This window comes from Centruroides vittatus, unplaced genomic scaffold (assembly GCF_030686945.1).
Source record: "Centruroides vittatus isolate TY-2023 unplaced genomic scaffold, ASM3068694v2 contig_958, whole genome shotgun sequence".
NCBI lineage: Eukaryota > Metazoa > Arthropoda > Arachnida > Scorpiones > Buthidae > Centruroides > Centruroides vittatus.
In genome coordinates, this window is record NW_027122637.1 from 794,169 (window position 1) to 936,641 (window position 142,473).

The 142,473-nt window shown below is 29.7% G+C and overlaps 4 protein-coding genes across 9 annotated transcripts; 3 read left to right on the top strand and 1 right to left on the bottom strand.

The window, feature by feature from the left end:
• Positions 1 to 1,848: 1,848 nt before the first annotated feature.
• Positions 1,849 to 32,881, bottom strand: LOC136985322 (UDP-N-acetylglucosamine transporter-like). Of its 2 annotated transcripts, none has more exons than XM_067282583.1 (8): positions 32,724 to 32,881; positions 23,159 to 23,345; positions 22,832 to 22,986; positions 19,598 to 19,720; positions 12,192 to 12,363; positions 7,862 to 7,980; positions 7,303 to 7,436; positions 1,849 to 2,626 (listed from the first exon to the last, which is right to left on the bottom strand). In XM_067282583.1, exons 2-8 carry the CDS (start codon positions 23,343 to 23,345, stop codon positions 2,548 to 2,550), a joined length of 969 nt encoding a protein of 322 aa, XP_067138684.1. In that variant the 5' UTR covers positions 32,724 to 32,881; the 3' UTR covers positions 1,849 to 2,547. The 2 variants fall into 2 exon arrangements, with proteins under 2 accessions (XP_067138684.1, XP_067138685.1); XM_067282584.1 differs by lacking the exon at positions 1,849 to 2,626 and adding an exon at positions 5,789 to 5,920.
• A 2,967-nt stretch (positions 32,882 to 35,848) lies between these two features.
• On the top strand, positions 35,849 to 70,566 carry Crk (Crk proto-oncogene, adaptor protein). The gene is made up of 8 exons (XM_067282585.1): positions 35,849 to 36,000; positions 54,819 to 54,941; positions 59,852 to 60,005; positions 62,214 to 62,264; positions 62,333 to 62,464; positions 62,563 to 62,706; positions 68,236 to 68,313; positions 69,199 to 70,566. The coding sequence occupies exons 1-8, from the start codon at positions 35,966 to 35,968 to the stop codon at positions 69,334 to 69,336; spliced, it is 855 nt and encodes a 284-aa protein (XP_067138686.1). The 5' UTR covers positions 35,849 to 35,965; the 3' UTR covers positions 69,337 to 70,566.
• Positions 70,567 to 86,506: 15,940 nt separating this feature from the next.
• On the top strand, positions 86,507 to 114,573 carry LOC136985316 (ras and EF-hand domain-containing protein homolog). Of its 5 annotated transcripts, none has more exons than XM_067282569.1 (19): positions 86,507 to 86,636; positions 86,777 to 87,159; positions 98,151 to 98,300; positions 98,455 to 98,545; positions 98,787 to 98,882; positions 98,953 to 99,158; positions 99,227 to 99,322; positions 99,506 to 99,578; positions 99,684 to 99,772; positions 101,601 to 101,674; positions 108,906 to 109,066; positions 110,013 to 110,137; positions 110,219 to 110,538; positions 110,831 to 110,912; positions 111,091 to 111,205; positions 111,864 to 111,914; positions 112,920 to 113,039; positions 113,125 to 113,201; positions 114,376 to 114,573. In XM_067282569.1, the coding sequence occupies exons 2-19, from the start codon at positions 86,816 to 86,818 to the stop codon at positions 114,470 to 114,472; spliced, it is 2,367 nt and encodes a 788-aa protein (XP_067138670.1). In that variant the 5' UTR covers positions 86,507 to 86,636; positions 86,777 to 86,815; the 3' UTR covers positions 114,473 to 114,573. The 5 variants fall into 5 exon arrangements, with proteins under 5 accessions (XP_067138670.1, XP_067138671.1, XP_067138672.1 ...); XM_067282570.1 differs by having other exon boundaries at positions 110,225 to 110,538; XM_067282571.1 differs by having other exon boundaries at positions 99,227 to 99,295.
• Positions 114,574 to 119,694: 5,121 nt separating this feature from the next.
• On the top strand, positions 119,695 to 135,518 carry LOC136985340 (MAM and LDL-receptor class A domain-containing protein 1-like). The gene is made up of 19 exons (XM_067282601.1): positions 119,695 to 119,867; positions 127,103 to 127,167; positions 127,244 to 127,268; positions 127,342 to 127,518; positions 127,696 to 127,973; positions 128,052 to 128,145; positions 128,223 to 128,369; positions 128,441 to 128,524; positions 129,009 to 129,202; positions 129,836 to 129,920; positions 130,077 to 130,103; positions 130,565 to 130,720; positions 130,813 to 131,087; positions 131,910 to 131,997; positions 132,079 to 132,108; positions 132,191 to 132,325; positions 132,524 to 132,792; positions 135,092 to 135,173; positions 135,249 to 135,518. Exons 2-19 carry the CDS (start codon positions 127,117 to 127,119, stop codon positions 135,302 to 135,304), a joined length of 2,253 nt encoding a protein of 750 aa, XP_067138702.1. The 5' UTR covers positions 119,695 to 119,867; positions 127,103 to 127,116; the 3' UTR covers positions 135,305 to 135,518.
• Positions 135,519 to 142,473: the final 6,955 nt, after the last annotated feature.

Sequence of the window (142,473 nt, forward strand, 5' to 3'; positions counted from 1 at the left end):
CAAGTGGACAAGTTATATTTTAACTTGTTTAAAACATTTATATAAATGAATGAAAAAATAAAAATTTTATTAACATGAGACACAAAACCAGCAGAAACCTATGAAAAGCTTCAAGCAAAATTCAGAGAAGAATGTTTGCATATGAAGTTGTTTGTTTGGTGTGAATATATCACTCTTAAAATAATATATCATCAGTAGCAGACAAAAATTTGTTATGTAGGGTCTATTCTATCTGCTATGCTTATCAATATCCAGAAAGGTAGAATAATTGCATCTAACTGACAGATTTGTTATTTGTAAATCTGCTGAGGAAATAAAATAATAGTATCAATACTATCATTCAGGAATATTCAGTTTTCTGAAAGATATCTATGCAATGACGGTTGAAATTGCTCATTATTTTTCATTATGATGAATAATTAAACATTTTACAAAAGAATCCAAACAGAATTTCAATATAGAAGACCAAAAAGCATTTAAAAAGAAACATTAAAACTTACATATAAATTAAATTACAACAACAATAGGCATTTTGGTCAAATAATCAAATAATATCAAAATAAAGTAATAAAAGATCAAATAATCATGTGTAACAAAGTATAAATCCATCACTATATACTAAAAGATAATGGAAGCATATTTCAATTACCATTGCAACAAAAATTCTATCAGATTCCATTAGCATCAAAGACAAGTTGTAGAAATATGGTCTGTAATACAGGATATAAAAAATTCATATGGATTTTTTATCTTAAAATTCTACAATAAATAATGGATATTATTATAAGACAGATTTTGCAATAACATCCATCATTCTAGGCCATCTATCCTGGTATAATAAAAAAAATGCTTTTTGCTCCAAACAATATATCTTAATACATTGCACATTTACTACAGATTCCTTTGACTTAGAATTGTAAACTATTTTCTATTGTTTACAAAGTTTGTACCTTACTGAGTTTATTTCTTCAACCTACAAATATTAATGGATTAACTGCTCTACATATCACAAAATAATAACTATAATTGTATTCTCAAAAGATAAAGCATTAAACTTCATCAAATAAAACAAACATTTTTATGATTCAAATATGTCAGCATTTGTGATTTGATATCCACATCAGAACATTAAATAGCAAATGTTATGTTTCCATCATAAAGATGTACATTTCCACAAAACATGCAAGATGTGTAAGAAATATGCATTATATAAAACATATTAGAATTAGAAATGTGCAGTTTGATAACATACAAAAAAAAAAAAAAAGTCAAATTTTTAAAAAGTTTTATTTTTCAAACACAGAAAAAAAATGTTCAATTCAAACTAAAATTTCAGTTTTATTTCTATTAAAAAAGATCAAATTAAAAATATATATCTAGATAATGAATAGATGAAACAAAAAATTTATAATTTACTAGAGAATAATTTAGAAGTTTTCCTGTCAACAATTACAAAGTTTTAAATTTTTATACATTTTTTATATTATATAAAACAGAATATATATTCAAATATAATGTTTGATATTTTTATTTCAATAGACTTTTAATATTGAAAAAACTGAAAATAATTCTTGCAAACTGACAAATAGATAAAACATCAAAAACAGAACAAAAATATCAAATAATTCTCTCTGATGACTAACTATTGAAAGCTTTCACTTTATCATTTAGAATTCATTTCTAATAGTTAATTTTTTTATATTATGTATTCACTAGTAACATTAATAAATTGATAATTACCCAGAACTTAGTTTTCTCATAGTCTGAAAAAAAAATAAGAATAATAATAATAATCTTCCAAACTTATTGTACAACTTAAACTGCCAAAATATGTAAACTGTGTTTAATTTTACTTTTAGATTTACTTTATATCAACTTTAAAATGTAGAAAAATTACATTTTAGACTTGCTATTAAAATTATGTTTTGCTAATTTTAGATTTTGAATATATACAAGTTTCTATTGGTAATACAGAATGAATGTAAAAAAACAGATTTGTCAGTAATGTTAAATTAGAAAAGTTATTTAAGAAAAATTAATTTTCTGTTGTGACCAAAGTCTGTTTAATATGTATTTACTTTTATCAAGAATACATTGCAAATTCAAATTATTATACTCAAAATGCAAAAATCCAAAAATTAGCATATTAAAATTTCACCAAATACTTTCAAAAAATTTTAAATTTAAGATATTTGTATAATCATCTAGTATTTTTTTATATCTATTCTAATGTTCATAAACATTTTTGAAATTTAAAAATAAAGCAAAATATGTATTGAATATATATTTGGCATTAAATTATGTAATATACAATTTGATAACTAAAATTGTTATTTTAAATTAAATATACAAAAAACAATTTAAATAAAATATTCATTTTGGATAATAAGTGTGTGTTTACTTTTTCTAATATTTTATGATTTATGATATATGTTTTGTAAACAATAATTACAAAAGTCATCAATAAAATTATAATTAGATCACAGATTCACTATTTTTATAAACTGAGCAAATATCTAAAAAGTTTTTATTACTTAATGAAAAAAATCACTCTCTAGTAGGAGTCCATTGGTAACTATACAGAATTGTTGCAGCAATTACAGTTGATGCTCCAACAATAAAATATCTGTAAATATTTAATACAAAATAAACAATTTATTATTAACTAAACCTTACATTTTCTAAATATATTTAAAAACTTCTATAATATATGTTCTACTTACATCAAATTTCATAAAACTATAAAAACAACTTACCATTTTAACAATTACAACAAATTGTACTTAATTATTATCCAATAATTTTGACTAATTATATCAGATATAAAAATTATAAAAGTTAAAATTTGCTATGTAAATTTTTTTTATCTGTTATTTCTTATGATTAAATAACAACAACTAAGAAACAAAATATTTATATCACTTCACAATAAGAAAATAAGTCTTCCAATATGTAAGCTGGAACTTATGTATAATAAATCATACTATCCACACTTTTTTTCAGTAGAAATACTTGAAGTGTGGATGGTAAAATAAAAGATTTATTATTAATTTTATTGATAATAAAAGAGATGCAAATATATATTAAGGTTTAAAAAGTTTTCTTGACACTTATTGTTTATATTCTGCACTTTTGGTTTCCCAAATCAATGTCCAGCAATAAGCAGCAAATATTTCACATCCTTTTTAAAACTTGTGTAAATAAGTGTGTATTAGGAGTATAATAATAACAATATTATTGAAAATTTCATGACAATGTGACCTGATAATCAAATTTGGAAATTAAATTAAAAATTGGCAGAAAAGCATTTACATTAGGCATAATGAAGTGTAAGAAAAAGTCACATTGACAAGTGTTGTTATTTGTTTAAAATAACCTTAAGAAATGTTTCAACAACATACTCAAAAATATTGAGTATAAATAATAATCAGATATAAAGCAAAACTGAAAATGTTCTAATTATTTATTCTATTTGATAAAAGTTCTCAAATACATAATCAATCATCTAAATTAAAATTTATATATACAGTCGAGTCCGCATAAGTCGACACCCCAAGGGGAAGTGGAAATGTGTCGAGTTATCCGATATGACGACTAAAACAAAGTAGAAAAATACCACAAAACTACAATTAGGAAAATACAGTAGTGCAATGTACCTCTCTACCATCCATCACTGGCACTAACGATGGTTTCTGCTCTAAGTACCCCAGTAATTTCCATCACCTTTTGTTTCAGTATCGGTCCCGAAACAGGAAGATTTGATGAACAAATTTGCTTTAGCCAATGTACCAGAGCATCTTCGACATCTTTGTATGGCAACTTTCTCTTGAGTTTGAGACAGCCACGACAAAAATCCAAGAAAAAGTTTCTTAATTTTCTCTTTTTCATCAGGATTCCCACTAATGTTGTTCTTGGAGTCTTTTTGTTTTGCAAATTTGGCTTGCAAAGTTTTCTTACATTCAAATTCAGACACAAGTTCATATTTTTCCTTCAGCGGAAGCATTGTTGGCTCCGGACACTCATTTCTAACAAAAATATGAAACACCTGCTACAAATAATGCATGACGTGAGAAAATGCAAAATCGGATTCTGCTGTGACATTGATACAGATTGTATATTTTCTTCTTGTTTATCTGTTATTATTTTATATATAAAAATACATAAAATGTTAAGGCATATTTAATAATATGTATATATTAATAAATAAGTAGAATCCCCTCCTGAAAAAATGAGTTCACACCGCACAGTTTACTGTGCGGTGTGAACTCATTTTTTTTCAGGAGGGGAGTTGACTTATCAAATGGTCTAAACAAGTGTGGGACAGCAAAAATATGTTGATTTATCCAGTGGTGACAAGTTAAACGCTGTCAAGTAAACCAGTTTTTTTAACATTAATGCCTATGTAAGTCGGCTGGGACCACAGAAAACTGACTAGTTAACTGACTTGGTGTCAAGTTATACCTATGACAGACTTATGCGGAGTCGACTGTATATATATACACACACACACACACACAGGGTTGTTCATTTTAATGAATCCACTAGAATAACTGGAAAAATACACATCTTGCAAGAAAATTTATTAAACCAAAGATGTTAGACTTCAATGGGACCACAAAATTGCACTGTTGGTTTCATCATAGATGACTGTACAATTGGTGAAAATAAGAGTCAACTTCATTTTATTAAATGGGAACACCATTTTTGTTTTATATTATAATTCTACATAGAAAACAAACTTTTACCTGGAATTTTCATGTGGCCACCATATTATATGCATATGTGTTAATTAATCTGTGGATATCTATGAAGTTCATTAAAAAAAAAAAAATCATTAGGATGCTATTACTATTTGGTAAAATCATTTATTTTTTTTCTTCAAATAATAAACTGATAAAAACCTTAGTGTGTCAAAGCCATCAAGCTTATGATAGAGAGATGTTGATCTTGATTAATTTTTAAAATTTGTTCTCTTCTCAAGCCCAGTTCAAAGTTACTGTAAATTTTCTCAGAATATTTTTCAATTTAATTAATCTTTTAGTGGCATTCTTAAGTAATTGCTCTCATAGTTTTCTCCTATTACAAACATTATCCAATGAAATTTCCCTGAATGCATATGTCAATTCACTGTCGGAAATGTCTCAATTTTTATTAACATGTTCCCATAATATGTTTGTACAAGCTGTTTGAATTCTTCCAATCATATCTTCTCTAGTTGTTGGATCCTATTTGTAGACCGCATTCTTTAAATATTTCTACAAATAAAAGTCATGCAGAGTCAAGCCCAACAATTGTATGAGCCATTGTATTGGTCATCATTTTATTTTCCCTTTTTCAATGAACTTCATAGATATCCACAAATGCACACATAGGCATATGATATGATGGCCACATGAAAGTTCCAGATAAAAGTTTGTTTTTTATGTAGAATTATAAGGTAAAACAAAAAATGAAGTTCACTTAAGAGAATAAAGTTGACTCTATTTTCACCTATTGTAGGGTCATCTATGATGAAACCAATAGCATCATCTTGTGGCCTCCTTGAAGTCTAACAACTTTGATTTAATGAATTTTTTGTAGGTTGGATATTTTTCAAGTTATTCCAGTGAATTGATTAAAATGAACTATCCTGTATGCCAGACAATATTTATTAATTAAAAGATTTTTCAGATTTTTCATTCATTATGTAATGAGTTATTATTTAAATGGTGCATTTTAAATGTTTATCTGTAAATTTTATATCTAAAAATATCAATGATGCAAAAGTTTCAGGTTATATAATTTATAGATTAGCATTTTTTCCTCCTCACTTCAAATATTCCTTTTAGATTCATTCAGCAATAATTTCAAGCAACTGATGTTGAATTGAAATTAAAGACTTGAAATTACCTTGATCATTCCATTTAATTTTATGAGCATGCTCTTTATGTAATTAGAAATTGACAAAAAATTAAGAAAATATTTCCAAATGAACAAATTAAAATTATTAGAAAGCAATGCTTATTTTCTCTGTAAAAATATGTGATATATCAGTGAATTTGTTTTTAATCTTTTTTTTTTTTTTTATTGATCAGTTTATCAAAATTGTGTTTTATACAAAATTTCCCAAAAAATCGGAAAAATTGTATATTACAGTTCTATTAAAAGTTTGTAAAGTGAAATTTGCATGCTTCAGTAATGCAATGTAAAACCTCAATAAAAATGAGTGCTAAATAGATCTAAAACAAATACGTAAAATTTTCCCAAAACATTGCACTTAAGAAATTTTTATACAGTAGACCCCCCTATAACACAGTAGATACGTTCTGTGTTATATGAATTTGTGTTGTACGAGTCACTTAAATACATGAGCTAATCACAGCTCGGCACATGTGCAGTTTAGGGGTTACGGTTGTTTGAAAGGTTTTCTTCCATAAAATTAATTGATTCTAGACTAATTTGACTCAATATTTCCAAATCACATATAATTTATTGGGAATAATCCATATAAACTATGCTATAAACAAAAAATTGTAGGATTAATTACCGAGTGTGCACCGTTTGATGATGCCATTGCTGAAGCTTGTTTTCATTGCGGAGCGACTCATCAAACGGCAGATGCATGTTTTCTGATCAACGAATTTTTTGCAGAAAAATAACTTAACTTTGGAGACATCATCAATAAAAATATAATTTTTATAGCCGTTGAATAATAAATGTTTTTTAGTAGGTCCAGTGCTCGTTTAAACTCAACAGTTTGTACAATATCCACTATTAGTCCAGATTCAACTAATCCTGTCATGACACAAGTCGGCGATGACGTTTTACCGTGTTATACAAGTCTCTTTTAGCGTGTTATACAAACACAATTGCAATTTTTTAGCTGTATTATACAAATCCGTGTTATATGAACCAGTGTTATAGGGGGGGTCTACTGTATCTTCATTTGCAATTATTGTAATAAAAATATTTTTATTACAAATGAAGTGACAATCAATTATGAAGTCGTGTAATTATATTTTGTTTATCAATATTTTATGATTATTCGTAGCAATCATTAAAATAAAAAATGAATGACCATCTGTTTTTTAACTTACTTTAAATCATCTAAATTAAAGTCTAACTGTTGTTGATAAAATTAATCATAAGTTTTTAATTCTATATAATAAATCAATAGATTATATAATATACATATTTATTTTGTTCCCATTCAGTTTTGAGAGATATATAAATTTATTCTATATTATAATAGTTTTTTCAATGAATTTTGCAAATTTGTTACGTAAAAATTATCTGTATTTATAAGTAAATACAAATTCATACCTTGTTGGTAAAAAATCTCCTAATAAATAATATGAACATAATGTTGAAAGAACAATAGAGACTGATGTTGCAAAACCTTTTAATATATTATCAGCATATTTGATGACTGTTGCTACCACTAAACCTCCAAAAGCCTACAAAAATTTAAAAATTTTTTTAAATTTTCCTAAAAATTAGTAATTGGGACATTTTTTAAACTCATATTTAGAAATTCTGTTTTAATGAAATTTAAACATCATAACTCTATTACATTAATTTATTTCATATCATAAACCTTTTTGAAAAATTAATAAGATAAATTGAAGCGTTTTTGAAAAGGTCGAAAGTCCTTGTGAAAACATTTCTTTTCATCATTAAACACAACAGAAATTTAAATACATTTAAATATTTTTCATGACATTTTTACTTAATTTTTATTTAAACTACTTATTTAATTATTCTAAAAGCTATTAAAAATAATTGATAAATTTTATTGATTCAAAAAATTTATGTATTATAAAATAAGTTAGTGATTAATCATTCTATAATCAAAATGTTTTGAAATAAAATTTGTAGTTACCTGAAGGAATACAACAAGCCATGCAATTTTATTGTAGCCTTGAAAAAATCCCACATTTAAAATGGTTTGATAATCTTGTATAATAACAGCAGCCCATCCCAACAGAAATCCAAAAATAGCTATAAAAAATAAATAAATACAAAACATTATTATTAAATTATTACTTTAATTTTTAATAAAAATGTTATTCTTTATTTAGTAATGTGTGGTTTAAGAGTCTTAATTTTAACAAGTTTTATTTAAACTTACAACACAATCAAGAAGTGATAAAAATAATAATTATTATTGGTATCTCTTTTTTATTAACTTCTGCAATCTTTAAAACAAAAATATTTTTGTACATTGTAAGAAATATTTAATATCTTATGAAATAAACATAATGTAGGCCTACAAGAATATATACAATGTTTTGTTTTTCAAGTATGATGAAAAACTTAAATCTTTAAAAGTCAAGAAATTACAATGAAAACTTTTAGCAGTTCATTAAAATTATTATTTGAAGCCATAATATAAAAGTAATAATATTTTATTCAATGCTGGTTATACAATATCCAAGTTCAAGTATGTTGATAATCTTGCTGCAGCTCTCTTTTCCCACCAACTGCTTTGAGATCCGACAACAAAAATGAAAAGTTAGATGTTCGCTCAACCATCCATTCCATAATATAGTATGGTTGCTGTATATTCAATTTCTATGTATAGCACCCTTTTAATCCAAAAAATTTTTTCTTGGTAGACAATCTCACAGCTTTCTGGTCAGAAAATTATGGTTTTATTTCAAAAATTGAACTACAAATGCATTTTTGGTTGGTTTGTTTCCTACCCCTCTTCAGTGCTGTTCAAAAATAAATATATATATATATATATACATATATACATATATATATATACAGAGTGTTTTTTTAAACTAATGGTGCTCACAGACATCTGTAGAGCAATCTAACAGCCGGACTGTCGCCAAATTTCAGAGAGTGTCTAAGGACGACATGGGAAAGACAGTCTGTAAAGAAAAATAGTAGTGCTGTTGCAGTGAAACAGCAAGAAATGTCAGAGCAAATGTCAACCGTGTAGCATGGTCAATTGGTTTTAATTCTTGCAGGCAGCATATCTTGTATGGATAGAACTTGAGAACTTTTCGCAGAACTTGCCATACCGTTGAAGGCACCATTTCCAATTGTCATGCCACTCCCCAAGTGCTGCTACTACCAGCAATGGTCCCCTGAGAACCTTCAATGAGTGCAGTCATAATATCACTAACTGTCTGTGTAGACATCGGTTTCCGCCCTCTACCAGGCCAAACACTAACGATCCTGTCTGTTCAAATTTCTTTATCAAGTCTTTCAATGCATTAATTGATAGAGTACCTCTGCGCAAGTTATTATGGGTTCTAAACTCATGAAGGGCATATGGTGCGCTTGATTGGTTAAGATAATAAAGTTTCACAAGCAACGCACGTTGAGGTAACGAAAGATGCACGTTGAACTCTGCTGACATCCAGAATGCGATTCGGACTTTTGTCCTTGTCTTTTAAGCTCAAATTAGGTGGTGCTGCTGACGATTACATCATTGTGAATTTGCACTTTGAGGTGTTATCAGCGTGTTATGCAAAGCTGTTTCGCTGCAACAGCGCCAAATTCACCCCTACCAGCAAATTTGGGTACTACTTTTTTCTTCGTGGAATCTCTTTCCCATGTCGTCCTTAGTCACTCTCCCAAATTCGGCGACAGTCTGGCTGTTAGATTGCTCTACAGATGTCTCTGAGTACCGTCAGTTTAAAAACACCCTGTATATACAAATTGTAATTAAGGACATGACATTATTTAAATATTATGTCATGTCCTTAATTACAATTTGTATATACAGTCAACTCTGCATAAGTCGACACCTGGATAACTCGTCACGGTAGGTTAATTAGTCAATTTTCTGTGGTCCCGGCCGACTTACATAGGCAATAATGTTATTAATGTTAAAAAAACTTGGTTTACTCGACATCGTTTAACTTGTCACCACTGGATAAATCAACATACTTTTTCTGTTTCGCACTTTTTTGATGTCTGATAAGTCGACTCCCCTCCTGAAAAAATGAGTTCACACTGTACAATAAGCTGTGCGGTGTGAACTCATTTTTCAGGGGGAGCCAACTTATCAGAATTCTAAAAAGTGTGAAACAGAAAAAGTATGTTGATTTATCCAGTGGTGATGAGTTAAACCAACCCGAAATGCATTTGTAGTTCAATTTTTGAAATAAAGCCGTAATTTTCTGACCAGAAAACTGTGAGCTTGTCTACCAAAAAAAGAAAAAATTTTTTAGATTAAAAGGACACTATACATAGAGACATCCATTCCATATTTGGTGGATGTTATGTATCATATTGTATGCACTTTCAAGAGACATGGCATTGTACTTCCTATAAAATTGCAGATTTTCCTGCACAGATTACAGTAGAGAGTCGTTAATCAGAATCAATTGGAGACTGGGGTTGTTCAGATTAGTGATTTGTTCCGATTACCGATTATATACGAAAAAATACATTAACCTGTCCAATGTTCAAATTTTTCTCTGTTGCATGTCGCTTCGTGTTGAATTTTCATAGATTTTAAGCCTAATGAAAATTTTTATAATAATAATCGAGGCTATCGTATCGTTAAAAATTATTTCTTCATTTTGTACAAACAAAATAAATATATTGAAGAATATAAAAACACGAAAATTATACTTTAGAAGTAAATCTAGTATCAAAAACGTTCGATTCAGCACGACACAGTCCGAATGAAAATCGTTCCGATTACCGGCGATTCCGATTACCGGGGTTCCGATTAACGATTCTCTACTGTATTATGTAATGATAGGGATAGTTTTACCTTTTTGGAGAAGTCAGGGGTCTACATGGTCCCTTTACGACAGACACAAACAGGAGCAGAAATATTTTATATCGAGACCACAACTAGAAAATTGGCTTGCTGCTTTCAAGAACATCAAAGTGATATCGAAAATTGTAGAACTGCTACCAAACTTGCTAGAAACATTTTAGAAAATAGTTACAATGTATTATGGGCTGATGCCACCCTACTTCAATGATGCTCAGAGTGCAGGGTCATTTTCATATGCGAGTCGCTTTACATAACAACACTTAGTTCATGTAACGAACCTTCATTTGACCTTCCAGCAATGTGGCACACATTATACAGGAAGTTAGCACAATAATTTTAATTTGGGTTAATTCTAAATTATACATTTTTCGCACCTTTTTAATTTCTATTTTTTATTTGCTTTATTTATTTATTATTATTTATTATTATTATTATTATAGTTTTTTTCAAGGTATTGACACATCCCATGGAATACATTTTAAATTTGCCATTTGGAACACAATGTATATTTTAAATTGTAAAGTTCAATTTTTTATACCTAAAGACAACAATCTGAAATTTGTCAAAAGTACTTGTAGTAATATTTCAAGTAAAATAATAACACTAACAGACAGTGTTAATATTTCCTTAAACTATTTGGCATCACATTAAGCAATTTCAAACATTTTTTATTCAATGTATTTTTGTTTTCTATGTATTTGTTAAATAGCGATGAAATTACCAAATTCAAGTTAATTTGAATCTTTTATACAAAGTACAGTATTTGAATACATTCTTCTTCTTACATAAAACATAGATACACTTCTACTAGCATTGTTCTATAATATGAGCTGAAGACCATAAAACAAGCAAAGTTGGATAATGGATTATATCTAGCAAAATTTTATTTTGTAAACAATAAAATAAATATTTTAAAAACTATGACTCAATTTAATATAAATTCTCTAATTCCAGTAATGTGTAATGAAAACATAATTTATAGATTAAGATTAATATTTAAAAAAATTCCCAATCAAAATTCCAGCAAGTACTGTATTTTATACTATATAAGATGCAGCATGATTTTGATAAGGAATATTTAGGAAAAGTACTTAGTGTACTTAAACCATACCATGCCTTTAACATGCAGACCCAATTTCTTTTTTCTGTATTCTGGTTAAAACAAAAAGTAAAATTAGAATTCACACTTTTATTTATCAGGCAAAAAGAAGAGTTTAAAAGAAATTCTTTATGGTTAAAATTTACCATAAAGGATTTTTTCCTAAATACATGCAAAACATCTTTGTGTATATTTGTTTGTGTTTGTTTATGTTTTTTTCAAATATTGTACTTTCAGACAATATTCAAATTATAATTAGGTAATTCAAATTATTTTTTGTTTCCACCTTTGGTCTTTAATTTGAGAAATACAAAATCAATCAAATATTTATATATTCAAAAATAGTAAACAAATACTTACAGAGTTGTATATTTCTGATCCATAATGATTGTGGTGAACCTTTCAAAAGCTTTTCAAAATATACACCACTAAACCCACTGGAAAAACAAGCAGCTAAAACAGAGGTCAAACCTACAAATTGTGAAGAGGCACTTTTTTCAACAACATTTTTCGATGGAATATCACTTGGCCACTAAAAAAAGAAAAAAAATACATAGTTTGATTTTATATATATATATATATTTTTTTTAAATTATACAATGGGTGTAATCCCCCCATTGTTTCAGCAGTTGGGGATCAGTTTGCCTGATGATATCCATTCAACATGGGCAAAAAAGTTTGCTTTTTTTTTTAATAAAAATAGCTGGAATATAGGTTTTAGCATTATTAATTCAAATATCACCAGTTTTAAGTGGCAGTATTTTATAAATGGTTTCACCGGCCAAACAATACTGTAAACTCATCATACATCTTTGTCACACTATAGCAAAAATAAACTTCCTTCTACAATGTTGTTCTTTAGGCATCTTCCCACCTTCCATTGTCAACATCTCTCTCCCATCTGACTGTGCTTCATTCTATCACCAGGTACATTCCATTTGTCTTTGTAAAGCTATCCATTTAGCCAGGAGACATAAATATACCATCCTCAAATCAATCATAGCTCTGGAAAATAACAGCCACCAATGTGACTATCTATTAATTACCCACATCAACCATCATGTCATCAGCCTGGCAGATTCTGTTGACTCCTACCTCCATAAATGCACAAAATTAAGATCTCCTGGTTACTTAGCACACAAAAACATACCAAAGAACCCAATCACCTCAGTAGTGTTGTCTGTTGGGACAACATAGTTCTCCCAGACAATATAGATGTAGTCACCAAGAATGGCCCATCTTTTGCTCCTACACTCTCTACAAGTGTACCTGAACACATCATCCCAGAAGTGGAACACCTTATAGAGGGTATGCATGATTTACATAAAGAATTTTACAAATGGAAAACCATCTTTACTGTCAGAAACAAACCCACTAACAGGAACAGCACAGCCAGGACCGGCCAAGGGAATGCAAACAGTGTGAGCACACAAGGCCTCGTGTTTCTGAAGGTCAACATGATGCTGACTGATTTTGAAAAATGAAGATGGTTTCTTTTTTTTTTTTGTTTTGTTTTAATCCAAATATACATACATTTAAATATTATCGTGCAATTAGTGCACATTTCACATCAACCAATCCAAGGCAAAGTTGGGTGCTTTGAGTTAATCACTATGCTTGCGGATAGCTAGTGCTAACTAGTGAGAAAATCATACATCATACATTTTTATCCTGAGGTATGAAAATAAATAAAATATTCGTAGTTAAAAGGAATACAAGTGTTTAATGTAATATATTGTTTAACTTTACTGAATAATATAACTAGAAATATACATATTATCGAGCCAAAGGAAAACATGACTTTCATTATTGTTATAATCATACTACTAAAAAAGTGAATTGTAAGTACTGTATATATATATATATATATTGTCTACCTTATTTACTTATGTATTATGTTATCTTTACTTCTTGTAGTGTTTGTATGTTTTTTATAATATTGTTCTTAGACAATTTTGCAACATGACTAGTAGAGACAGAGATGCTGGAAGAAAGTGTGAAGTGTGTGTGTGTGTGTGTGTGTGTGTGTGTGTGTGTGTGTGTGTGGAGGGCTCTGATAAATTAAAGAAAAAAAGAAAGAAAAAAAAATTGCAGAAAAACAGAGGAACTCCCTTGCAAAATTTTTAAAAATTGAAAATATGCAATATACTGAAAAAATGCATATTTCACAGTTACTGGAAGATCAAATTCATGGAAATGAGATTATGCCATGTGACATCCACAAAAAATGATCCTGATCATCATAAAGCCAGCTCTCATCTTAATGAAGAGGAAGTGATGATAAGAAAACTGAAAAATGAGAAGATAATCATGAAGCAGAGGGAAAAGTACAGATGGAGGATTTTTTGTTGGCATCAAACAGAACAAGGTGAATTATTCTGAGGACCACAGCTTCAAGAGAATCAACAAAGTGTAGAAGATGAAAATGTCAATATCAATGATCCTGTACTTGGCCTAAAATCATAACTGATAAATTTAGAATGGCTATGATACAAAATGGCATGACACAAGTAAAAGCCTACGATTTTCTGAAAGATAAAAATAACAGAAATTTTTCTGAAAATTATTATTTAAGAAAATTAATGAATGGGGAATGTCAAGAATAAAGATGATTACTCTACTCAAAGTACAAAGATGCCACATTGTGTTATGCATGTCAGTTATTCTCTTCAAATAATACTATTATGTATTTAATTGGACTTAATGATTGGGTACATTTAAGTTCACAATTAAAAAGTCATGAAAGATCAGAATATCATTTACAAGCTATATACAAATTGTTACAACTTGAAAAGAATTTGAAACTGGGAAACACTATTGACAAAGAACATGAAAAAATAATTAAAAACAAAACACAGTGTTTAAAATGTGTTTGTGAACAAATAGTGGCTGCAATTTTATATTTATCAGAGAATAATTTGGCATTCAGGGGAAGTAGTGATGGCTTTATATAAACCACACAATGATAATTTCTTAGGTCTCATAGAATTACTTGCAAGATTTGACCCAATCATGAAGCAACACTTGGATCGTTGCATAAAATCAGCATTGTGTTCCTATTTATCTCATAGAATACAAGATAAACTAATTTCTCTTTGGCTAAAAAAGTTAGAAAGGAAATAATAAATCTAGTTAAGTTAAGAAAGCGAAGTATTTCACAATTTTATTAGATTGCACTCCAGATGTAAACCATCAAGAACAAGTATCTGTTATTTTAAGATATGTTAATGTAGATGCCTCCGAAAGTGATGCAAGCATACAAGAATGATTTATTTGTTTTGAAACAGTAAAAGACTCGACAGGAAAAGGATTATCAGCCAAAATTGAAAGCATATTAGAAAAGGAGGAATTATATTTAGGGAACTGTCGAGGTTAGGGATATGATAACAAAGCTAATATGAGAGGTTTATATAAAGGCGTGCAAGCACTTATCCTGCAAAAGAATTCCAAAGCACAGTATATGCCCTGCGGAAGTCATAATTCGAATTTAGTTATTGAAGACATTTCAAACTTGTCTTCTCTTGCAAATTCATTTTTTGGGACTTTACAAAGCATATATAATATTTTTTTCAAGTTCTGTGATACACTGGGATATATTAAAAGAGCATGTCAAACATCTTACTCTAAAACCACTGTCAGAAACAAGATGGGAATGTCACCTTGAAAGTGTGAAATCTGTGAGATTCCATGTACCACAATTTTCTCTAGCTTTGAAATAACTTTATGAACATACCAGCAGCATGAAAACTAAATCCAATCAATCAAAAATAAACTTACTTTATTTGAATTTTTATTAGGTTTGGTCATTTGGTATGACATACTGAATGAGGTAAATATTTCTTCTGGCAAAGAATATTTCCAAATTCAATAATTTCTAGTCATAATGGATAGTGCAATTATTTCTTTTAAAAAAAGATTTGAAATTTATCACAAACATGAGAGAGATGTTTTTTTATATAATTCGGATAATATTCAAAAACTGACTGAAGACGATCTTCTTAAATGTTGTAAAGACTTAAATGTGACCTTGCAAGACGATATTGATTGAATTGCATTGATTTATTTAATGAAATCAAAATTTGTCATCAAGTTTTGCCTTCCAGGATCACAATATTACAATATTTATTTTAAAATAATTTATTTGAATTGTATCCAAATTTTGTTACTGTTCTTAAAATTATATTAACCTTACCAATTACCATAACATCTGCAAAAAAATCTTTCTCAAGATTAAAAATAACAAAAAATTACTTGAGATCTAGAACGATTTAGTCAAGAACGATTTAACTCAGCCATTTTATCTATCAAATTTGAATTAGCCAAAAAACTGAATTATGATGATGATATTAACAAATTTGTTATAAAACATGTAAGAAAATGAAACAAAAATTACATATTGTAACCTTATGCTAGTAAGTCGCAAACAAAATTGTAATTTATAAGTAATGTGGCAATTATTCTTGTTATTTAATTTATTAATGATTTTTGTGTGATTGAAATGTTACTTTTATTACAATAACTTAATTATTTATCATTTTCATGTACTCCTCAACATACCAATTTGTGCAGTGTAATAAATAGCAAAATGCAATAAATTATTATTTTGTTGTATGAAATTTGTTTCAAGGCCCTGCAAGTCAACTTTACACCAGGTCCCGCTTTTGTTCAGACCAGCCCTGAACACAGCCTTATGGAAATCCATACAAGAATCCAAGAAATGGATGAATGCTAACAGCATCATTGCCCTGAAAGTCAACAAGTCTAAAAGTATCATCCTTATGTATAAATCCATTTATTGCAAAGACATCCAGGACTATATCCATGACACACACTGCTCCATTGCCCTGACAACTACCTCTGCAAGCTACTGGCTAGGGTCCTACAATTCACCAACATCCCTTTGGCAGGTATCCTTCATCTTTGTAACATTTCTGTTACCGCCCCAGCTACACCATGCATCTTTGCATTTGCCAAGACTCATAAACTGGGCACACAACTTCAGCTTATTGTGGATAAATCTTCATCACCCACCATATATCTCAAAAAAAAAGTCTACAGTTTCATCATAGACCATCTCCCATACTCCATCTCTAACCCTTTGAATTTACTTGCATGCTTCAAGGACCTTAATGTCCAGGGCCTGTTACACTTCACTGTCTGTAATTTCCAATCTCTGTATCTGTCCATCCGTATTAAACTGTAATTTCCTCCCCTCATATATTCGGATCTTGGATAAACACTACCATAACATTTTAGAACTGTCTGATCTACTTTGCCATTCTTCTTTCTTCTCCTTCAAAGGCGACACATTTCTACAAAATAAGGGTGCTCCTATGGGCAGCCTTCTATCAGGCACCTCGTGCAAACTATTGATAGTTATTTGGCAGCTTGAGACCGCTGTCCTTCCTGCTTTCTCCAGCCACATTCTCCTATATGCACAGTATGTTGACACAGTATTCTTATAATCTGGCAGAACAAATCCTGTATCAGGAATTCCTGCAAAAAATCAACAACCTTTATGGCCTTTGGCTCCACCTTGAACAAGACAATGTTCATACTGTTCATTTCCTGGACCTCCAGCTTTCTTCATCCAGAGGATGCATAACTACTCAGGTTTACATAAAACCTACACACCACCCAACCTTCATCCCTGCCTCTTCCCACGATCCATTCACCTTCAAGATGGCTGGGTTCAGAGACTTGGTTCGAAGGGCCTTCACCCATTCATCGGACACACATGACAGAGACACTGAGCTCCTTACAATCACCCAATACACAACTCAGCAAGGCTACTCCCCACATACTATTAAAGACCATATATGTCTTCTTTCCTCCACCACTTCTGTCTTGTCTTGCCGATAAATCACACCCAGGACACAGCTTATAGGACCAACACTTACGACAGAAAGCTAGCCACCCTGTACAAGGAAATATCCAAGAAAAATAACTTTCATTTAGCCTTCCATAGAAGTCCCTCAATTTCCTCCCTCCTCCACAACACTAAAGACCATATGGACATGCACCTGCAACCAGGCATATACACTATCCCCATCATCAATCATAGATCCAGCTGCCACTTATAGGTGCTACAATGCACCCTTTAACCACCTGCTTCAAAAAACATCATACATCAATCATGAAAAGATTGGCCAACACAGTGTTGTCTATCTACACCTCCGACTCTGATATCGATGTGGAATTCAACAAGGCACACCTATAGCCTTCCATGCAACCTTTTCTCAAACATCTTGAGCAGATGGAAATATATATAAGGCCACCTGCAGTAACACTGCTATTAATTTTTGCAATGTTGACTCCTTCCCCACAGCATGAAACTTTCTTCTTTCTTCAAACTATAAATCTTACAATCCTCCCCTTTTCTCTCATCTTACATACCTACCCTCTGCACACGTGTTCAGCAATCCCCATTGTTCCAGCACTTGGGGATCAGTTTACCTAATGGTGCCCATTCAACACAGGTGAAAACATTTGCATTTTTTATAAAATCAGCTGGAATAAGGTTTTAGTGTTATTAATTCAAATATAACCAGTTTTAAGTGGCAATATTTTCATTTATTCATTTATTTACACAATACAGGTAATACTTAGAGACGTGTAACCTCCCCATTAATAATAATAATTACCCAAAAAATTTAAAATAATCAATTATAAACAACAATATAATAAATGGATAAAATAAATTGAAAGTATATAAAATACTACAAAATATAAAAAATCAAAAGATAATTACATAAAATGATACATAATTTTTCTACAAATTTTCTTGTATTTATGACATTCTAACTAAAAAGTTCTCAGTACTTTTTACATTTTCAATAGCATGATAGGAAAAAAAAGTGCCAGGAAATATCAAGGCAACACAGCAATTTATATAAACAAGACATATTCTGAGTTTGACAGGATGGTATATGGAGAGCAATGTTATCAGATGAGTTAATAGTTTTATTTTTTAAAATATAATGGTGAGTTGAAATAAGTAATTCTCAGTTAGTCTGGGAGTCTGAGTCATAATCTAGCTAAGTTTCCACAATCAATAATTGGAACATTACTTTTGTAGGAAAAAACTAATTGAAGCAGATACTACTCTCATTAACAAAACTTTCATAATTTAAAACAACAAAAATTTAAATACACACTTATTGAAATTGAATCTTTCTATACACTTATATAGTCTGTAATATAAACTCAATCAATAAATGGCTATTTATTATAAGCAATCAATCATCAAATAAAGCATTTTAGTTTGAATGCTTCTTGTTTATTATATTTTCTATTTTTTAATTATTCCACTATTTGCATATGAATTTGATAGACTTATTATACCTGAGACAGAATTGAGTGTAATCACCAGAACATTTTCATTGATTTATTTTATCTAGTTTTAATGTTAGCTTTATTACTAGTGTAATCTATTCTTGAATTTATATGTAAAGTGTACTTCAACTGAAGAAGGTTTAGTGGCCTGAAATGCATTTTGGAGAATAGATAATAAAATAAATCAATGAATACTTTCTGGTGATTAGACTGAATTCTCTCTGTTATAACTTTATCAAATCCATATTGAAATAGTGGAATAATTAAAAAATAGAGAAAGTGTTTTAAAAATGTTTAAAAACAATAAATTTTACTCTAAATTTACTAAAAATTAGCACATTTTAATCATATTTATTAATTTTTTTTAATTTCAATATTAAATAGATATTTGTTTACATTATAAATTGTTTATGTATAAATCTTTCAATTACCTGCACAAGTGCAACTCCTACCATCAATAAAACTAATGCCAGCCATTGAGGAACCTCTAGATGTTTGTGTAACATGCTGACAGAAAATAAAGCTGTTGTCAGAATTTTTAATTGATATGTTACCTGTTATTTCAAGAAAAAATATTTTTAATAATCTGTTATGAAAAATGTACTTTATAAATATTTATCTTGATATTTACAAAATATATGTAAAAATCCTTAAAAATATAAAATATAAGAAAAAATGACATCTTAATCTCAATACTTATATTTAAATTTTAATTACATTTTAAAAATAATAATAATATAATAATAAATCTTTGTTTTGCTTTGTAAAAAAAATTTCAATGCTAAAATATTACATCAACTAAAATAAAGTTACTAGAAATTAATCTTTTCATTAATTTCTGTTAAGGAATCTTTTACCATACATATTTATGACTCAATTTTTGATTCTATTGCCACTTTCATTTCACACAACACATCTCTTATTTCTTCTAAAAACAATTCCTGATCTAAAATCTTCCTACCATCTCTACCTTTAATGGCACTTCCAGAGGAACAAGATTCCAAACATTTTCCAAATGGTGTTTCAGTGACATGGCACTTTTCTTAAAAATAGTCTTTTTTTTCTTTTTCATTAACTTGAACTTGGTTATCTTTAACAAACTTACCCATTCCATAAACTTTTCTACGTAGACTAATATGCCAATATCATCATCTTTCTACATGAATGCTCTAGCAACCACCAATTATTTTTAATTAAAAAATAATTGTAATAAAAAAATCACTTATAGAAGTTAAAAGCATTACTCTACATAAATTTTTAACATCCATTAATGCAAGTTTAATTTGCAATAGCACTCCAACATGTAAATAAGGTAAAGTATTTAATAAGAGTTCACATTTCTTGTGATAAAAAGCATTTTAAAAGTATTTCTTGTCAATAAAAGTAATTAATAATACATTATATATATGTTTACCAAATTCAATAAAAGAGTCAAAAGAAGATCAGGTCAAAGGAAGACGAAGCAGGTCAATTTCAAACTCAAGTAGCAAGATATTTGAATATCCATCCAAGATAATTTCAAAATTATGGCAGCAATTTCAGGAGTGATAAAGGCTTAAGCAGGGACACTCCAAAAATTATTATATCTCTTGATAAGCATTATCTTACTTTGACAGTGAAATGTTATAAGAAAATTATATCAGACAATTTTCTTTAGAGCTTTCTTCAACCAAAAGATAATTGTTTCAAGGCAAATCATATATAGACTTAATGAGAATGCTCTTCATACAAAAAGATCCATGTTTTGCATCTTCCTCCTCAAAGGAGAATTTATCAAATAATTCAGATACCATTTCTTATAGATCAGAATTACTTTTTCAAATAAACAAAATGTCACTTAGACTATTCTCAACACATTTTCAGCTGAAAAATGTAAAGAACTTGTAATTATCTATCCAACATCAGAGAAATGTATTTTTGGTTACAAAAATGTGTTAGTTTGGGATAATAATGTTGAATTATTGCATGCCATTCTAACTGTATGAAGTAGAGATTTGAGTAGTCAGACAGCATGTACGCTCTATATATAGTACAGATAATTTCTAGTTATATTATGTTAGACTTTTCCAGGATACTATTAGGCTCCAATTTCTTTTTACAGATAATAATACTTGGCCATACAAAATTCAGCTTATCAATAATTACTTTGAGAGTTGAGGATATTTAAAGAATAAATTAACTAGCTAGATCTATACAATTGAACCCAACAGAACTTGAGTAACTAGTATAGAAAGATTCTGTAATTTGTTTTGGGCCTTCCTATAACTTGTCACAAAACTATTTTAAAAAATCAAAATTCCATAAAATTTATGAAATTCTGCATGACCTGGAGTGCCCGAAGACATGCAAAAAAGCCTCACACCATTTCATTGTTCATTGTTTTTGGCAATGTCCAGCCACTTCTCTCAATGAGTATTTTAACAAGATAAAACACTTTGTATTGATCTTGAGATGCTCTATGACTGTTTGTAATGTAAACTATATCATTATGTAGGACCTAAGATACAATTTATCCCATTCAAAGAGAATGCTGGAGGAAAAAATATAACTATTTTATCCAAACCAATGTATTCAAATCAATGAACCAACAAACATTACCAATTAGCCTGTCTATACTCAAGTGCAATTGCATTTAGATATGAACAGCATAAGTGAATATAGACTGGTGCAATATTCTTGTCTACACCTTGAGTATATTATGTTATACTTCATAATAAACATGGAACTATTTTCTTTCATGTGTAGATTAATGATCAACAACTCCATTCTTGTTCTGGGAAAGACAGTAGATACAATGAAGCTTATTAATACTCTTACTGGTAACATTTCAAATTGATGATAAATGAATGAAAAAACTGAAAATGTTATAAAAAATAGGAAAATTCAAATAAAAGAAAATCTTTTTAATGTTAAATTTTAAATCTGAAAATGTCAGATAAATTTATTAAAATTCTTTTTCAAACTTGTAAATAATAATTAAATATATATCTATATAAATAAAAATGTAAATGTTCGTTTGTTCAAAATCTTAAATCTCCTAAAGTTCTTCACAGATTGCTTTGAAATTTTGACACAATGCTGCATTCAAATACGCATGTGTTTTTATATACCTACTATTATATAGATGTCAAAATTCCCCCCCCCGCTGGGGAGAGAAACAGGATTAAGGCTTACCGTGAAGACCTCGGCTTCTATTATACTATTTTAGATGTAGTTTTTTGTGTTTTTGATTGCGTTTTAATAGGGTACGTCAAGTACACTAAGAATGGATTTTTTTGAAATTTCCCCCACAGGGCAGAGGTTGTTAACACTTCCCCTGCAGGGGAAGTATTAACAATGGAAGTGCTAACAATGGAAGTGCTAACAATGGAAATGTTACGAATGGAAGTGTTAAGAGAAAGCGATGTGCAAGATTTACAGATGCAGATGCAGTTTTTTGCGTTTTTGCGGGAAATCAAACATATTTTTAGATCCATCTAAAAATTTTCTAATTAGTTGGAAACAGGGGGACCTAATTCTTGCATTCTGTGAAACAGGTAAAATTGGCTATAATGTAATAATCTTAATCTTCGCTATCATTACTTTTTGCCCGAGCAATGTCAGGCTTATCTGCTAGTTAAGTAATAATACTGTACTAATATATATATAAAAAAAAACATTCTTACTTGATAAGTTGCAGCATCTAAATTGGATAGTGCTAAAAACAATAGATTATTTTGTATTGTATATAATGCTGCTGGTACAACAAGTTTTAATGTTTCAGCAGGTTTTTTCCAGACTTCTCTGAATAATAATTTAAGTAATTCAGGTACTGACCATCCTAAAATAAAATAAAAAATATGATACAAATTATATAATTTTTATCAATAATCATTATTTTTATTAAAATCAATATTTAATTACAAAATTCATGATATAATTCATAATTCAAATTAATTTTTAAATTAAAAAAATTCAATTCTTATTTATAATTTAGTACTTAAACCACATACCACATTGTGAACATAATGCAATTAAACATGCAATTATCTTAAGAGATTCAGAAATGACGATAACAGTCGAGCTAAGATATCGGGGACCTTTCTGGGGAACCGTTCTAGAATACCTTAGTAATAATACTAATGTTGTAGTTTGAACAACTAGTGTCGCTAAAGATATATATTTCATTTGCCAGCTCATCTACAAAAATAAAGAATTTTAACAATCATATATGTTATTAAACAGTTTCTGATAAACATTGATATAAATTTTATATAATCTTTATGTAGAAAAAATTTTAATCAAACATATTTTAATTTTTCCAATAGTTATAAAAATATTACAAATTATTATAAAATGTTTAAAAACTAGATTATATGATCCTAAATTTAGAAAAGTTACAATTTTAAATTGTAATCTTTTTCAATTAACTAGTGCATAACTAGTGCATTACAAAAATACACTGATTTTAAAAAACCTGAAGTTACCTAACAACTGATGCAAAATAAATATAACTTCCAGCCAGTTTTAACAGCAGTGTGTATTTTTGATATTTTACCAATTTACTGTTTTTAAACCAGATTGATTTGATGTTTTATAGTTTATTTTTTAATGTATAAAAAATAAATTAATGACAGATTATTGATATATAAAAAGCATATATTTACATAAAATGTGTTTGAAGTATTTTGCTGTTAAAATCTGAAGAGAAAAATATATAATAAGCAAATGAAATATGGCATTCATAGATGCTTTATAAAAAAGTTTATGTAAATTATTGAATTAGAACCCAAGTAAATATAGATTTATTGCAATTTAAATAATTTTAAAAACTGAATTTTATTATATTTTTATTTTTAGTAATATTTTTGTGTTGAGACCTTACATTAGACTAATAAACTTAAATTTTTTATAATGAGACTTTACATTTTCACTTTTTGAAAAATTTTTCATTCTGGAAGCATATCAGCTTAATACTTCCAACACTACAATAAATATATACTTTGAATACAGAATATTTTAAAAAGTAAAATTCAATAAATACATAAAGGATTATTATATATATTTATTTTCTTAGCACAATGTCAATTTGCTGATAAATATGTAATAATAGGACTGAAGAGAAGCATTAAGCCCGAAATTCATATCTGTTTACACCAATAAACCAACCTTTTTCCTCTGAAAGTGTTTCCTGTGTGATATGTTCTCAACAGCAACATTGTGCTAAGAAAATACATATAATAGAGAACAACAAGCAACCAAGATTATTATACACTTTACACATTTGACAGTAGCTTGTTTGTTTGATAATATCATTATATATATAATTGAGACGAGTTGATGATGATGATAAATAATCGGCGCAGAACCCAAATGGTTAGGAGTTGAAAAAACTGAAATTTGGTACACAGTTAGGGTACATCATGAGAACGCACACTAAGAAGGAATTTTTCGAAATTCCTCCCCACGGGGGAGAGGGACAAGATTAAGGCTTAACACTTCCATCAACAATGGAAGTGTCAACAATGAAAGTCTTACATAACAATGGAAGTGTTAAGAGAAAGTGACATGCAAGATGCAGATGTAGTTTTTTTCGTTTTTGCGGGAAATCGGACATATTTTTAGACCCATCTAAAAATTCTCTAATTAGTCTGGAAACAGGGGGACCCAATTCTCACATTCTGTGAAAACGGGTAAGGTTGAATATAACATAATAATCTTAATCTTCGTTATCATTACTTTTGCCCGAGCAATGCCAAGCCTACCTGCTAGTTCACTAATAAATTTTTCATACAGTTTTCAGTTTTATGGTAGCTGGAATCATTTTTTTTAGTTTTATTAATTGAGATTTTCTGGAAATAATAATGCAATAGTTTGTAAACTGCAGTAACAATTTGTTATAAAAGGATAATTGGTCTAATTTATAATTATTTCATTAGTCTACTGCAAAATATAAATTCTACATTTGATTGAGTTAACAGAACACAATCACTCAATGGCAGGAATATATCACTTCTCATTATGGATGGATTTAAAAACAAAGTATAAAGGGCATTCAATTAAAAATGGAATATCTGGACTAATTTGACACCTGTGCCATCATGCAAGGTACTATTCTTGTTAAGAATGCAAATCACTTTTCATTACACCAAAAGTGTGGACATCTTAAATGTTATTCAAGACTATGTCAGTCATATGTGTTGGATTTGTGATAGTGTTAGTTTTCATCCAAAGTGTACTGACTGCAGCAAAGTTAAATATCAGTAATGGTTCTGTTTACATGGTCATCAAGCAGCAATAGTACTTACTACAAGATTTGCACTTACCAATCATCTCACCAATGAACACCACTGCCTCATCTCACCAATGAACAAAATCCATGAAAATAGCTACCTGTTTCCCTGAAAATAAGACAGTGTCTTTTATTAATTTTTGCTCCCAAAGATGCGCTAGGTCTTATTTTCAGGGGATGTCTTATTTTTCGTATGGTATGGCAGCTTCTGGCCACCAGGAAGAGCTCACCACAGCACCCTCGTATAGCACAGCAGGGACAGCATACGGTATGGCGACAGGCAATGGGCTTCTTGATGCCTTGCCTGCACATTTGCAAGTGGCAGCTGCAGAAGGGAACATCGGGGTTGGCGGTAGGTGATGGTCTTCATGTCCTGCATGCAGCTGCTCCGCAAAGGACAGTGAAGGTAGGGAACAACAGCGGCAGGCTAAAAGGAATCACAGCTGCATGCACTGGTGTTCTGTTTGGCAGGCATGTTTCCAAAGGAAAACTTTGCTAGGTCTTGTTTCAGAGGAGGCCTTATATTTAGCAATTCAGCAAAACCTCTACTAGGTCTTATTTTCAGGGGATGTCTTATTTTCAGGGAAACATGGTATATCTTTACAACATATGATATTAAAATGCTACTCCACTGAAAGTGTAGTATCTCTTTCACATGTTGTTGGGATGAATCTAGATGCCATCACTTTAAGCCAAAAAGCAAGCAACAAAGTCTTGGATGGATATATCAGGAATCTCTGCCATCTAAGAAATGCAAGATCATTCAGACCAATGCTGAAAAGTTATACTGACATTCTTTTTTGACTGACAAGAACCACTCTTCATCAAGTCTCTTGAAAAGGCCATATCATTAATGCCAAGAACTGCTACATAACTGTAGAAACTGAAGCAAGCTGTAAAACAAAGCAGTCAAGAATGCTCTCCAATGGCATCATTTTACTACATGACAACACATGGTCGCATGAGGCCAACCAACACTATCAAAAAACATTACTAAATTTCAGATGGGAAATTCTGCAACATCTTGCCTGTAGTTCAGACATGTCAGTATCTTATGTTCATGTCTTCAGTCCCTTAACAGAAGTGTTTCATAGAAAAAGTTTTAGTCAGATGACAAAGTTAAAGAAGAATTCAAAGCTCTTATACAAGAGAGTCATTGACCATCTGGTATCCCAGTAAGATAAGTATTTGTGCAATTTTGGTGATCACTTTTAGGCTGCAAAAATAAATGTATAATTAGACCAAGTGTTTAGTTTTTAATTGAATACTGCTTATATTTTAAGTTAAATGCCAATACTACTCTGTATATTATAATAGTAAACAATAAACATTTAACCACCCTACTTAAAAGCCTAAATGGAGTTTAGGCTTTTCAGAAGGGTGGTTAAATGTCATTTAGTCATTTGGAAGAGTACTGAGATCATTAGACCTATGAACAATGTTAATAGCCTAAAACAGTTGGAAATCCTAGAAATTAACACAGCAAATAGAAGCCACTGGTGTGTTAACTATCATGATGAACTATTGTTGGCCACCACATGGAAATCATTATATGAAATGTAGCTTTGTTTAACTTTATGTAATTTTATTTTTAGATTAGTTTTGTTTCAATATCAACATCCAATTTTTGTTTTTTTTTCTTTACCGATTTTCTTATGCTTGAGTATTTGAATATCATGTTCTTTTTATCAAATGTTTTTTTAAACTTTAAATTTTGTATATTCTACTTCATTTTTTGTGTTCTGCAACTGATAATGTGATCCATTAAGCTGAATTGAAAATGTTTTTGTGTACATTAAATTTATTTGTTGAAGTGACATAAAGGTGTTGTTTTTGTTTGTAAATAGTGAAATTTATGATTTCTACTACAAATTGTATTTTCAGTTGGTATTTAAGTGAGTGTTCTTTTTTATTTTAAAGTATTTTGGATATAGCACAAAATTAGTTGCATATAGGAAACATTTTTATTCTTGATCCTTAGAATTAAATTAGATAAATGATATTTATCAGAATAATCCAGTTTATTTAGACTATGAAATTATTTTTTGACTTAAGCTAAGCATCTTTTAAATTAAACATTCTTTGTTAAACCTGCTGAAGTAAAGAAACTTATTAGTGGTGAGGTTATTTCACTCCTAATCTTTTATCTTTTTAATCAAACAAATTATTTTACTAGTCCTGCTCTTTTTGCAAACATTAATTGTAGAATCATCAAAGTATTCTTAAATCAAAGCACGTTAACAAATCCCAATATCATTTTTCCAGGTATGAATGAATGCAGCTCTAACTGAACAAGGAAAGAACATTTCAGTTGCATTAATTTCTGTAATAGCATAAAGTTGAATGTGCTTTTTGATTTCTTATTATAGTTAGGAAAACTGTTGAACAGAATTTAGAACAGTATTAATGAAAACCACAATCTCTATATTTGATTAAAAGTTTAGATTATATCTAGTATTCATGACCTGAAAGAAACCAAGAAAAGTAATTAACACCTGATAGAAATATGATTTAAGTCCTAACATTGCACTGGATTGATTATACAGTTTAGGCATGAGATTCATAGTACTGGAGTAAATGTCAAGGTCTTACATACTTGTTCTTAAATTTCATGGTTTTCCTTTTAGTCAAAAAATGAGTGGTACATCTTTTAATTTGTTCTTTATTCTATCCTACTTTATTTTACTGTGTTTTACAAACCTTAGCAGGATACAGCTAATTTGGTGAATCTTGTATGGCTGTAAAAATATACACTAGCAGGGACCAGTCAACTTAGTGAAGGGAACATACTGTTTGACAAGGTCACTGTGCATTACTAAAAAGGGCTCTTAAACTTTTTAAAACTTCCAGAGTCTCAACCAAGCACATCACCTGGCCAAGATATGTGAAACAATCTGTACAAATAAATATTAATATTAGTAAAAAGAATATTCAGAAAACATATGATGATTAAATAAAGATATAGTTTATTCAATTTTTATTATTAAAAACATTGTAAATATTAATTAGTTTTGGTAACTTTTTTCACAAAGGATTGGGTATACTTGATTCTTCTCAAGTTTCAGTACTGGTTGTATCAAAATGCCATTTGTTTGAGCTTCCAGTGTTAGACTCGGTGCTTATCGGAAAGATTGGTAAAAAGGCAGTTGGACTAGCGTAACCGGTTATGTAACAAAAGAACAAAGCGTGCACAAAGATTACACACAGTCTTGACTCATGGAAGGTCAGCGCTGGAAAAGGGGAGAGTGAAATGAGGTCACCTTCCCCGAGGGGTCAACAACGCCACAAACCTTTTATTACGTCAGAACATCTATAAAACATCGCGATCGTTGATTTCAACATCCAGTAGACATGAATGAAACACCAAAGAAAGCAATATGGTTTTATAATAAGAAACATTATACAAGTATTAAATCCCAAATTGTATAGTTAATTTGCAAGATGATAAAAAAAGTGTTTATTCGAACAACACGGTTTCTCTATGACTGAAAAAAAAAGCGTATAATAAAACCTGATCTTAAGAGAACTGAATTAAAAAAGACTGAATAAAAAAAAATTGATTTAGATATTAAATTGTATTTTGACTGATTGTGGTCTATTGATATGCAACTTGAGCCATATTTGTATAAAATCAGTGATCTCTCTTTTTCTAATTAGAAGGTCTCACTCCTACACCAGAAAATACTTGGCAACTCTGAAATTAAATAATTAATATATTATAAGCAAGCATTTTCATATTTATTATAAAAAGCACTAGTGAATGCTTCACTCTATTTCAAGACAATTTAATAAAGAAGAGAATGCTAATTGAATTATATTGATGTTGTCAGTTCAATCTTTTGAATGTATTTCCATAAATATTTTTTAAATATGACAGACAAGTACTAATCTACTTCAATTCTTTTAAAGGATGGTTGTAAATATTATAGTCAAGTTTAATAGATAAAATAATTTATCTTATCATTACTAGATACATTCTTAATAACCTGATTAAGAAATATTTATAGAATAAACAATTTTTATTAGCATTTCAGTTCATAAAATATGCATTAGATAGTCTACAACTGAGGGACTTATTGGAAAAAACAGTATAGCCTATTAAATTATTACAAAAGTTGCTTTCTAGTCCTTGGTATAATTTAATTAATTAAATTATCAACAAACGTAAAGCCAATAATAGTAAGGGCTTATCACACCAATGATAATGGGCACAAATGCTCATTTGTGCCCATTCAAAGTATCAAAGTAAAAATACTTATGTAGTCATTTTTATTGTACATTCCTTTTTTGCTTTTATTAAATGTTTTTACTTTGATTCCTAGCATTTGTGCCCATTATCATTGGTGTGATAAGCCCTTACGATTATCGGCTTTACGTTTGTTGATAATTTAATTAATTAAAATTGAAGTATAACCTATATTAGGAAGTTTTCAAGAAAAAGGAGGATTAGTGTTTCAATTCACCAGCAATTTAATATGCAACATTTTATTAATGTAGGCATACGACCTATGGAATCTGCAATTGAACCATGAAAGTTTTTTAGAAAACAGGTGAATAATGCTCAAATCCTAATTTGTTAACTCATTTTTTTGTAGATTTGCAGGATACACTGATTTTCCACTAAGCCCCTCAATTGAGATTTTCTTTCAATGTAGACAACTAGAAAAATATTTTTCACCTGAAATGCTTTAACACATTTCTAAATTTATTATACTTAATATTAAAGTCTTGTATCAGTGGTTCTTAACTCATGTTCCACAAAAAATAAAATAAAAATTTTAAAGTTTTTATTGCAAATTTATTGCAAATTTATTCCAATGTACAACAACATATTACTTTATTCAGAGACAGTTCCATGTTTACTATTTTATTCAATACAATAAAATGTATTAGTTTATTGCATTTTTTTTTTTGTTTAATGAGAATAATAAACATGGAATTGCTTATTGATTTTTGAATATACTGATGCTAATGCTCAATATAATAAAAAGTATATGGATATGTTCAATGGCCTCAAAAAGATTGAGAACCACTGCATTACAGTGGAACCTCGCTTAACAAGCATAATTCGTTCCAGAGTCTTACTCGTGATACGAAACACTTGTTAAGCGAAACAATTTTTTCCATAGAAATTAATGTAAAATACAATAATGCATTCCACACTGAAAAAATGCTCAAATGTTTTATGTATAACGTTTATTCAAAAAAAATTGTACAATATACACCGTTAAGGAGCGTGAATCATCACCATCATCTTTTCTTCTAGTGCGAAATGAACCATCCTGGAATGAGAATTCGATTTGCAGAAACAAAAAAAGAAAAAAAATCACAGCTAATATTGATAAACACTCCAAACGATATGGCAAATTCTTGGGTTATGTAAAAGCTATAATTAAATATTAGAAATTAATTAATTTGACTAGAAATAGGCAGTTATGTTTCCATCTCATATTAAATTTAATAATTATAAATAGTTAATTTTTAATTCAAACATTTCTAAAATTTAATTTGGAATCGGTCATTAAATTTAATGACCCAAGAATTTGGCATATTGTTTGGCATGTTTATTATATAACGGTTGATGTTTATAAGTAATATGTGTGAACACAAGTTTGGAAAAATGTGTGATCACAAGCGACACTAAGATGCTAGCGGAACGAGTGCTAAACACAGACTGATGGAGCATGCCACATGCGCACAATTCGGGACGTCCCCTCTCCTCATCGCTCGTTAAGCGAGGCAAATTTTTACCATTTGTTTTACTCATTATGCAAAATACTCGCTATGCGAGGTGCTTGTTAAGCAAGGTTCTACTGTATATTAATATACATTAGTTTTCAATTTTTTAAATATTTTAATTTTACTACTTTTAAATACTTGTTAATTTACATTTGAAGACACCAATAATAAACACAAAAAATTACTTATAATATGGCATCCTTTTTTATTTTTAAATTGCAAAATTACTTAAATTTTCAAACTAATAGTTTATTAAATAATCTGTTTATTATTTATGTAGAAAATTGTAATGTATTATGTTTTGCCTGGGCAATGCCCAGGAAAAACATAATAAGGACAAATATAAAAACTAAAACCATGTTAAAAGTTTGGGTATTTAGGCCAACTCAAATCAACAGCATTATTTTGGCAAAGCTTCCAAATCCAGAAGACCCTATACTCTTTGAAACCATCACTAAACATGCAATTCACGTACCATACAGTATCATCAATTATTACACGATGCTTATTTAAGTAAGCATTGTGTAATAATGATTTTTGTTAGCCGTTTTGTTCTATATCATTTTTACCCAATTACATCTATTTTTATATAGACGAAAACATTAGTAAATTTTTCTTTTCACAGTGCTGGTGTTGGTTTTGTGCATTGTGTGCTTACTTAAATAATCTTAAACTTATCAGAAATTTTTTTATCACATAATGTCAATGGTGAAATCAGGACAAAGAGGTGGGGTATCCAGGTTTTATAAGCTGTATTTTCTACAGAATTCTAGAGAGTAACTCTGAAAAATTTCTGAAAAATAAACACATTGTTTTATATAAATAGATTAATTTTATTGAATCAGAATATTAAATTTTGTCAAATTATACTATAGTCACCACTACAATGTCATCTAAACATATTTTCATAAAATCAGTTTTGAAAATTAATTATTATTAAATAGAAATCTGCCATAAAAATTTCTTATTAAATAGTTTCAAACTAGAATTTTACATTTGCTAGCTTACATAACTCAAAATATTATTTGATCTTTCTCAAGTCATAAATCAAACATGCAATTTTTATGAAAGCAAAAAAATTAAATGATTATCCAAAAACACTTTTAAATATTTTAAAGTCAAACTGTAATCATTTAAATGGTATATCTGAAGAATAAATATTTAAAACGTGCCTTCCTTTTTTAAAAGTATACATTCTTCAGATATGCTTAAAATAACTTGTGTTTTATTGATGAATATTTCATAACAACATCTTAAGAATCAACTATAAAATTTAATATTTATATTTAGAAAATTTTACAATATACGAAATCAAAACGTTGTTCATTTTGTAATTGTTCACTCTTCGTTATAAAATATACGTTTGACGATATATTTATAAATGGTGTATTTGAAGACAAGAGAAAACAAATTATAAACATTTTAACACGCTTATCTTTTCACTTTTCATTGTTTTAAGGTGTTTTATATCAACAGTGGATAATACTAACAAATAATTATTTCATTTTTATAGATTTTCTTCTGTTAATAAGAAATTCAAAAGTTACCTTTTTGAATTATATATCCTGAATACGAAAGACATTATTTAATTTTATATACTATAGATTATATTGAAACTCTCAAGTGTTAAAATATGTTAAATCTTTTGGCCTTTTAAAGTATACATTACTACCGTTTCTGTAACAGTTGCTATAGCAACAGCATCGTTGATAATATCTAACATCCCCCTGCATTTTTTTTTCTTTTTTTTTTTTTTTTTACTTTTAAAGTTAATAATATTTATTTATTTAAAATTTAAATATTTGTAAAATAACATTAGTGCAATCCTCAAAATAAATAATTTATGACACAAATTTCGATTCTTTTTCATTTTTAAACATTAGTCAATTTCACATTAAAAAAAATAAAAAATTAAAAAAGAAATTTTTTTAATGTTTATCGTTCTGCTCTACGGGTACTTTTTTAAAACTCTTTCCGTCCTGTGGACACTAAGAGGGTCTCTCATAGCAAGCCCATTATGGGTTCAGACAGGCCCACAATGGGGAAGTCGGGTGGTGAGGGTCGGGGACCGACATATCCGATCGAATCACTTCCCCGAAAAATTCCTGGGGAGCATACCTATATTATTAGAAGTCCGAAACAAGAACTTATTGGAAAATAAATAAATTTTCACTAGACTTCATATGTAAATTTTTCGCAATTAATAAGGAGAAAACTCTATGTAAGTTAGTTCAAATATACATAAACGTCGTATCTGATACCCAATTCGATAAGTATACTCATTCTACTAAAATAGCTTTAAATATAGCAATTTTTAAACATTAATTTTGATTGTTTCCGTTAATCTGAACTATTCACCGGAAAATAAAGCAGAGGTAAAAACTCTCACGTGGAAAGGAAGAAAAGGTTTAATTCACGCTTTCAAATCATATCGCCGCTGGATGGTCGAGGCGATTAATACGCTCCTACTGTTCTGGGAACGAGTCCGGGTGGTCGAAAAATCCAAGAGCTTTTCGAGAGATAGTCTCTCTCGGATATGTCGGTTCCCCGTCCTTTATCATTTGGTCGCTTCCTTTTTTTGCCTGGTGTTTAACTAGGCCCACAATGAGGCAACAGGCTTGAAAAAAGTCCCTCTTACTCAAAGCGACCTACAGCCCAGTTGTTATCAGTTATTTTCAAGTTAGAAGTTTCAAAATGCATATCGTAACGGTCCGAATGTCAGTTTGCATGGGTCATGTCCCCAGTAAACACCTAGGACTATATAGTTATAGATTAAACGGCTCAAAATTAAAATTCTTTATACTTCGTATAACCCAGATGGTTAATGGGGTGGATTTACAATTATGGATTACAGGCTTATAATTTAGTGATTGTAATGGCTGAAGAGGGACAGCTTGTCAGCCCGAAATGCATACTGTGGTTACAAAAAAGTACTTAATGTTCATCAGTCTCTGAGTGAGTTCTCGATAGTGTGTGATAAGTTCTAAAAAGAGCTATTTATAGTGCTTGGATAATTAATCTATATATATAATCGAGACGAGTTGATAATAATAATAATAATAATAATAATCAGCGCAGAGCCCAAACGGTTAGGAGTTGAAAGTTGAAATTTGTTGAAAGTTGAAATTTGTTGAAAGTTAGGGTACATCACGAAAACGCACACTAAGAAGGGATTTTTCGAAATTCTTCTCCACGGGGGAGAGGGACAGGATTAAAGCTTCTATATACATTATCGAGACGTGCCTAAACGGTTAGGAGTTGAAAGTTGAAATTTGGTACGCAGTTAGGGTACGTCACGAGAACGCACACTAAGAAGGGATTTTTCGAAATTTCTCCCCACGGGGGAGAGGGACAGGATTAAGTCTTAACACTTCCATCAACAATGGAAGTGTTAAAACTGTTATGTTAGCTAAAAAAGGCGAAAATTTTCTAGTTCAGGCTGATGACTGGCAACTGCTTCTAAAGACAGATTCTTAGCCCGAAAGGCAGCATAATTATATATATACTATTAAATAAATAAAATTGGAATATTTGATCCAATATGCTAATTATAAATAAAATAATATTAAAATTCAAATTTAACAATTAAAATATTTATTTAATACACGCATTTAAACTTCTCCCCCTGTAAAAAATATGCATCGTATATTTATATAGAATATAATTTTACTATTGTACAGTTTGTATATCACAGTTCTTACATTATAAAATATTTATTTATTACCATAGAAGAAACGAACGATTACAATAGCAGAATTAAAACAGTTGTCCTGAATTTTTTTATGAAGTCACACTAAGGAAATTTTGGAACACATTCATTGCACAACTATAGATCCAAATTTAGAATGCATCGTAAAGAGAGTATCAACTAGAATCACGCTTAAATAAGACGTTTAAATTTTCTAAAACATTCTTATCTACTTTCGATTTTAAAAAGATTACTTTTAATTTATCAGCTATAACTTCCCTTTCCTTCACAATTACTTTATTAAAGTTTTATTTAATATTTTTATTTATAAACTAAATCGATAAAAACAACAAATTACTCTTTATTCTATTAAAAATATATTTTAGAAATAAAAATATTGTCATTATAAATATCCTGTATTATGTATTTTTAATTATTAACGTTAATATATTTACGAAAAATTTATCTCGAAGTATTTTCTGAACGTATTATGAGCATAAATTGTATATAATTAATAATTCAAAATTATGATATAAATATTGTTGTGTCTCTGCTTATTAAATTCGCGAAAAAATTTAGTTTACTGAAAATATTTATATAAAGAAAGAAAGATTATTATTTTTAATTAATACTATCAAAATTTAAGGAATTTCAATATAATTAAAATTTCCATTGTTTTAACTCAGGAATAGATGACAGGAAATGAAATATTTCCTTTTTTTTTTCTCAGCATCATTTGATATCGCGAAAATTTCTTGTATTATCTAAAAAATTTAAATTGCCTAAAACAATTAATATTTTTCTTATTCTGAAATTTAATTATATATATTTTTTAATAATAAAAGACTTTTTTAAATATAAAAAATCGTTATTTAATATATTTTTACTAATTAAATATACAATTTTTAAACCGAAATATTAATATTTATAACATTTTCTAATGCGTTTTTATAGATATTTATGATTTTAATTGTAAGTAAGTCATAAGTCTGCCTGGCTTTCGGCCAGAAGAAGGCGTTGGCCATTCTTAGTTGTATAGTTAAGTGCTGTGGAGTACGCTTCTTGGCATCTCGAGCGGGAAAGCACGTTTTATACAGTAAAATGGCTGCGAGTTTCGATCCATACGATAAAAACAGGTAAGTACAGATCGAAACTCGAAAATAACTCGCTACTTTAATAATATGCGTAAACATGAAATACTGTTACGTCTGTGTTGTTTACTAGGCTTAGCATTAAGCCTAAATCCAGTTATTTTAGATTTAAGCTTTTTTTTTTTTTTCTCGATTTAATTTTAAGTAACTAATTAGATAAACGTTATATATGAAAACTTACATTTGCTTGCAATTATCTGATTTCGAAGATCATAGTCAGTTCAGTTGGAAATAATCTTGTATCACGCTACATGATTAAAAACTATAACGATAATGTAGCAGTCATTAAAAATTGCTATTGTTTAAAAAACCACAAATTTTATATGCAAACTACGATAGTGGTCCTAAGAATAGTTTGCCTGATTTTTGTTTGAATTTTTTTTAAAAAAAAAGGATGATTATGAGAGATTATATACATATATAATAATTTCAGTTTTATTTTTAATAACTTTAAAAAAAGAACACAATTAATTGTTTTATAAAATAATTCAGTAATTGTGTTCCTTTTAGAAGTCAGACATACACGGGCTGTTTCTTTTTTAGCCTCCGATGATCCATAAAACAAAGACAAATGTAAATTACAAAATGAATTTATTACCAAAAGTTAGGTACAAATATGGTTACTTTTTGACATAATCACCATGAAGATTGAAGCATTTGTCATATCTGTGGATGAACTTTTCCATTCCCTCTTTGTAGAATGTTAATGCCAATGACTGAAGATAGGCCCTAACATTGTTTTGAAGATTGTTATTAGTCTCTAACCTATGCCCTCTTAGCCATGTTTTCAGTTTGGGAAAGAGGTGGAAGTCACTTGGCACTAAATCGGGGCTTTATGCTGGGTGTTTAAAGGTGATGAAGACTTCAACTCAGCTTGGAATTTAATGTGTGAAGACTTCCACCTCTTTCCCGAACTAAAAATGTGGCTAGGAAGGCAGAGGTTCTAGACTAATGATCTTCAAAACAATGTTAGGGCCTGTCTTGAGTCATTGGCGGTAACATTATACAAAGAGGGAATTTCAAAGCTCGTCCACAGATAGACAAATGCTTCAATCTTCGTGGTGATTATGTCGATAAGTAACCATGTTTGAACCTAACTTTTGGTAATAAATTCATTTTGTTATTTACATTTTTCTTTGTTTTATGGACCATTGAAAGTTGAAAAAAACAGCCCTTGTATTTACAATTGTTTTTAAACTTCAGTATATTTTTTGAAGAACAATTGCAATATTCCAACTTTTGAATTATGATTTTACAATTAAATCAATTTTTCTTAATCAAATGTTATATATTTATATATAATTTCAATGTTTTTTTAATTTCTGAATATTGTGTTGTGCTGCAAATATTTTTCTATTACTGTGTTCAATGCAATTTCATTAACTTCTTACGTATTTTTCAACAGGATGACGTTTTTATAAAAAGACATTATGATCCGTATTGTGTTTAAATTGTGTTAAATGTAATGCTGTCTTTTCTTAGATAACTCTGGATAAATCATATTCAGAATTATATATATAACAACTTAACCAATCAGATAACTGCGGGAAGTTTAAATTCGATTTATGTCGATAGATGGCCTTCTAAAATTTCATATTAAATTTAATTTTCTCTTTTTTATTGTAATTTCTCGAGAATTGAAGAATGTTCCAAAACATAGTTGGAACACTACACTCATGACACCTTATAAATTTGCAGCCGTGTTTATTCGGTACAAACGAACGTTTTCGGTCGTGTTTAACGACCTTCTTCAGGAAATATCCAAAAAAATTCGAACACAACGAAGTTCGTTTTGCAGATTTTCGTTGTGTTCGAATTTTTTTGGATATTTCCTGAAGAAGGTCGTTAAACACGACCGAAAACGTTCGTTTGTACCGAATAAACACGGCTGCAAATTTATAAGGTGTCATGAGTGTAGTGTTTTAATAAGATATGCAGTCTACGATGAGTTAAACATAGTTGGAGAATCCATCCAACTACTCATGAAAATTCTACAACTTCACAAAATGCTCCAGGTATTTTACAGTAATTTTTTAATGGATATACCTGTCCTTCGCCAGTGTCATGTGATCGCCCAGGACAGAAATTTCTGTCATTTGCTGCCGACGGGTTAAACTGTTGACCACTGACCACTGTTATTGATGTAGATTGCATATATCCAAAATTATATTTTGAACATTCCTTTAATAGAACCTATTCACAAACAACTTGATTAATAATACAATTCTCGTTTTGTTTGGTGTCACGACTTGGTGAATTTATAGACACTTGGCAAATTCGTCTATTTAATCCATAATCTTTACAGAGATGTGTTTCGGGCTTTCGCCCCTATTCAGTCTGTTACGTAATATACATATGTTGTATCTGTCCTACGTCTGCACTACGTCTTCCCACTTACTTTCCCCTCCCTGCTAACTTGACTGCTTCCCCTGCATGTCTCACAGCATGTAACTTCTTCCCAGAATGCTGCACACAGCCATGCCTACAACTGTATAAATATACTTTTTAAGATATTCTATTTAATAGTTGTAACCAGCTTTTATGAATTTCTATGCTTAGGTTCTTGTTAATATTATTTTTGTCTGTAGTAATTTCGTAGCTTTCTTTAAATTTTCTTTTGTACCAATTTTTTTCTTTGTGTACTATTTTAACATCAGTTTTATCTATGCTGCAGTTATGAGTTGTGCAATGTTAGAATAAACTCTGTTTTTTACGATTATATTTTAAATCTGCAATGTGTTGTTTTAATCTTGCTTTCAATCTTCTTTTTGTTTCTCCAGTGTGTTGTTTTGGTGGTTCACGTGTGCAAGGTATTTTGTAAACGACATCAGTAGTGTTGTATTTATCTGGTTGTTTATTTACGCCAGGTTTAGTCTGCCGGATTTTTTTTTGTAAGTTTCTATAAGTTAGTGCCAGTTTTATTTTTATTTTATCAAAACTTTTATTTATCTGTTCGAAGAAGCCACGAATGTAGGGGAAGGATATGTATCTTAATTTGCTTTTATCTTTGTTTTGTTCATTTTCTAGTCTTTTATTGTAGATTTTACTTTTCCAGTTATTTGTTATTCGTTGTGGGTAGCCGTTTATTAGAAATTTAGTTTGTAGTTCGTTAAGATGTTTTTTTCTTCTTCTGTAGTGAGCTTGTTCTGTTCACAATTTTTTTTATACTCCATGTAGAATATGTTTTCTTTTATATACGGTAGGATGTTTGAATTGTAGCTTATCACCTTCCTGATCTTGCATGGTTTAGTATATGGCTCAAATTCAATTCTCTTTGCTTTTCAGGTTAATTTAATGTCTAGGTAATTTATTTCTGTGTTTGTCTCCTTCTCAACTTTAAATTTAATATTATCATTTAATTTATTTTTTCTCCTATTTCTTCTAGTTTTATTATTTCTTGGCCGTATAGTATAATTATGTCATCCACACATCGTTTATAAAACTTTATGCCTGTAATTTCATTGATTGATTGATCTATATCTATTGTAACAAGTTCTGCTATTTTTGGGCCTACGACTGATCTCATGCTTATGCCTGTTTTTTGTGTGTAGAACTTATTCTTAACTTCAAAATAATTACTCCTATATACGAATTCTATTAAATCAATTTCTTCTTTTGCTTCAATTTCTTTTAGCATACTTTCTATTAGGTTCCAGGTTATCGAAGGGTACATATTTATTATATCTAGGCTTGCAAGTTTATAATTTTTGTTTATTTTTATATTTTTCATGTTGTGTATAAGTTCATCTGTATACTTGATGGAGTATTCTGAATTTTTATACATTTTTAATTTCTGTTTTAAGTATTTTTCTAAATTATATAAGACTGAATTTTTGAAGTCGATGATTGGTCTTATTTGCTCGCCTGGTTTATGTGTTTTTAGTTGTATGTTTAACTGATATTTTCATTTGTTAAAATACACTGTTTTTCTTCTTTCTTTATATTGTTTAATTTAACTTGCTTATTTATTCGTTTCTTGAGTTCAACATAAATAACTTCTTTTGAATCTATTGGTAGTTCTTTAAAAGACCCATTATTAACTATTTCTAATTTTTTGGTTTGGATCCACTCTTGTTTCACTATAATAATCTGTTTTGATTTATCTGCTTTTATGATATCCATGTCATTTGCTTCAAAGTAGGTTTTTAATTTTTCTATTCTATCTCTATATTTGATGTACAATTCTTACGTGTGTCAAATTTTTTGGGGTGGTCTCTCTAGATAAATTGAACTCTGTCTTTTGCCACTGAGCTACCCCATTGTGGACCCAGCCAAATCTATAATGTGCTTACTGAAAGAAAGGTCTCCTTAGTGCCCACAGGACAGAAAGAGTTTATAAATAGGCACTTTCAGGTTTCTACAATTCAACTTCAGAGACAACAATGAAAATAAAAAGCAGTTTTGGAAGAATAAATTGATGCAGGAGTATAAACCACACTTGTACCCAGCAGAATTCAACAAATAAAAAACTTAAACCAACACCTTAATGTTCGCTGAGAGATTTATTAATGTAACGAACGTTTTCGATCTAATCGATAGATCATCTTCAGGTTAAAAAGAATATTTCTTAAATGGAACATCAATTTCAAAATTTAAAAATATAACCAGTAACATTAATAAAAAAGTAATAATTGTAAAAGATACAACAAATGTAAGATAAAAAACGTTCTACTCGTACACATATATAATATTATCTATCCTAACCAGAAATAATTCACCATTAAAATATACTAGAGCTCACGTGCCTCTTATAAGTTTTTAACGGCATATTTCCAAGCCGAAGGAAGACCCTTTGCGTCCCTTGCGTTAATACATTTAAATTTTAAATGTATTAACGCAAGCAACGTATTTTTAAATTTTGAAATCGATGTTCCATTTAAGAAATATTCTTTTTAACCTGAAGATGATCTATCGATTAGATCGAAAACGTTCGTTACATTAATAAATCTCTCAGCGAACATTAAGGTGTTGGTTTAAGTTTTTTATTTGATGCAGGAATTTTTTTTATATATATATATATATAATAATTCTAAAAAGTAATTAGAACGCCTGGAACATTAAGAATTTTAATTTGGTAATTTTTTTAGTTGATAAACATTTTCAAAACTAAGCTCAAAGCTCTATCCTTAGAGCTAAGCATATTAAAATGAATGGCATAGACTGGTTAGAAGTATGAGGAAGAGTCATGGAGATGATTATGTTTCCTGTTTAATAGTTTGGTGGAAAGCAAAGACTATACAGGAAATACAAATGGTTATTTTTATGTAATGCACTTTATAACAAACTGATATAATGATTAAAATTTAATGGATACTAGAAAGAATTTGATTGAAAAATAATATTTATCAATAAATTATAAGCTTATTCAACTTGTTTTGTCTATTTAAAATGTTTAGGATTTATTGTAAAATCATAAACATTTTTACAATTATATATTTGATAAAAATCGTATTATGCATCAATCGTAGATTATTTCATTGTTGCAGTCAAAACCAGTTTTTAGTTAGGACGTGTTTTAACTAGTTGAAACTAGTTTATACTGGATGTCTTTGTTACATCTCGAATTTCCTAGTTATAACTAGAATTTACTGCTGTACATGTTTGGATTTTAGATAAAACTAGTTTTAACTTTGAACGTTAGTTAAAAATAATTTTAGCTACATAAATATGTTTGGGGTAAATAAATAAAGTGATGATTGGGATTAAAAAATTTATATTATTTAATACAATATTTATTGAAAATATTGGTTACGCATCTGTGTTATTAACATTAATTAAAGCGATACGAAATTAATCATACACTATAGGAACATTTTTGAAGAAAATCAGAGCCATGTTGGCAATATTAACACTAAAGCAACATCAGTAATATTAATTAAAGTCATACGAAAATAATCCTTCAATAAAGGAACATAAATATAACAGAGAGAGAAAGTATGACAATTCGTCAAAAAATTACCTCCTCCCTCCAAGATTTTTACATTTTTGGACTTGGGACCCTGAAACATCAAGAAATGCAAAAAAATTAAGAGGTTTTTACTTTCCTGGCTGTTATGTATATGTTGCAGTCAAAACCAGTTTTTAGTTAGGATGCATTTTAACTAGTTTATACTGGATGTCTTTGTTATAACTAGAATTTACTGCTAGTCAAAAACGAATTTGAGTTAAAACTAGTTTTAACTAGACAAAACGGGTTTTAACAAAGACATCCAGTATAAACTAGTTTCAGCTAGTTAAAACACATCCTAACTAAAAACTGGTTTTGACTGCAACATCATTACTAAAGTTTTGGTTATTTATAATGAATAGGCCTAGTTCAGTATTTCTCAAAGTGGGCGATAACACCCCCTTGTGGGTGGTGAGTAAATCTAGGGGGGCGCTGGAGGCAGGGTACTGAACGGTGACCAAAGGCAAAAGTTGGGGTCACTGACAGCCGTTCCCTTTCCTCTGTTAAACGGATAAGAGGAAACATTGCGTTTAATGGTTTCCAGATGTTGAGAACAATGTACGGTAAGGGCACAAAGTGTGAGATTCATAGAAAAGTTTTCCTAAGAATATTTCCAATCCTTTCTCACACCAGAGAGAATGAGTTAGGGGGCGTTGGGTATAACTTTATGGAACAAAGTGGGTGGTGGATCGAGAAAGTTTGAGAATCACTGGCCTAGTTCATAATTAATATTGGTGAATAATATATTCATAATGAATATAATGTCTTTGGTTTGGACAATGTAATCTTTTGGGTCTTTGGACAATTTCAATATTGTTGACAGTTAAAAATTATTTATTTGAAAATTAAATAGGATAGAATACATTATTCTTATTTAAATATTAGTACTTGTTATTCCTATAAGAACTACAATTTTACAAATATCCACTCAAAAACCATTTAATGCAGTAATATTTCTTTATTTTAACAATTTAGATTGTCTCAAGTGCTCTTCTTCAGGAAAAATAATGTTCTAAAAGAACAAATGCCTAACAGTTTTCTAGAATGTATCAGGTCAGTCCATGAGTTCATGAAATGCTTTTGATATATATATATCAAAATTTGTTCTATATATATTTTTGTGTATAATGTTAGTTTTCTTGAAGAAATTGTTTAAGATGATTGAAAATGTTACAATAAAGAAATATTACTGCATTAAATTGTGTTTAGAGTGGGTGTTTGTAAATATTAGTAAGTAACCAAAAATGTCCATGCCATTTCTAAAAGTCTTTCACTAATTTGTAAGTGTTAATTATTCCCAAAATACATTTGGCTTGTAATACAGACAAATAGTGCAATTCTTTTATATCTGAAATTAATCTATTTCATTAGTCATCATAATAATTATAATAATAGTATTTTGTTTTTTCTGCTATACAAAAGGCGTTTAGATGTTGAATAAATCATCATAATATAACTACTGGTTACCTATTTCATGCCAAATGAATTCCAGGATTATCAACATTTATAAGATACAATTAAATATGGTTTGCATATTTTTTAAATGGTCCAATATCAGATGTTTAACAACTAAAACTTAAGTGATATGACATAACAGTTTAGATTTAAATCTAGAATAGGAAATAATTATAGCAAAAACATCTTCCAAGGATGTTTATAAAATGAAACATCATCATATTTGATTTAATACTAGTAAATTATAATAATGAAATTAAGTATTTAAAGTACAAGTAGTTAGTAAATTACACATAAGTTACAAATACCAATCTATATTAATTTCACTTAAATTTCTTCTGGTATATACATTTATTGCCATAAAAATTAACACACCAAGAAGTTGTTGTATCACTGTGAAACTTGGCATGCAGATAAGTTGCAAGCAGATATGGAAGTGATTAGAGTTATAGTGTGATGGCTCATTGCACAATGCCAGCAGAGGGCATTAAAGTGTATCCCCCTTGGTCTATAAAAAAAAGCATGCCAAGGCATCTTATCTGTATTTTACCTGTTGCAGAGGGACACTGTTTCACTTGAGATACCTTTGTCTCAAATCAAAGACTATATGAACAACTAACTGAGTTTGAAAGAGGAAGGATCATTAGGTTGAGAGAATCTGGATGGTCATCTTGCAGAGTAGCCCACCACCTAGGCTCACACCAAGAAGGCATTGTCAGAATTGAACAAAATCTGACAATATTGTGGGATGGGACTAATGGACGAGAGAGCTCACACACATGGTACCCAGGCTTAGAATACTATCAGCAGACCACTAGCTGAGAGGACCACTGGTACTCCAACAAGTACACACACAACCTACTGTATTGTTGTCCATCATCTGGTCACAGGTACCACCATTATTAGAGGCCCCTGTGACTGTCCATACCATTTTTGAGGTGCTTGGATTAGGAACATTTGGTATTGCAGCGGCAATTACATTGTTGCTATTGATAGCCACTGACTGTCTGCGTGGGGTGGTGTTTCTCCCAATGGGATTGAACTGAAACGGAATGGAACTGGATCATCTACAGTGACAAATCGGATTCAGTTTGGGTACTGATGACAACCATGTTCAAGTTTGGAGGCATTCACCATGGGGCCTGTCCAGTGCTTTCAAAAAATAATGAAATTCTTAAAATTCAATTATTTAATACAATCATTGCCATTTTTAGGCAATGATTGTATTAAATAATTGCTTACACTTTGGCACAACACACTACTCCCCCACAGTAATGGAGGGCTTCCAAAAGCATTGGGACAATCACTGGAGGCAGTCCTGTGACTTATCAAGAGTGTCACAGGACTGCCTCTACCACATTGTCACATTTCCCTGGCCTGTCCAAGAATCAGGGAATCAGTGGCAAAGCAGGTCCCCTGATTTGCCATTGATTTAACATGTCTGGGATCACCTGAGATGCCAAGTTGGACAGCATAGGAGTTTGGATAAATTAGAGGACCTCTTGCAGCAACTGTGGATTGAGATGATACAGAACACCATATGGCACCTGTATGCCTTTATGATTGCTAGTATCACATTGTGTATTTAAGCTAGAGGTGGCTCAACAGGGTACAAGTACCTCCTTTCATCTGTAGTGTTTCCTGCAACAAATGATCCTTTTGCTTTCATTTTGTAATCATTTACTTATATCACTGTTACACTCACACAGGTACAATTTTGTTCAATTCTGACAATTCCTTCTTGGTGTGCTAATTTTTATGATAGTGATTGTAATTAAATAATTGAATTTTAAGAATTTCATTATTTTTTGAAAGCAAACACTTTAAAGATTTCTCTTTGATAGAATTTTTTAAAAAGCGTAAATTAGTACAGAAATACCTCTGTTTTCATTTACTTCGGTTATCATCGGTTTTGGTTTTTGTTGATTTTTTTGCGAAAAATTTGTATCTGTTTTCGTTGGTTGCCTTGGATTTCATCAGTATGGCATTGTTTCTCATTGTATGAACATTATCCTGCACATCCAGCCAAACAATGGCCATATTCAAAATCTCAGCATGCAGTCAGCACCTTTGTTCAAAATTTTAGATGACTTCCGGTGCTGCCAGCATGCTTCCAAAAAACTGCAAATGTCTTTTTCAGTGCTCAATACACCAGCAAACAAGAAGGCAGCCACCATGAGGCTCGTAAGAGCTCTATTTTGCATTGACAATTTTGAATGTATTTGTTGATGAATAAACCCTGAATAAATTAATATTCTGTTAGTATATTAATTAATAGAATATTGTAATATACTAGTATATTTACATAAGATATCACATAATTTGTTTTAGTTGTTAATTAAAGTGTAATCTTAGAATTGATTTAATTATTTAAAACTCCTATGAAAATTTAAAAAATATTCATCCTTATTTCTCTTTTCAAAATATTCATTAAGCTGTTTTCATTAAGTTCAAAAATAAATTTAATGTAATGTGGCAGTCCACATCATTTGCCATTTTTATTGTTTTTCTCTCCCGAAATTCCCAGCTGTCAGCATTTGTGTTCTCTAGAAAATGCCAGCAGTTGCATCACTTCTGGCATCATCTCACTAGATTGATGCTGAGATTTTGAATACACCCAATTCCATTGCTTTCCTTTCCTTTTAGTTCCATTGTGGGAAATGCCATGTTAAATGTTTATTTATTCTTTACATTAGTCTTTTATATTCATTTTATATTAATTTCTTATTGTTTTTAATATTAAACACTATATTTATTCTCTATAAAATGTGTTTTTGGAATGTCTAGAATGAATTAATTGGATTTACATTGATTTATATAGAAATAATTGCCTCTGTTTTTGTCAATTTCAGATTTCACTGATTCTTTTCAGACAAATTATTGACAAAAACCGAGGTATCACTATATATGACACAGTGAACAATGTTATGAACTTTTTACATTAAAGAATACTTTTGCTTGTTTTATTTTTAGTGTTCTTCAGTTCAAGCCATTTGAACGAAACAAAATACATATCAATTTAGTTAAATTTAAAAAATTAATTTTTTGATGTAATCAAAAATTTACTCCCTTGTATAGCATCCAAATGTCATGTCTAAAGATGGGCAGTAGTTAACTATTAATGTAATTAATCTACATGGTTAACTATTAGTTATAGTTTCTGTTGCAATTTGAAAATTAAACCAACAGTTAATTACATGTTTGGTTTCAACTACAGTTGAACCTGTCTGTCTTGAATTTCACAGGAATGAGAAAAACTTTGACATAGGCATGTTTCAAGATAGAGGTTTCTATACAGTAAACTGTGATAGGTTTGTTTGGAGGTATTTTGTCAATACAATAGCAAGTACAATAATACCTATATTAAATAATATTAAATGACTGATAACAATATTCATCATTACAATAAGTGGCACCTATTGTATTTTCTAGCATTTATATTAATATATTTTGAAATATAGTAGAATCCATTTATTGCAATTAGATAGTTATTAGTTATGTAATATTATATGAATTGGCATGTCTCAAAACATGGAAGTTAAAATATACTTATGCATTGATTTATTGTAATCAGAGTTTTGGTTATAGTTAGCATTATTTTTAGCTAGATAAGCATTTTAAGCTATATGCCTATTCATGCCATCAGTTTCAACATATGGCTGATGCAAGAATAACTAATAATAATTGCATGTTATAAATCTTAACTAGTACTTTAAATTGCTGGCATATGTTACTTCAGTTATATACTGGATGAATTACTATTAAAGTTTATTATTATTAAAGTTATACAGTTTTTATTGCTTTAACATGTCCTTTATAATTAGTGGAAATGGAATCCAATATTAAATCTTATTTACTCTGCTTAACATTATCAGTTGAGATGCATCTATATTTATGACAATCAAGATGATTACAATAAGTGATTTACTGTTCAATGTAATATATAAAAAGTCCAATGATTTCTCTCTTCATAAACAAATGATGGAGGTAGGAACATTTAAACTTATTTAAAAAAACTCAAAACTCTTAGGTCACTGTATTAATATATTAATTATATCAATAAGTTTTAATTTTGATTGACATTCTGTCAGCATTTCTGAGTAGAATCAGACGCAGTGATGTCATGTGGTACAGTGACAAATGAGAAAGTAATTGTAAACATTTAGCTTGTGTTTTTAGAACCAGGATCAAAAATTACCATTAGATTTTTTTCCTAAACTATGTAATACCCACTCATTGACTTTTATACTGCCTGCATTTTTCACATTATTTTAAGAAGTGCAAACATTTGATGCTAAAAACTAACAGTAGTGCCACAGTTTACTAAATTTGATTACTTTCTTCTTTATGTAGAGGGTCTTCACAAAATAACTTTGATATTTCAAAAATTTTATATTAATCTCTATAAATAAGATATTAGAAATATGTTTCAGTGTCCTCAGAATTTCAGTTTTTCTGGTGCATATGACATTAAGTAAAAATAACACTACACCACATGGTGGTGTCAGTATTGTGGTGACAGTCTACCAGAAAGTGCAGTGTGTGATTTGGTTTATCAAAAGTAAATCTGTTGTTACTGTTCAATGGCAATAGAACATCATCATCTCAAATAAGACTATTCTTCTGTCTCTTTAAAACATTACCACCACATGGACATGATAGTCACAATGGCACTTTAACATGCTGGTGCAAATATGGGAAGAGAGAATATTGTTCAGACAGTTGCATGGCCATGAAAGGAGTGCTGTGACAGTGCTGCAATACACACAGCATGTTGCAGCATTGTCAGGTTGAAACTGCCATTTAGGGCAGCATATATCAAAATGTACTGACTACCAAAAAAACATTGAAAATATGTCCTTTTATTTCATCTTGTAATTCAAATAAAATTTTTTATTTATTAAATTGTGTAGGAAATGCTAAAGTTATTTTTTAAAGACCCTATATTAAAGAAAGACTGGTATTACAAATTTTCAATCAAATTTTTAACAACTATAAAAATATTTAATAAAAGACATCTAATGAGATGATTGAAGTTCACTATTACATATACTTCATTAAAATAAATTTATAATAGAATAAATAAATTGTTTTCAAGTCTAGCATTAAAAACCACCATTGTGCCCCTTTACATCATAAATTTTCCAAAATAGGCATTTAAAAACAAAAGCGAACTTTTTGTCACAATAATAGTAGTAATTTTAATTATGACAAAAAGGATTGTAAGTAATTATTCTTGCAATTTATTAATTAAATCACTGCATTGCACATTGCATCGCATTACATGTTGCATTCCAACATTGCACTACACTCTGTTGGGTTGAGTTGTCATGTTGCCTATAAAATGATAAAGGTAATTGCATTATGCTTTCAAATGAGGAATTCAAAGTGTAAATATTAATCACCGCAGTAACTAAGGTTACTGAGGTGATTAATATTTGCGTTGTTCCAGTTTTGATTGTTTCTCTTTAAGTAGGAATTCAAAGTACGAGGCGTGTTTTTAAAGTAAGTACCGTCTTGAAATATAAAAAAAACAAGCAAACATTTTTACCAAAATTTTTATTTATGTGAAAGCCCATATTTTACACTACTTTTCTACATAATTCCCATTAATATTGAGACACTTATTGTATTGTGGGACCAGCTTTTGTATTCCATCCTCAAAGAATGTTGCTGCCTGATGAGACAACCACTGCAGAACGGTCGTTTTGACTTCGTTGTGATTGTTATGGCGCTGCCCTGCCAGATGCTTTTTCAAATGCAGAAACAAATGATAGTCACTAGGCACTAGGTTGGGACTGTATGGAGGGTGGTCTAATTGTTCCCAGCCAAATGATGTGATTAGGTCTTGAGTTTGATTTGCCGTATGTGGACGAGCATTATCGTGGAGCAAAACGACACCCTTGCTCAGTAATCCCCGCCTTTTGTTTTGTACTGCATGGCACTGTTTTTTTAAAGTCTCACAGTATGCAGCTGAATTGATCGTTTCACCATGAGGCAAAAAATCAACAAGCAACACTCTGTATCTGTCCCAAAACACCGTGCACACGATTTTCTGAGCAGAAATTGTTTGCTTGAACTTGACTTTCCTTGGAGATGATGAATGTCGTCATTCCATGGATTGTTGCTTCGATTCTGGTGTAACGTAGGATACCCACATTTCATCGCCTGTAACAATACGGCTTAAAAAATCATCTCCCTCGTCACTGTAGCGCTCAAGAAAAGTCAATGCACTGGCCAAACGTTTGGTTTTGTGCTCCTCCGTCAACATTTTCGGCACCCAACGGGAACACAACTTTTGATAATTTAATCGTCTGGTCACAATTTCATAGAGAACACTTCTTGAAACTGCAGGAAACTCTTTATCTAAAGATAAAATCGTGAATCGTCTCTCTCACTCTACAGTCCACTTTTTCAATCAAATCGTTGATAATGACTGAAAGTCATTATCAACGATTCCTTCGACTTCGTTCCGCATTGTAAATGTTTGTGCGGCCATTACTAAAGGCCCTAACCCATTTTTGTACCATTCCATCACTCATAACACTTTCACCATAAACATCACTGATTTGGCGATAAATTTCAGCTACTTTCGAGCTTTTAGCACTGAGAAAACGAATAACGGCGCGCACTTTGCAGTTGGCGGGATTCTCAATGAGCAGCGGCATTTCAATAACACACAAACAACAGTAAACACAGTTGACTGGCTCCGTAATGGCGTTTGTGGCTTCCCAACAGATGTAGGTACACAGCGTACATGCACTAAGTGCCGACTGCAGCGCTCCAGTGGCGTTATATTAAAACAATACTTACTTTAAAAACACGCCTCGTATATAAAAATTGAATACAAGTGAGAATTCTGTTATAAAATTTTAGAAATTTATTTTTGCTTTCATTTTTAATATTAGCATTAATTATTTTTAAGAAAAAATTAATCTATTGGTTTGGCATTTTGTGTTAGATGTACTGTACTATCAAGAGAAATGATGCTTTCATTCACTATATTCAGTAGGTATATTGGTAAAAGAGTTGAGAGGGCTGTCCTTCTTGTGAATCGAAGGACTTAGCCCTAGAGTGTGAAGAGGAAGGAAGAGGGAAAAAGGTTAGGGAATAAGAGGGAAGAAGAAATAAAGCAAGACAGGAGAGTGTGAAGAGAAGCTGCCAAAGGGTCCCATGGGACCCCACGGCCATCTGCCTGGCCTTTATTGAATTAAAAAGCAGAACACATTTAGATACATTTGAAAAAGCAATCAGTATACATTCAGTAGGTATGAGAAATAAGATTTTGTGTTCTGCAAGAATATGGTATATTACATTTCCAATATTTTTTTTTCAAAAAAAAGTGCAGTTAGGCTAAGTGTATTAAAAGCAAGTTGGAGTTGTGACAAAGCAGTTTGCAGATGCATTTTTGGTGTGCCAACTAATACATGAAAGCACAGATAAGAGGTTATTTTTGTCATTTCTTTGATTTTTGTATACTTGAGTATTGTTGTCATTGAAGTTTTGCCTGCAATTTTTACAAATGAATCATTATTCTAAGAGAAGGATAGTAAGTAGAATTATTTTTACTTATTACTAATTGAAAAACAATTTGATGGTTTAATGTAACAAAATTTTTAAAAAGTACTTAACTAAATTTTTTGAATACTCATTTTGTTTAATTTTGAAATGAATTTTGCTTTTAATTTTTTTGAATAGTATGTTTTAATGTAACTAAATTAACAAAAACGTACTTGATTGAAAATAACCAACATAAAATTTCTTAAATCTTACAAACTACTGGTAAAGACACAATGCGAACTGCTATGCATCGTGAGCACCTGCCAGATACTCCTTTGCCACCCTCTCCCATAGTCACAATATGGAGCACATAGATAAAAGAGGCAGTATTCAATGCGGACCATTTACTTGACTTTCAAAATTTTATCAATGAACTGGATGAATCAGAAAGATCTCATTGTGGATGTTAAGGAAGCTTTGGAAAATCCACATTTAATCTCTTCTCTAGTTTACATCTGCACCAATTTGTTAAATTTTCCAGATATCATTGAAGTATTAGAAGCAAGAGGGTTGTCACTTAAAGAATCTCTAAAAATTTTTCATACAGTAGAGGATTCTATACAAAATCTTCCTGGTTTATGTGGAGGAAAACTTCACACCAAGCTGGCGGCACTTTTGGAGAAGAACAGTAGTTTTTCTGTGCTTCGCAAAGTTAATAGCTGTCTAGTTGAAGATCCCTGAGGATTAGGGCTTGCTAATGTGTCTTTGCTGAAATACTATCCTGTGACTAAATTTGAGGCCGAGAGAAGTTTTTCATTGTATAAAAACATTCTCACTGACCGTCCACATAGTCTGACACAAGAAATCTATTAATATTTTCTTCTATATGCATGATCATATTCAAAGAGTTTATAATATTGTATACTGCATTAATTAATAAACAGATAACAACTGAAAAAGTTTGATAATTGTTTTATTTTTATTATTATTTTTTTGTTTCAAAAACACAATCTTTTGGATCCAAAACTCTTTTATCAATCCGAAAAATCCGGGGCTTAGTTATTAGCATTTACAACTTTTTATAAAACTCAAAATTAAGCTGTTTGCTATTTTATAATAATAATATAAAAATTTATTAAAATAAAATCTCATGACAGATAGCACTGCATACAATTTTTACCTCTCACAGGGAAAGTTATGCAACTGGTTGATGGATTTATTTTAGCAACCCTCATTTTTGTTAAATTCAAATTAATTAGATTTTGAATTTTAGCTACTATTAGTTTGGTGTTAATCTTAAACATTGATTAACTTGATCTTTACATTTGAATTTTAGATTGGTGTGCATTTTCAACTGTGCTGAAAAATGTTTTGCCATATTATTTACTTAATAAGTATCTTTTCTTTAAATACCCTATATTCTTAAATATGATAAAAATCATTGCACTTTCATTTTTTAAGTTATATAGAATAAGGAAGATATAATTTATGCTTGTTGAATAAAATATATAAATGCAACTCTAACAAATCTTAAAGAAATGTAAAAGAAATTTTATTCCCATATAATTGATAATCTAGAGTTTAAATTTGCATAAACTTGTATTAAAATAAAATCATTTATCATTTGAAATTTAAAAAATCTCCAATAAAACCTCTTCAACCTTCAGATTTCTGGTACAAAACGATGAAAGTTAATGAACTAACACTTTCGATTTTCCACCAAGATCTTCGTCAGGTTCATTGACACTTGCAAAATGGAATGCGATGAATATATTCAATTTTTGAATTTCAAAAACGTTTTATCTCCAGCGTGTAGCTTTTTGTAGTATTTGTACCAGAAATCTGAAGGTTGAAGAGGTTGTATTGGATCTTATATGTACCGGTAGTCATTAGTGAAGATTGTTTTTTAAAAAATCTCATCAATGTCTTAGAAAAGTTATGTTAAGTTAATATTTGCTCAAAATTAAAAAAAAAAGTTTATTTAATATTTTAAAGATGCTCATCTATATATATAAAAACGAATGTATGTCTGTGTGTGTGTTTGTCCTTCATGCATTACCACACCATTTATCCGATTGCCATGAAACTTTGGGAAGTTGTTTAATACACTCCCGCAAAGGTTTGTGGCATATGTGAAGACCACCATTTCCTCCCTTTCAAAAATATATTTATATATGGATTAAGGCTTTTATGTCCAACAGATGGCGCTAACTTCTGACGACCTAAGTTTGCTTTTCTGTGAGAATGGACTGAAGCAGATCATTTTCTATCTATCTATATAAATAAAATATAACGTTCGTTTGTTCCTACCGATTCCTTTGAAATTTTGACAACGTTGCATTCGAATATGCACGTGTTTTTATATAATATACATGTCGAAATTCTCCCTACGGGGGAAGATGGACGGGATTAAGGCTTACCGTGAAGAACTCGGCTTCTATTATACTATTTTAGATGCGGTTTTTTGCGTTTTAATAGGTTACATCAACAGAATATACACTAAAAAGGGATTTTTTGATATTTCCTTGCGGGGAGAGGGACGGGATTAAGGCTTAGTGTGAAGAACTCGGTTTCTATTTATACTATTTTACGTGCGGTTTTTTGCGTTTTTAATTGCGTTTTAATAGGTTACGTCAACAGAATATACACTAAAAAGGGATTTTTCGATATTCCCCAGCAGGGAGAGGGACAGGATTAAGGCTTACTGTGAAGAACTCTGCTTTTATTATACTATTTTAGACGCGTTTTTGATTGTGTTTTAATAGGGTACGTCAAGAGAATGTACTGTACACTAAGAAGGGATTTTTGAAATTCACCCCACGGGGGGAAATGTTATACATTTATAATAGATACATTTTGAGCCACAACAACGCGTGGCCGGGTCAGCTAGTAGTTTTATATTATTATGATATCTATTACTTATGTTAAAGGTTGAATTGCCTTTCCCCCTTTAAGATTTACAGCTATATTCATGTAGTAACCCATTAGAATCCTTAATTAAAACTATTTATTATACATCCCTGTATGTTTCTATATATAAATTATTGAAATTTTCAAATTATAAATATGATTTCAAATGTTTTTTTTCTTAAAATTATGTATAATCTGGAATTTATAAAAAATAAAATCTAAGTAATGAAAATTCTGAATAACTATTTTATTAATTTGTGACATTGTTAAACATAAAAATTATAATAGTTATTCCAGTGAAAATATTACAAAATTGGTTATTCAGAGTTTACAAATAAAAAATTTAACTAATTACAATTACAACTTTCATATTGCAGAAATATGAAATTTAAATTCATATTCTCTGCACACAAAGAAGAAGGCCATTCAAAACGTTTGTACTTAGTGATTTAATTGCTAGAAACATAGTGTGAAAGGTTTTTTGTATTACTAATTAAATTCATATGATGATACAGTTCCTTAGCACATTCAATCAATTCTGTTGTGTTAAGGAAACATTTTTAGTTCTGTGCTTTGGCAATGGATCTACAGGGAGGTTCATTTGGAACTGAACATTTATTATGTGGAATATATCTACATGAAACACGAATGGAACAATTTTTTATTTCATGATGTTTTGGACAACCAGGGTATGTTTCACATTGCACAGTCACATTTGAATAACATAACATGTAATCATGAATGAATTATCCTGTAGTTCACTAGACTATGTATATGTATCAAATTTTAACAAAGGTTATTATTTGGAGGTTCTTTGAAGTTACTATGTTTAATGATGATACATTTAATTGTAACTAAAACATTTAAATTTACATACTTGTTTTAGAGAATATATATTTTGGAAATTGAGGAAAAATACTTTTTAAAGCATTACAAATTTTAATGATATTTTTCTTAAATAAAATACTCATATTTATGATTATTTTTATAGTTGGTATTTTGGACCAATGACTAGACAAGAAGCAACAGATCTTTTAATGGCAGAAAAAGAAGCTGGTGTATTTCTTGTACGGAATAGTACAACCATACAAGGAGATTTGGTTTTGTGTGTTAGGTATAGAACTATTTAGTTTATTCTAATAATTTAAATATTTATAATTTTAAACAAACTCAATTGTTTTAATTATTAGAATAACAACTGAAATATTAAGAAGTAATTTTACTTTCCTAGCTATTATGTATACATAACAATTCCAATACTTTCCCTTATGTATACATAAGGGAAAGTGTTGGAATTGTGTCACAATCCCTGGGAAGGATAAATCAACAAAGTAAAGCCTTTTATATATATAAAAAAAGTTTTACTTTGTTGATTGTGTCACATTTGATCCTCCAAGTTTTTTTTTTTTTTTTGCAAATCTCCACATTTTGAGACTTCCTGAATCCAAAAAAGTCAAAATAAATGGCATAAAATAACACCTTCCTCTGAAATTTCACAGAAAGCAATGTTAATAGGTGTAAGCTGACATTAAATTTAAGAAACTTGCTGTAAATTATATGTTTATTTTTGAATTAAATAATAAAATACATACAAAAAAAAAGCACTTTCAGAATTCCAAGCGTATTTTACATTGTTAGAAAGAAGACAAAACAAAGAAATTAAACACATAATTGTCGTTTTTGATGTAATGCTGACAGTTTTACAGTTTTAGAATAAAAACTTATTCATTTTTTTAATTGCCCTCTAGAGAGGAATGTATAACCTCACTTAAAGTAGTAGTTCATAGTGATTGTTTCCCACTGTATAAGCCAACATTAGTTGATTTATTTAATAATTAGTTAGTTAATAAAGTTACATTAGTTAGTAATATTAGTTTTGGATAGATTTTTTCAGGCTTAAAAAGTTGAGCACAGTAGTGTGGTTTGTTTAAAGAATATTAAAAATTTTAATCCAGATGAGAAGTAATCAGTATATTGGTATCACCAAAGGTAATCAGTAATTTGGCCCATAATACATGTAGTAAATTCTGTATATACATGGGAAATATCATGTAGATTATAGTATGTTTTAAAATTCCAAGATTGAAGATTTAATTCATATTTATTGTTTACATTTTTATATTATTATTATTATTAAATTTATAGTAGTAATTATGGATAGTGTTACTGGATAACATCTTCAACATCTTATAATTCCAGCAAACTGTTTATTACTGCTAATATTTTCAGTCATATTCAATCTTTCAACATTTCAATCTTTGGGCTGCAGCCATAATATATATTTGCTGGAAAATTTAATCATATTTTAAATATGTCAAAAAATATATTGTTTGAGAAATAGAGAATTAGTTATTTAATTTTATTTTAATCTGTCATCACATAAGTGATTACTGGATTTATTATTAGATTATATGTCAATTTAATTTCAATCTACTGGAATATACATTGATTAAATGGAAATGAATAAATTTTCCATTTAAAAGTGTTTTGAATCAATCAATTTTTAATAAATGTGAATAACTAGTTGGGCTAATACAGTAAGAGCGTTGTTTATCCAAATCAATTGGGGACTGGGGTTGTTCGGATAACCGATTATGTACGAAAAAATATATTAACCTATCCGATGTTGAAATTTTTCTCCGTTGCATGTCGCTTTGTGTTAAATTTCTGTCGATTTTAAGCCTAATGAAAATTTTTATAATAATAATTGAGGCTATTGTATCATTAAAAATTATTTCTTTATTTTGTTTACAAACAAAATAAATATATTGAAAAATATAAGAACAAAAAAATTATACTTTAGAAGTTAATCTAGTATCAAAAACGTTCGATTCAGCATGACACAGTCCGACTGGAAAGCTTTCAGTTGACCAGCTTTCGGATAAACGACGCTCTATTGTATTTACAAAATAATCATGAGTTAATACTGACAAGTGAGTTAACATTTTTAACATTTACATATATCTAGCTTTTTAATTTGACTAAATTATTACTTTTTCCAATTACTGTATAAAATTATTCCTCATATATTTAGTGCAAAAATAGCAGTAGTTATGATTAAAGCTTGGATTTTAAGCTGCAGCACCTCACTTCTGGTAGTTTAGGGGAGAGATCAGAAACACTTCATTTGAATTTATTTCATGTTTATGTAAGAAATAAACTACATTTATTGCACCCTTTTCATTTTTCTTCCCCTTTTTTAATCATAATTCATAATAACTATTTTATTACAGAAAAACAGTATAAACATATAAAATATAAAGTAATAATTTAACACTTTAGTATTTGTAATTTACAATGACAACACCAGATGTCACAAACCTACAAGATTGCATTTCTAACATTTTTTCCTACTGTTTTGTAATCCCGAAAGTGTCAAGATCTAAACTGTATGAATTGGCAAATTCCTTCAAAGATGAAGGTATTGAAACTGATGGAAATTACATTACATCAAAGTACAAATATGCTTTGATGTAATGTACATGATTTGATTTTGTCAGTTGATGATAAGCATTTGTACTTAAATTGGTATAGTACATTCTTTGTAGCTTCAAAATCTCTCTGAATATGATGTAAATTTTTGAGTGTACCTACACATAATGCAACTTATATGTTATATTGTTTGTATTTTATTTAGTTTTTAAACTGAAAAAATTAATATATTAATAACATTTTAAACATTTATGAAATACAACCATTAATATATTAAATAATAATATCAATATTTCTAGAAATGCTGTTCTTCCTTTGATTTGTTTTGGTCTTGGGATATGTAACAATAGTTAGATTTACTAATTCATTGTATTGTGTGCGCGTGTGCGTGTGTTAATAAATCATCATCACTATATACTGCAAAGAATGGAAGCTATTTTCATAGCTTATTCCATAATTTTTAAAAGATTTATTTTGGAATGCTATGTCTTTTTGTAGGATTGATTCCTGTTGTTGTTTATAACATATTTTTAATAATCTTTTCTTTCATATTTGATGTAATTTAATTCAGTTTGTTTTATATAATAACTTTTTGATATACAGGTATCCCTTGTATAACACAGTAGTTATGATCTGAAAAAGTGCCATGTTATGCAAATCCGTGCTATACGAAACAAAGGACTAATGCAAAACATAGGGTTACATTCCAGAAATTAGCAAAAGTATACTATTCTTTAAATAAATAAATTCTTCAAACCTGTTAACCGGCACTGATCTATTTTTAGAATTGCAAACATTTTCACAGCCCCTCCTGGGCTCTTCTTCAGGCTTCGCCGTATAGGCTGTTAATGTTCGAATAATACTATTCTTTTTTTACTATAATACTTTACGAATTATAGTATAATTTTTTACGAATAATACTATATATACTATTCTTTTTTGTTATTAAGAGAAATATATTTGTTAAAGCACTCTATAATTTATTTCCAATCAGTAATTAATTAACAATTAAAATTAAAGTACTATATTACATGTTAATATTAATTTTAGTTACACGAGGGTAGTATCAGCAGCATTTTCATTTTTTTTATTTTTATCATAAAAAATTTTTATGGATGACGAAATAAAAATGTTATTAATCAAAAATTTGTTCTAGCTGGTTGCATTTGTTCTGTTGAGTACCAAGTGACTTTTTCTAGAATTTGTGTTCAAATACTGAATTGTTCAAGTACTGAGATATTACTGTATTTCATTTGTCATTTTTACAAATGAAGTAATTCGTACGTAAGTAATATCTACGGTTGAAAACAGTTTAGTAACATGTACTGTACCTAAAAATGTTTAAATAAACTACTGAATACAAAGATATAAAACCTATAAAAATAAACAATAGTGATAGTCTTGAGGGTTAGTCTGAAAACAATGACGATGACACCTGGTTGATAGGAAAGTTAGTGCAAGTTTTTTCTTCCTTGTCCTATCAGTTTTCATTAAAGTAAACCTGACAAAAAGCACAAAATATGAAAATTTCAATATTCCAAAATCCATGGGCAAATTTCAGACAACATACATGCTTGAATAAAAAAAAAAAAAAAATAGAATAAAGTTTACACTTAAAAATTGTGAAATTTTGTATAGAGGATTTTGAAACTGTTTTAAAGCAAACTGGAAGTGTGTTGTATGGGGGATATCACCAATTTTCAAACCATATTAGAACAAAACTGCATTTTAGAAGTACCATGTTGTACGAAGGATACCTGTATTTAACTTCAAACATTTTAAATAATCAATTATATTTATTAAAAATATTAGTGTGAAAGTTTTTATGTAAGATTTTTTTCTTTTTTACATAATTTTCTAAATATATGTGTGTGATTTATTTAACTTTATACATATATAACCTGTAAGTTAAATAAAAATAAGCATTTTGATAACATTCCCAGGACTATAATTGTAAAATTAATATACAGTTTAAGACTAAACAGTAAGTCTTTTGATGTCCTTTCTCACACTGCCATAAAACTTATTTTCCTGAGATGTGAGAAAGGACATTAAAAGACTCATTATTGTATAATCTTAAACTGTACATTAAAACTATACTTGTCAAATAAAAAAAAAATTACAAAAAATTAGCTGTTAAAATTATTTCTAAATTAAATCTTGTTATAAAGTTTTTGAAATAAATTCTGTTTTAAGTTTGTCTGTTACATATGAATATAATACAATACTAAATATCTAATTGGAAAAAATATGTCAATGAATATAAAATATTTTAAAATTCAGATAATTAAATTTGTAAAAATATTGATCTAGACAAATTTATAAATGGTAATAACTTGCTGAAACAAAATTATCAAATTTTCTAATGTATATTGGTAATTAATTATGAAAATGAAACGAGTAGAAATAAATTTAGATATGAAAATATGATAAAGTAGGAAAAAATGGCACCATATACTATTTAAGCAAATCATTAAATATATTCGTCAAATTATAAGAAGCAGACTCAAATGTAGAAGTTTATGGATTTATTATGAGTCTGCTTCTTATAATTTAATTTGTTTTCAACTGAAAAATTTGTTTTAAATATAGGGAAGATAGTAAAGTTAGTCACTACATAATTAATCGAATCCAACAAGGGGAGCAAACAAGGTTTAGAATTGGTGATCAAATGTTTCCTGATATTCCATCATTGCTCAGTTTTTACAAATTGCATTATTTGGATACAACACCTTTAATAAAACCAGTAAGTACGTCTTTTTATATTAAATTTGTAATTTTATGAATTGAAATAGAAATAATTAGTAAAAATTATTTTTATGTATAAACTATATATTTATAGATATAAATATGCATTGATAGCCTCATATATGAATTCTTCAAATGATGATCTTTATTCATTGTAATATCATAATCAAAGAATCCTGATACTACAAATGTATTCAAAGTGCATTTGTGAAAATTTTAAAGTAATGCTAATTAAAATGGAAAGTAGGGATGATTCCATTTCCAGTGTCTGTTTTTCTTGGTTACAATAGGATTGTCTGTGCTGCATTGAAATTCTGTAATAAACTTATTCTTAACAGTTCATTACAGTAGATTTATTTAATTATTACTGCATAAAAGCAGAACAGCTTAATATGTACATGTACAGTATCATTACAATGTTTTTACTGCTTCAAAAATTATATTACTACTGTGAAGAAGGAGACTTTTATATAAAAGGTCTGATGATTGCTATTTTATTCCTTATTAAAAAAAGTTTGTATATAAAAGTCATTCCTAGTAAAAGGAGGATGCTGTACAAAATTTATTCATTAAATTATTGCTTGCAAACATATCTTTTAATGTTCTCAAAGTACAATCAAACCTCAGGTTTCAAACTTAATTTGTTCCTAAAAGTTGTTCAAAAACCAATTTGTTCTAAAAGAAATTTTTCTTATAAAAATTAATATAAAATGGATTAATTCGTTCCTGTCTCCAAAACAAAATCTTTTTGGTCACTGTAATACCTTTTTATATCAAAAATGAAGTCATGACTCCTATTTTTACATTCCTGGTTCTGTTATAGATAACAGGGCAAGTATGGCAATTGGTCAAAAAATTAACCCCCCCCCCAGATATTTACATTTTTGCACTCTGAACCTTGAAACATAGAGAATTGCAAAAACATTTGGAATTTTTTTCTGTATGGATGTTAGTGTGTGGAGGGGACACTGTTTTCTTACCCTCTTTGAAGCTTTAACTTTTGTGCTTTTGAAAATTTCTGAACTTTTGCAGGAGGGTTTGTGTATTATAAAAATTTGTGCTATTAAATTTTGGTAGTTAAAGGTCAAGGGGTGGGGAGATAATGGGGATCATGTGTATCTCCAGTAGGATTAGACTTAATAACTATTTTACTTGTTTATTAGCATTTACAATTTTTTTATAAAATTTATCCCTACTCTCAGAATTAAGCATTCTGCCATTTTATAATAATTAAAAAGTAAACAGTTTTTTGTTTTTAATGAAATATTGTAACAGATAGCACCACTAGAATTTTAAATGTTGCTAGGAAAGTTAAGTGATTCATTGCTGGATTTCTTACATTTAAATGGACCCATATTACATTTTTGGATTCCGTATCACAATTAATGGAATAGATTTTAATTGTGTTCATTCTCAAAATCTATCAAATAGATTTTGAGAATGAACACAATTCTGTAAGCCTCATAGAAGAAGCTTCACTAATGCTCTGCTTCAATGATTATGATTAATAATTGCTTGTTAATATCTACCTTTTAAATACAGGTAATGATTATATATAATTAACAAAAATGGCAAGTAATTTTTATAATTGCATATAATAAATTTATTACTTAAAATTATTGTACATAAATATAAAGTTTGTGGTATTTTGTATAATGTGTCACATGTGTTTAATTTTTGTTTGAATTTAGATTGCATACTTTCTAAAATCTGGTTTGGTTTTCCCCTCTGTTTCTTATATCAATTAAAACAAACTTTTGTTGGAAATTAAAAGATTTTACAATATATTTTTTTTTTAAGTTCAAAACTTTCAAAAATACTTTTGCATTACATTTTTATAAATTCATAAATATTTTATTTGTATTTCAAAGATTTTCTTTGTTGAAAATAAAAAAATACATTCAAACAAACAATTTCTAGTCATCAAAACTTATTCCAAAACATGACTGTCTTTAAATTCTTAACAAAACAAATAATAATAAAAACATCTGTAAGAAACCCTTTTATCCATAATATTTTTAATATTGTATGGTATGTATGCATGCCAGCACATATACTGTGTACATTATAGTCAGTTTGGATAATTGGATACTGTGAATTAATTGAAATTAGATTTGAAAATATTATAAGAATTAACATTTTTATTCATAAAGTGTGGATTTTTTTAATCATTACAAATAATTTATTGAAATGTTACCTATTTCAGGCTACAAAAAGAGTTGAAAAAGTTAGAGCAAAATATGATTTTGAAGGAAGTGTAAGTATTAATTTAAAAGAAACTAATAATTTAAAAAAGAAATTAAGTTTATAATAATTATTTAATAGGGAGATCCTGATGATTTGCCATTCAAAAAAGGAGAGATATTAACTGTTATATCTAAAGATGAGGAACAATGGTGGACAGTCCGGAATAGCTTGGGACAAACAGGTTCTATTCCGGTGCCATATGTTGAAAAGGTAAACATACGTAGAATATTCTCTTTTTTTTTTTTTTTTTTTTTGTTTGAAATTTATCAATATAACTGTAATCAAAATTTTACTTTTAATAATTTTAGTTTGATGATAGTCAAACTCTTCTTACTGATGGACAACCCTGGCAAGGACCACAATCTCCTGTACAGTCAGCATCTAGTCAAGGCTCACAGAATAGTCGACCACCTACTGATCCAATAAAATATAATACACCAACAAATATTCAGGTACATCATAGTGTAACTCTTGTAGTAATTAATGCTAAAATTTATTTTAATCTACATAATGAATAATCTGTAGAGCCAATAATAAATTTAAGTGGATTTTGTAATCGTAAAGCAAAAACAAATATAACAATAACATTCTTGATATTATCTGAAATCTTGATATTATCTGAAATACTGTATTGTTTTCTGGATTGACTAAAGTTGTTCATTATAACACAAATTGTATCATTCTGTCACTAAAGTTTACACTGTAACTTTTAAACAAACTTGCATTTTATTTTTCTGATTATCATGAAATAATTGGAATAAAATATTTTTTTTTATTATTATTATCTTTAGTCACAAAAAGGGGATTATCCCTGTTGCAGGGGGTTGTACAAATTTGACATATAAATTTTCGTATTATTAAAACATTAACTAGGTTATTAATATTTAACCGTTTTTATACATTGGTTTTATATTGTTTCATTATTAACATAAATAAAACCAGTTATTTTAACAAACACAGTAATATAATTATACAATAATGGTGAAGTTGTACAATGTTGATATATTTAGACATAGTGACATAGATTTACAACATTTTTGTAATCTTAATGAAATAATTATACAGAGAGTAGAGATCATTTTTATTTAGGTTATTTAGAGACTTTCTATAATCTTGGGATGAATCACTTTGGAGTATTCGAGGAATGTTGAAAGAGTCACGTACGTTAGAGAGATTTTGACATTTCTGTAGTAAGTGTTCAATTGAGAAGTTATCAAATTTGCACCATGGGCATTGATTGTTTGACAGGTCAATATAGATATTATTTGATATAAAGGGAATATTTATTTAGACGTAATTGTGAAATTAGCCTTTTCACGTTGAAGTTAGTTGATTTTATCATATAAGGTTGTACAGAAGGTATTTGTAAAATTTTTAAGTACCAGGGATGATAGGTATTGTGATTTAGGCTATTTTGATCCATATTTATAGAGTGAGCGATAGCTGATTCCATTAACATAGTATATCCAAATTTCCAGTCCTGAATATTATCTTTGAATAAAAGGTCTGATACTCCAAAAGAATTTAGTATTTTATTTAGTTTAGTTTGCCAGAGTTGTATTGTAGTTGATTTTTTACTGCCTTTATTTCGTGGTGCAGAAAGGTAATATTACTGTCAGATTTGAATTTTAAACGATAGTAGAATTTAATAATACATTTTAAGAACAATGGATAAGAGCAGATACGGTTAGTTTCGTGGCGAATTGCGTAGCCTGGGACAGTTCTTTCTAAGTGAAAAAGTTTGCGGAGAAAGTAGATGTGGAATTTTTCTAGTTTATATATATAATCAAGATCCCATATTGGGGATGCGTAATATATGATTGGGTTAATGATTGCATTATACAATTTCATATGAATAGATAAATCAGAGGTTTTTAAGTTAGAATATAAGTTTAGCAGATTATCTATAGCAAGTTTTACTTTATTGTTTAAATACGAAATATGTGCTTTGAATGTATGATTTTTTGGAATAAAATATTTTAAATCCTTCTTAAAATTTTTAATAAAATAACAACAAAATTGATATTTTTTTTATAGTTGAATCTCTTCATTTAGTTTCATTTATAATAGTATTTATTAATAAAATCTAAATATAGTGTTAAAATTGAGACAATATTTGAATATATTACTGTTTAAAATAAATTTTTTCAATGAATTTGTAATTATCATCACATACTAAAAAAATGAAGACTAGTTATTTGAATAACAAAATATGTGGCATTCTTAATTATTAATATATTTTATCAAATTTCAATATTTAAGTTATAATTCTTTTTACTTCTTTATCTTTACTTTGTACATTTCTGTGTATATGTTACCGTTAAAGTATGAAATCCGTTATTTCATAGAATACCTAGTTATTCCATGGAATAACTGATTGTGTCCATTAAAGTGTAAAACTCTCTTGTATTTCATGGTTTAACTAGTTATTTCATAGAATAACGATCTGCAGCCCGTTAAAGTGTAAAATAATCTGTATCATATATCTCGCACGACAAATACATTTATTTTCCACCCCTATTGCATTTATGAACTATTCCAGGCCATAGAAAGAGAACTTGTTTAGCGTGTTGGCGCCAGTTCATTCCGGTTAATTGATTGCTTGCATGTACAGTGCCGGCTGCTGTTCGTCAAATACTGTTTCCACGTGTCAGGTATTGAGATACATTTATTTTTTTAAGTTTTATAATTTAGTTATTTGTTATTACGTTAATTTAGTTTGCTTACGTTAAAGTGCAATTATTTTTAAGACCTTAAATTGCCTTGAACAATGAATTCTTTAAGTGATAACGTAAAAAAAGCTGCAATGAAAGAAAAGTTTGAATCTTTGTAAAGTACTATTTTTTTTTTGTATCTTAGGAAACCGACTATAATTACGGTCGGTAAAACTTCCGTTAACCTAACGGGTACTTTACGCGGATTCGAGATTAGTTTGCCAGGCCTGGGCTTTTAAGCGTGCACCGAAAAATTAGTAATAACAACGATAAATATCAAGTCAAATCAAAAGTTCAAATATATTTAATTAGCAACTAGAACGTACTACGTACAAATATCAATAATTCCAAACAAAATTTATTAACGAAAATCAACAAGTCAACCCGACAATAAACTTAGCTTAACTTAATAGTAATTCCCCTTTGAAATTCGACAAATCAAATACTTAGCAACTATGAACAAAATCTCTTACTAATTAAACGTCTATCCGTCACCTCACTATACGAAGAAACTATTTCCTCAATCCTTTCGATATCGTCAAATCGTCAATCGAACTCCTCTTTAGCACCTTGGATCGTCCAATTATCAATCTGGACTTCTATCAGAAAATACTTCGCTTTTGAATTAACCTCGCTCTCACAGTCGCCTCGATTTGGAAATCACCTCTCCTTCTTTGGTTAACGTACGGGTTTTATACTGTGAGGTGACGTCACACTTGAGCTGGGTTACTCCTCTTATTTACATACTTAGTTGCTAACATTAACTTTGTTCTGGCAGCTTTAAGTTTCCGACAAAGCTTATAAACCGTTTACAAAATATTTATCATAATTTTCTGGGATGTTTAAGACGGTTTATCAAGTATTTCTCTACTAGTGATTGTGGGGACTCCCCCCCCATTTTTTTTCTGCGGACTGTTACTTCCACCGGGCAGCGCAAGTGCGCAAGATGTTTCCTATGGCGCTTATTTCTCCGTGAGTTGTTTTTTCTTCATTTTTCATTACTAACAAGAGAGTGATGGGGAACCTTCGTCCTAAATAAACATAAACCCCAAACAAAAAGATAATAAAACGGAAATAATAATAAAATAAAATATAAGGTTCGGACTCAGTTCCTTACATCTTTACTAAATAAGCGTGATGTGAAAGAGAACAGTGCTTTGCTCACCCGTGAAAAATTATTAAGTTTGATAGCTGATGTAAAGAAATCTAAAACATCAGATAAGAAAGTGCCACGTGATTATTGGTTACTTCAACATTACGATGTCCTTGAAGTTCAAGGAGTAGAAAAATTAATAGTCCCAGTAACAAACGTAACACCAGATGTAATGTTTTATTGCTCAAGTGATTCTTTGTTTGACATTTTGTATGAAACTCATTTATCTATTGGGCACGGTGGTAGAGACCGAATGATAAAAGAACTTAATCGTCATTACAAAAATATTACGCAAAATGATATTAAGATTTTCCTGAATTTTTGTGAATTTTGTCAACAAAAATGCAAAGCGAGCAGAAAAGGTGTTGTTGTTAAGCCCATGATTTTTTCACATATGAATTCAAGATGTCAGGTTGACCTCATAGATTTTCAATCACAACCTGATGGAAACTATAAATCTATTTTAGTTTATCAAGATCACCTTACAAAGTTCGTGGTTTTAAGACCTCTTCAAACAAAGAGAGCAGAAGAAGTTGCAGGACAGTTGCTTGATATATTCCTGTTGTTTGGAGCCCCATGTATATTGCAGTCGGACAATGGAAGAGAATTTTGTAACAAACTTATTGATGACTTAAAAGTAACTTGGCCAGAGCTTAAGATCGTGCATGGCAAACCAAGACATAGCCAAAGCCAAGGCAGTGTTGAGAGAGCCAATCAGGACATAGAAAATATGTTGACGACTTGGATGCAAGACAACCAGTCAACTTCGTGGAGTAACGGGTTAAAATTTATCCAGTTTATGAAGAACAGAGCGTTCCATTCTGGCATTAAAAGGTCCCCCTACGAGGCTATGTTTGGTTGCGCAGCTAGAGTTGGACTGTCAACAACTGCCATTCCGAAGGAAGCACTTAATTCGTTGGTCGACGAAGATCAATTACAAAATACTTTGACTGCAATGAATGTTTCTTCTCAACCTGATAATGAAAAAGTAGTTGAACAAACAGTATTAAATAATCCCATTACGAAAGTATGTGTTGTCTGTTTAAAAGAATGCAGTGAAGATATAGTTTGCTTCAAATGTATGGAGCCTGTCCATATATCATGTTCGGAAGATTATGTTTCAGAAGATGAAGTTGAGCAGAAAATCTGCAAATTGTGTTTTAATGAACATTAATGTTCAAAGAGAAAGAGAAAAGTCTAAAAAATGTTTAGAAATTCAAGCGAAAAAGATGAAATTAATGTCGGATAAATCTCATTCTGAAGCCTCTGTGGGGTTTACCGTCCGTATCCCAGTGCCTGAAGTTGACAGAGGAAAAGGTGATGCCAAATCTATTTTAGCTATCATCATAAAAATAACCGAAGAAGGATTTTTCCAATTGGGCACAAGAAACGGCCGCATAAAACAATTATATTCCCGATCCCAGTTCAGTGTCTGCGAACAAAAATTAATTAAAATCGAAGAAGTACCGGATGTAGAAATATTGCTCCGGTCGGTTTCTACAGCTCAAAGTTTAGGTACTGGTCAGGGATTTAAAAAATGTTTGTGTAAAACCCAGTGTGTCAACAAAAAATGTTTTTGTTTTAAAAATAATGTTCTTTGTAATTCCAAGTGTCATTTTAGTAATCCTTGTTGTAACAAATGATTTTATGGTACGTTTCCATAAATACCATTTATACGCTGCATAAATTAGATAAATTGCTTCTTTTTCATTTTAATTGTCTATCATTAGTTTAATTTCATTTTAGATAAATTGTTTATTTTACACTTTAACTGTCTCTCATTAGTTAATTTATAGAATACCTAGTTATTTCATAGAATAACTAGTTAAAGTCTCAAATTAATAACATATTACACACTTTAACAGACACGATCAGTTATTCCATGGAATAACTAGGTATTCTATGAAATAACTGCATTAAATACTTTAACGGTAACATATATATTGTCTACTTGGACATTGTTTATTAATAGAAATTATTATTACCGTGTATATATACAGAAATTCAATATTTTGGCTTAGCTTATCTAAATCCTTATAAAAACATTTTCCTTATTTCATATTTAATTTAATAAAGTAATATTTTTCATTACTATTACTTTTGTTGTTACACAGAGAAAGCTTCCAGCACTAGCAAGGGTGAAGCAAGCTCGAGTACCCAATGCATATGACAAAACAGCATTAAAATTAGAGGTAAATTTTTTGGTAATTTCAGTTAATAGTTTGGATGCTTTTTTTTTTTTTTTTTTTTGTCGTCACTATACAGTGGAACCTCGCTTAAAGAGCATAATTCATTCCAGAGTCTTACTCATAATGCGATGAAACACTCGTTAAGCAAAACAATTTTTCCCATAGAAATTAATGTAAAATACGATAATGCGTTTCACGTCGAAAAAATGCTCAAATGTTTGATGTATAACATTTATTCAAAAAAAATTGTACAATATATACTATTAAGGAGCGTGAATCATCATCATCATCTTTTCTTCTAGTGTGGAATGAATCATCCTGGAATGAGAATTTGATTTGCAGAAACAAAAAAAAAGAAGAAAAAAAAATCACAGCTAATATATTTGATAAACACTCCAAATGATATGGCAAATTCTTGGGTTATGTAAAGGCTATAGAAATTAATTAATTTGACTAGAAGTAGGCAGTTATGTTTCCATCTTGTATTAAATTTAATAATTATAAATAGTTTAAATTTAATGACTGATTCCAAATTAAAAATTGTGACCCAAGAATTTGGCATATTGTTTGGCGTGTTTATTATATAATGGGCTATAATTGTTGATGTTTATAAGTAATATGTGTGATCACAAGCGACACTAAGATGCTAGCGGAACAAGTGCCAAACACAGACTGATGGAGCATGCCACATGTGCACAATTTGGGATTTCCCCTCTCCTCATTGCTCATTAAGTGAGGTAAATTTTTACAATTTGTTTTGCTCATTATGCGAAATACTCATTGTGTGAGGTGCTCGTTAAGCGAGGTTCCACTGTACTTACATATGATATTTTTAATAAGTTTTATAAATTTAGAATTGTAAAAGCTTTCTACATTTCTGTTAAATAGGTAGGTGATGTAATTAAAGTGACAAAAATGAATATTAATGGTCAGTGGGAAGGCGAGTTAAGAGGGAAAGTAGGTCATTTTCCTTTTACGCATGTAGAGTTTGTTGATTCAGATAATCCTGAAGAGGAAGAACCTTAATGTCTTAATACTGAAGACTGTGAACTAAGTGAAATCACTTTTCCTAGCTGTCGTGTACATAAATAAAAGAAAAAAAACAGTTAATGTTGTGTGACATCAACAGAAGATAAACTGCTTGCTAGACTAAATGTAATGTAGGACAGACATCCTTCCCTGCTACTTCAATTTGTGCAATTCTACATCACTGGTGGAAGTTTGCCCATCATATAATATCCAGTTTTTGTGATATATTCAACAACCTATATTAGGGTTCTTTTTCTACAGGTGTTGCCTTAGTCTTTTCCAGCTGTTGTATAGAACTACTGTACTACATCCAAAAGGCCTTATATTCTCTTTGTGGTTTCTGTGCATTATGCAAATAGTATCTCTGAGCCTAGATTATAATCTGTCATTAAACAGTTTCACTAAAGACAGATATAAACTGGACTGGACTGATATAATTTATCTCCATCACCATATATTCTCATTGAAATAATTACTTGTGCAGGGAGTACAGAATGACTGTGAAAGATGTCTGCAAGCTTTTTGGCAACATTATAAAAATGTTTGCTAGAATCTACAATGATGAATTTCTTTCTTTGTATTGTAGTAAGTTAGTGTGAATGTGATTATATGATGTCTGAAATTTTGTGAACAAAAGAATAAAGATAATGAATGATTCTTTGCAAAATTGTATATCTCGCTGGATAAGGTTAAATATAAAGGCAGCTTCAAAAATGATCAAGTTCTGTTATTTATTCTTTTGAAGCTTCATTATCTCTCTCCAGAAATGTATTTGGAGATTTTCAATCTTATTTAGCATGAAATGTAAACTTTTTAGTATTTCATAAAAAAAATGTAAAATAAGAATTTAATTACGCACCAATCAAATACTTTGTAATGTAGTTTTAAACAGATTATTTTACTATTATTATTATTATTATTATTATTATTATTATTATTATGTATTAAAATTTTATATAAATTAATTATTTGAAAAAGTTATGTATTGTTTTTTAATATTATTTGTATACTGGTGAGATCAATCCGTTAATGGATTTGTTGTAGCAATATAAAAACTATGTTCAGTATTGTATATCATTTATTACAGAATGGTTCAATACAGCTTCACTTATAAGATGAATGCACTTAAAATTGTTGCACAGTAATTGTATCCCATTTCCTCTGTTGCAGCATAAAATTAACTGTATTTGAAATATGCAGAAAAATTAAATTTTCATGGTGCAAATATGTATTTTGTATGCATGTTTTTAAATTATCTTAATTCTGTTTTTTTTTTACAATTTTATTTTCTTTATATAAAATTTTTCTAAGTGTTGAATTTAACTTAAGAAAAAGATGATTATAAAATACTAAATTGACATCATTAACTTATAGCATGGGATACAAAAATTACTTCAGTGAGTAAATAATTTTAGTTAGTTTTGCTTAGAAGTATTTATTAAAAACATAAGCTTATTAATAAGATTGTATATGGATAGAAACATACCTCAATCAAATTTTGTATATATTTAATTTCTGTATGTGTATAAAAATTAGAATATGCAAAATTTATATTAATTTGATTGGTTCATCTTTAAATATTTGATTACTTCTTTACACAGCATATGAAAGGCTGAATATTAGAGTTATGCATTGTTTATTACAAATACCACTTTTACAAAATTGCTAAATTTAACATCTTTAAGTGATATATAATCAAAGAATTATATATTTTATTTCCAAGATTTAGGTAGCAATATTATTTAATAAAAAGATTAGCTGTCAATTTGAATATAATTTTAATCCATATTTATATTACAGAGTTTACTGTAGATAAAAATACTAAAAATACTAAAAAATACTGTTTTTGTTTGTAAATCAAAACATATAGATTTGATTTTTAAATTTATTAGCTTTGCACTTTGTTTAAAATTAATACACAATTTAGAAAAATTTTGAACTTTCAAAGTTTGATGTTTTAGAATAAATATAGCACATGCATAAAATACATATTCTTTAAATTTTACAATTTGTTAATAATGTGTGTTAATTTGGATTATTTAATATTAGTATTAAAATACATTAAAATCAGTTATAAATTATTCAAATATAGATAATGATCTGCTGCAATCTCTGAATAAAAATATTTTCATATATCCTTCTTCTAGATAGGTTTAACAATAAAAGCAGAAAAAATAAAAATTGGTGGTAAAATTTTAAAGAATTATATCTTTGTGAAATTATCAATCAAGAAATATTTTTCTTAAAAATCTAAGAAAGTATATTTATTAATATGTATTCATACATAATATAGAATCTTTTTTCATGAAATATATTTCTTGGAAATGGATGATACTAATGAAAAAATTAAGAAAACTTATTTTAAAAATATTTCTTCTCTTGTTCCTCAGGTGCAACATACAATTGACTTTTTAATTTTTGGATCAAAAAATGAAAGATCATAAAAGTTTATGGTCTTATTTTTATAATTAGAATCCATATCTAAGTTTGACTTAAAATAAGTTAAATTATTCGGTAATTAAAGTTACATGAAATTGTTAGGTATATGTACTTTTAATGTAATTTGAATGCTGTTAATTACTATTGAATGCCTATATAGTTTTGTACATTTGTATTTTATGTTTACTTATAGATTTTTAATTTTTTTTCTTATTTCTTTCTACTTCAAACTTTTTAGGATATCGGTTTTACATAAATAGAAAAATCAGATACCATACTCAAGTAAAATTTGATTTTATAAATTAGAATGTAGATTATAAATCCTATAAGTATTTAACATATTTGAATTTAGATAAATGATACATGTTAAATACTTCACATGCTAAAAATGATAATATATATAAATTGATTCAAAACTGTATTAAATGCATATAATTAGAATAATAAAAAAGTTTCCAATATTTTTATTATTTTAAAAATCTTATATTTATTTGTTATAAGAATAATATATAAATTAGCGAAAAAGTCTAGTAGAAATCATTAAATAAATTTATTGAGCTATATACTAAAGAGTAATTTTTTAATACCCAGTAAAAAGATTTTTTTTTATAAGGTAATAGTTTGACTAATATTTTAATTAATAAGAAACATAAATTCAATATAATCACGTTAGACATTTTGCCTTTTGACTATTGTTATGTTCTTTTTGTGTTAGTATCTTCAAAAAGTGTTGTCATTTCCGACATATTTCGGTCAAGCGAAAATATTTTTGATTTAATCCCCTTAATTTGAAAACTTAGGCCTACGTTTTATTTTACAACGTATTTTTAAACATGATGCTTAACAATTTCTTCCCATTTTGAATCTAAGCGTTATGTCAATATCAGAGTTCCAATGTCGATATAATGCTATTGTGACTTTACGAGGTATTTAGCGGTGGACGTGCGAAATAATGAAAAGGATTTCGTTTATCAATAACTAGCAGGTAAGCCGTAGTTGCCCGGGCAAAAAATAAGAACAAACATTAAAATTAGATTATTTCGTACTTATAACCTTTCTATTATATTATATCATACTGTAGTATTTGATTTATGTTTACAAAGGTTATTTAATGTAAGGGTTTATCACACCGAGTGCCCAATCTAACAATTTTAAAAATTCTTTATAAAAATTATTAAAGAATTTTTAAAATTGTTAGATTGGGCACTCGGTGTGATAAACCCTTACGTTAAATAACCTTTGTAGTTATATAAATCAAATACTATAATATAACAAACATTAAAACGAAAACCATATAAAGAGTTTGGTTATTTTCAGCCTGTCATTATCACGTTTATCGCGATACTCGAAGGGTACGAAATGGCACAATTTCATTGGTCAATAGAAACCAATTGAAAATACAGTAGAGACTCGTTAATCGGAACCCCGGTAATCGGAATGATTTTCAGTCGGACTGAGTCGTGCTGAATCGAACGTTTTTGATACTAAATTTACTTCTAAAATATAATTTTCATGTTTTTATATTCTTCAATATATTTATTTTTTTGTACAAAATGCAGAAATAATTTTTAACGATACGATAGCCTCGATTATTATAAAAATTTTCATTAGGCTTAAAATCGACGAAAATTCAACACGAAGCGACACGCAACGGAGAAAAATTTGAACATCGGACAGGTTAATATATTTATTCGTACATAATCGGTAATCGGAACAAATCACTAATCTGAACAATCCCAGTATCCAATTGATTCCGATTTTCGGTTCTCTACTGTATATCTTAAATTTTTTAAGATATATTTTTTCCTAATGTTAACTCTGAGCAAACCATTTACAGCCCAATATCAAACGGTAATCTTCCAACCAATCAAATTTCACAAAAAAAAAAAGTACCAAATATTTAAATTCGCACCCTCGAAAACCGCTTAAAACGTATTTTGTGCTGTCCGGTAACCTCATATTACGTAATTTTCCTATACGAATGCCACCATACTGCTGGTCCAATAGAAAGAAGGGACTGTTGCGAAAGGGGGATTGAAGTAATTCGATCAAAAGTAGTCGTTGACCTTCTGGAAGAGAGGATGGTCAACGACTACTAATTCCTATTAGTCTATTAATATTTGAAAAGTGATCCGTGTTGGATAGATTGTGTTGGCCTGGCATGTGATCGAAGTTGCTAACCTTAACGTCCGAAAGACTTCATATAAAACTTGTTTAAAGTGCGAGAATAATTAGTTCTATTTATGTGAGAGTTTTAATTTTTGCAACAGTTTGGATGAATGATGTAGAAAGTATGTTCTCGTAAATATCGCGTTAGTAGAAAAATTATTGGGCTGCAATTTGAAAAAAAATTGTAGACAAAGTCCGACTGTTGTCCGTCTGTATGTCTGTCTGTCCTTCCTTGGTCTCGAGAAAGGAGTTAGATGAAAGTCGAGACCAGGTGTGGAAAGCTTAGGGGCAGGAGGCATTAACTATATAGGAACTTCCGGTTTGGAACGGAAGTCACGTTACTTCGATTCAAAAGTTTCCCGAAAGGAGTTAGCAATAGTCGTGTCCGTCATCTATCTAACAGGAAAAGTAGGAAGACTTTTATGTAAAGCTGGCTCCTGTTGAGGTGTTACTAACGTGAAGAAAATCCGGAAAACTCCACGTGGCCAGCCCGTTGGCCGTGCCCGAACCCACGACTAATTACCAGAGTTTGGTGGTTTTATCCACTCGGCTACTAGAGGCGCTTTTAGAATTAAGAAAGTATCGTTCACAAAAAACCAGAGTTGTTAGATGTAGAAAATTACTTAGACTCTCCACAGGGTAACACTTTCGATTCAACGCAGGCAAGCGCTATGTGCTACCTGTCTCAGTATTGATATAGCGCGAAATAGACGCGCTATATCATTGTTGCAGTACTTTATTTATGACGGCTGGATGGCCGAGCGGTCAAGGTGGCAGCCTACCGCTCTGGGGGACCCGGGATCGAATCCGAACGGGTCGAAAATCCCCAGGAATTTTTCGGGGGGTGGTCCGTTCGGATATGTCAGGCCCCGTCCCTCACCACCCGGTCGCCCCCATTGTGGGCCTGGCCGAACCCATAATGGGCCTTCTAAAAGAGGCCCTCTTGGTGCCCACAGGGCGGAAAGAGTTAAAAAAAGTACTTTATTTAAAAATATATATATTATATTACTTTTATTTTTTGTAAGAATTATATTTAGTTTATTTTGTTACTTTTTGCCAATAGATGGCGCTACATGTAAATCAGTAACTTGAATGTAGATAAAAGTTAATTATATAGAAATCTAATAGATATTTTGGGGTGGGATGTGCGACATTATCTAAGTTAGAAATATGTGATCGTAATTGCCGAATTTCGTAGTAATTGGTTGAGCGGCCTAGGAGTGTATAGCGAACGAACAAACATCCATCTTCATTTATATATAGCGAGAGTTTATATATATATATATATATAATATAATTTATATTTTTGTTGTTTGATTTGATTTCTCACGTTAACTAATCACTGATTTCGATAGAAAATAGTACTGTATGTGTTATTTTTAGATAAAATTTATCGTTAAAGACATTTTAAAAATAAATCTTGTAAAAATTAGAATAGCTTTAACGAGGTCATTAATAATTATTGTAAAAAATTATTTACTCTTTCAGTTTATTATGATGCATTTTTAAAACTGTTTATTTATTGATGTTTAAAATGGATAAGAATATTACATCTCAAAACAAAGTTATAAATGAATAAACATTACTTCAATTTTTAATACAAATGACATTTGATTCGAATTTTGTGAAAACGGCGTTTCAAAGTTTTGTATCCGTATAGAGAGGTTTCAAGGTCGCATGTCACGTGATAAAACACACGTTTGCTCCGCCCATTCGCCATTTTTGTGGTAGTTTTCGCTCGCTTAGCTTGCACGTAGTCTGTTATTCGACGTCTTTTTTTTAGTTTAAACGTACAAAAATACTGCAGTTCTATTATCATGGATTAAGTTAAAAAAGATTCTTTTCTTGCAAGCTATTCTAGCAGTCTAACAGGACGAGATGCAGCTCTGTACGAAGAGAAAATTTCGTTATGTCAAGGCGATCCATACGAAGCCAGTTTATCAGACTTCGTCGTATATCAAGAGTTGTGGCCGAAAGTAGAATTTGGTGACATTATAAACTATTTGGTTTTTACAACAAATTTCTACACCCTGTCACAAATGAAAGCTTGTAAATCTTTAGAGGCCCATAACTATTTAACAAGTGGCTGGGTTTCTCCTGATATAAAAGTAAAAGTAATTAATAACAGCGAAGTAATATTGCTTGGAAAGATATGTTTTCTTTTGTTTGTTTAAACTCGTGTTTTTACGTATTTCTTAAGTAAGAATTTTTGTCTGAAAGTAAAAGTCTAATTAAAAACAGCCGTGGAAATTTTTTAATTCAAATTGTTCAGTACCTTTATTTTCTAGTTGAAACTAGCATATAATAAGTCTACTTGCTTTTCGTTTTAACGTGTAATGTTTATAAGTTTGCACTAGCTAAAGCCTGAAATTACGTTAGTTATTCGTTTATAAATGCATTATACCTAACTAAATTAATATAAGCAAATCAGTAAACTCTTTTAGGTTTTAAAATATAACTTAGTGTTTATTAACGTAAATATTGAAATGAAATGTTTCTGACAAACTCTTGTATTGATGTTCACTTTATTCGTAACGAAATTTTTCCGGTTAATTCTCGAGAGCCATGCAGTTTGCCTTCGTCGTGAAAGCTCCTCAGTTTGAGATCCTTGATGACAAATAATGCCGGGAATTTTAAAAAATGATGTTCCTTTGTTCTTGAGTGAACTAGCATTACACCCAATTACACAACAAATCACCATAGTGATATTCGCGACGAAAAAAAACAACACAAGAACTCCAGTTAAAACGCACGTGAACACACACAAAACGTAAACAAGTCACAAACAGTCACAAAGATGGCGCTGGACAATTGCGCATGCTACAAATGACATTTGATTCGAATTTTGTGAAAACGGCGTTTCAAAGTTTTGTATCCGTATTTCAGAAACAAGTAGTAAAGTTTAAGCAAAAACATTTATAATAGGTCTTAATACATTAAGCAAGCTTTATTTTGAGTCATTTATCGACAAAGCTGAAAATGAAAATTTTGCACGTCTTTTGAGATTTTTTCTTTTGTAATTACGACAAAAATAAGTGTCATACTTTTTACCATTGTTATTATTTTTAATTATTTATAAAAGTATTAATGGACGTAATACTGCTATAATACGAATATCAAATGATCTAGCAACATTATATATAACAAATAAACTAAGAAAAATATCATTAGTAATGATTTTATACTAAATATTTACTTTTCCGGTTATCATATATAATAGAGGGAAAGTAGGTCAATCGGTCAAAAAATGACCCCAAGATTTTTACATCTTTAGACTCGAGACTGAAACTGTATAGTTGTTTGTGTTTGGGATGGGCACGATTTTTTCACCCACTTTGAAGCTTAATAACTTGTACCTTTTGTCGAAAATTTCTGAAATTTCTTTGCAGAAAAGTTTATGTAGAGTTGATGCTGGAAAATTTTGGTGGTTAAAAGTCGAGGAGGTTGGGAGATAAAAAAGGGTTGTGTGTCATATCTCGACTGGGGTCGGACTTGAAAATTTTACTCGTTATTAGCATTTACAATTTTTTAAAAATAAAATCATCTGTACCCTCAAAATTAAGCTTTTTGCCATTTTATAATAATATGAGATTTTATTTCAAAACTTTTTGTAACAGTTGGCGCCACACAGTTTTAAATGTTTTTGCCAGGAAATTTCGCAACACGTTGGATTTTTTTAATGGACAACAAGCATTTCACAAATTCCCACGCTGTTTTTTCCGAAGTTTGGAGACATAGCAACGATAATAATGATAAATTTGAATCTATTATACTTCTACATTAATTACTGTCATCGAAAACATAACAGTTCAAAAGGAGATTATATTAATTCAGTCATTGCTCTCGAATATCAATTCAGAATCATATGACGATGATTCGACAAGTTCATCAAAAGATGAAAATGAACTTGTAGAATTTTTTTAAACAAGTATCCTAGAAAAATTTATCTCCGTTTAGTTTATACTGTGAAATCAATGATTTCGTAGCATTTGCTGGCCATTTTCCATGCTGTCTTGCCTCATCTGAAATTTGGGACGACATGGCTCTCTGATCCTTGTCGCTTTGTGTCGCAGAAACAAAATGATGTTTTTCTCTAAATTTTTAAAATTACGGCCACATTCGTCACACAATGTGTCCGCCATCTTGTAATTCAAAGAACCGCTGTAACCGCTTTGTCACAGTGGTTACTTCCGTAAGTACCGTAGGGCAACCGGTGACCTCATAACAGTGATTTTTAAACGCGGTTGGTTATTTAGGACACATTTTCTAAACGCCTTGGTAACTACTGGCAGTTACCGGTAACACCGGTTACAATTTCCAAACACGCCCCAAGTTAGACTGATCGTGTGTAAAAAATGGCGAATGAAATTTATTACAGTTCATAATTATTTGTTTTATTGGTAACTAGCAGATATGTGCGGCATTGCCCGGTCAAAAAGTAAGAAGTCCAAACGTTAAATGAAAACTATATACAGGTACTCCTCACTTTACGACCTATCTGCTTAACGACCACTCGCACTTACGACCAATCGAGTTTCGATCTGTAATTCGGGGAATCCCCTTTCTCAGCTTGAGTGTCGGTCAGTGGCGGATGGTGACATGCGCACTAAGCGTACTATAATAGGCTAATAGCGTACTATAATAGTCTTTTTATGAATAAATTTGAAGTTTTTTGCATAATTTGTATAATTTTACAACGATCCTATATTCCCAACGCAAGCTCCTCTCTTATTGACCAATTCGCTTAACGACGTAGTCGTCGGAACGGAACTCGGTCGTAAAGTGAGAAGTGCCTGTATTACAAATAGAATTAATGTTTATTGTGTAATGTGACCGCTGTTACATCTGGTTTTCCTGAAATGTAACTTGTTAAAATGACCACTTTACAGAAAGAAGCTGATGGATTTTGGGTTACTGACGATCCTCGTGGTGTAGGCAAGAAGAAATTCTACTTGCAGGTCAATATCTGCCTCCCACATATTGTAGTATTTAGCCTACTTCAAAAATATTTTCCATTACCAGAAGTTGCTTCAATATTGTAATACAATAGCTATCGTGAGAAACTAAATTCAATCCACATTTCACTGAAAATGTTAAATGTTTTAAAAGCTTGAAAAATGAGAAATACTTTCGTTACCTCAGAAATCTGGTTTTATATGCTTTTATAGGTCAGCATCTAACTTTCTGGGCACTAGTGATTATAAATTTTGGGCTGGATTTTATAATTGTTTAGGCTATAAAAATCTGAGATGTCTAGCAACATTGTTCAAGCAGAATTTAGAAAACTCCAGAAATATCACACAGTTTTCTACTGTACTGAGTTTCTCTTCTATTTGTCATACATAAGTGTATTCTGTAGTTTTGTATGTTTTATTCATTACTGAGAGCTGAAATCTGTTCATCTACAATTCTGCAATCCTCAAATTATGGCTCAAACCAAGCCACACAGAGAGCTTTCCCTGAAAGAAAAAGATGTTATCAAGTTTCTTGAACCTAATAGTCAGCAAAAAGCAGCAGCAAAGTTTAGGATAAGTAAAGCATGTGTTAACAACATTCAAAAATGCAAGTAGAATACAATGAACGTTATTAAGACAATGAACATGGAGACCATTCCAGAAAAATAAGAAAGACAGCAAATTTTGAGATAAATGCTGCTGTTCTAAAATGTTTTCAGCAAATGCATGACATGAATGCTCTTGTGTCTGGTTTAATGCTGGAAGAGGAAGTAACACTCACATTTGCAGAGAAGCTTCATATTCAGAACTTGAATGCATCAAATGGCTCACTCGAATCATTTAAGCAAAGACATGCCATTTCAGAGAAGGTACTGCGTGGAGAATCAGATGATATAAATAATATAGCAACAGAAAACTTTAGAGAGAGGATATCTCAATTTATACAGTTTTTGATGCAATTAATGTGTATACTGCTATATAAAACTACAGCTGTCAACATTAATAGAAATAAATTCACAAAAAGTACAAAACAATGTCATGGGTTTATTTGATATAATGTATGTATTCTCATATAGTGACCATTTATTGTGGTCCCAAGGGTGATCACTTTAAGCAGGTTCCATATATCTCAACTAGTATATTATTATTTATTACTATTTTTATTATACTTTTAGATGTAATAAATAAATTTATCAAACGATTCCCTAGATATATCGACCGATACCTCGAAGGTCGCTAGCAACACGTTAGGAATCCTTGATATAGACAATCACTATGGGTGCGTTTATTTCTGAGCTAATTTTAGCACTTGTCAGCACTCTCAGCCTGTATACTTTCGTCCGAGCACCACGCTCATTGCTGTTTACTTTAGAGCAGGCCTGGCCAACCCGCGGGCCGCATGTGGCCCGTCACGTTAAATTGTGTGGCCCGCTAAGCGATATTATATATTTATTTAAAACTTTTGTTTCCCGTTATGTGTATACCAAAACAATTAAATAAATGAAAATTTGCCTGTGTCATTGTTATAATGCGCAAGTGCGAGTACGAACTCTTGGTATAACAATAAAATCTTGCTCATTTTGTATTTGTTTTACTATTTTAAAAGCATGTTTGCCTAAATTGTGGCCCACCGTAATGTTACGCGTGATCAAAGTGGTCCGCGAAACAATTTGGGTTGGCCAGGCCTGCTTTAGAGCTATGTGACGTCATGTTTAGCGAAATTGGTAAGCTCTGAGTGCTCAAGCAGCTAGTTCGCTGTTGAGCTTTGCGCTAATTCAATATGGCTGTTCCCATGAAAAAATTACTTTCTGTACAAAGTAATGAAAATGGAATTATTTTGGGGAAAATAAATGGCAGAAAGTATTTTTATTGGTAAATTTCAATTATTTGTTGTATAAAATGTTTACAATGATCTTTTTTATTGTAAGGTTCAATAGCTTTAGATGACTTTTCATAAACAGATGTGAAAAATTAACTTCGATTCATTGTTTATGATTAAAAGCGAAGTTTATCTTACATGCGTTTGGAGTCTTCAAGTGTTATGTTCAGAGCATTAAATAAATCGTAAAGAAATGAACAGCATTAATAATAATCCAAAACTACACAAGTTCGTATACTTGCAAGGGCGTCGCCAGAGGGGGGGGCAGAGGGGCAGTTGCCCCTCCCTAGACATGCGAAAAAAATTATTTAAATGCTAAGTCATTTATTGCCCGATTTATAATTCCCGCGCGAAAAACCCAAGAAGATTATGTTTTAATTAAAATAATCTTCTTAAGCTTCTTAAAATTTATGAATCGTTTTTATTTTACCTACATACAATTCATATCCTCTATCAATTTATATCATCTTGCCCCCTCTGGCCCATTGGCTGGCGACGCCCTTGTATACTTGAATGAATTTTTACTTACATATGGGAAATGACTTCTCAAGAAATTGTATCATTGGATACCATTTTCTCATTACAAACTAAACTTATATGATGGAGTAATACTTATTTCTATTGAAATAAGCTGCTGCTTCTTCAGTTGATGTCTTAATAGCCATATGTTTTTCATCAATAGAGCCTCTAATTGCAGGAAAACCAGATTGGGTATAAAAAAATTCCATTATTCTTACATCATCCTGCTCTGTGATGGCCAAGAGATTATTTTTTCATTTTCATTTAACACTAAGAGAGAATTAACAACCTCATTTAAAATATTCCACGCAGTCTGTCTAGACACATTAAAACGATCACCAATATCCTCAGAGAAAAAAAAAGAAAAAAAAATTTTTGTATTTAATATCAATTATTTGTTGATTTAAAACTCAGTTAGTTACACCATAGAAGAGCAACGTCACATCCATTCACTGGGTGAAACAATTGCATTAAATATGTATAATCTGCTATTCTTTTATATACTGCATCTAAGTTCATATATTGCTTCGTATAAACAAACCTGAATGATTCTTGATTTGCCAATGTCCATAGGCAGAATAAAAGCTGTTTTTGAGGAGAGACAGGTCGTCTTCCAGAGGAAGTAATTTTTCTGTGTCTAAAATTGCCCTTATTTTTTAAAGGAGACTTTCAGAAGATTCTCTTGTAAGTCTAAGACACTAGTCGGCCGGTGTGGAGGTTGCGAGATAATTTGAAAAAAAAAAAAAAAAATCGAAAAATCTCTATCCAAAAGTAATGCTATACGGAAAAAAATTACCAAATGTTTATACCACTTTCACAAAATAAGAATGCGTATGTCGTATGCAAATTTAATCAATCTGAATGACGGTATGCAGATAGATGCATGCTGGGAAAACATCATCCAGTATAAAAGGAACGGAGGTTACCAAAACTCAACTACCCACTGATGAGGCGTTGCGAAATGCATTTGGGAAATAGAACTAATAAAATTATGAAAGTATAGCATCTTTTCGTCCTTTTTTTGTCTTCTTAACTCACTCGAAGTCGGATTTTAAAGAGTAGCTTTTTACTTGGATTTTAATTTAAAGTTTTTTAGAATTTAAATTTTTTGAATAGTGTCGTACTTAATTTTTACAAACGTAATGGCCGCCGCAAACTAGGCAATATCGAAGCAAATTCGTTCGATCATCGCCTGCTTGATGGTCATCGATTGCCCGTCATCGACTCAACGTCATTCTACGTCATACCCTTCGATGGAAAGTAGGCGGTCCGTTCGACGAGACGTCGAACGGACCGCCTACTTTCCATCGAAGGGTATTTCCATCGAAATTTCATTTAACGATCCCGACAGCCATATAAATCGTGGACTGTCCGGCCTAATCCCGGACATATAATAAATCTACCTATAATTCGAAATATAGATAGTACTTGACTTTCAAACGAAACGCGTTTCTTAAAACATGCACAAAAATCGAATGTCTGAAATTGGAGGAACAGACTCGCGTGGTAGGAGTCATTCAAATATCCCCTCCCCAGTGCGGACGTTGTATGTATTGATAACAATTTTGTAACGGCGAGTGGTGGGTGTTAGCATGATGACGACGTTCTAAAACTCTTTAAGAATTTCCTGTTTGAAAGTAATTTTTATCAAAATCATTATATAGTAGTGTTTTGATCAATGATACGCAGCAAGTTCTTGCTTATTTAAATCGTTGCACTTTAATACTTGTAGAAGCGCTGTACGATATTAAATGTACTCTAGCAGAACTTTTAATATGAAAGGATAGTGGCAAAAATTTAATATTTACAGATATTATATACCAATATATCTTTAAGCGGTATTTTCTGTGTCTGTAGGTCAGTAATGGCGAACCCGTGACCCGCGCGACGATTTTGAAGTAGGCTACCGCATTGAAAGTTTAGAAAGTATTAGGATTTTATAAATTATAAAAAAAAATATTTGATAATTTCAAAACTTTGCATATATAATGTAAAACAAGTATCCTAAAGCTGCCGTGGAAAGTCTTAAAGGCCATTAATTAAAACCTCAGAAAAATTATCAAATAAATAAACAATAGCATACAGGTATACCTCGCCTTACGTCGGTAATTTGTTCCAGGAGAGGCGACGTAAGTCGAATTTACTTGTGTAAGTCGAAACTACGGTGGAAAACGCCAATAATGAGCAATTAAAGACCGCTAAATAAGACGACAACGCAGAAACCCAGATGTTTTCATGTTTCGTTCTGTAAGATTTATGATAATTATATTAACATTTACTGTAAATGTACATATTTTAATATGATTTTATGTGCTTTTAACGCTTTTCTAGTGATATTACGAACTTCAATATTTGTGGCGGACGGATGTAAAGTCGAATAAAATGACTTAAACTTGATTTTTATTTTTCCATATATATATTATATTATATATATATATTTGACAAACGACGTATAATCGAGAACGACGTAACTCGAGGTATACCTGTATTTCCGATTAAACGAAATATCTGTTTCTACTGTAATCGCACTTTCTTCTTTTCACTTTTACCTTGGGTATTAAGAAATTAAATAAACTCATGTATAAGATAAATAACAATAAAGTGCAATTTGTAAGCACTTTTTGTTGTCTTTTTAATTACTCAAATTAAATATTTGGCCTGAGATTTGGAGTTACCGTACTAAATTTCGAATAGAATTTTGACCTACCTCCGGAAAAAGGTTTACCATCGCTGGTCTAGGAGTTACTTAATAGATCTTTTGTGGTAAATCGGTGAATTTTGTGTTTTTTTCTTCTATTGGCCTATTTTTAAAATTAGCTTCGCCTCGACAGAAAGTATGAATAAATTAATGTACCATAAATTTGTTTTATAGAATAAATTGCTCAATTTTAATAAGAAGAGGGTGGCAGATCGAGCGTAACATTGGTATGGGATGTGTAAAAATTAGTGACAAAATGTGAAGTGGGTAGGTAGTCAAAAAGGACTTATAATTTGTGAAATCGTATTTAAACGATCTCCCTTTATGAGATCATTCAAATACGATTTCACTAATTTCCAGACATCCAAAAGAACAGCTATAAAATCTCTTGTTAAAGTAGGAAAGTTCTCATTTCTTTTTACAATGAATATGTAATAAAATACAAAACAGTATCTAAAATATTAAAATTCCAAATAAAACAGAAATACAGATGATAAAGTTAATTTTCATAAATGATTTTTATGTTATTGTAACCGAAATTAGCAGAAATTGTCACTGCTCGAAATTTTTGTTTTTTCGATTGAAAAATGTACGAAAGTGTGGATTTGGAGTATGAAAAAGGAGTTAAAGACATCAATGTATCGAGTACGTATAAACGAGTTGTCGGAAAGTCAAGGACTGCCTGTATATAGGCCTACTACCGTTTGAACGAGGGAGACGAAAAATAAAAATTTAATCCTTTAAATCAGGGATGGGCAACCTTTTTCTATGTAAGGGCCGCATTTTAAAACTTTTGTACTGACGCGGGCCGCATACAAGAAAGAAGAGGAAAAAAAAAATGCCGGTAAATCGCAATTATTTATTCATATATAATTATAAATTAGCATATGTATACTTAATTTAGCTTCTGGAACTGATGTAAACGTAATATATCGGAAATATTTGGTTAAATATTCGTCACAGCTAGTTTTAAATTAGTTTCGATAGTTGTTTATTTATAGTTTCGATATGTCTGTTAGCCGGTTTCTTGTTTTAATTTTTACTAAATTCATCGCGGAAAAACTATTCACATACGTAAAATTGTAGAAAATAACGTTTGGATTTTTGCTGCATACTTCCTTAAGCTGGGAAATTGATATACAGTATTTATTCATATTTTATGCGAAGCGGGCCGCAAAAAATATTAATGCGGGCTACATGCGGCCCGGGGGCCACCGGTTGCCCATCCCTGCTTTAAATAATTAAAGCATAAAGGCCAATAAAATATTCCTAATTACATATACGGTATTAATCATTAAATACTTTAGAAATTATAAAAATTTAAATAATTATTACAACTATTCAACTGCATTTTAATACAGCTTAATGATTTTAAAAAGAATATCTCTGTTAAGTAAACGAAAAGTAAATGTCTACATCTAAATAAAATTCGAACAGACTTTCCTAAACGTAATAATTTAATGCAGGCCTACATACAGTAAACTATAGAGAAATGTATAATTATATGGTTAAAAGTACCGAGCTTTCATTGGGCACGTTTCCTCGTCAAGCAGCTAAGTAAGCTAACCAATGACATAGTTCGTTTCATACGGAACTATCGACTAGCTTATTTAGCTGCTTGCCAAAGAAACGTACAGTACCTATTAGCTCGAGATATGACGAAATACAAGAACGAAAAGTGCTCTTTAAAGGTGCTCAAGAAAATTCTTTGTAAATTTCGCTTCCTCCGTTTAAATTTTACTTGATGATCAATACATAAATTAAGGAAAGAAAAAAAAAAAAAAAAAAACTGTAGCCAAAAGTTATTATAGTCAGATATAACACAACTGCTTGAATCATAGTCTTATGATATCAGCCTTTATAACAACTGCAATAGACGTAAATACTATTTATTAAGCAGCTAAACGACGACGCGATAATAGTGTAAATTAAAAAAAGAAAAAATTAAAAGTTAGATAAATTTGCTGTATTTTACGCTGAAATAATAACTGTAAAAAAATGATAAAAACTTGAAGTTCATAAGTTTTGTAAGACTCGATTATTTTTGAAATAATTACAAAAACAAATATTAATAATTCCGAGATAAGGATAAGAGGATCTACGTTTATTGACGATCTTTACAGATTCCAAAGTAACTTTAATATTAAAAAGATAAAAGAACAATTTTAAAACTGTATTAAATTCCAAAATATTGAATATTATCAAATAGATTTTTCTTATTATCAAAATTATATATTTTATTTACAAAATTTTTATTAAGCGTTATTATTTTCTAGAAGTAAATATGTTTATAAAACTGATACATATAAATTTAGTCTGTCTCGGATGACATATATTAATCACTGTTTATATTTTAATGAAATACACGTTTTAATTACTGATTGACCTACTGCACGCGACTTTATGGTCAACAGATAGAATAGGAGAAATTGTATTTATTATATATGTTATCAATAAAATGTTTGTCCCAGAAAATGACGTTCTAAATATTAACAGGTGTACGGGAGACACACATTATCTGTAGGAAGATCCCGACCACCTGTCACTATCCTCGACGTCATTAGCATTTATCCTATTGCGCATCACTCTTTATTTTTAAATGTATTAACAATATGGTATGTTAAACTGATTCTCTTAGGTAAGTTAAATGCGATATTCCAAAATAATAATTATTAGTTATTTCCTTTAATTATTATAGGAGATTAATAATTTTGGTCCCGCTTTTGTTTGAAAATTAACAGAGATAAATGGTAAACGGGATTTATTAATTAATTTCAGTATCGAGTCACGTGATGTAGACGAATTTTCGATTCGTAAATGGCCGAAAATCAACTAGAAAAGTTATTTAAAGAATGCGACGTTCAAGGGACCGGTTATTTATGCCAAGAAGGGATGAGGGAATTGTGCGCCCGCGTCAGTGTTTGCGTGCAAGACGCGGATGCCATTTTTCAGACGCTAGATACGGACGGAGACGGGAAAATTACTTTTAACGATATTTCTACGGGCTTATTAGAGTTTTTGAATCAGAATTCCAATAGCCAAAAGGACGGATGCAAAACCCCGGATTCGGAAACCGATTTTGTACACGATAAGCACCAACTTGTCTTACAAGCGTGGCAACATTTCGCTACCGAAGTTGGAAAATCCGATAAAATTATCAGGTAAGATTTCATAAAAGAAGTTTATCAATTTTCTTAATAATTATTTTGCCTTGTTATTTTGTAGAATAATAAACGAATTATAACATATTTTACTTTGTCGGGTAATTTTTAAAGATTTTAATTTGATTTTGTGTATGAAAAATTACAATTCTCTATATAACTTCGATATAGTTTTATATCAAAATTCTAAGAAACTGTAGAAAATAATTTTATTGTAAAAGTCGCGAATCTTTTCATTTCGGGAGACATTACAGTTGTGAATAAATATATGCCGTTTTCTTTTATTTTTATATATATTTGAAGTTCTGTAATCTTTATCAATTTAGTCATAAACACATTCGATAATCATTTTTCGTGCCGTATTTATCATTTTAAGTAAAATGAAAAGACACGATTCTAAATTTCATTAATTATTATAAAATAGACAATTTCAATTTGCATATATTCTATGTGATTACTTCAACTTTTACATACTCAACTTTTATTTTCTGTAATATTCTATGTAGCAAAATGAACATAAATTGAATGGTAATAAAACGATCTTTTTACAATATAAAATCGTTTCTACTCTGTAGCATCAATCATACGAATTTTCGATATTTAATAATTTGTAAATTAAAATATCAAAATTAAATAAATTTTAATTTATAATCATAAAAATGAATCAAATTTAATTAAGAATTAAAGTGTAATTTAAGTGTGAAGATTTTAATCTTAATTATTTTAAGCTCTATTGTAGATTACTAATTAAAATTTGTTTCATTAAAATTATTACTTAAAAAAACTTTACGAAATAGAAATAAATAATATTTACGCTCGAATTAGTTTTATATTTCTACGCAGGTTTATTTTTAGACATTAATTAATTAATCAATTAGAGAAGCTTCAACTAATTCATTTTTGAATTCCATTATGAAAAATTTCATAATTTATATACATATATAGGCCTATTTTTAATTCTTTCCACTCCGTAGGCACTATTTTTAGGGCCCACAATGGGCAGCCCGGGTGACGTTTCCGGGACAGACCTGATTTGAAAAATTCTTGGTGTTTTTCGACCTCCCGGGTTCCATCCCGGATCCTCCAAAACGAAAAGCTGATGCTTTAACCTCTTGGGCCATCGGCCAGCATATTTTTTATGTTAATTCTCGTTAAATATGTTACATAGAAAATAAATATAAGCAACACCTACGCGATGAAACCTTTTCAATGTCGTTCTATTGTGTTCAAATCAACAATGAAACGTTACAACTATTAAAAAAAAAAACTATTAAAAATTTAAAATAAAACAGTAAATTATTAAAAAAATGTTATATAAAGAATTTTTCAAAGATTTTTAAAATTAGTAAATTCTACGTGCAAAAAACTTATTTGTCCTACGGAATTTTCAGCATAATAATAATAATATATAACGATAACATTTTTAAAGAAATGTAAACGATTTTTGATAGATCCAAATAATATTTTAAAATAATATTTAAAAAACAGAATAAATCATTAGGTTAATTTATATTTAACTGCCTTTATTTCCTAATATTTTATTGCGCAGCAAACACAAGTTTAAAATGGTGTATTTGCTCCATTTTTCCATATGGCATTAAATAAATATAAATTTTCGACCTTCGTCCTCTTATCACACATTTATTCTTTAATTTTTTTAATTTTGAATTTAATGTTTTACATTGCATAATTTTATTTTTCTATATTATAATCTCTAGTATTAACTAGACTTATCTTTATTGTGACAGTAAATAGGAAATTGCAACGATATAATATTATCCGATTAATTATTTCATTATTATATTAATATTTCATTGGCATGTTACAGATTTAATTTATGATGATATTTATTAAAAAGTAGAGAGAACAAGTAAACAAAACTAATTTATATTTTTGAATAAAACTAATAATAATAATAATAAATTTTCTTCATAAATCAAGATATAATAAATCTATCGAGTAAATAATACCAAGAGAAATCATGCTTGGGTAGAGGTATCGATAGACGATTCGACCATAAATGATACCTCTACCCGAGCATAAAGTATCTTTTAAAACCGATGTTAAAACTGTTTGCCAGAAATTATCGTTGGTTTGCAGCATTGAACTATTTTCAGTTCTCTACATCTAGCTGATGTTTGATCAGCAGTTTTCTCTTTTCCGTTAACGTTGCAAATATCACTATTAGATCATATGGTTTATTGTGGATATTAAACTAGAAATAATTCAAAATAAAATAGATTGAAAATTATTTTTTAAAATAACTTTTTATGACGCACTAACATTTCAAAAATGAATTTAATTTTTACGATATGATTTGGATATATAAATTGGTTTTTTATAATACACTTCGAGTTCGTAGCGTTTATATTATATTTTCAAATTTAATAAAAATTTTACTGATTTTTTCTTGCTATATAAAATTTGTTAAAAATGATCCTATTAAAATTTGTATTATAATTACAATAAGATAATTAAAATTTATAGGCCTATATTAAATCACTTGTTATAAATTAATTTTTACGTTTAACGTATTATATAAAAGCTTGATGTTTATTTTATTTCTGTTATCCTTTTCAATCATTGGTAAAAGTTTTATTGAATCGATAAATTACCTTTTATTTTTTACGCATTAAAAAAAGATTTACACCAATTTTACTAAATGACATATCGAAAGAGTTCAGTCGGCGGCTGTCTCCAAGCGCCGACAGAACAGTACTGTACGTCATCCTCTTAAGGTGATAACACAATTATTAACCAAAAAACAATTGATATCCAAACAAAAACATTTGAGATGTCAAAAAATTGCACTAAGTAACGAACGAAAGAAATATATTCTTCAAGCTTATATATTTCTTATATAAGCTTGGCACTTCAAATATAGGAAACAATCAATGAACGAGTTGCTTATTTAAGTTTCTTGGAAACATTTAAAATATTGGTGCCGCCTTCTGTTATGATATTTTATTTTAAAAACTATCTTTTTAATTATTATAAAATAGCAAAACTCTTAATTTTCAGGATAGGGATGGGTTTTATAAAAACGTCTAAATGCTAATAACGAATAAAATCGTCATTAAGTCCGATTCTATTCGAGATATGACAAACGACTCTCATTTATCTCCCACCCCGTCGATCATTAACCACAAAAATTTAATAGCATCAATCCCCCTAATACACAAACCTCCCTGCAATTTTTCAGAAATTTTCGACGAAAAAGCATACGCGTTATTAAGCTTCGAAGAGCGTGAACAAAATCGTGTCTCCCACATACACTAACATCCATACATACAGAAAAATATCCGAATTTTTTAGCATTTCTCAATGTTTCAAGATCCCTGAGTTCAAAAATTGGAGGGGGGGTATTTTTGACCGATCGCCATATTTTCCCTCATATATTACAAAGCCGAGAAAATAAAACTCTTTTGGGTATCGCTTCGAAGCGCCAAGCTTATCTTTACCAAAGAAAATCTTCTAAGAAAAAAGAAAATTGACTTTCGTCTAAATTGTCATAATTTTTTACATGGCGCATTTTTTATATCTCAGATATTTTTTGTTAGGATAATGAAATATACAAAAGGAAAACGAGTTAAAAATAAATAACTATTTGAGTTTCCCGTACTAATATGTAAATAATAATAATTAATCTGTAGATCTACGTTATTACGTATTAAATGACTATTTTCTGAAGCATAATCGAGATGAATTTTCAAATTTTGCGAAAACTGTCCGAATTTGAACTTTTCCGATAAAAAAATAAATGAACTAAACAAATATAATAAATACTCTAAAAATTAAATTTAATTGTTCTATAATTTATACGTTTAAGTGTTCTCAATATAGTAAATTTGATTTTTTTTTTTTAATAGTGTTCATGGATTCAAAACGAAATTTTGTTCATTCTTCTGAAATAAAAATTTCTTAAGCTGATAAATTTATACCGTATATTTGAAAATAAATAAGATGATTATACTAAGAAATTTAAAGAAAATGCAAGATAGTTGCTAAATAGCTCGAGAGATATTATATTATTAATTAAAGTAATAAAAATTGATATAGTCCGTGTCTGGATTAGTTATTAGAAGTAAAATAGATCCGAAACAATTTTATTGAATAATTTTCGTCTATTTATTAAGTTATAATTAATATGTTTTCGCAGAAAAACGAATTAAGGAATGAAAGTTTATTCAAAAAACTTAAAAAAATAACACGAACATGTGCATAAAAACTAATAATGGCACTAGAATAGTCTTAATTATAATATTTGATGATAAATTTAGACTTTTTCACGACATTAAGAATATAGCAAAGCTGTTCTTACATTTGAATTACGAATTATTTGAATTAAGCAATCTGCACAAAAGCGTGGTTCTATAAAGTAGTACTGTACGTTCATAAAAATTATACATATACAGTATATAACAGTAGTAAATTTTACTCACTCGTAAAATTATTTTCGACGCAATACGCTATTAAAGTGCATCATAAAATTTTTTACAGTTTTATTTTGAAAGAAGAGAAATATGGGATTAATTATTAATTATGCACTCTTTTACAACTTGAAAATCTGCTATTCATTTTCTAGAAAATATTATATGTGGTATCGTATTAAATCCATATTATCTGTATTTATATATTAAAACCAAAATGTTCTATTCCCACCGAAACTGAAACCAACACTTTACAAAGACCACCCGTTAACTCTTCTGTGAATTCATGGGAAGAGTTAACAAATGAGAAGGAAGGTCTTTGCATAGGGCCTATGCAAAGACCTTCCTTCAGGTTGCAGGCTACTAATTAAAATATTAAAAGCAAAATGTTCCGTCACCGCCACACACAAATAACGTAAATTAAAAAATTAATTTGATTTACAATTTGAAATTTTCAAATTTAAATTAATTATAGTCACCCACGGAAAGCACTAACGACGTCCAGCGAATTAAGCGAGTTAAAAAGAGAAATTGTTTGACTGTTGACGCTATTATATTAACTATTTTACCAAGATATTTTGCCGAATATTTGCTTTTTTATGAAATTATAGATAATACTTTTAAAGATTAAACTGCTCTAAAAGACTACTCTAAAGATTAGAATAAATATTATAATAATTATAATGTAATATTATTATAATTATAATGTACAGTATAGTTTTTTTTTTTTTTTTTTTTTGTAGTTACTGGTAGTACATAAGCCTAGGTAATTACGATATTCACTTAATCAAGCATCTGGTGCACAATAAATTTTTTAAAAGTAAAGCCACCTATTGTCGCTAGGTGCTTCTATTTTGGTTACATTTTTTATTTAATTATTTTAAGCTTCCCGCCACGAATTTTGCATATTGCTGTTTGACAACTGACACATCAATATTTATATTAAATAATATTTATTTTTCTTAATTACTTATCAATAGCTGCCTGAGCCAAGTGAATCTTGTCAGGTAGTAATGTAGTAGGCCTAATCCGTAAGTTTGTTAGTCTTCCATTTACTAAAACTGCAATAGAGAATTGGATTACAAATCTGTCTCCTAGATAACTTACACACATTTTAATGCTTAGATGGTTGGCCACAAATGGATATAGCAATTTTTACTTTTTACCTGTTCTGGCAATGAAAGCAGCCACAAATGGTTTATCAATTTTCATTTGCGGTCTCTTACTAGACTTGATTTGCTATTAGGTCTTCCCTTAATTTTTATACAATAAGCATGGTTTCTTAATTGGTACGAATTAATCAAGTTTACCTTACACATAACTGCATTTTCCATTGGCGGTAAAAAATTCTAAATAACCATTATTCTTTCATAAATATCTTTATCAAAGATCATACTTTTAAATTGTTTTCGGTATTATTCCTTTCATAGTTACAATGTATTTTTGAATTATTCTCAATAGTTCTCTTACCTGTTGTTTATAACTAACTCTTTACTATCTCATATATTACGTATTACAGGATTAACACCGTGATAAACTGAATCACTCTCATTCAATTCACTTAAAATTAACCAAGATGAGGTTAATTGCAACCAGTTTTTAAAAGATTTTTCACAATTGCTAAAATACTGAATTATTTCTTACAGTTGAAAATAATTTTTGGTAATTGCTTTCCTGTCGATTACTAATCTGCCTTAACAACATAAAATAACTTCTGCAAATGTTAATATTTTTTGCTGTTAATTTCGTACTCTTAAGTTTCAGCTAAACCTATAACGCTAGATTCATTCAACGTCTTTTGAAAACTAAATGTATTAGGGTACCCTAAGTCAAATGTATTTCTAAAAAAGACTTAGTATCTACTTCACACCAAACATTGAACTAAGTTATTTTTGATTCTGGTATATCAAATAGCCATTTCTTTTAACTTCGAAATAATAAGGAAAAAGTTCAGTTGCTCTACGTACACGTGATTCTTGACAGGCAAGATCGTACATTATTTGCATTTTCGGTTGATCGATTGATTTTCTTTTTTAAGTAAATGAAACGTTGATAGCGCTTGAATTTTTCGATTTACATTCTAATTACAGTACTATAGGTTCTATAGGTTCTAATTACAATATTATAGATTTTAATGATTTGAACTTTAATATTTTCTTCATCTATCAAGTCCGTAATTTTGAGGTTTTTTTTATATATCTAGTATATAAATTAAATTAGACAATCGCCAGCTATTTTGATATCCATTAAAGAAAAATTATAAATCATTGGCTCATAATATTTTTTATGAGTTGCAATGGGAAGTTCCCATTTCCTTTTTAAATCTGCAGAATTTCCATTTTCCACAACCGTAACCTTTTTTCCCAATAATCCAAATTAATTCTTAATATCTCTAAATTCTTGGTGTTAAATATGAATAAGAATTCTTACTTCCTCATATACCTTTACTGATTAAAGTAATAGAAACGTGTGAAGTCTAAATTAGTTTATCATTTTTTGTAAAATTTCCGTTAGCATTCTCTAAGAAATGCTTACATGTTTCCAAAATACTATCAATTCTTCCTTTACTATATCTTCACGAGATAAGTTTATTCCATTGTTTAGACTAGATTTAGCTTGTGTTTGAAACATCGAATCCAAATTTCCGGACTTCGACACGACACGACTCATTAACGGTGGACGAACGAGACACAGGACCAGGATTGGACTCAATATTAATAATAAAAAATATTATTAATAAATAAACATAACACCTAGCCAAATTCATATCTAATTTTATCAAAGACAAACAACAAAATCAAAGAAAATTAATTAATAAGGGCGTCTTCAATTTCGCGCAGCACTTTCGATTACAGAGTGCCCCAAAATCAATATAATATTTTTATTACGTTGATTTTGATGAAGATGAATTTGATTAAAATCAGGATTATTTCAATTGGTAAGTGATATATGAATTCTGAATCAAATTTTAATTAGGTTGAATAGTTTTGCACCTGTTGATGTATTACTGTATTATTAGAATTCATCAACTTGAAAATTCAAAATAAACAAATAATGCAAACCAATAAAATACTTTTAACTTTTAAATCAAAACTTCTATATTTTATATGAAAACTAAAATTCTAGTTTTGAACTTTTTAAATTATAAAATGTATTTTAAATTATATATATAGGCCTAATGTTATTTGGAAAATTATAATTTACAAATAAAAATTGAATTTATTTTATTTATTTATTGTTTACCTTTGTAATTTGTATTAAACTTTTACCAGGATTTAGTACAGTATTCTAATTTTTCCGTAATCCCATTTGGGTGTCTAACTTACTTATGTTATTAGAAATTGTATACTCTGATAGCCACATAAGTGCGATTTTACTGTATTTTCTATTTGAAGTTATAATTAATATAATATTATCGAGAATAATGCAGTTTTAAGCAAAATTCCAGTAAAAAAAGGAATACGAATTTATTAAAATTTAAAAACTGTTAGAAGATACAGCAATCTTTGAAACTGTTTTTTAGGCTTTTACTACTGCAAATTAAATAGAATTATAAATTTTACAATGTTTATTTATTTTTGACATTTAAACAGTTATTTATAAAACAATAGATAATTATAAAAACATTTTAAAATCGCAATTTTTTATGCTGCATTATCCTAAAGCTCTAATATAATGTTAAAACGAAGTTTTAACAAACTTGATAGATTTAAATTTTAAATTATAAAATATAAATCTATTTATCAGATTATGCTTAATTTTTATGATTACAGTAAAAAAATGAACTGAACTTTTTGAACATATTTTATTATACTACACTATCTTAAAAGTAAGCTCCTTGTACAGTACAAGATACACATTTCTGCCACTGTCTATACTATTTGTCAAAACAGTCCTGGAAATTATGTTTTTATGATGTCTTTAAGAACTTTGAGAAAGTTTTGTCTTTCATAGTCAGATATTTGTTTACCGTAACAATGCGCACTCACATCAGTCGTTCCTGCTAAACGAATACCTGACCAAGAAGAGCGTAACAGAATTTTTCCAATCTCCTTATTTTTCTGATCTTGTCCTCGCAGACTTTCATCAGCTCTCTAAAATGAAAAGTTGCAGGTTCCATTTAGCTACATGGGTGGAAGCTGCAGCAAGTGAAGCACTCAAACGCATTACAAAAAACGGTTTCCAGAGCTACTTTGATAGCAGTATGGTCTCTAGCAGAAGTATGTAGCTGCAGAAGGAACTAAGTTAAAATGTAAAAATTTCTGTGTTGTAAAATAAAACCTATTTTTACCTCACACGATGTTTTTCTTTTTACTTGTAGGAAACTGTAGTACTTTCTAAAATTTTACTACTACTGTAGAAATTTTGGTTAATGTTACACTAGATATCGAAGATGGCGGAGCTTCCGGTCGCCATTTTGACTGCCATTTATGTATGCGTAATTATCGAAAATAGTGACCGCGACGTATTAGTTACAAAACATCGATCTTATAATTTAGGATATTAAAAAAAATAAATAATATGAAACCATAATTTTACTTACATTAAGTAAAATTATGGTTTCATATTATTTATTTATTTATTTTTTGAATCGGAAACGAGAAACTGATGCACAATAATGTATTGTGCATCAGTTTCTCGTTTCCGATGTTTGGTTTCTACCGGAGGAAACTCCACATTACAAATTGACGTTCTTTTTTTCTTATTTTTTATCCGGTTTCTCAGGTATTTTGCCTTTTTTTTCTGTTACCTTTTTTTCTTTCTTATTATTTTTAATTACTGGTACAGACTCAGGTTCCTTCCATAAAGGTACTCTTCCAGAACGAGGAAATATCTTACTTAAATGTTTCACAAAAATGTAAATCTTTCACCAGGTTTTTTTGATGGCCAATTCAGATATTTTTTATACATAAAAGAATACGTGTACGAGTCTGACAGGTCTTCTGTGTAATGCTTTAGCAAATTATTTTTTGTTTTTCAAATATCCCCATAATCTTTCGATATTTTGAGTATGAGTGCCGCCTGTTTTCGGGTTCACAAAATTTTCGGAATGATTAACTGTTCTGTGTTCAATTTCTACTCCTTCCAAGTCATTTATGTGGTTGTAACCTTTCCAGTTATCAGTCAACACTACACTGCCAGAATTTACAAATTTATAAATAATCCAATTAAGAGTTACTTCAGATCTATCGTTTACTTGACATATAAAACAACTTTTATCTTCTCGACATATTCCGCCTACTACCCATTTTGTACTTTTTAGTTTACGGCTTTTTTTCGTATTTACGTTTACATATAACTGTTTTGTCTATTTCTACGGTTTTATTCGGACCTCCAATTTTAAACGATGTCATATTATGCAAAGCAACTAGCATCACAAAACGTATATGGTTAGACCAGTCAACTGCAGCCTTGTTAGAAATACCTGCAGCAATTGCTGAGGTAGTTGAAGATCATTCCAATCCCAGATAATGCCATAAAACGACAATATTTTAGCCAAGAAATTTTACCACATTTACCTTTAAACGTTCCAGCAAAGGCTGAACTATTATTCCAGCATGTTTGACATCGCATCACACGAGTTCCTATCATTTCGATATACTAATTTGCAAGCTTTTGAACATTTCTTGCATACATCATCAGTATGCTGTAATCCTAAACGTACTGCGAATTTAAATCCTTTGTCAATTCTGGGATCCAAACCTATTTCCAAATACTCGGATTCTAGTAGTTGATAAAAATTATGGGAGGTGCATCCGGCCCAAAATTCTTCAGAATTAATATCAATATCATTCATTTTTAACAAATTAATATCAGCAAAATCCTACTAAATTAATGTTATAGTTATCAAATAATTGAATTAGAATTACAATAGTAGTATTTATGAAACCGTGCCGGTGCTTATTCTGCAACTTGAACACAAACTATATGGTGTATTTTCTCGGACTATATGGTGTATTTTCTCGGATTTTCTTCAGAACTTAATACACGTATCAACTGAAAAAAAATTAGTGATGAAATTTGCCATGTGTCCGAGAAAATACACCATATAGTTTGTGTTCAAGTTGTAGAATTACAATATTTTAAATTAATATTAACTTAATCCAATAAATCTTTAACACAATTAATACGTTAAATCAATGATATCACATCACTAGTTACTTTGTTCTTATAAATTTGCATATTACAACGTAATATATCACAGCTCCCTCTATCAACAACGTCACTTGGAAATCTGATTCGAGATTACCGGAAGATCCGCCATCTTCGATGCTCTAGGCATCGAAGGTGGCGGATCTTTTATTCTATTAACCGAAATTTTTAATTGTATATTTCGAAATATTTTCGGAGTCTCTAGAATTCGAATTAACGTGAATTCACAGTACACATAAAGCCCTATAATAGCATTATGTTACTTCGGATAATTTATTTTCATTATATACTAATTAAACAAATATTTAAAGAAAAGATCCATCTACCGCATGCACGACCTTGTAAAAGGTGATGTCATAATAAATGTTGCCGAGATAGCTTTATTGATTATGTAATTTATAATTTTAGTGAAGAAAATATTCTTGAATTATATAAAGAACTTCAAAAATCAAACAAGCCTCATCTGATATCTCAGTTTGAAACCGTCATGGCTGATCTGATGGAGAATGTAAATCGTTTGCAAGAAGAAAAGCATCGATTGGAACATTTTTGGAAACGGTAATAAATGTCATGGTTTTTTAAAGTATTACATTGTGGATACGAGATACGAGTTTAGATAAATAAAATTTTTAATAAATTCTCTATTTATTTTGAATAATTTTAATAGAATTCAAATTTATCATTTAATATGCTTTAAATATTTTTATTATAGTGAAAGAAAAGAACAAGAGTTGTATTTACACAAAATGGAAGAAGAGATGACAAATCAAGTGAAAGATTTAGAGTTGAAAGTAAAACGAGAGGTAGAATTAATTTGAAAAGTTAAATATTATTAAAATGTATTGTAAATATTAATTATATTTTACAGAATATAATTAATGTCATAAGATTGATTTTAATAAAATTATAATTTAATTTCAATTAAATTTTATAAATTCTAACTTATACGCTCGTATATTAAATTAAAACATTATTAATAACGGTAAAGTATCAATAACTTTAGTATGATTATAATAACTATAAATTACGCATTGAATTATATAGGCACAAGAAGAAGTTGAAACGGAAAGAAAGAATTTGAAAATAAAAATGGACGCCGAAATGGATGAATTACAAGCTCATTTATCTTTATTTGAAAAAGTAAACTTTTCAATATAATTATTTTGTTGGATAAATCATCAGAATTTTTAAATTAAATATTTAAATTCAGGTCAATTCGTGGCTCCAGTCCTGTGGTCAACATCATTTTCAAGACGAAAAAGCAAACGAAATAAGAAATAAATTAGAAGAGGCTTTACACGAAAATCATCAATTGAGGATGAATTTGATTGATACTCAAACTAATGTGGCTTTGATGAGAAGTGAAATGGCTCAGTTGAGAAATCAATACGAAGAAAAGTGCCGAGAACTTAATAGGTAGGTTAAATATATATGTTTTACAATTTAATCTGTATAGAATAATTAATTATTTTTTAACTTTTCAGTGAGAAGGAACGAATTATGGAAGTTTTGCATGAACATACCGTACTTGGCAGGCAGATTCACTATCTTCAGTACGCAAAATTCTCCGATTATACACCGTACAAATGTTTAAATCTGAATTTTATTTCAATAGATGTCGTATTTATTCTAATATATAGCGCACTGTCTATTAATTTTTTTCAGCTTGCAACTGTGCTGTTTATTAGTGCGTGCTTACTATTAGAATAAATACGGTGTATATATATATATATATATATATACATATATTAATTTTATTTCAGTGACGCTAATAGAAAATTAAATGATACCAACGATACATTGAGAGAAGCCATGCAGAAATCACCTGTCGATAATGTAAGTGACAAAACATATTTATTTACATTTATAATGATTGTAATATACTGAACTAAATTTAAAATTTTAAGCATGTTTTAATATAATGCAATGTTATTAAATTAGTTTTCACGAATTTTTCCACGTTCTGAACATAGAGGATCGATTATAGGAGATTATTTATATAACGATATTCTTTCTGAGAGAAGAAAAAGGTGATTTTAAATCAATATTTCATAAGCAATATTTTATACAATGTTAGAGATTTTTTTTAACTCTATTTTTATATGGATAATCCATGGTTTACCCAAGTTATCTGTTGATTTTGCAATTTGGAATTTATTACGAAATACGTAAACAGTTTTTTCTTTTTCCAAAGTCACGAAAATGTCGAAACCACTTACACGCATACATATGTATACGTATTGTTCGCCTTTAATCCTCCCTCGTTCATTTGTGCGTTAATCCACGCCTTAATTGGTGTTGTTAGACACTCCAATTTGTTTTTATCGCATCTTTTTTAGAAATTTCACAGACTGATACCGAAAAAAGTAGTAGGCCTATTCGTTTGGAAGCTTCGTCATTACAAAAGATGACAATCTGAAACCGCATTCGTGAGTTTCGTGTTACTGTAGCAGTTTAATTCAACATTTTTACAGAGGTTTTTTTTATAATTAAAATAAAGACCAAATCTGCCCAATAGGGATCACCATTTATTTTTTGTGTTCCAAGACAAAACACTTTTCGGCGACTGACCTTCCTTTTTAGGTTACTTGTCGCCGGAAGGTTATTAAAAAGTCCTTTTAAAACACAAATACTTCCAATTAAAATTATAAAAATTTGTAAAAAGGAACTGGTGACATAAATCAGACGTCTTGCTTACATCCATCTTGCCTTTTTCGGGGTGTCTTGGCTGCTTTTATCCACTGGGAACAGGCGCTGGGAAATGTAGATTAGACAGCTGACCCCTGCGACGATATTTGTAGAGTTTCATCAGTGAATTTTCGTCCGATGGAGAATTTTTTTATAATTAAAATAAGGTCTTTGGTCTTTATTTTAATTATAAAAAAATTCTCCATCGGACGAAAATTCACTGATTTTTACGGAGGGTTGATTTAAGTTTGCTTTCTGATAATGATATGTTGAAATCATTGATGACATTTTCAAATTTGAAAGCATAAAGAATGGGACAAAGAGCATGGCTGCATTTGTAACACGGGAATATTCTGACGAACGAAAGCATCAAATTATCCACAAATTTTTCGATAAAAGTGTTGGAATCGATACATTAAGTAGCCGAAATAAATTTTGATTAAATTTATTTTTAATTATTTTAGATAAGTTGTGGATGGAGCAGTTCTGCATACGGTCGAAATATTTTAATTTTTCATATAATTAAACGACGCTGTTTCTCACCTGCAAAAATATTGTGAAAATCTAATTAAAGTCCATCCTAAAGACCTAGAAGTGATTTTAAGTCGCGAAATGGGGCCATTTTACTTATTTATTTGATCCTGTTGTCCCTAACCTCTAATGATCTTTAGCTAACTCTGATTTCTGATAATCCCTCCTTTCTATGTAATGACTCTCCATAGAACCATTTGAAAGATGAATTTTTTATACGCTAGTTCTTTACAACAGATAGAAGCTAAGCAATTAATTCTCAAATTGCATCGAATATTATCTTATTGATTTAAAAATATTTCTATTTAATTTTTTCGTTTCTTTCGTTTACTTGTTTTATAATTACTTTGCATTTATAACGAACTGCTAACAGAAATGAAACGGTAGTGTAGTGAACGGAATATTTGACACAGTCGGTCTATCTTCTAAACTTTATATCGGTAAGTGCCATATTTCCAACGTCACTTCGATGGCATGGAGTGTTCGAAGATTTTATTTCAGTTCTAGCAATTTATTAAACTTGTGGGTTGCACGCTACTTCGGGTTATCCGTATGAAAATATTGTAATTTAATTTAATATACATTCGGTTTCTAATTATAACTGTAACTAAATAATGTTTTTCTTGTCTCTTTTCCAAGAACATGCTCGGAAGATGTGGAATTTGAAGATCATCCCGAACTAAATGTGACTGAAAGGACCAAAGATGATTTAGGTATAGTATAAATCAAACTTAATTTCATTCGATTAAAATTATTCTTTATAAAATTTTACTTATAACTGAAACTTCATTTAAACTATTTAATTTCTGATAAATTGAGACGGTGAATAAAAAAACGGACTCACATTAGGAAGTTTTCGAGAAAATAGAAGATTTGTGTTTCAATTCACTAGCATTTTAATGTGCATCGCTTTATTAATGTGGATGTAGCCTACTACACAACCGGTAGGGCATGTAACTGAACGGTGAAAGTTTCTTAGAAGGTGGATTGATGATGCACAAATCCAAATTTGTTAGTAGACTAACTTATTTTTTGTAGTTTTGTGAGATATGCCGTTTTCCCACTCAATTTATCTAAGTAACAAGCATTTTCAAATAATCAGATTTTATTCGAGTTTGAGAATGACCAATGAAATTCGATTACAGAAATTAAACAAAAATTTTTCCACCCACCATTTTAACACCAGAAAAAAAGAACGTGTACTTCTCGCCCACACTCTTGATCTTTGTGGGTAGCGTAACAAATAATTTATTAAAACAGTAAGAACCTTCCTTTACGGATACCGATTATATCTTTTCCCACATGTCGCAGATTATGTTGTAACCATATAGACAATGGGAAAGTAGAGAGAGATTGGGCCTATATAGCGTACCAATGTAAAAGCGATGGTTCGGTTTTCGGTTCATAAATTCAAAATAAAATACTGTGTAATACTGTGTCTGAGACACAGTGTCTCTGACGATAAATGTAAAATGTAAAAGTTTGCATGTGACTCGTAATTGCTGTTAATGAATTAGAAATTAGTTTTTAAAATACTTTAAGGAATATTCACAGAAAAAATGACAAAATTCTGTGTTCCTCTCTTTTTTCCAAATCTTAAAACTTTTCTAAAAATGTAATACGTAAATTAATCTCAATGTAACTGACGGATTAGTTTTATTGCTTAGAAAAACTTTCTAAACCAAATTTGTAATTAAAATAATTTAAACATTTTACAACATCTTAATTACAAAATTTCACAAACAGGAATCTCATTGAAATATTGTATTAAATTATATATTAAAAGATATAAGTTAATTTCTATCTAAAATCATATCCCAAATAGAACTGCCTTAAGATATGGAAATAAAAAATTAAGCCCAGTTAAATTTATATTATATATTTACTAGCAGGTAGGCCCGGCGTTGCTCGGGCAAAAGTAACGATAGCGAAGATTGAGATTATTACGTTATAGTCACAAAAGAAAAAGAGTAATTTCATCAATGAACTAATATTTCTAAAGAAAGGTCGAATTTGAAAATCGAATGTTCTAATATTGTTCGATTTTCACGACGTGTTCTGATTATATCGTTCGATTTTCATCGAACGTTCTAAAGAAGAAAGATCGAGAAAAACCGAACTAATCTGTTTAAATTTGAAAATCGAATGTGTTCTAACATATTATTCTTTTTCTTTTTTCTTTTTTTTTATAGAGCCCGTAAATCTTGCCCGTCGCTTTCTCTTGTTGTCCATTGTTACTTAACACTTCCATTGTTGACACATCCATTGTTACTTAACACTATCATTGTTACTTAACACTTTGGTGCTTGAATTTGGTACCCTAACTGTGTACCAAATTTCAACTTTCAACTCCTAACCGTTTTAGCGAATATTAAGATCATTACGTTATAGTATATTTACTATATCTAGCTCATGGTAGTATATTTACTATATCTAGCTATTACTATATCTATATCATGGAGTGCCATAGTATAAATCATTTTGGATAGTATAAATCAAACTTAATTTCATTCGATTAAAATTATTCTAGATAGATTAGGTGTTAGATAGATAGAATAGATTTAGGTGTTTTTATTGGTTTTCACAGAATGCAAGAATTGGGTCTCCTTGTTTCCAGACTAATTACAGAATTTTTAGATAGGTCTAAAAGTATGTTCGATTTCCCACAAAAACGAAAAAAAAAAAACTGCATCTGCGTCTTGCACGTCGCTTTCTCTTAACACTTCCATTGTTACGTAACACTTCCATCGTTGATGGAAGTGTTAAGACTTAATCTTGTCCCTCTTCCCCGTGGGTATGTATTTCGAAAAATCCCTTCTTAGTGTGCGTTCTCGTGACATACCCTAACTGTGTACCAAATTTCAACTTTCAACTCCTAACCGTTTGGACACGTCTCGATAACGTATATAGAAGCTTTAATCTCGTCCCTCACCCCGTGAGGAGGAATTTCGAAAAATCCCTTCTTAGTGTGCGTTCTCGTGACATACCCTAACTGTGTACCAAATTTCAACTTTCAACTCCTAACCGTTTGGACACGTCTCGATAACTTATATAGATAGTTTAATTCGTCCTCACACCGTGAGGAGTAATTATCGGTTAAACATCCCTTCTTAGTGTGCGTTCTCGTGACATACTCTAACTGTGTACCAAATTTCAAACTTTCAACTCTAACAGTTTGGTGCTCTGTCAGGATTTTCTATTATTATTATGTTGGGTTAAGTGAGATATACTCGGTTAACACCGGTGGCTGTGTACTATGCCGGACCAAAGTCAAGGCATAGTAACCAAAACAGAAATTAAAGAAGTGTATCAGTGTGTGTGTCTGTATTCAGGAATTTTCTCACAATATGACATGTATTCAATATAGTGGCCTTCTGTAGTGTGATGTATGTGTTTCTATTCAATTCTAATGTGCCCAGGCTTTTGTGTAGTGTGTGTGGTATGACACCTGTAGAAGAGAGAACGACAGGTACAATAAGCACCCTATCCATCCTCCACAGATGCCTTATTTCCTGGGCGAGTTCTGTGTACTTGCTAATTTTTTCAGTGCATGCGTTTTGTATATTGTGAGTGTTTGGAATGGATATGTCTATAATGTATGTGATTTTATTGTGTTTGTCAATGAGTGTGATGTCTGGTCTGTTGTGGTAAATTGTTTTATCTGTGATTATGGCTCTGTCGTAGTACATTTTGTGCGTGTTGTTTTCCAATACTGTCTGTGGAATGTATTTGTAATATGGTTCGTGGATGTCTACTAATTTGTGTTTCTTTACAAGCTCTTGGTGTATTATATTTGCTACTTGATTATGTCTGTGTAGATAATCTGTCTGTGCCAAGAGCTTGCAACCAGAGGTGATGTGTTGTATAGTTTCTGGCATGATGTGACATTTTCTGCATGTGTCATTTGTGAGTGTTGCATCTTTGAGTATGTGTTTTCTGTAGTTTTTAGTATTTATGACCTGATCCTGTATGGCGATCATGAATCCTTCCGTCTCCCCAAAGAGGAATCCCCGAGCTAACCAGCTGTTTGACGCAGTTTTGTCAACAAAATCCTGGGCCAGATCATAAGGATGCCTGCCATGGAGTGCCTTTCGAGCCCACGATTGCTTAATGGTGTCTATGCTTTTTATATGTTCTGTTGTGTCCATATGATGTGAGTGTAAGTTTAATGGTGTGTTATTCGAGTCTGCTAGAGTTACTGCTTTATGTAATTGTGATGTTTCTTGTTTTTTGTAGAAAAACTCTCGCAGTGACTGTATTTGTTTGTAGTGAAGGTTAACTATGTCAATCAGGCCACGTCCGCCATCTTTACGTGGAAGGGTTAATATGACCAATTTTATTAATTCCATTTCCCAAGGAAATGGAATTAATAAAATTATGAAAGTATAGCATCTTTTCGTTCTTTTTTTGTCTTCTTAACTCACTCGAAGTCGGATTTTAAAGAGTAGCTTTTTACTTGGATTTTAATTTAAAGTTTTTAGAATTGAAATTTTACCGATCCCATTGGTTTTTTAAATTTTTTGAATAGTTAATCTTTCTGTGGCGGATTTAGGATGATGATGTTTATGTTTAGTAAGTGTTGTTCTTGTTTTCCTTTGGAGTTGCTCAAGATCTGTGTGAGTCCAATGTATAACTCCAAAAGAATATGTGAGTACTGGGATGACATATGTGTTTATTGCTTTAACTGTGTGTTTTGCATTTAACTGTGTTCTGAGAATAGCATTTAACCTACTTTGGTATTCTTTAATTAATCTTTGCTTTATTTGTGTATGTTCTGTTAGTTTGGCCTGTTGGAATCCTAAATACTTGTAGAACTCGCCCTCTTCCATGGATTCAATAACGTCTCCATTTCCAAGTGCAAAATCTTCTTTCTTCAGGATTCCTTTTTCTATGTGAACTGTTTTGCATTTATCTAGGCCAAATTCCATTTGTATGTCCTTGGTGTATGAGTGTGTGATTTGTAGGAGTTGATGAAGTTGTTTTTGTGTGGATGCATAAAGTTTTATGTCATCCATGTACATGAGATGTGACAGTGTAAACTGTGTTGTTTTTTCATGTCTGATATTGTAACCATATTGCGTGTTGTTTAACATGTTGGATAATGGGTTCAGGGCTAAGCAGAACCAGAGAGGACTCAAGGAATCTCCTTGAAAAATTCCTCGCCTAATAAAAATTTGGTTTGTTTGTATGGAAGTGTTACTAACCCTGAGATGTAGTGTTGTTCTCCAGTGCTGCATAGTGTTTTGAAAGAATGCAATGAGTGATGGATGTATTTTGTACATATGTAGAATATGTAGCAGCCAACTGTGTGGAACACTGTCGAATGCTTTTCTGTAGTCTATATAAGCCATGTGTATGTTTCTGTGTTGTTTGTGTGCTTGCCGTAGAATGACTGAATCTATGAGTAACTGTTCTTTGCATCCCTTGTGATTTCTACGGCAACCTTTTTGTTGTTCTGTTAGAATGTCGTGTTCTTCAATATGTTTGTATATTTTGTTTGCGATACAGGATGTCAATAATTTGTACAGTGTTGGAAGACATGTAATTGGTCTGTATTGTGTGGGGTCTGTGGTATTGTTGTTTTTAGGTTTCATGTAGGTGATGCCCTGAGTAAGAAAATTTGGCATGTCTTGTGGATTGATGATGATGTGTGTTAGGTGTTTAGCTAGTTCCTGGTGCAGTGATGTAAACTTTTTGTACCAGAAATTGTGAATGTTGTCTACACCAGGTGTCTTCCAGTTGTGTGTTCTGTTAACAGTGTATTGGAAATCATGTATGTTTATTTCAGCACAGGGCATAGTTGGTATGTTGTGCAAGTTTCTGTTCTCCTCCTCGATCCAGCCTGCATCAGCATTGTGCGTGACAGCACTGGACCAAAGAGAAGACCAATATGTTGTGAGTTCTTCTTCTGTTGGTGTGCCACTGTGCTGTGTATCAGTGTTTGCTTTGTTATTAATTTGTCTGTAAAAGAGTTTTTCATTGTTTGTAAATAATTTATTTTGTTGTTTTCGTAGTGTACATGTTTTGTATCGTTTGAGTCTACGTGCTTTGGCAGCAAGTTTTTGTTTTAGTGTATCAATGTATTCTGTAATGTGTGTGTTGTGATGTTCATGTTTTGTGTGTGTTTTTATTTTCTTGAAAATGTTTTTGAGCTGTTTCCTTAATTTGGGTGTTATGTTGCTTTTAGTGTATTGTGTCAGCCTGCCTAATTGCTGTCTAATGTCATTTATTTGTGTTTCTATTCTTCTCTGCCAGGCAGGCTTGTGATAGTATTGTGTTTTCTGTGTATTTGTCTGTGACTGTACTTTCAGTCCATGGTGTGTCACTACTGTGACTGCCCCAGCATAAACTAATGTATGAATGTCTGCGAGTGTAGAAATTGAATGAATGTAGTGTGGTATTAAGTGAGTGTTTACATAATTTAGTGTTTTTCCTACTTCCTTTGACATGTTTATTTTTGGTATTCGTGGTCGTTGTGTGGGATCTGTGCCTGTATATTTAGTGAGTGTTTCCTGAAATATAGGTGAGAGCGTATTAACTAAATCCATGTCTATGTTATCAGTGATGGATGAGGAAGTGTCTGTAGTATCATTAGTGGTAATTGTTGTATGTGTGTTATTATCAATGCTTGTTGCTGGATTATCCTGACAGGTTACATGATCTTCATTAATGTTAGATGTTTCTGTCTGTTGATGTATTTGATCAGCAACCTGTTGTTTGATAAGTTCAAGTGTTGTTTGTGGAATAAGGTTGTTGTGTATAATTGTTCTTTTTTGATCAACAACCCTTTGTTCAGTGACAGTGAGGTGAGGATATTGTTGTGTGAATTTATGGTGTAGTTGTTGTCTGTATGCTGTCATGTTTGTTTCAAGTTTTGTGATTGTGTAGTAAGTACGGATGATAAACTCGTTCATTTCTACTGTCCATTTCATCCGTTGGCGTGGTTTTCCAGCCTTTGTGGTCTGTGGATGCATTGCCACAGAAACACCAAGGCTGGGTTGGTTCCTCACATCTGTTGAGGGCATTGCAGTAGCCATGCTTGGGCCGGTGCTGCTTTCGCCACCGGTAACCAAGGGAGACTGTGGCCTATTTTTCGAACGTGAGCCTCTGCCTAACTCACGAACGCGGACCTTGTTAACCCGGGCGACGTCCGAGCCGGTATCACACTTTGATCTAGTTATTACCATAATAAATATCTCCACAGAATGTGGGTGTGGTCACTCTTAGCTTCATTTCTCCCCATAGACCTTACTGGCATGGGTGTCCCTACCAGGAGCTTATGCTCCAGCCTGCATTGCCCTATGGATCAGTAAAATTACTGGGCTCTCCCACCACGACCAGGTGGTGACCACGGGAGAGTTATTATTATTATTATTATCATCATCATCAACTCGTCTCGATTAAATATTATATAGATTTAATAATAAGAATATTTTTATTATGAATAATATTTTCAATTACTCTTTGTTATATTAATATATTATACTAATAATAAACGATGAGTCAGTGTATTTAATTGTAACATATTTTTAAATGTTTAAAAGTGTTTAATTATTACGAAGTTTGGAAAATATCAAAATTGATTAATTAAAATTCAAAACTGCTTTTTCAATTTAATAGTATAATTATAGCAATAAATAAGAACATTTTGTGTGCCGACTTTTACATAAATTTAAAAAAATTGTTAAAAATATAGTTTTAAAAATAGTTTTGACATAGGCTAAACATGTTTTTATTTATTTCGTAATTTTTGTCCATTTAAACCTCTTTATTATTTAAAAAATTATGAAAATCGTAAGATGATTTTAAAACTTTCATGCACTCTTCGGTCCTATTATGCAATATTACATAACGAGGCTGGAGAAAGGACAGTGCTTTTAATGAATATTTATAAGTTTTTTTTTTCCTGTTTTAAATTGCATTTTAAAATAATAATTTCGACAGACAGTGGATTTTCTACACTTCGAGATTTTTCCGAAGAACAGGAAGAAGGAATAAACCACAATTCTATGATAATAAATCAATTGCAACATTCACCGTTGACTAGAACGGAAACATTACCAACATCGGAAAAAATAGTTCATTGTGATGTACGAAGAATAAAAGTAAGATATCAAATTCAAAATTATTGTTTTTAATAAGTTTTTCAGTAATTGCAATATCTGTGAATAAGTTACCTTATCGTATAGTTAAGTCATTGCAATGAGGGGGAATATATGAATGTTTCGCTTTATTTTATTCCATTTAATTCTTTATTTTTATTTGAACTTTTTCTGTGGCATGCAGATTTTTGTATTCCATAGATTTTTATATAGAAAATAGAAAATAAATCCTATAATTTATTTAAAATGTGAAATTATATCGTTACCGCATTTTATCGATTCAGTTTTGCATAACAGGAGACAAAATATATAGGCTATTATACATACCTATATACCTACATACATCATACACACATGTATATTCTTTTCATTTTACTACAGATAAATTATCAATTTCTGGAGACAATAAAAATCTAGATACTGTACAACTTTACCGTATTTCGGTAGAAAATGAAATATCTATAAATTTCGTTAAATAATTATTTCGACGATATAAATTAGTTATTCAACATTAAGAAAATACATATAATATTAATATAGTTAGATATTTAAGTAAATAGATAATATATAAATATCATATCTTAAATTATATTGGAAGAACTTAAAACAAGACTTTCCAGTCATCGCATTAAAATATTACTAAATTTTTCATTTAAAATTATTATAAATGAAATGTAATTATCCGTAATATCTTTGTACATTTATCTCGCATTAGTAGCATCTCGAATAATATGAATGGTATGTAAAACATCTTTAAATGAATAATCACAATGACGTGTTTAATTCGTGTGTTTATTTTATTATATTGTCTCATAATATATGACTCGCAACAAAATAATATGAACAGGCTTAAATGATTACATTTTGAATGTAAGCCTATGTTAAGTTTGTATAGTTTATCTTCTTTCAGTGAAAGTTTCAATCGTTTTTGTTTAAATTACCTTTTTAGAGTTTGACAGATAACGAATCATCACTTTCAAGTCCATCATCCGAATGCAAATCAGAAGAAAAATTTCCTAGACGTAAAATTGCAGACATTAAACGCCAATTAGGTTTAGATCCAAATAAAGCTGGGTAAATTATCTGAAAAATGTTAAAATAGACAATAGTTTAAATATTACAATTATGATAATTTATGTTATACATTTTTCTATAATTAAGGAGACCGAGAAGTCTAACTCCTTCACCCGTTCCTTTACCAAGATCAACGTTGCAAACAACAAATAAAAAATTACGATCTTCATCGATGTCTTTGTATAATAAAAAGGAGACGGAGGAGGAAGTTGATAAAACGTCTATGCAAAAAGTCGCCGATGGAATTACAGACAGCGAAATAAAAAATACCTACGAAGCAACGGGTCCTCCAGAAAGAACTTATAAAATTGTTTTCATTGGTGATGCTGCTGTTGGAAAGTCTTCCTTTATTTTAAGATTAAGTAAAGGAATGTTCGTAGCGCATCTTAATTCCACTTTAGGTAAATTTATTTATAAATTATTATATTCAATTTTAGCTTAAACAAACAAGAATACATTTGAGTGTTACATACTCGAGAGAGAAAATTTTATGTATTAAATATGTTATGTGAAATAGTGAATGTATTATGTTAAATAAATTAAAAGTAATCTTGAAGATAAAATCTGAATAGTTTTGGTAGCTTAATAACTTGAAAAACTTAAAAATACGAATTAGTTCAATATGATTATGAATAGGCCTATTTAGAAATAAATATTATATAAGAAATAAAACAGTTGTTATTTGAATTTTAGGTGTAGATTTTCAAGTGAAGACATTGAAAATTGATGATAAAAATATTGCATTACAACTTTGGGATACTGCTGGTCAAGAACGGTAATTTATGTTTTGCAAATTATAAATAAAAGTTATGATGTTTATATTTCGGTATAAGTTATTATACAGTATTAACATTTATTCACTTTATTTTGTTACATCTCGCTCCTTAATTATTTGTTTATCAAAATTCACTTTTTTATAAAATTTATTGATGATAATTCTCTATGCTTTGTAGGTTTAGAAGTATAACCCAATCTTATTTTCGGAAAACAGACGGTGTCATGCTATTATACGACTGTACTAATGAATCGTCTTTCCTCAATGTTCGTCAATGGATGGAAGCCATTGATGTATGAATTGCTAATTTCTAATATAATAAATGCGTAGTTTTATTAAGTTCGATTTGTTTTCAACTATGTTTTAGAATATTAACAAATGTAAACATTTTTTAATTAACAATAACAATGAAGCGACCACTTTTATTATTTGTTTAAAAAATATGTAAATTAAATCTACTCTGAAATGATACGGTCGAACCTCCGATAACGGCCACCTCTAAACAGTGGGCATTTTTTAGGAATCCCTTTTTTTAAACAAAAATATATACAAAATAACCTCCAAACAAGACCACTTTTTATGTTTCCGCCAGTGGCCGTTGTTCAAAAGTTTGGTTGTATTTAGTTTTCTGTATATTTTTATATAACTTTAAAGTAGTAAAATTTATTTTTGTCTTTTGGCATATGAAACTTAACGCGCATATAAGTTAGAACGATAATGTTAATTAAGTCCATTATATTATTTGATGCCGCTATATCACCTAAATAGAATTAAGCAAACAGTTAACACACACAAAATATACGCCACATAAAATTAAAAGAATATAACTTTTAATATATCTATCGTTTTTATTTTACTTGAAACAAATTTAATTTTTCGTATGCATAAACTTTTATATTTAATTAAAATTCTATTCATAAAGGGAGGTTGATACTACTCATTCTGTTGTAGGTATCCTGTTTCTACAGAATGATGGCCAAACAAACGAGTGATTCCCGTGTGGTAATTCATGTTTCTCTTTAGAAGTTAATTGTACAAATAAATTGTTTGAAATAGAAAATACGAATAAGCTTGCTAAATATTATACATGCAAACGTAAACGAAATTTTATATGCTAATTAAGTATGTAATTTGTTCTAAAATATTTTGTACATACAAATCGCTTCCGTAAAACACTAATAGATCGTATCAAAAACTGATGTAACAATTACTTTGATAAAATTTTGATTAGATATTTTTCTAAATAAAATTACACCGAACATTACTATATTAGAAATGTTTTCTTTTAGAATAACGTTATATTTTTTGTTAGCATTATTAACAAATTTAAAATAACAAACGCAATTATTTCTAACACTATTTTTTGTTAATTTATTTAGATTTTAAAAGTTTTATTACTTATTTATACGAATTATATTTGCCATTTCTTCCCAAAATCGATTTCTTTCTTAAAAGCAGATTTGAAAAAGTATAGAGTATAGTCAAAATTGTACATTTACATGTTTCTCATTTTTCCTATGTTCTTCCTACGACCCTCCAATATTTGTACAATGCTATATAGAAATAAAAAATTGTTTTTTTTTATACTTAAATTTTCGTATTTCTTGTATGAAACGTTTAGTTCGGTAATAAAATATTATAATTTTGCTTAATTATTATAATAATTGAGATTCGTGTATTTCATATGCCAAAAGATAAATCGGAATACTAATAAAACTAGATGTTACATCGATATTTTCACCTATAACAACGATACTTAAAAAATCTATGTATAATGTTATAACAAAGTCTGCAATTCATAAGTTTTCACTTCGGTCTGTTTTCGTCGTTAGAGAATAGCAGAATAGACTGCTACATTGAATCATATGTCTTTTACCTAAAATACAATAAGTAATGTTTTATGCTTTAATATTTATCAACAAATATTTCTTAAATTTGAAATTTATTAATTCTGATTGTACATTTATTAACATTACATCATTCATTAATTAAACTTTTTAATTTCAGGATGCAACAACTCAAAAAATACCTGTAATGATTGTAGCTAATAAAACCGATCTTAGAGATTTACATCTTTTGCAAGGAAACGAATGTGTTCCTTATGAAAGTGGTGAAAAATTAGCAAAGGTTAGAAATAATTTTTTGTTTTCAAATTGATTAAATTAACCTTTAATTTAATTAAAGTAAAATACAAATTTTGAATACTCGGAAGGATTTTGGAGCGATGTTTATGGAAGCGAGTGCTAAATCTGGAAGCAATGTATTTGAAGCCATCGCAGAACTTGCTAGGTATAATGATATTGCGTGTTATTCTTTTATTATTATATTTATTCATGTTTAAATAATACAATCGTTTAATCATAAAATATTAATAACTTATATTTTAATATTAAATATATACCGTATGTAAATAAATATAGACTACTCTATTATATTACAGTATAGTAAGTTGTAATTTGTATAATTGTTTCTATTCGAAAATTTCTTTAAATATAGCATATTTACTTTTTAAACATATAATCTTGATATTTTTATAAATTATTTATTTACTTATATTGAATATATTAAATAATTATTGTATTGAATATAAGTTATGATTAAATTTAATGTATATATAAACACGCACACACACACACACACACACACACACACACACAGATATATATATATATATATTTAAATGTAAAAAATATTAACCCATATTTATTTTTTAGTTTATAAATTTTTATAATTACTACTAATCATTTTTTATTAATAAAAACTATTTAAAGCGTATTCAACGAATTCGTATTAGGCCTATTATTCAGTGTTCTAAATTAAAAATTTCTCAGAATTCATCTCTTTCATCTGTCATATATGAAAACATGTCGACCCGGTGACATAACAAAATCAGGATTCAGATGTAGGTTTCTATTGTTAAGCTTCACTTCTGCCTCTTTTTTATTTAGTTTCTGTCATTCAAAATGAATGAAAAGCATCGTGTGAGTTATTAATATCTGGCTCAAATGTATCGGATACAACGAAAATAATTTCCTAATTCGGCTGTCGTCACACTACTTTCCTAAATTATTTTCTATTATTTTAAAAATTAAGATATATTTTAAACAGAGAATGAATTTAGCATTAAAAGCTCACATAACCAATTTCTATTTATAAAATTTTTTAATAGATTATAATTAATAGCTTTAAAAAGTTAATTAAATTTGTGTAAATTAAAAATAGAATTTATAATGCGAATAAATAAACAACAAATTATTTTAATTAAAATAAAAAATAATTAATGATGTTTAATCTTTTATAAAATTTTGATTATTTTATTGTCGTTTAAAGGTTCGAATTGCTTATTTAGGTAGAATTCGTTATTTATATAAGAAAAATAAAATCAAGTGTATTCTTTAATACATAAATATACGATACTGACAGATGTTATTAATGAAAATACTACGATAATTATTTATTATAGGTCAATGGCTATCAATGAAGATCTTCAAGTTAAGTCTTCTGGTAGTATTTTATTGAAAGAAGGAAACAAAAAAAGTGGGAAATGTTGTAAAAAATAATTATATACATTTTGGAATATGGATTTTCTTTATTAAATCATTCGTTGTTGTTATTATTTACTGTTATCCAATAGAAATAATTAATAAAGTTTGTTTTTTAATTTCTGGTTTGCGATTATTAAAAGACGACTACGACTCAATTTGAAGGGAGTATCTTAAACACGTTTGAAAAATTGTTTATTCTTTTCGTATATATCTTTACAAAATTTGAAAAAAAATCATTAAATAGCATTTACAATAATTTTAAACGATTCTTATATTGAGTAATTAAAGAAAATAAATTAAAAGAAAAAAGTTGAAGCGTATTTTTGATTACTTTAAGTCCAAGAATGACATAATAAACAAAACACATTTAAGCGTAAGATTATAATAAATTATCGAAGAAACAGAACAATGGAAAAATTTCGTAGGCTATAAACGATATTTTGCTCATAGTTAGTTACTACGTAATTTCTATCGTTTTAATAAAAAAAAAAAAAAAAAAAAGAATTAACTCTAAAATATAAATAATTAGGTTTTTATATAACTAATCTTCTTAAACGATTAAATTGGTTTATTTTAAACGCATAAATGCTGATTATACAACAATACAACTGAAGCAATACGGCTAAAAAGTCATCGAATATACTAGGCCTCAAATAGAATCTTCTCTATCCGAACATCTTTATTTCCAACATCTCAGTTCGAATCTATTTTTTAAATAACGTACGCCATATATAAACAATATATTACAATTTAATCCGGTCAAAATGTAGCTCATTCTTCGGATTAATCTAAACCAAAAAATGACGATATAAACTTTTATGTATTGTGAAGTAGTCAAACCTTTCCCTAGTATTACAAGAAGTTTTGAAAACAGATTATTAATATAAACGTAGTAACAATTTTAGGAATTGTATATTGTCTTATAAGGTGTTTTTTATTATTGAATTATAGTATATTCTTTTTTCTAAACAATTTGTATATTTCGATATAAAATTAAATATCTCGCAATGTTATTATTTACATAAAATACATTAATATTACACATATCAACGTATTTAAATTCCTTATTTATATATGCGTAAATTAAATATAAATAGCATAGAATTTTAACACACTTTCTGTTAAAACTTTACACTGTTTATAATTTATTATATTAGTTATTATAAAAAATCAAATCTATAAAATAAATATAGTTTTTCTATAATAATAAGTAAAAATCTAAATATTAAAATTTAAAATTATAGTCTATACAGAATTAAGAGCAAGGGCATGTCAAGAAAGGATCTGCACAAAAATTTAACTTCTGTATTTTTAAAACACGATTAACCGAGAAGACAAGATCGACTAAATTTGTTTCTTTCGTCTCTTAAAGTGCGAAATGTGGTCCGCAGTCGGCGGCTTTTTCGATTTTTAATCTCAATGCCGAATTAAATCGGCAGAATTTGGACTGGATGCGCCACTTCGTTTTCGGCAGAGCATCCATTTTCCTACACTTTCTGTTTCGGCCGGTGCCAGAATCGTTCGATTGCAAGCGACCGAGGAACATTCGCGAAACCGCTCTTTGCCGACGTAACGAACTCTATTTCTGTAGTATACAAACGGCATCTGTTGTGTAATGAGCAACCATCAGGTCCGGCCGGAAGACGTACGGGCCATCCGAGAGGTGTCTCTCGAGGAATATGATCGGTCTCTTCATAATACACACTTTTATGTACACGTTGTTGGTGTAGAGTCCAGAGCAGGGCCGGATTTAGACTTGATAAGGACCTAAGCTATTTGAGATATGGGGCCCTTTATAAGTCCAGATATTATATGTCAGTGACAATTGCTCACTCAGACAATTTTTTTGGGGGCCCTCACTTTCTTGGAGGCCCTAAGCTATAGCTTGTGTAGCTTATACGTAAATCCTGCACTGGTCCAGAGGGTGCTACGAATGCTCGAAATGTTCCTTTAGATCGATTCCTACCCAAACCGACACTTTCAGAGGAAATTATGCTTGACGTTTAAATTTTAGTCGTGGATCGACCTCGATCCCATTCTTACGATGATACATGTTGTTCCTGGCGTCTGTTCTATTAAACGTACAGTACAGGACAATACGATTCGCCGTCCATAACGACGTCCGGTACATTTGAAGCTTTAAACTCACCCTGGTGCATTTTTCGCGGCAGAGTCTTTTCCATTTTCAGCTTTTTTTGTTTTGTTTGTTTTTTGTATATTTAGGAGCTGACTTTCGCTTTAGAAGAAGAACATTTTGTATCTGTCATTTTAATTCTCTTTCGTCCAATTCCTAGACATGTCTTATCACTTTCCAGCTTTTTCTACGATGCGGCAAACTCCTGACATTCCCATATCCACAAAATGCTTAACTGTGAAGCTTCTCCCCTTTCCTCGTGTTTGTAAAATTCTCCAATTACAATTATTCTTCGCTCTTCATTAATCTGCTCCATTTTGTTACGTTTGGAATATTGTTGCCACACTAACACGAATTGAAATCTACGGAGTCCGATCAACAATCTACTCTACTGTAAGTTAGAAGGTTCTGAAATTTATTTAAAAAAAACCAAATACGCCCACCAAAATTGTGCAGAGTTTTAGTTTACAAATCTACATCGCATTAAAATATATTTAACTACACGAAAATTTAATTTACGAAAAAGCAATTAACACAAATACGAACAACACCATAATAAATTTCAAACAGGAATTAGAGTTTGACAATAAACAATTCAATAAAAAATTTACTGTTTAAAATTTCTTTAGTTTTTTTTCCCAATTAAAAATTTTCTAAACTTCATTCATTTTACATCAATATATTATAAAATTTGCACTAAAATAAATATCAAATAAAATAAGTTCTCATAAGAAACAATAAAAGAAAATCAAAACACAGTATAATGATATTTACTTGAAAAGAGTAAACAATAGAATGACACATTCCGGATATGTCATATCCCTAACAAAGCCTGTTGGGTGGAAGGTGAATAGTTTAGATGAAAATAACCTTATCTCCTGCGGAAACTGATAAATGTATCTCCAGTTTTAATTCTCATCAACTGTTTAGTTAAGAAGAAAATATAATATTTAGTTTTATTTAATTTTAAATGAAAAATTGAAGAATTATTGTCGAAAATTTTAATTAAAAGTATACAATCAACATGAAGATATTTTAAAAATTAATTAATTTTTTTCTATTATTTTACATTTTGGTTGTTATACAAAATGTTATACGATTGAATAGATGAAAAAAATTTAAATATAATTTTTAATAAATTAATTTTTACATATTCTAGTACAAACTATAAAGTCTTTTAAATTTGGCATTGTCCAGAGAGAGATGTTTCTCTATTATAAACGTGTACACATTTAAATAAAATAAATAATAATAAAAAAAATGTTCTGTATACATTTTCTGCGTGTTAATTTTTTGTTAATGAATTAATTAAAGCTTTTTCTGTCTTCAAAGGTTTGTGAAATTAAGTTAATAAAACCACAATTCAAAGTTTATCCTACGAATACAGTTTATTCGCTAGCATTTAAAATATTATTTGCAGAATAAATTCAAATTATTATTTGATCAACTTAATGTCTTACGAAGAACAATAAAATTATCTTAATACTTGAAGTTTTCAAATGATCAATAATAACAAGCGGAAGCTTTTATATTAATGCATCATTTTTTTTTATTTTGCTTAAACTGTATTTAACAGCTATATTAAGAAGCAATGCTTTTACGTACTTATAAATTATAAAATATATTAATCTCAATATAATAATAAGCATTTTATATTTATTTAAAATATTTTATAAGAAATATTTTAAAATCTGATAATTAAAATTGTTAAACGTACTAACTTAAATTAGAATTAAAAATATAAGAATTCAGAATTGATTCGATTGGATTTTAACAAAAAATAAAAATAGTTTGTTTAAAAATTTGTTATTTTTTTTAATTAGTCTTTATTAAAATTATATTTATTTAATATAAACATTCCATAACATTCATCTATTTAACAACAAAAAAATATTGCATTTTTCAAATTAAATTTTTTTTTTATAGAAATGTTCTCTTCATTTATATTTTCAAATACATTTATTTTTATTACTTAAAAATATTTGTTTTATGTTGATGTTGATATTATTATAATTTACAATAATTTAAATTATACAGTTTTTCTTACGAGTTTTTATATACATTTTAATAAAAACCAAATAACAAAATTCATTGCACCAATATTAATATAATTTGAATGAAGCAAGTTACGATAAAAATTTTTTAATCTTATTTCTTCTGAGTTAATCTAATATCTAATTTATTTTCAGTTTCTTAAGAAAGTTTTATGTATTTATTTTATTTATATTTACATTACAGGCAGTACATCGAATGGCTGTTTGTCCCCCACCAAAACAATCGTATTCCCATTAGATCACAAAAAAAACACCCACGAATTATAATAATACGAAAGTTTAAAAGTTTATTTTTTAAATTATAGAAGTTATTATTATTACATATTTATCATTTTATAAATAGTGAATCGTGTGGTTACGCCGTTTCCTTCGTCTGAATTCTCTACAAAACAAATATTTATCTCAAGTTCGTTTCGCTCGAAATAGGAAACGTCCATTATGCACGGCTCATTAACTAGTAATATTTTCAGACTACCAACAATATTCACCTTTGACTTCACCACTTCGAGACTCGTAAGAATTTTTGCAATAGATTGTAGGAGGAATTTTTAAGAAAAAAGGATACAAATATACTAACAAACTTATATAAAATTTTTATATAGTCATTGTAGTGTTTACAAGAATAAATATATTTTGGAACGTGATAACTAAGAATAGAAAGGATTCAAAGTTTAATAGCCAGATAAGTTGTATGATAAAAGATTTAAAATCTAATGAATAATATATTGTATTGTGAACGCGAGTTTGAAACTAATAAATACATATGCAAAGAGAGCATATATATATATAATATTCAATAAAGATATTTCAAAATCTCATTCAGTATTGCATTCACATAGGAACAATAAGTCTTGCTGAAAATAAATATGAAGAAATAATATTCGTGAAACTTTATCTCAATAGAAGCTTGCATAATCTATTATAAAAAAAAAAATTCGAATAAAATCATTAGAATTATCCAAAAGGGAAATTTATTTGTATTATAGAAAATGATTGAGTCAACGGTAAGAGGTCAACGGTCACTCGTCGGATGGAATTAAAATTTGTACACTCCATTGACAATACACGCTATGCGCAGGAACCGTTCTCTCGCATGCGGACGTGACGAAATTATGACAGTCTGAATCTGTGTATCGTAGGTGGAGAATTTTATAGGTAGAGAATACCGTAGCGACAAAGCTTTTAGCCATCTCGGATTTAACTCGTGTGAAGTGTGTCGTAAGTAAGTCCTCGATTTTTTTTTCATTACAATATATCTCGCTTATCATATTTTGAAGATTCGAAAAGTAATATTTGTAGCTATTTTTAAAATCTTTTCATTTTCCGTATTATTTCATATATAACTTTTGGAAAATCTCGAGAAAAATATTCCATTAAAAATATTGAAAAATTTTAGTTTGTGTAACGATATTATTTTGTATATTTGATTATAATCGTTAATAGATATAATGAAAAAGTATTCGTAAAATTTCGTTTTATTTTGTCTTTTTTCATCGAAAGCTATAGCATTATACGGTTATTTTCATAAAATTATTTTTAATTTCTTTGGAAAATCGAAGCTGTACAATCTTTAATGTAGAACTGAATTTTAAACTAATTTTAAATTATATTATTTTGCAATCAAATAACATTCTTAATTTTTTAACACAATGAGTAATCAATTAGAAAAATTTGGCAATTGTTTTGCATTTTATTATTATTGTTTTTTTTGGAAAAGCAAATTGTTTATATATATTTAATAAAATAATGCCACTTCTAACACTACGGCTTTATTATTTTTTTTATTTATGCTTAATGTAAGTAAACAAACTACAGCTTTAGATATTACGAATAATTTTTATTCAAAGTAACAAAATTAATAAGTTTAACATGAGAAATTAAATCAAACATTTGTCTCGCAATGTATAACGTTTGATGGAATAAATTATTTTCAAGTTAAGAGTTAATTATTAGACATTATTTCAAAAAAAAAAAATTGAGTGAAATAATAATTATAAACAAAATATATGTTTTAAGACTAGAAACTAAATTTTAAGATAATCGTATTGCTAATTCACCACTATTATTTAAAAAATTTTATAAATATAAAATTACTAACTTATTGTTTAATATACAGGCTACTACAGCTTTCGCATTTCTATTAAAGATTATTATTATACATAATTTATAGCCTTTGATATAATTAGAAATATTTGGATGTCCTCTTACAGGATATCTTAACAACATAAGATATTTATTTATATTTAATCCATTATATTTAATCCATTCAATATATGTTCTACGGTTACCTTTGAATCAATAAACGTACAATACGTTCCCATAGCTGTAAATTATATGTTAAAAATAACTGCGTAAAATACATACACAAATAAATTTAGTCAATGTGTTTGTCTGTACGAAAAACTGTGAAGTAAAGCAAAAATGAATTTATATGAATTCGTAATAAAAGGGGAATAAAATATACAGATTTAATTATTGCACTCGAATCGGTTTATTAAAAACAGAGAATTGTGAATTCACTATACAGAAAAATAATTGCTCTTTGCTTTCAACCCCGAAAAAAATAAATCTCGAGAACACCATTTTGTTTCGATTACACAAATGCAAAAGCAGTTATTTTAACACTAAATTCATCTGAAAATCGATATTAAAAAAATTCATTTTTGCAAATAAATTAAATTCTTTTTTAAAATAAATAGTTAAAATCATCAAAGTAAGTCGAATTTTTATAAACAGTTACATGTTATTATTTTTTCAATTTTAAATGTATTATTGAATTTGATGTTTTCGTTCAATTTTTGCTCTAGTGAAATCATTTCATTATTTCAGCCACAATATTAGGTTGTCATAGTCTTGCGTAAATCAAACTGGTTTTAAATCAGTTTTTTTAATAGTTTTCTTTTTAATTTTAAAAACATATTTGATATTTTAGTGCTCCAAAAAATATTTCGAAAGTAGGGTTTGTTCGTCTTTTGAAATACTAAATGCATTCATTCTTTTGAAATGGCTGGAAAAGTTTAGTTTTCTGATTATTTCTGCGTAAATTTAAGCGCATTCACACGAATTTCTTCCGTGACAAATTCACTCCCTCGTTTCCCGATGACGTTTCGGGTCGACGTCCACAAGAGGCTGTCCGGATGACCATAGAATATTCTATACTTAGTCTCACGATAATGTCACTTGGTCAGTAACCTACATTTTAATTCTTTCTGTATTAATTTCGATTCAATACTAATGTGGTAATACATTCTTTTACACGCAAAATTATTTACTGAGCTCGCTTTGTGCGTATCTTTTCAGTTTTGTCAATATATATATATATATTAATAGTGATGACTTAAAGTTATGTGAACTTTGTAATGAATTAGATACTCAGTTTTATTCGATATTCGATTCAAATATATACCTGATCTTGTTTAATTGCAATTTTTATTTTTACGAAATCATTTTTTATGAGTAACAACCAAACTGTAATTTCTGTAATATAAAATATGTCTTATTCAAAAACTTCCAAATAAAATTCATAAAAAAATTCGTGACTTATAAAAATCTACCAAATGCAATAATTATTAACTATGGCTGAGGCAACTATTTGAAGAGTCGGCAAGAAATAAAAATTCGTTCTGTAGCAATTCTTCAAATAAATTTTTAGTTCTCTATTAAAATTTTACCAAATTTAAATTTCGTAATAACTTAATCTCAGACAATATAATTTATAAAATATTATTAAACGAAGAAAATGTATAAAAATGCAACGATGCCTTATAACTTACAATGACTAGTCGAAATACTACGGCGGGTGTTCTCATTCCATTGTTATATCAGATTGTAAGGTGAAATTTAGACATTTCGATATTTTTCTAGAAACGATCGGAAAAATGTTCTAGAACGTTCGATTTGGGTGCATAAGTAGAGTAACCAAAGCATGTTTCATCACATATTTCGTTGAAAATAGTCGCATCAGCAATGTCTGACAATATGAAACATTGGAAAGAACCTATTCGCTCTATCACTTCAAAAGTGGCCACATCGCAACGAAAGCTCACAATCTTCATCTGAAACGCGTTTGTTAAAGCGTTCATGGGTAAACAAAGGTCAACCAGCTGTTGTAAATGTCAAAGGACTGATAGTGCGCAGAAGGAGGCTATGATCTACGTTTGTTCGGCGTCATCGTGACGGAGCTGCTTTCAACTAACATCACTGTAACGAAAGGACTCTATTGTCTACAAGTGGATCGTTTGAACACCAAGTTCAAAGAACTTCATCCAAAAACTGTCGAAGTCCAATGCTGCCACGACAACGCGCCAGTACATGGAGCAAAGATGACCTTAGAGAAGCTGAACCAGTCTGAGCTGGAAAGTTCTGCCTCATCCGTCTTACAAAGTAGATTTGGCGCCAACTGACTACCATCTAATTCGAGCCCTGCAGAATCATGTTGCCAATATACAGTTTAATGACAAAACTCGACGTTCGAGATTTTCTTCAAAAAAAAAAAAAAAAAACCCTTAGTCATTCAAATGCTCAGAGATTTGAAAGTTTGCAGCAAAAGTAGCGAGATGTGATTAATGATTATCTACCAGGCTGAACTGTAATCGTTTTTGAGTTAATTGTCAATAAAGTTTTTTTTTTCAAAATGTCTAAATTTCATCTTTACAATCTGATATTTACATTGTACATGAACTTATTTATTTATATAAAATCCTTTAAAATAATTAATATTTTTAAACTCAGAAATTATTTGCAAATTTTAATGCATACTTCATTATTTATATTAAAAATATTATTTATATAAACAATAAATTTATAAACACTTCATTTAAGTGAAGATAAATTGTATTTAAGTGTCGAGTAAATCTAACTTGTAAGATTAATAATTAACATACGATAGGAAGAAATTCATGTTAATTTATATTTTCTAAAATGTAAACTTAAAAAACTCAACAAAATTTTAAATGTTTTATTAATTTTCTTTATACTAATTCGTATTACAATGAAATATTATACTTATAAATATTTCATTTTATAATACTACAGCTAAAATAAATTGAAATTTCAAGAATTTTAAAATAATTAATTCGATAATTTAAGAAAAATTCTTAAAACTGTAATTAAATAATGTACTGTAAAGTGAGCGAAACTTAACTTTTAAAAATTCCTAGAATTGTTCGATATTTCGATATTGTAACTCATCTGCCAGGGACATCCAGACATGCTCAATAGGATTTAACTCACGGAAGCATGCTGGCCACTCCGTACGTCAGTTCCTGCTTCTGAAGTATGTTATCCATTAGACAAGCTCAGTGAGTGTTATCATCCATCAGCAAGAATAACTCACAAATACAGCTTCAGCATATGACATGACAATAGGTTGGAGAATTTTGTCTCTGTACTTGCGGCCCGTCAGACTGTCTTTTGATTATGTGCATGTCTGTATGCATATCATGCTTATGCTAGTCCGAACCACCAATCCACCTCCACCATATATTGATGTTTCCTGCACAAATGCTGCACAAATCCACAAATACTGCACAAATCCAGCATTTGTGCAGGAACTGCACAAATGCTGGATAAATTCATATACAGTACTTTGTATACTTCAGATGAGAACTCGTCGATTGTCTGACTGCAGGGCGAATCTGGACTCATTGGTAAAGAGAACTGGATTCCTTTCGTTATGTTCCCAATCACAATGAGGTTCCTGCAGTTCTTGCAGACCTTACGTTGTTATGCAGTTAAAGGGACACAAATCATTGGCCCATGTTCATAAAGACTAACTTGCCGAAGATGATTTTGAATAGTTTAACTTGATACCCTGTGTCCTGTTGCCAAATGAAGCTGATGTTGAAATTCTGTAGTACTCTGTCACCTGTTCTGATAGGTACAGTACTTAACAAAAAGAAACGATCGTCCCTTGCTGTTGTTGCTCTTGGACATCCTTGACCTTGTCATCTTCAAATATTTCCTGTATGCTGGAAGCAGATCCACAGTTAGGAAATGACATTTTGTGACACTCCCTTGGCTTCTGCTACCACTCTGCGTCTGTCCAGCTTCCAAAACTCCAATCGATCTCCATGCTGGTAATTCAGGTAAATCATGCTGGCAAAACATCATTGAAATCAACTACTGCATAAAACCAACAGATTTATACCGATAAAGACAATTTGCAGTTGAACAAGGGGAGTCCTGGGGCAACATCGTTTACATAGGAATCGATCATTTGCGTATTCTGCTGTCTCGTGTACTGATTTCCATACAAATGTGCATCTCTCTGATGTCCACATCATATTCCATGTGTAGTAAATATGATATTACACGATTGGCTTACATCATATCACCAATATCCATTGACCCCCTTATTGTTTTGGCCAGTGTAAACTTAAACCCATTGAGAGTGCATCAGACACTTCCAGTTATAAAATATCTTTACAAGAATAAATAATTATAGATTCCCAAACAGAAATTGCTCTTAAAAATCTAAAACCTTCTCAGAGGGTAATTCTTAGAGATTTTAAAAATCGTTTTTATATCTACAATGGTGCAATAATGCTGTAATATGCGTCTTTTATATTATACTATATACAACGTAGAGGATAATGTAAAAGCATTAAACATGTTTACAAAAAAATGTGCATATTTGGTTGTTCACTTAATAAATAAAGAGATCTGTGAGCAGTTATGTCCGATTCTAATTCCACTAGGATGACTTCTTTCTTGTTTTTACGTTACTTATTGCCAATGTTCAATAGTTCTTTTGAGCTCATGGAGTTTATTCTCAGATTTTTAATCATTCCATATTCATATTAATTGCCAAATATTTAGAGATTTTAGTCTGATAATAGGCTTTATCTCAGTACGTGGGAAAAACGAAGATTATATAGCAAGAGAAAAGACAGAGTTGGCATTAATATCAGCTTTATTTACGTAGCTATAGATCATATATTATTCCTTTCCTTTAGTCAAACGTTAAGTAAACGATTTAATATCTGTTTCGGTCGCAGACTCAATCAGAATTTACCAGAGATAAAGCAGAAATGAATGATTGGATTAAAAACCTATTAGAATACATATTTCAATAATTCGTCAAACGAAATTAATAATAAATGATTTTAAATCAGATGTATATTGACGAAAATAATTTTATATGATAATACTTAGCGAAAATTAAATTATAAACGAGTCTCTTTTGAAACATGTAATATTAATTACGTAGGAATTTTATAAAAAGAAAAAATTATCCACCCTCTTATAAAAAAAGAAATACATTTAAAATTATTGGATTAATTAAACATTTATAAAGTTGTTAAAAGATTTCTGCATTTATCTAAAGTTTTATCTTTAACTCCAAGTTATATTAGAAGGAATAAAACTATTTTAACGGACACTATAAAACAATATCATAAGAATAAAATTTAACTGACTGAATTAAATATCATTCTAAACTTAATTTCCAACAAAAAATTTAAATAATTAAAATTTTTAAAAATTACAATTAATTAGATTGTTTTATTTATAGAATAATATTTAACCTATTTAAAATTTTTCAAAAAAAACGTTCAATGATAATGCTTTTATCTCACACTTTTCCTTCTTATATAAAAAACCCCCTTTATATACAGAAAAACGTTTTCTTTAAAAATGTAATTATAAATCCAAAAAGTTATTACAATTATGAAAAATGGCTTCACAATACAAACGATTTTCATAATTAATTGCAATAATTACCTGGTACAAAAATAATAGAATTGTTATAGAATTAATAAATTTAAGATGAGCAAAATCGAAACGTTAATACACAGTAAATTTGGTAAATTATCATAACAGTAAAATTAAATTACTGTAATTACAATTTATAAAATAATTATTAATAATTATTTTAGAAATTAAATGACACTAACAAATAATAAGCTTATTTTTATATCAATTGTTTGTAGAATATATAATTTATTCAGTAATAATTTATTTCATTTTCTGAAATGTTAATCAATATACTTTATTTAAATCGATATTTAATTAATCGATTTTAAAAATTCTTTCATAGTAACACTTTTTTCTAATTTCAACGAACTAGGATTGTTTTTTTCTATTTATTTCAAATATTTCATATTATTCTTAGGCATGTTTTAGCATAATTTTGACAGCTGCGAGTTCATTCTAAATACAGTACATAATTAATTTTTTAAGTAAAAAGTTGTTAAATTAATTATTTTATGATAAATAACTATTGTACCAGAGATAAAAGATAAATAAGTACAGTAATATGTTATTGTTAATTTAAAATTTTATAAAATAATTTTTTAATATTTTATTATTTTATGTAAAAATTATTTAAAAAAATCTAATGATAAGTTTGACAATAAAGCCTTATATATTCTTAACGTCATTAAGAAAACTTAATTTTAAAGGCGTAAAATAATCTTATGAACTGAAAAATACTGATTTTTGATAAATAATTTTTAGATATTGGATAATAAATGAGGATCTTTTATTATCTTTTCATTTTAAAGTGGATTTTTGTATTATCGGTAAGTTTCTTAAATGCATTAATCAAATTGTAATTAAAAGAAAATGTTAAAATACTTAAAACTTTTAAATTTCTAGTTTGCTCAAACCACAGAAATGACAGGTAAGTTCTTAAGAAAATAATTTATTGAAAGAAATATAAGTTTATATTATATTTTAGAAATATATATTTACAGTCGTAGCCCCTTCTAGCGCGTGTGGTTTTAGTGATAGAGCGGGAAATTTAATTTCCTGTTTTTTCGATATGGATTATCCGTCAACGCACTTATCGTCTTATAATTGGAGACTCGGTCGAGGAAGAGAAGCTTATTGGTATGGCGGTCCAACAACAGATGCTAGTGGCTCTGTTAAAGGTACGAAATTTCTCTAATGCATTTTGGTATAAAAATGTTCGCAAGAACACGTGGTACAGAATAGCTTATTGGGACTATAAATTAGACATTTTGTGTTTATCTAATATTAGTCTTTTTAATTAATAATTCAATATAATTATTGTCATTTAAGTTTAATATACAATTTTCGTTTGGTAGGTGGCTACGCATTTATTGATATATCCATTATGGGAAGACAAAAGAGCAATCAAACTAAAAAAGCTTGGTTGCCAAGTTTTAGTAATCCTCCAACAACTGGAAGAGGTAAATGTTTGAGATTCAGATATAATTTGGAAGGGTTGTGTGTAGGCGGATTGAGGGTAGTGATTTACGACACGGTCGATAATAAATCGTACACTATTTGGGAAATGTTAGACACTACCGACGGCCAATGGACTAATGGAAAAGTTTCTTTTACCAGGGAAAATTCGTATCGAGTAAGATTTTCTTCTTTGTAATAATTTAAAAATGTATAATTCTGATTGCTTTATGATATATACTATTACATTAAATAGATAGTATTCGAGACTTTTCCAAAAGACGATAATCTGAATCGACGCGGCTTTGCAGCAATAGATAATATCGCTTTATACGACGGTCCTTGTCCAGGTTATTATTTTTATTATTTTGAAATATTAATAGTTTAATAATTGAAAATGACGTTTTACTTTTAAAACTAATTCTAGGAGATTGCACTTTCGAATATGATTTTTGTGACTGGACAAATGTCAATAGTGGAGACGATTTTGATTGGAAGATGGGGAGAGGAAGTGATAGTACTGTTACAGGTCCCGAAAGAGATCATGGTAGCAGTATCACAAAAGGAAGGACTGGTCGGAATCATTTACAAAATATTTGGAAACTTAAGATAAAAATATTCACAAATTTTATTTTTATTAATTAGGAGGATATGCATATATAGATTCATCTTATCCAAGAAGACCAGGAGATACTGCCCAACTTTGGAGCCCCACTCTAAATCCAACAGGTTAATATGTTTTATTTTATTTTAGTTTTATTATTAATTATATATTTATCCTAAATAACTCTATTAATTATTTAATTAGATGTACTTGTTTAAAAAAAGCATGCTTTTTGAAATTAAATCGGCTCTTTTAAATGACTAAATTAATAATTTTATCGAACGAAAAGAAAGATAAACATGTTTTGAAGGTGCCTTATATGTAACTTATTTACGAAATTAATATTTTGCAGAAACTGATTGCAACTAAACCTAGTTGCAACCCGTTTCCGCAAAATATTAATTTCGTAAATAACTTACTGTATGTTATCAGCAATGAAAATTTTCGGCAAAAGCTTTCAAATGCATTGAATTTCAAGACGCATTCTAATATAACATTAAAATGATATGTTTCGTTGGTGCATCAATATAATTTTCTCATGCTTTACTAATAAATAACTTAAAGCTAATTATAATATTTATTGAATTGTTTCAATTTTATTTTAATTAGGAGACCACGGCCCTATGTGTCTCAGCTTTTTCACTTCGATGTTTGGTGCCGGAATAGGAGGCTTACGTATATATCTTTACGATTCGCTCCAAAAACAAATTAGCGACGCTGTTTGGAGCCTAAATTCCGGTAGTCTAACAGCCGATCAATGGCACAAAGGAGAAGTAACACTATCTTTGCCAGCTCCCTATTGGGTAATTTGCTCTTTTTATGTAAATATTCAAATTTTATACAATATAATTTTTACAATATTTTTGGAGTATATATCTATATATACTCCAAAAATTTCTTATCGTAAGACAGATAAAAACAGCTAGTATTCACGGAATACGTTCGGTATATGCGTTGATATAATTGATATATATGCAGACGAGATATTTAATTATACACAGTGAATGATAACAGGAGTGCCATCATCGTTTATACAACACTTTCATTTTTCTCCAAATGTATACTTATTGCTTTAAAAACAGTGATGAGCAACCTTTTCTAGATGAGAGACGCAAGGGAACTTCGTAGGCTTCCGACGGGCCACATACAATTTATGTATTTTTTTACGGAGTTGTTGGCTTTGAGCGTGCTGAGTACCAACATATTCCACAACCGCAGAACACTCACTAGCTACTAAAACAATATATGCTAATGATATACAAACTAGTAATATATAATTTACTCTCATATTTTCACTGGTCGAGTAAAGCTTGAATGTTCTTCATCATCAATATCAGCTTAATTGGGGTCCCATAACGGTACGAGACAAAACGGGAAAATAAAATGTTATCATTTTGTAAACGTATTAAAAATTAAATATTTACTAAATTAAACAGGTAATTTTTGAAGCCGAAGTTAGAATCCCTGGTCAGGGTGATATTGCCTTAGATGACGTTTCTCTTGTTGATGGAACGTGTCCAAGTGAGTTCAAATTGATTATTGTTACTGTTAAATATTGTATTTTGATGATTATAAAGTCCTCTTTTTTTGTTTATATTTTATATGAATAATAAGTAGTAAAAACATTTTAAACTTATATTTCTTATATATTTCTTATATTTCTTATATTTCTTATAGGTGTTCCGCGAGAAGCTAGCAGAAGAGGTAAACGTATTTGTAATTAATTTCATTGCATTCATCGAAATTTTTTCAATTTATTAAATTTGTTAGAAAATTAGTTTTAAAATTACAAGAATATTGTGATTTTTATACTCTGTTTAGGAAACTAGACAGGATTTTAAAAAAAAGCTTATTTTATCTTTATTTAAAAATTTAGTTATACATTTTAAAATAGATTAAAAGATGAATTAAATTTTTTTAAACAAGTTTTAATAAAATAAAAATTTTCACAAGTTTTTTCACTAATCAATTATTTTACAAAATACTGTCCGAAACAGGAAACGTAATATTATAAAACCAAATAATTAAAAATAAAATAAATAATTTATAAATTTTATAGATCTATAAATGCAGAAAATGTATTTCAATAAAGAAGGTTTCAAAAATTTTATAATTTTAAGGTGTTATATCACAAAAGCTAAAAAATGAAAATAATCATTTTTTAGGTGACTGCGCGTTTTTAGTTGATATGTGCGGTTGGCAAGAAATTTATGAAAAGTTAAGAGAGAATAGTCCACCTCTTTGGATGAGAGTTTCTGGTGATGGAACTCATCTTAATCCTCGAGGACATACTTATACAATGACGGGAGCGGGTAGATTAGGTAACTGATTTCCTTGTAATCCGTGAAAATGAAGATAATACAAAAAAGTTTATTTTTGTAATTTAATTTAACCCACTTTTATTTTATTGTAGATTTTTATATGAAGTTTGATACAAGTAATTTTCAACACGCTTCATTGGACAGAGGAATGTTAATCAGTCCAGTTTTAGAACCTACTAATTTACCTTACTGTTTGTCGTTTTGGGCATTTTTGTTATCTTCGACAGCTGGAGAACCCATCGGCGGTATTCTAGTAAAACTAATTCGAAGCGACAACACATCTTCCATTTTATGGAGATTAAATAATCATCAAGATTCGAGATGGTTCTACGCACAGATAGGATTACCACGAGAAGTTAATTCCAGAGTAAAATTTTGTTTTAAATATTTAATCTTAAATTATTGCATCTAACAAGTAAATATTCAATTATGGATATAACTTCTAGTATATCCAATTCTCGTTTGGGTAATACCAGTATCTGCTGTTCTAAATATATCATCATAGATATATTATTTAATTAAAATTTATCAGAAAAATTAAAATATGCATTTTAAATAGTACATTTTGCTGTATTTTAAATTTGGCCTTAATAAATTTGGTAAAAATTAATTCAAACAATTTAATGCCTTTATTGAAGTTATTAATAATTAGTATAAAATGGCAAAAAGCTTAATTTTGAGGGTAGTGAGTTTTATAAACACTTGTAAATGCTAATTAAGAGTAAAATCATCATTAAGTCCGACCCCACTCGAGATGTGACAGACGAGCCTCCTTCATCTTCCCACCCTCTCGACCTTAACCATCAAAATTTAATAGCATTAATTCTCCTAATACACAAACATCCCTGCAAAACTTTAGAAATTTTCATCAAAAAGAAATTTTCATCAAAAAGCACAGGACCTTCAGTGAGTGAACAAAATCGTGTTCCCCCACACACTAACATCCATACATACAGAAAAATCCCCCGAATTTTTTTAGATTTCTGGACGTTTGAAGGTCCTTGAGACCAAAAATGTAAAAATCTTGGTTGGTCATTTTTTGACCGATCATGTGATTAATAATATTACCTTCAAATTTCTTAAAAATTCATAATAAATATCAACCAAGTTTAAATTAAAATGCCAGTACAGATTACATATTTATAGAAATTTATTGAAGAACTAAATATGATTGTCGACATTTTAACAGGTTGCCATTGAAGCAATTAAAGGAGCAGAATCCAGATCAGTAATAGCGATAGATGATATAACTTTCACAACCCCTTTTAAATGTCTTGGTATGTACAAATTTTCACAATGTTTTATAAAATTTTTAAATGATTTACTTACAGTACTTTGATACCTTATGCATATTCTAGGAAAGCCAACAAGAGCTCTTACAGCTTTAGGTAAGATCATTTCAGTTAAAACTGCAATTATTCAAAAATGTGTTAATAACAATACGTTTCTTTATTGTGCTAATTGAAATAGGTGACTGCGCATTTGATGTAGATTTATGTGATTGGAAATCCGTTACATTTACCTCTAGTTCTCCAAAATGGCGAGTTCCGAGTGGTCAAGCGCGTCCAGCAACAGTTAAAGATCATACTTTTAACGTTCCTGGAGGTAATTAAATAGAAGTTTTTAACTTTATGTATATATTTATCTATCTATCCAGTTAATAAAGTGAGATAGAATCCATTAGAGTGGTTCAAATTTTTCTCTCTAGATAATCCTGTAATTTTTTCTTCGGATGAATTTTCTCAATTTCTTCATTTGAACATAAAAATATATTATGTGTATTTGTTCTCTTTTCACTTTTAGCCGGGTTTGTTTATATCGACGTCTTCACTCTACCTACAGCAGCAACAGCGGAACTGCATAGTCCCACGATGGATGGGAATAAATCTCGATGTTTTACATTTTGGTACGCGACTATTGACGAAGAAGAAGGAGCAACACTTAGCGTTTATGTTAAAAGCAATAACACTTCAAATATCGTTTGGAGTTTTGTAAGGGATGCTGAAGAAGAAAATTCTCCATCTTCTTTTTCATTTGGCCAAGTGGAAGTATTCAGCGAACATGATTTCACTGTAAGCAAATTAATACTTCTCAATATTTATAATTGAAAAATTAACAAAATTCTATACATAAATAAATACTTGAATGTGATTAATGGTTTGAATATTTAATGCAATATAACGTATATAATTACTCACGTAATAACCACGAATGAAAATCATTCTTAACATAAAATAAATAACTCGCTAAATCTTCGCAGTACACTACAATTATATTATTTAGCAAGGAGAAGTACAATATATTATTACTTATTACAAGAATTCTGTGATTTTGTTGAATTTTAATAGCCAACAATTATAATTTTCAAATACATATATATCAATAATTTAGAATTAAGTAAATATATTTTTTAAAGTTTGATTTAAAATTTCATTTAAAAAAAATCTATAAGTTAGTCGAGTCTCAATATTGCTCGAATTTATTCCTACAATAGTATATTTTAAGATATATAATAAAACAGTTACCGGTACTCGGCTTAATTGACTGTGCTTTATTTTCTCAAAATCTTGAAATAAAGCTCTAAGAACATCGAATTTCGATGTTTGTCGAAGGTTGGAAACGTATATAAATGATTGACAAATGAATGTTAAACGAAGAAAATTGAATAATGCTTATCGAAAATTAAGGAAAAATCATTTTAATACATTGATTTCATAACACTTTTGATAATTAAATGTTTCAAATTAATACCGAAGTTGTGCGATATTGTCAAAGTTCGCAATTATTAATGTAGCTCTGTAACGAAAATGCTACTTTCGATTTATATAGTGTGTAAGAATTAAAGATTAGTCTATATTATGATAAACAATTTGTGCTCCTCAAATATAACAAATTTAATGGGATAATCTATTGCTTTTAGCCTTTAATTTTGTTTTACACTTAGACTAGAACACGTATATACATGCGGGCTTATCACACTAGTGAAAAGCCCTCATGTATATATGTGTCTATTTAATCTAGACTAAGTGTAAAACAACAAATTTATTTTAGTGTGATTAATTTATACAAAAATTGTGTACATTATATGATTAGCTAATTAAACAAAATAGAAAATACAAATAAAATTGCTATTTAAAAAATTTTAAATTTGAAATGAAAATAACTATACTGTATATTAAAAAGTAATCTCAAAACACTTAATAAAGCATCCAACACCTTCTATTCGCTGAGAATTCTTTATTTAATTAAACACTAACGTTTTCAGCCTAATGGAATAGGCCATCTTCAGGTGTACTGGTGTTCAAACGTATTTTACTGTAAAATTGTAACGAACGTACAGTACGTTCGAACATTATACATTCAAATTTAAAATGAAAATAATAATTAAACAAATAAATAACAAAATAAAACATGCTAAATACACTGAAGCAACGATGATATAAATAATAAAATAAATAAAAATAATATAAAATAAAAATAAACAATAATAAAATAAATACATAAAAAAGCCATCAAAATATAAGGGCAGGTACGGACTAAGAATTATTATATTTTAATTTTTCTTTTATGTAGAATTTCCATGCAAAAGCTAATCCATCCGCATCCCTTGAATTAATACAACCATCCTTTAATTTACTTTTGTAGATTTCAATTTTTTCTTCGTGTAAAGCTAATGATGGGGAACGCATGGTCTTGAATAATAGTAGCTTTATTCCATTTAACTACAGAGTCTTCCGCTTGTGCTCACAAGAAGCTCAGCTGTTAGAATTAAGGAACACAAGTATGACATTAATAAAGGGCACTGCAACACTGTTTTGTCAAGTATAGCACAGCTTTTGGCTTTATATATTTAATTATAATGACCCTGTATTTTGAAACAAATAACTAATAAAAATATATTATTCTAATGTTTGGATAATAGTAGTCAGGCTTTTTAATTTGGAAATTTTCATACAATTAAAAATATCATAATATAGACTTTGTAATAATCTATACTGTATATATAAAATTGAATTTGTGTCTATCTTTTCGAGTATCATGGGAAAACAGCTGAACCGGTTTATATGAATTCGTACTTGTGTATACGTCTGTAGATACATATATACAGAACTAAATATATCACCATTGCCATTTTCATCCGCGTCAGATTGTCAGCGAGTCTTAGAACTTCTTTCGATGAAAAATTGCTTTTCGTCGGATCCATTATAAATTTATCATATTTTTTTCCCGTATATACATTGAGTCTATTACCTTTACTTAATACATCATTTTCCCGAGCGAAGCCAGCTACCTTGGCTGGTAAATAATATTGATAAAAAATAATTTTAGAATAAGGTAATTGACTAATGACTAAACGATAATTGGTTCTAGGTCGTTATCGGAGCAACAGTGCAGCATTCTGGATTTGTTATTGACGACGTTCGATTTTATGAAATGGATACATCATGTCCTAGTAAGTTCACAGTTTTAAACACATATGTAGAAAAATTGTTTAAATTCTTATTATATTTAAATATTTCATTTGCAGCACGTCCTCCTTATTTCGCTCCAACAGTTCAGCCTAATAATTTGCCAACTACTTAACTTTTGATGCTGTGCCATTTTCTGGCATAAAATCTACGGGTTGCCAAACTAATCTTTTCAGAGGTCATCAATGGATTTTTCGTCTAGTCATGTATATTATTTAATGAATCGCATTTTAACATCATTAACTTTGTAATGTTTATTTAAAATTGTAAATCATTTTTTAAAATGTTTATAGAAGGAATATTAAGAATAAAGTTTTACAGGAAATGCAGATTATATAACTTTTTATAATTACATTAATTTTTTTGGAATATTCATTAAAAGATAGCCTATTAGATTTATTTAAAAATATTAAAAAAATGATATTAGATTTCAAATCAAGGTTTTTGGTTTAATCATTTTAAAGACAAGTTTATAAATTTTAAAAAATGGGAGAAGTGAGACACAATATTATTGATGAAATTAAATAAGATATAAAGAAGAAACTAATTTTTAACCTAAATTTATTCTGTATGCTTTCCTTTTTTTTTTTTTTTTTTTTTTTTCTTTCGATAGTGCTAACCATTTCATCAACAAACTTGAAAAGATGTAGAAATTTTTTTTGGATCATATGAGGCTATCAGAAAAAGAATGAGACTGTAGCTATAACTTACCAACGTGCTAGTCAGTGTCAAAGTTGCTTAGTACCGGGTCTTTCAACAAGAGGTGTCATTTTAAATTTCGCGCCATTTTTCAACTGTCAACACACATCTGTCATTGCGGTGACATTTGACAAGTAAAAACTAGGAGGTTTTCAAATATGGATTGATACACAGTCGCACAATGCATTGAAGTAGTGAAAATTCACTACAAAAACGCTGAAAATATTGCGGAGATGGGTCATAAAGTTCATACTACTTTTGGTCCTCATCAAGTGCCTTCTTGCACAGTTATAGTAAATTTAATCAATAAATTTGAACGTCTCAGACAAGTTAGTGATGTGAAGACTCCAACTCGTGCTAGTCCGGCCAAATCACCTGGAAATATCGCCGCTGCAGCTGAGAATGTGGCTGAAAACTGAGTTGACTGACTGACTGAGTTGAAATCATGTTTATTGACTTTTTTGGCCTAAAATTGATGATATAGATGCAGACGACATTTAGTTTCAACAGGACAGCGCTACCTGCCACACAGCTTGTGAAACAATGGCTCTATTGCATGAAAACTTTCTTGGACATGTGATTTCTCGAAATGGAGACTTCAATTGACTGCCAAGATCAAGCAATTTAACATCATTAGACTTTTTTCTTTGGGGCTACGTTAAAGGTAAAGTCTACACCAATGCTCTAGCAATGATTCAAGCACTCAAAGACAATATTACAGCTGCTATTGGCGAAATACAGCCACTATTATGCGAAAACGCGATGAAAAATTTCATCAAAAAAATGACCATTTGTAAGAACTGAGGAGGACATTTGGCAGATATTGTGTTCCATTACTAACCTCAAAGTTTGTACTTTGGATTAAAATAAAAATATCACCACTTTTCACAAAAATATTGCATTTTTCTGTTGATTTAAAATGACACCTCTTCTTGAAAGACCCTAGACTTGATTGTTACTGTTCTCTCAATTAGTTGTATGTCCTTCGGAATTAGCACAAAGTTGCTGTTGAGAACAAATTTCACAGGAACACTCTTTTTTGATGGAAAAAGTAAGTTTATTTTCTATAATTTAGAAAGGATGTGCATTTCGGGCTTTATGTCCCTCTTCAGTCCTTATTTTATTAAATATATCGGCAAGAAACTATGTAAGAAATTATAGAATGTAGTAAATTATATTTAACATGCGCGTACAAAACTTTTTCCAAAAAATATAATTATCTAAAAATTACTATAGTGACAGCTAGAATAACTTTTTTTCTTCGTGTAAAGCTAATGATGGGGAACGCATGGTCTTGAATAATAGTAGCTTTATTCCATTTAACTACAGAGTCCTCCGCTTGTGCTCACAAGAAGAAGCTTAGATGTTAGAATTAAAGAACACAAGTATAACATTAATAAAGGGCACTGCAACACGGTTTTGTCAAGTATAGCACAGCTTTTGGCTTTATATATTTAATTATAATGACTAGAGCTAATTATAATTGATAGAGCTGTGTAAATAGTGCACCTTAATACTCATATTACACCCAAGGGATTTGAAACTGTTAAGCAACTCGTTTACCAGTTCAACATAGTTTTCAGCTTTGTGTTTGCCTAGAAAATTTATGACAACTGCAACAAATGAAGTCCAGGCTTTTCACTAGGCTTCATCGAATTTACGAAGGCAGGATCATTAATGAGTTGTCTTATTTGTGGGCCGTTCAAATATTCCTGCTTTAATTTTTTCCATACTCAACTGAGGCATTTTTTCCCTATACATATGCAAAGCATGATCCGTTCTTATCAAGAGCCTTTACAAACTGCTTCATTAGGCCTAGCTTGATATGCAGTGGAGGAAAGATGATTTTCTCTCGTTCAACTAAGGGGTCGTTAATGACATTTTTTTTTCTCCAACGTCCATGTTTTCTCTCTTAGGCTACTCTTTTCTAACCCAGTGGTGTGTTTTGTCTCTGCTATCCCAGAGGCACAAGAAGCAAGGATATTTGGTGTAGCCAATTTGCTGTCCAAGGAGAAAGTTTACCATTTTTAAGTCTACACAAATTACCCATTGATGTTCATGATACTTTATCTTCTCCAAGACCAAAGCTATGGTGTTATATTCTTCTTTCATTTTCGTTGAATGAGCAATTGGTATTGAACCATATTTGTTCCCATTGTGTAGAAGGACACATTTCAAACTTCGTTTTGAGCTGTCAATAAATAGGCGCCAATCATCTGAAAAATATTCAAGAAGACCCATTTTTTCCAAAGTCCTCTAATTTCGTGACAAGGCACAAGATTGTCTTCTTGAGAGAACAAGGGTAGCAGATAAGGCGAAAATATACAGGAATCAATCCTTGCATATGTGATTTAGAACTGTACAAACTGGAATTAGAGCTGAACATTTCGTGTAGCACTGTAGCAAAAAACACTAATCTAAAAAAGTAGAGCTGATAGAGAAAAACTGATTTCATATTTGGATTCAGCGACCCAAATATAGCTAAAATCAGTTCTAAAATCCTAGGCACCAAGTTTTTTTTATTTTATAGGCTTGCGTTATTAAAACCGCGGGGGCAAAATAAATAAAATTGAAATAAATGAAAAAACAAGTAAATAAATAAAGGTAGTAAAATGCTATTAAAATAATATGACAGTATACCTGTAGAAATAAAATTATTTTTGTTAAAACGTATAAAACCATGGGCTAGTACAAGTAAAACTGAAATATATTAAAAAATAAGTTAATAAATAAAATGTAAAAAAATAATAAGAGGGTACCTGTAGGCTACCTGTAAAAATAAATATATTTTCGTTAAAATGTATTTAAAATTTGACTAAAAACGGTAGTAGAACATAAAAGCCTTAAAACCAATTAAAACTGGTAAAAAGAAAAAAAATAAGGTGTAAAAGCATTCACTGTATGTTTATCAGAAAGTCTGATATTTTGTTTGATACAGTGAATTAAAAATGGGTGGGGAAAGGAGGAGGAAGAACATCTTAAAATAGACTCTTCTATTTTGGTAGTAATGGCTGCCATATCTCACTGATGACAACGCCAATGTTTAAATTCATTCTGTTACTCGTTTATTTAATAATTTCAATGTGTTCAAAAATTTTCTTTTACAACATTATCAAGAAATGAATTTATTAAATATTACCTTCTTTGTACATAAATAATAGTTTTGCAAAAAATTTTGAAAAACATAAATAAATAATTTAATAATACAGTAATACAGTAAAAGTGGTGTTGCAAAAATGTGAATACAAACAGTATTAAGTAAATAGAACATTTATTTAATATTTTGTAGATCACTTTTAGCATTTTTTTTTAACTCTTTGCACCCTGTGGGCACTAAGAGGGCCTCTTTTAGCAGGGCCATTATGGGTTCGGACAGGCCCACAATGGGGCGACCGGTGGTGAGGGACGGAGCTCGACATATCCGAACGGACCACCCCCCGAAAAATTCCTGGGGATTATTCGACCCGTTCGGATTCGTATTATGTATGGGATTTGTCGCGGATGTTTATGTATTTTGTAAGAAAAGCGCCACGAATGTGACCGCCCGGCCATCCGGCCTTACACCTTTAGCATTTATAACAGCTTGTAGGTAACAAAGCATACTTAATGCTATTTTTTCATAAAAATCAGGTGCAATCTTTTCTAATTCTTTAAAACTCTACTAATTGTTTTGTTCTGATTTCAAAATTTTATGATTTCTTTTTAAATCTCTGTAAATTTATTATGGTAAGAAATTATCTGCGCACAAATCTCGCTCGTATTTCAGTATTGCTAACTCTTACCTAAGATCATCAATTAAGGATCTTCGTGCTCATCGTATATTTCATCACACTTCCAATATGGCAACCGGTAATTTTGTGTTTTGTTTTGTTTATGGAGGGCCGTTTTAATCTTACCCATCGTCGGTTTCTGAAGATCCACAATTTGGGCTGCCGGACTGTCTTGACACACCAGATACAGATCGCCCGCCCCGGGTTCTTCAACAGCCCGAATTTGATGTCAGAGCGGTATACTGAAGTCTTAACAGCTCAAACATCCGGCCGTCACCTTGTTATACCAGGTGAGTAGCGACACTTCCATATAAACAGTTTCTTATTGTACGCAGGACACTTGCACATAAATTGTTTTAAGTTGGTCTGCAATGTATCATATCTCTTACACAATATATTATTTCGGTGAGAAATTGACACCAATTTGTTCACGACGCGTTTTAGGATCTTAATAGCCAATTATTTCTAACACGACCGGATTTCAACAAATCTAACCAAACTTGGCCAAACATATAACACATAGGAAAACATGGGAGGCGGACAAAGTCTCGCTTGGAACGTCTCAGGGCCGGTTTTGGTAGGTATGCAGTGCGTGCATGCACGCTGGCAGCCTACAGTGCACTAAAAAAATATAATTTTTCATACTGTAAATATAGTAATCAACTGGCTCCTGCCGGTCATTATCTAACTCCTTTCGGGGGAGACCTTTTTGAACGATGTGAACCTTTTTGAATCGGGACATGCCTCCCCTAAACTTTCTATATTTGGTCTTGAGTTTCCTGTATCGAACTCCGTTCTCGAGATTAAGAAGGACAGGCATTCGGACGGACGACATTGGGAATTTATAGGTCTTAATTTTTATCAAATTGTAGCCCAATTTAAATAAACAAAGAGGTGTGCACCGACGTTGTTAATTTAAATAAATTTTTATATACACATATTCATATACTAAATGAGAAATATTTCATTTTAGTTTGCAGCTTCTATTTCATAGCGGCGCAGAAAGGCGCCTATTATCAACAGGGAGGTTTGATTTGAATAAAATTAAAATTAATATATATCAAATATTTTAATGGATTTTTTTACCCCTGTTAACTACATGAAGCTATCGATAGTACGCTCTCATGGATTGGTTTGGGTTTTGAATTTACTCGCGATCAGCATTGATAGGGGCGGTCAAATATGTGTAGCACGCAGGTGGCTAACAGTCCAAAACATGTCCTGGTGGCTTCGACAAGAAAAAGAATTCTACTTGCAGGTCAACATCCGCCTCCCACATATTGTAGTATTTTCCATTATCAGAAATTTCTTCAACAACAGCTACCGTGAGAAACTAAATTCATTCCACATTAAATAAATGTTCTAAAAACTTAAACATGAGAAATAATTTCCTCAGGCTACAAAGTATTAATTAATCATACCATTTGTCTTGGTTCTAAGAGTGATTAAGCTTAAGCAGGTCCTACTGTATTTGTATTTTCATATAAAATTTCAAATTATATGTCTGCAAAGACTTCAACTAAGTATGAGTTTATTTAACATTAACTAGATATCTGATCAAAAATATGCTTTTTCCGAAATTCGTTAAAATTTTATTTAAAAAATTAGTTTATTTTTACTTAAAATTTATTACTTTAAATAAATAATTAATTAATTCTTGCTGTGTTCATTAGCATTAAGATAATTAAAGGAACAGGATTAACTATATACAGGGTTCCTACTCAAATTTTTCTTTTAAATTCCATGACATTCCCTGACCAACGTTGTACAAATTCTCCGACAGTACAGCACATTGACAAAATAAAACAGCAGGGGCGTGCTGTCATTGGAAGCGATGGAAGCGCCGATTCCACCTTCCAATGACCTTCCCTTGTATTTTATAAAATATAAATTTTCATATTTTAACGTACAGCATTAATTAAAATTAATTTTTTATTATAACTGCATTATGTATCTTTTACAAATTTCTATACTACATGTGAAAAAAAACGATAAGATTGCTATTGTATATTCGAATAATTCGGTGGCGGAAGGAATGTCGAAACCGGGTCAGTTTCCAATCAGCCAGATTATACAGGCATTGGCACATGCGGTTTACAGAGCACCAACCTCACCCGGTTTAGCTGGTAGAAGCAACACACGCATAAAGCATCTAATGTTATATCCCGGACCGTTTGTGGGCTGTTAGCCGCCTGCCTGCTAGATATTCGGCCGCCCTCGCCCGATTATGCGAATCACGAGTAGACTAGATCAACGGCAGGCAACCCGGCCCGCGGGCCAGCTACGGCTCGCGAAAAGTTTCTATCCGGCCCGCGAGATCTTTAATAGATTATTAAATTGGAAAAATAACTAATTAATAGTTATTTTTCCAATTCTTTGTAATTTTCGAAAACGATAAGAGAAATAAATGTAGTAATTAACTTTTTTTTTATTTATTTCATATTTGCAGACTAAAAAAATTACGAGTCACAAGAAGGCGTCAATTAACTACTACGGCCCGCGAAAAAAACGTAAAATTTATTCTGGCCCACGTCATAAAAAAGGTTGCCCACCCTAGACTAGATTTATAACTTAACCCAACCGATAGGAATTTACTGGTATGTTTTTATGATAGTTCTGTATAGTTGACAGGAGTTTTAAAAAAATCCATTAAAATATTTGATATATTTATTCCGCGTTTATTCTGCTCTCCCATCTTATATTACGGATTTCAATGTTAAACCGGTGATATTACGATTTAGTATGTCCCATCTGTAAGAGGATGCAGAAAAAACGTGTACAATTCTAGTAAGTGTTAAAAAATTAACTGTTACTT

Coding starts and splice junctions, on each gene's coding strand:
- LOC136985322 (XM_067282583.1), bottom strand. CDS start 23,345: ATGAGCTGGCAAATGAAATATATATCTTTAGCGACACTAGTTGTTCAA. Junction 19,721..22,831: donor TAGATGCTGCAACTTATCAA/GTAAGAATGTTT, acceptor TTGAAATAACAG/GTAACATATCAATTAAAAAT. Junction 7,437..7,861: donor GGCTTGTTGTATTCCTTCAG/GTAACTACAAAT, acceptor AAATTTTTGTAG/GCTTTTGGAGGTTTAGTGGT.
- Crk (XM_067282585.1), top strand. CDS start 35,966: ATGGCTGCGAGTTTCGATCCATACGATAAAAACAG. Junction 36,001..54,818: donor GATCCATACGATAAAAACAG/GTAAGTACAGAT, acceptor TTATTTTTATAG/TTGGTATTTTGGACCAATGA. Junction 68,314..69,198: donor AAACAGCATTAAAATTAGAG/GTAAATTTTTTG, acceptor TCTGTTAAATAG/GTAGGTGATGTAATTAAAGT.
- LOC136985316 (XM_067282569.1), top strand. CDS start 86,816: ATGGCCGAAAATCAACTAGAAAAGTTATTTAAAGAATGCGACGTTCAA. Junction 98,546..98,786: donor AGTTGAAAGTAAAACGAGAG/GTAGAATTAATT, acceptor TGAATTATATAG/GCACAAGAAGAAGTTGAAAC. Junction 99,159..99,226: donor AAGTGCCGAGAACTTAATAG/GTAGGTTAAATA, acceptor TTAACTTTTCAG/TGAGAAGGAACGAATTATGG.
- LOC136985340 (XM_067282601.1), top strand. CDS start 127,117: ATGAGGATCTTTTATTATCTTTTCATTTTAAAGTGGATTTTTGTATTA. Junction 128,146..128,222: donor ATACGACGGTCCTTGTCCAG/GTTATTATTTTT, acceptor AACTAATTCTAG/GAGATTGCACTTTCGAATAT. Junction 131,998..132,078: donor AACCCCTTTTAAATGTCTTG/GTATGTACAAAT, acceptor TGCATATTCTAG/GAAAGCCAACAAGAGCTCTT.